At 47.2% G+C, this 133,726-nt stretch overlaps 7 protein-coding genes across 21 annotated transcripts; 2 read left to right on the forward strand and 5 right to left on the reverse strand.

The window, feature by feature from the left end:
* Positions 1-30,011: 30,011 nt before the first annotated feature.
* Positions 30,012-47,766, forward strand: NPR2 (natriuretic peptide receptor 2). 3 transcript variants are annotated; one of them, XM_024763024.1, is made up of 22 exons: positions 30,012-31,376; positions 32,202-32,407; positions 38,105-38,218; positions 38,522-38,657; positions 38,901-38,995; positions 39,224-39,356; positions 39,583-39,667; positions 39,908-40,028; positions 40,191-40,265; positions 40,475-40,552; positions 40,793-40,897; positions 41,015-41,086; positions 43,070-43,229; positions 43,409-43,564; positions 43,642-43,810; positions 43,970-44,116; positions 44,616-44,739; positions 44,958-45,026; positions 46,588-46,762; positions 46,834-46,932; positions 47,200-47,291; positions 47,425-47,766. In XM_024763024.1, exons 1-22 carry the CDS (start codon positions 30,710-30,712, stop codon positions 47,488-47,490), a joined length of 3,144 nt encoding a protein of 1,047 aa, XP_024618792.1. In that variant the 5' UTR covers positions 30,012-30,709; the 3' UTR covers positions 47,491-47,766. The 3 variants fall into 3 exon arrangements, with proteins under 3 accessions (XP_024618792.1, XP_024618790.1, XP_024618789.1); XM_024763022.1 differs by having other exon boundaries at positions 39,899-40,028; positions 47,425-47,761; XM_024763021.1 differs by lacking the exon at positions 47,425-47,766 and having other exon boundaries at positions 47,200-47,389.
* A 96-nt stretch (positions 47,767-47,862) lies between these two features.
* SPAG8 (sperm associated antigen 8) lies at positions 47,863-50,132 on the reverse strand. Its single transcript, XM_024763025.1, is given in 8 exon segments — positions 47,863-48,029; positions 48,032-48,185; positions 48,295-48,357; positions 48,480-48,594; positions 48,679-48,724; positions 48,900-49,074; positions 49,177-49,915; positions 50,018-50,132. Coding segments are annotated over 8 exon segments (1,371 nt in total). The 5' UTR covers positions 50,056-50,132; the 3' UTR covers positions 47,863-47,988.
* Positions 50,133-50,843: 711 nt separating this feature from the next.
* HINT2 (histidine triad nucleotide binding protein 2) lies at positions 50,844-53,011 on the reverse strand. 2 transcript variants are annotated; one of them, XM_024763007.1, is made up of 6 exons: positions 52,872-52,990; positions 52,580-52,651; positions 51,504-51,644; positions 51,302-51,406; positions 51,125-51,197; positions 50,844-51,030 (listed from the first exon to the last, which is right to left on the reverse strand). In XM_024763007.1, the coding sequence occupies exons 1-6, from the start codon at positions 52,956-52,958 to the stop codon at positions 50,939-50,941; spliced, it is 570 nt and encodes a 189-aa protein (XP_024618775.1). In that variant the 5' UTR covers positions 52,959-52,990; the 3' UTR covers positions 50,844-50,938. The 2 variants fall into 2 exon arrangements, with proteins under 2 accessions (XP_024618775.1, XP_024618774.1); XM_024763006.1 differs by lacking the exon at positions 52,580-52,651 and having other exon boundaries at positions 52,872-53,011.
* Positions 53,012-53,532: 521 nt separating this feature from the next.
* TMEM8B (transmembrane protein 8B) lies at positions 53,533-97,642 on the forward strand. 12 transcript variants are annotated; one of them, XM_024762999.1, is made up of 13 exons: positions 53,533-53,658; positions 54,614-54,818; positions 72,139-72,193; positions 75,189-75,322; positions 75,615-75,883; positions 76,489-76,814; positions 79,778-79,871; positions 80,029-80,152; positions 80,236-80,378; positions 80,591-80,769; positions 86,712-86,858; positions 86,992-87,108; positions 87,357-88,269. In XM_024762999.1, the coding sequence occupies exons 6-13, from the start codon at positions 76,536-76,538 to the stop codon at positions 87,690-87,692; spliced, it is 1,419 nt and encodes a 472-aa protein (XP_024618767.1). In that variant the 5' UTR covers positions 53,533-53,658; positions 54,614-54,818; positions 72,139-72,193; positions 75,189-75,322; positions 75,615-75,883; positions 76,489-76,535; the 3' UTR covers positions 87,693-88,269. The 12 variants fall into 12 exon arrangements, 10 of the variants coding, with proteins under 10 accessions (XP_024618767.1, XP_024618764.1, XP_024618760.1 ...); XM_024762992.1 differs by lacking the exons at positions 53,533-53,658; positions 54,614-54,818; positions 72,139-72,193 and adding exons at positions 63,065-64,054; positions 68,479-68,668; positions 69,044-69,251 and having other exon boundaries at positions 87,361-88,260; XM_024762994.1 differs by lacking the exons at positions 53,533-53,658; positions 54,614-54,818; positions 72,139-72,193 and adding exons at positions 63,067-64,054; positions 68,479-68,668; positions 69,044-69,251.
* Positions 56,284-60,725, reverse strand: FAM221B (family with sequence similarity 221 member B). The gene is made up of 6 exons (XM_024763015.1): positions 60,104-60,725; positions 59,782-59,925; positions 57,347-57,457; positions 56,991-57,188; positions 56,680-56,799; positions 56,284-56,321 (listed from the first exon to the last, which is right to left on the reverse strand). Exons 1-6 carry the CDS (start codon positions 60,723-60,725, stop codon positions 56,284-56,286), a joined length of 1,233 nt encoding a protein of 410 aa, XP_024618783.1.
* LOC112411715 (olfactory receptor 13C7-like) lies at positions 92,035-93,152 on the reverse strand. The gene has a single exon (XM_024763003.1). It carries the CDS (start codon positions 93,150-93,152, stop codon positions 92,175-92,177), a length of 978 nt encoding a protein of 325 aa, XP_024618771.1. The 3' UTR covers positions 92,035-92,174.
* A 3,811-nt stretch (positions 97,643-101,453) lies between the features above and the next one.
* LOC112411728 (olfactory receptor 13J1-like) lies at positions 101,454-102,384 on the reverse strand. Its single transcript, XM_024763016.1, is given in 3 exon segments — positions 101,454-101,992; positions 101,995-102,165; positions 102,168-102,384. Coding segments are annotated over 3 exon segments (927 nt in total).
* Between the last annotated feature and the right edge of the window lie 31,342 nt (positions 102,385-133,726).

A 133,726-nucleotide genomic window follows, 5' to 3' on the forward strand; every position in this document is an offset into this window, starting at 1 on the left:
CGGCTGGCGAGCGCTGCCCACGCGGGGACAGAAAAACATCCGCCGGAGGCTCGGCTGGGCGGCGCTCCAACAGCTCCGGGCAGGTGCGCGCGGGGAGGAAGTGAGCGCATTCCGACCCCCCAGCCGCTGGCCCTTCGGTGAGTCACCGCCGACCCCCGCCGGATAGGATAGGAAGGACTGGCAGCGGCGGCGGGGAGGTCTGGGGGCCGGAGCCCCAAGGGGCAGCTGGGCTGGCGTGGGGAGCCGGGGGAGGGTCGTAGAAGCGCCCGAAAGAGTTGTGGGGAGGGCCCCGAGGGGTCCGGGTCTGGGTTTCGCCCAGGCTCGAAGCACCTAACAGACACCCACCGACCCGCAGAGCTTGTGACTGCCCGGGGAGGCGGGCGAGTCCCCAGGGGAACACTGGAGCTGAGGGAGAGGGGCCCCGGGGCAACACCGAGAGAGTCGGGGAGGAGAGACCCGGAAAGGGCCGGGAGAAGTGCGTGGCTGCGGAGCGACAGCGCGGTTGGCTGGAGTGCTGGATAGGCCTGGGCCAGCCAGAGCCTTAGATGGAAGGAGACTTCCACCCAGGCGGGAAAGGGGAAATGGCCACCCCCCCAGAGATCAGGTCTGTCCAGAGGCCGGTGCGCTCCGAGAGTGAGAGGTAGATTAGGGAGTAGCGGGAGTTAGGGCTCTTTGGGTACAGTTGTGGCGAGGTCACTAAAGGCTTTGAATGCCGAGATGAGGAATTCGGATTGGCCTCGCAGGCAGAATCGATGGTCTCTAAGCAGTAGTGAGGAGCTTAAACGCAAGGTTATCTGTGTCTAGCACTACTGCTGCCTTCAGTCTTTGCCAAAGGATTAGGCATTGATCCTCTAATTTTTATAGTCATTTAAAATTGGATGACTACATTTATCAAACGAGTTAAGTAATTTCGTTGAATTTTTAAAAAGAGAAACGTTGAAGAATCTTGATTCAGTATTTGATTTAAAACCCAAAAGTGAGGCTACCAAGATTAGTTACAGGGCATGGAGTCTTTTCCTTTGTCTTGCTTTTGTGCCATTTTCCCCTCACTGATGCGTGGGAGTTCTTGTGTTGTTAATGCTTCACTTCTATGTCAGTAGCATAGCAGTTCTAGTTTTCCTCTCCCTCATCTTACGGTCTTTACTTTTAACGTTAACTTTTGTCTGTGCAGCCCTTTAACTTGCACTATGTATCCTAAATCCAGTAAAACATTTCATTGGGCTATAGTATAGAAAGATAAGTAACCAGCTTTACCATATATGTTAGGTTACTTATTATCGTCTGTGGACATTTATGTAACTATAAAGTTTCTATATTTACCCTGTGGCTGATAGAGAGATACAGCTAAAGTTGTTATTCAGGATAGTATTTCTATAAACAAAGCAATTTATTAGTCTTATTTATGTTCTAAAATCAACTCTACAGTGTCAGAAACTGACACTAATTCTATCATGATCTTTTAAATTGATGTTATCTTGGGCCAAAGGCAATTGCAAAGATTAGGATTGTTATAATAATTTATTTTCAAGATCCTTAAATTCCAGTTGCCTTTGGCCCCAAGCAAGAAAATCTGGGTCAGTTAATTTTTTAGAAAGAATATAGTTTCCCACTCTGGGCCCTGTTGTTTTCTCCTGTGCTGTTTCAGCCCCAGCCTTACCTTATTCCTAGTGGCCTTTGCCTTCATTCCTTCTTTGCTCTGCTGGGCATCTTTAGAGGAAAACTGCACACCAATTTCCTCTACCATAAATTCTCTCCCTCCCCTCAACTCTACACTTCTCTTTGCCAACATACACCACTGCTTCTTCATTGATCTTGTTTCTTTTAAGCCTACAGCCCTTTCTGGCTCTTTTCCATCTTAAACTCTCTTATGTTGAAATCTCTTTTTCTTCCTTTCTCTTTGGTAAGACCTCGGATTTTTAAAAGGTTAGGCTTTATTTATTCTGCATGATCCACTTCTGTCTTCCTTCCTCTTCTATCACTTTTTTCTTATTCTGGACTCTTTGTATACTCTATTATGCTTTCTTTCAGCAAGGCTTCAACCTTCTCCTTGTGATTAAACATTCTTCCTCTATATACAACACAAGATGCTTATGCTTCCATTCTGTTTCCTACAAGAAAAAAAAGTCAAATTCACATCTACTTCAGTCTCGTCTTCCAACATTTTGCATCCAGAGTCATGACGTGGCTATTACTGTAAAGTCCATTGAGTGACCACTTAAGCTTGGTGTCGTGCTAGGCACTGTAATAGTGCATTTCATAATCCTGGTGCCAGATTCCTAAATGCTTACCAATAATGGATGTTATCACATGTGTGTGCATGAATGTTCTCACATATGTATACACACCAAAGTACACAGATAACAGAACCATAAGTCAGTAAATGACTATGAATATGTATATTCAGTATATTACATTATAATCAAGCCAAATACATTTTGGGGTGGAAGATGAGGATGAGTAAATTCATAGCTAGGATAGAAGGTTAAGAGACAGTATCCTTTGGCATTCCGTATTCAGACGAGAAGGAGAGGAGAGAGTCTTGCCTGTGGAGATCAAGAGACTGTTTGAAGGTGGCTGAGTTTCAGGAGTTGAGAGAGATGACTTGTAAGGCTGTGGTGAATGGCAGGAGGATGGGATGAAGGGGGCAGAGTCCTAAGAACAGACAGTTGCTGTACCCAAACAGCTCATATTCTCTCTGGCTAGAGAATATAAAAGATTCTTGGGTTGTGGTACTGGTTTCAACTACAGTCAAGTTTCTCTTGATAACCTGTATTGAAGTTTTCCGGCCTTGTCTCTGCACCATTAGAACCATTCTTACCAATTTTTTCTTTTTAATTTTTTTCTGCTTATAAATCGGTACATAAATGATAGCCCTACCACTAATAATTAACCCCCAGCTAACCATCATTAATTTTGACTAAGTTATTTATCTACTTATATGCTTTAATTTTGCCTGCCTGCCCCACAGTCTACTTGTAGTAGTAGTGACTTTTAAAATGCCGTTTATGACTCTCACTTTTATCTCATTTGTAAATTGCTCTTTTCTTAAAATTGTAGACTCAAAACGATACTGAGAAGGCATCTAGTTCTTTGTTATCTCTGAAATATGACCAAGGAGGTCTTTGCTTAACTGTCTCTACTGAATGCAATGGGTTACTGCCACCTGTGGTGAAGGTGGCCCATTCTATTGTCATCTAGCTTTAGGTACTAGAGGTTGTTCAGCTAAATCTGCCTTGCTATAGCATCTCATTTTTTTCCCCGTAGTTCTGCTCCTTGAAACATATGGGAAAAGTCTACTTGGTTTTCAATGTGGCAGCTCTTTAAAGATTTGAAAGGGTTTGTATTTTGTTAGCTGTTTATCTAAGCTTTTTACTTTACTCCAGCACTGTTCAATAGAACTTACTATGATGATGGAAATGTTCTCTACCTGTCCTGTCTAAACGGCCACTAGCCACGGCTATTGAGCACTTGAAATGTGGCTAGTGTGGCTGAGGAATGGAATTTTAAATTTTAGTTAATTTAAATTTAAATAGCTGGAGGAGGTGAGTGAGTCTTGTGTTAGCATAGCTGTAAACTCTGGGAGTTAGTACACTGTCACATGGCTGTCTTTTGGCTGCTCCAGAAATCTTATGGTCACCTCAGACCTGGTAAAAACATATGTAACTGGGCTCTTGATCTGTCTGGAGGCCAGTCTTACATGTTGTCACAACTAGAAAAAAACACAAGTCCAACCCCCAAAGCCCTGATGAGTAATGTCAGTTTTTGTTGGAAGTTTCTTAGAAGGGGTAGAAGATGAAGGCTATATCTCATCTCCCATATCTCAAAAGCAACACTTAAAAAAAATCCCTCATTTAATCTTTCTCCCTGAGAGTCCCTAAAGTCCCTCTCCCTTCTCTTCCCTTCCTTCTCAGAAACGTCTTTCCCCCTCTTCCTTGAGCCTTCCTCGTCCATGCTCTTTGAGCACCCCTCTGCCCCCTGCTCCTTGGAGAAGGGTTCTTGGGTGTGCTTCTCGTCCTCCAGCTCCCCTTAGGGAGAGGTAATTCTTATGCCCTAGGCTTGACCTTCCTGTGGCATAACTGCTGCATTACCCGCATTTTTTCCCTGCAAGTCTTCCTGGTGCTTCAGCTTTGCTTCCGCTCTTGACCCCACGATGCCAACACAAATAGGGAGGCCTCAGGTTACTAGGACAACCAGGGCACAGGAAACCGTAGAGGCTCAGCACTCCCACAGGCATCACAGACTGGCTGTGCCAGCTCGCTTTCTCCTTAGGGACTCGGTCACACTTCCTAATCCCCATCCCCAAGTTACCCAGACTGGAGGATACCCAGGCCTAAGCCACAGACCCCTGATTTTGCAGACCTGGTGGTGCAATGTGGAGTGGGTGGGGTGAGGAATGGTGAATGAAGCTTTCTTACTAACGCTGATATTCCAAGTCACCTTGGTGATAATTAACTTTTGTACCAGTGAGAATTCCATTCCCCTGAGAGCTGATGAGAGTATAAGCTTTATTTATGTTATTTATACTTGCTACATTGCACCTTGAGTCTTGGATCTTTTTGGATCCCTGAGTAGATGTTTTCACTATTTGCTTTGGGTTAAAAGATTTAGCAATCTACTTCTGATACACTGGTACCAGTTAATGTTTAGTAAGAAAATAATGGTTACCAGATAATGAATTTAGGTTCTATTTACACTTCATTATAAAGCTAGTCATTTGTTTCAAGGAAGACCATCTGATTTGATTAAGTCTTTAAAGCTGTGAATAAGTGCAGATCTACTTGTACTTACATGCTCAGAGAATGTTGAATTGATCCAAAACTGGAGCAGGCCACTTCTGTGGAACATTCCTGGTAGGCCAGAGCAAGAGAGAATAAGGGGGGATAAGGTAGACTTGAGAGCTCTTCTCAAACAATTGCAGGACTGTCTTGTGGAAGAGGGGTTAGATTTACTTGGTTTAGCTTCACAAGGTGGAATGAGGACCTTTATTTCAGATGGCAGTGATGGCGGACAAATTTTGACTTAATAAGGAAGAGCAGTTGAATAGTTAGAGGACCTCAAATTGGAATGAGCTGAATTGTTAGGCAATGAATTATTTGTGACTGTATTGTTTATATAGAGGTCAGATTACCATTTGCAGAAGCATTGGATGAGATTTTGGACATTTAATTGGATTTGACCTGTAAAGAGAAACAGGCAGATTTATCAGAAGTCAATTCACCTTTTCTAATATGATTCTGTGGCACCTATTGTGGTCAGTATGATTTTCCGAGACACTTCTGCCAAGTTTACCCACGTGAGTCATTGAATATTAGATTTGGTAGTAGAGTGTTTAGAGACTTCTCTAATGCTGTGCACTAGTCTTCTGTTGATTCCTCAGGAATGCCTCAGAGGTGGCTGAGAGGTGTAATGAAGGAGAGCTGGGGCTCTGAGCCCTTTACCTGTGCAGGGAGCGGGGGTTCTGCTGGAAAAAAACCCCAACACTTAAAGGCCCTGATATTCCAGTTTCTTCATCTTATTGGCAGGGGAAAAGATATGGAGCAGGGACGTGTCTTACCAAATGTCACACAGCTAATAAATTTCAGAGCTGCAATTCAAATCTAACTCTTTTAATTCCAATCATTTGTTTCTTCCACTCTACTAGTCTACCTTATAATTCAGGAAAAGTTTCTCTCCATTTTTCTGACCACCGCAGTAATCCAGAATTTTATTTCTTCAGATCTACTCTTCTCTGTTAGCCACTGAACTAGTCTCCCTGCTGTCCAATCTCTACTTCTTGTCTATATTATCTTCACTGTCGCCAAGTTACTCTTCATGAAACATTGTCTTCATCATGAGATTTCCCTGCTCAAGAACCTTTATGTTGCCTGTGAGAACTTTACAGCCTGGCACATAGTTAGCATTCCTTAGGATCCTTGTTCAGCCAGCTGAACTTGAGCCCATTCTCTTATGGGCTGTGTAATAGTGAGATTAATCAAGTCCCACCCTACTGCTAGACTCCAACTTTGGTAGAATTTTTATGTACATTTTTAATCAGGGATGATGATAAGATACAAAAGAAATAGAAGATCACAGCTAATAAAAAGCAAGTTGTATAACAATACGTATAATATAATCCAATTTATATGACACATGCATTTTTTAGAAACAAAAATGAGGTATATAGAAACTGGAAAAAAACACATCAAACTGGTGGCAGACATTAACTCTGATGAGGGGGATTAAGAAAAGTTGGGAAGTAGGGGAGGAAGGTGGGAACTTAAAATATGTATTTCTCCACTGAGGAAAGCCTCACAGAGTGGAAGGGAAACCTAAGGGACCAGGCTTGGAACTGACAAGAGAAAGAACTGCTTAGTTGTCTTGCCTGGCTCCACTGCAAGCCATTTCTTTGCCTCTTGCATCACTCTTTGAAAGAAATAAAAGTCGCATGAGACGATTTGATTGGTCAAGCTTAAGTCATGGCCCATCTGTGGCCCTATCAAGATATAGAGAGAAAGGATCTGGGGGAAGGACCCCCTAGGGAAGCTCCTTGGTTTCTGTCGAGGGAGGGCAAACATTTGATTTTACTCTCCCAACAAGGCTGTACACAGAGCTGGAGAGTCAGTAGCCTGAAAGGACATCAGAGTAGTCTTAGGATGCTGGGGGCTAGAAATGACAAATGTCCACTGACTTCATCACCCCTCCCCCACCTATCTGCATCTGGATCCTAGGCCTGCCTTTTCTTTTGGCTCAACCAAGCCCTCTGGTGTGGTTTGTTTTTTTGTTAGTTTTTTTTTAAGATGGAAGCATTTACTTCTCAATTATGTATTGAAGATTTTTTGGCCACGCCGCACAGCATGTGGGATCTTAGTTCCCCGACCAGTGATCAAACCCATGCCCCCCGCTGTAGAAGTCTTAACTTCTGGACCGCTAGGGAAGTCCCTCTGGTGTGGTTTTAACCTTTACTAGAGAATGAGGGGCAGTGAGTTAAGGGGATGGGGCAGAGGAGAAGGGTAAGGTAGGGCAGGTAGAGAGGGCAGTTAGCAGGTTTTACTTTGCTTTCTCCCCTTCCTATGCTTGCACAGAAAGCCTTTTCAGTGACTGACAGTTTAAAAAATGATCATAATAAACATTTGTGAGTCCAGTTACAAATAAAACCCTTATCCCTCTGGCTGTTCTAACAACCTGCTCCTCTGATGGAGGAGCCATTCTTCCCCTGTGTCATGTAGACTGTGGCCAGGGAGGCATTTCTGTCCCTCTCCCACGTATGTGTCCCTGCCAGCACACACACCAGATGACTGTCTGCCATATTTGGAAGGTCCAGACCCCAATCAGAGTTATGTGCCAAAAGTATTTTGTTTTCTCACAGGGGGGATTCTTCACTTTTGAAGCATTAACCTTCTGATAAAAAATACCTTTCTTCACCTCTTAACATAGCTTAGGCCTGACTTTTTGAAAATTAACTTGAGTTAATCACAAGAGGGTGTGCAAATTTACACTCTAACTTCTGTGAACTGGAAAGCAAATTCCCTGACCGAACTCTGTTTCTGCTGGTTAGAGAGTCCATTCCTCTGGTATGTTTCAGAAGGCTGATGGACCAGGGATAATCTTATACCACAATGGACTGATTAACCTCTGTAAAGACTTATTGGCCAGCTACCATTAATAACAAAAAAAGACTTAAATAGCTCCTTAACTGTTGCAGAATAATTATTTTTTCAACTTTATTGAAATAACAAGATGATGCACACATTTTATTTATTTTTAAAATTTTTTTTAAGATTTTATTTTATTTTTGGCTGCGTTGGGTCTCCGTTGCTGCGCGCGGGCTTTCTCTAGTTGTGGCGAGCAGGAGCTACTCTTTGTTGTGGTGCGCGGGTTTCTCATTGCAGTGGCTTCTTTTGTTGTGAAGGACGGGCTCTAGGTGCATGGGCTTCAGTAGTTGTGACACATAGGCTCAATAGTTGTAGCTCACGGGCTCTAGAGCACAGGCTCAGTAGTTGTGGCGCACGGGCTTAGTTGCTCCGCGGCATGTGGGATCTTCCTGGACCAGGGCTTGAACCTGTGTCTCCTGCATTGGCAGGTGGATTCTCAACCACTGCGCCACCAGGGAAGTCCAATTCACACATTTTAAATGTGTAATCACTGAGTTTTGACAGATTTTTACACCCATGTAATCATCTCTGCAGTCAATATGTAGAACATTTTTCTCACCCTCCCCAAATTCTCCTGTTGCCCATTGCAGTCAGTCTCTCCCCACCCCACCTCAGACATCCACTGATCAGATTTCACCGTAGATGTTTTGCCTACTGTAGAGCTTCGTGTAAATGGAATCATATGATATGTATCCTGTGTATGGCTTCTTTAATTCAGCATTATGTTTTTTCTATCCATCCATGGTTTTGTGTATACCAATAGTTCATCCCTTTATTGCTGAGTAGTATTTCATTGTTGGATATACCACAATTAGTTTATCCATTCACCTGGTGATGGGCATTTAAGTTATTTTCCACTTCGAGCTGTGAACGTTCACATACAAGTCTTTGAGGATATGTACACATGTTTCTTGGATAAATACCTTGGCGTGAAATCTTAGGTCCTGTGTTAATTGAATGTTTTTAACTTGTTAAAGAAAAAACTGCCAAACTTTTCCAAAGTGGCTGTTCAATTTTACATTTACCAGCATTGTATGAAAATTCCAGTGTTCTGCATCTCCATCAGTACTTGGTATCGTCAGTTAAAAAAAATCATTCTAGTAGCTGTGTAGTGATATCTCATTGTGGTTTTAGTTTGCATTTTCTCAAAGACTAATGATACTGAACATCTTTTCATGTGCTTAGTTGCCACCTGTATCTTATATCTGGTGAAGTATTTTTAAATCTTTTGCACATTTAAAGAATTAGAATGTTTGGCTTCTTGTTATTGCATTGTAAGAGTTCTTTATATATTCTTGTTATTATAAATGTTTTTAAATATTCTGGATACAAGTCCTTTGTGAGTATATGAATTGAAAATATTTCCTCACATTCAGTGGCTTGCCTTTTTATTTTCTCTACGGTGTCTTTGGAAGAGCAGAAGTATTAAATTTTGGTGAAGTGTAATTTCTTACTTTTTTCTTGTGCCCTGCATAAGAAATCAAAGTCACAAAGATTTTCTCTTGTGTTTTCCTCTATATCCAGAAGTTTTTTTTTTTTTTTTTTTTTGTGGCATGCGGGCCTCTCACTGTTGTGGCCTCTCCCGTTGCGGAGCACAGGCCCCGGACACGCAGGCTCAGCGGCCATGGCTCACGGGCCCAGCCGCTCTGCGGCATGTGGGATCTTCCCGGACCGGGGCACGAACCCATGTCCCCTGCATCGGCAGGCGGACTCTCAACCACTGCACCACCAGGGAAGCCCAATCCAGAAGTTTTATGTTTTGACTTTCACATTTAGGTCTGTTTATGTTTATGATCCATTTGGGTCACTTCCTTAACTTTGTACTCACTGCACAACAGATGCAGTAGGAAAGGGGGAATCTAAAATAAAGATGATTACCTCTCTCAAAAGAAGATATATTGTAGAACAAAATATTAAACTTTTCTTCTGTATATTGTTGTCTTCATCTAATACTATGTATTAACTATTCATTAGTAAAATATGTATCATCAGCTACTGTAAGTCAGGCACTGGAGATACAGCAATGAACACACTAGACACTGTCCTTGCTCTGTGGAGTTTACATGTTAATGGGAGAGGTTGGGTTTTAGTGAGCATCCATTGTATGCATGGCAAAGTCAAGAAGATGTCACTGCCTCTATCTGTGATTCCTCAATTGAAGGAAGTATTTCAGATCCTTGGCAATCTGCTTAATCTTATTGTATGATAGAGCAGGAACCTCCTTCCACAAAGGGTCACTAATCTGTAGAGAAAAGGGATCTTGGGCTGCATACAGCCGCCTATAATGCAGTAGGGGAAGTGGTGTAGCAGTACAGGATGGAAAATGGTAGTAAATGGTCTCATGCTCCTGTTACTGCTGAGGTATAGTGACTGGACTTAATGCTCTCTTCCTTGGTTTAAGCTAAGCGTTTTGTTTTCGTCTCTAATCCTGTTTTTGATGTCTTTTTGCCAAAAAGACTTCACTGATTGTATCTTCAGAGAACTCTTCGATCTCTTTCCTGATAGCCAGAATGCCAGATATCTTCTATAACTAACCATTCGTATGTTCTTTAAAACCAGTCATAATTTATTTGTGTTAAATATACCACCATTGTTCAAGCCACTTCAAGTATAAGTGCCATTTACTATTAACATTTATAAACTAGTACTAATATTAGATAACCAGATAATAAGTGGTGTTAATTCAGAGTAGGATGAGATCACTATGGCCCACTTGACCTTTAAAGAAGAAATAAAGCTTGAACTAGTCCTGAAAGTTAAGTAGGATTTTGGTTGATAATAAAGAGGGTGGATTAAATAAGGAGGGTGGATTAATTTGGATTAATGGATTTGAGGAAAAAGAGATTAAGGACCAGCACATACACCATTCATGGTATAACTCCCCTATAATCTAGCCATAGCAAATGTCATTAGTTCATCGTGGCACTCATTCTTACTGAGCCTGGACACAGCCCGGTAAGACTAGAACTAGATAATAGGAAAAAAAAAACGTAGACATTAAATGGAGAGATATTTTGAAAGAGCTATCAGTGAAAATGTCTGACCCTGGAGGTTAAGATGTGGGGCATCTCCCATGTGCAACCGGGAAGCCCTTGGTACAGAGACTGTGAAGGGTTTCTGTTGCATCTGTGCTGAAAATACAAGCATCTGAGGGGTGTGATGGGCATCACAACCAGGCTCAGAAAGATAGTGCCAGGGGACTTCCCTGGTGGTCTGGTGGTTAAGAACCTGCCTTTCAATGCAGAGTACATGGGTTCGATACCTGGTCGGGGAACTAAGATTCCCACATGCTGTGGGGCAACTAAGCCCGTGCGCCGCAACTACTGAGCCCATGCGCTCTGGAGCTCGTGTGCCACAACTAGAGAGCTCACGCGCTGCAACTTCTGAGCCCGCGCGCTCTGGAGCCCGAGCGCAAGTAGAGAAGCCTGCACGCTGCAATGAAAGATCCCATGTGCGGCAACTAAGACCCGACACAGCCAAAAAAATAAGAAGAAGAAGAAAGATGGTGCCGGGGAAGACAGTGCAATTTAGTTTGCTGGAGGGGGCCATTCAGGCCGTTTCTAGGCTGGGAGAGACCCTAGAGTTTTACCAGCCAGCAGAATAAGCAGCAAACAGGGGCAAAGGAACATTGCTCTGGAGATCTAGGAAGCCAGAGGACCACCAGCTCAAGGAGTTCAGCTTTCTCCTGCTGCTACAAAGTCCCCTTCCCCTCGTACATCCAGATCCATCTCCAGCTAGAGAAGCAGGGGAGAGGTGGCTATGTGAGAGACTGAGCAAGTTTTATTCAAGAGAGTCTGAGCAGTACCTTAAAGACTGTTTAAATGATCAGACCTGACTACATTAGACTGGTTCAGGGGCTTCTGAAGGATGTGGTGTCAGCAGCTGTGAAGATGTACAAAACCTTTATGTGAGTAGAAGGTGTCAGTCAGTTCATCTACCACCTTTGACGAGGTAAGGCAGGAGTGAATGAGGAATGATGCAGGCCTGTGCACATGTTTCCAAGAGGGGCTAATTGGGCCCATCTGAGGTAGGTTAGGATGGATGCTCAGTGCACTCAGATTCAGGGGGACTGCTTACCCATGTGTACCTGCCTTAGCACCACCAATGTCCCAGCACTGGCTGGACCCATGGCCAAGGAAGAACCATGTGACTGGAACACATCCACTACACCTGGCCCGGTCAAACCTGTGAGGACAGATTCCTGTGATCTGCTCTTTCCATTGGCATCTACCTTTTATCTGACCTCACTCATCCTGAGGAGACCATTTTTTGGGGAGTCATCCAAATTTCTTGGATTTTGTCATTTACTCATTTTCTCATTTATTCTAATATTAGTTGAGTCTGTTATGCCATACACTGTGCTAGGCACTGAGGATACAGTATTTTGTAGCGGTAAGGAAATAAACACAAGTAACTATAATGAAGTTTGAGCAATATTAAGTTTGAAAAATATTACTAAGAAAGTACAGAACATTATTGGAATACACATTTTGGGGGGACCTCGTCTACAAAGGAAGTAGTGATGTTTACGCTGTGACCTTTAGAATGATTTTGAGGTGATCAGGTGAAAGGTGGGAAGAATGTTTCAGGCAGAGGGAACAGTATGTGCAAAGGTGACAGATATGAAAGGAATGAAAGAAGTTCAGTGTATCTGGAGCTTAGAGGGGGAGGGGAGGGATGTGATGTGAGATGAGGCTGAAGAGATAGGCAGGGACCGAATCATTGAGCACCATGAAATCCATAATAAGGTGTTTGTAGTTCATCCTACTATGGAGGCCATTCAAGTGTTTCTATGCAGAGGACTGACGTTGCCAGCACTGCATGATGGCTGTTCTATAGACAGAAGACTGGAGAGGATCAACACTAGATGCTGGGAGACCACTTAAGGGGCTGTTGCATTGGTCCAGATGAAAGACGATGGTGGTTTGGACTCTATAGGGTAGAGGCAATGGAGAAGTGGATGGCCTTGAGGGCATATTTTGGAGGTATATCCAGCAAGACATGGGTGGAGAGTAAGGGAGATGGAGAATTCAAGGATGACTCAGGTTTTTGGCTTGAGCATTTGGGTGGATGGTGGGTCATTTACTGAGTAAGAGAACAATGGGGTGGGAAGATATTGGGGGGGAAAATCATGTGTCAGGTTTTGGACACAGGAGTTCGAAGTACTTGCAAGGCCATCAAGTGAAGAGATCCAGTAGGCAATTGGATATATTAGTTTAGAGCTGACAGAAATGGACTGGTGATTCATTCTTGGCCTGTAGAAATGGTCATTGGAGTTATGCGTATAGATATAATTGTAGACAAGAGAGTTGGGTGGAGAAAATCTAGAGCCTCAAGGAACACCAGTCAACCCAAGGGACAGGTAGAGAAGGAAAAGTCGGTCAGAGACAGAGAGAACTGGTTGGAAGGAACCGGCAGTGTGGTGTCACAGAAGGTGTGCCACTACAGTTTGCTCTAGAGATGTGTCAGAGCGTTTGGCTGGACTCCTGATGGTGCTGAAGTTACCTATAATGTTTGATGGGGTGGGTGGGCTACAGAGGACCAGAGGAGCACACCTGGAGCTCCCCACCTACCTTAATAACCAAGCAGCCTTCTGCCTGTCGAATCTGAAGAAACCTGGACTCCAGGAGGTAGCAGGGGCTCAGAGGAAGGAAACGGTTCTCACACAGGTGTATTACCGTCAAGCCTCTGCCTTTAACCTGGTGAGGTTTGGAACGATCAGTGTGAATCCCAGTCTATGGACCTGAGCCCTCCCACAGATTTGGTTGCATTCTTATCACTTCTTAGAAGTGTATAAGTGTATCCTCACCTTTTTTTTTTCTTTTTCTGTCTTTGCCACTCTGGTTCTGCTGCCCAGTTGGTACCCCTTGGTTCTTGATCTTTGATTTAGTTTGGCTTGCTCTCCCTTTCTGAGGAGTAGCTTTCATATATACATACTTCTTTTTTTTTAATTTTAATTTTATATTGGAGTATAGTTGATTAACAATGTGTTAGTTTCAGGTGTACAGCAAAGTGATTCAGTTATACATACACTTGTATTCTATTCTTTTTTTAAGTATTTTTTTTAATTTTTAAAAAATTTATTTTATTTTTGGCTGCATTGGGTCTTCGTTGCTGCGCGTGGGCTTTCTCTAGTTGCGGGGTGAGCGGGGGCTACTCTTCGTTGCGGTGCGCAGGCTTCTCATTGCAGTGGCTTCTCTTGTTGCAGAGCATGGGCTCTAGGTGCACGGGCTTCAGTAGTTGTGGTGCACGGGCTTCAGTATTTGTGGCACACGGGCTCAGTAGTTGTGGCTTGCGGGCTGTAGAGCACAGGCTCAGTAGCTGTGGCACACGGGCTTAGTTGCTCCACGGCATGTGGGATCTTCCCTGGACCAGGGCTCGAACCCGTGTCCCCTGCACTGGCAGGCAGACTCTTAACCATTGCGCCACCAGGGAAGCCCCCCATGTATCTATTCTTTTTCAAGTTCTTTTCCCATTTAGGTTATTAAAGAATATTGAGCAGAGTTCCATGGCTATACAGTATTGGTTATCTATTTTCAATGCAGCAGTGTGTACATATATACATACTTCTAATAACCCCTCTGCTTGACTGACAGGCCGTGGAAGCTGCCTCCTTGTGCTTGTAGTAAGCAGTCACCACCAAGCACAGCCCAGTTTTATAGGCCTAAATAAGTGTAGGTGCTTCCTTTACCCCTCTAGAGGTGTTAGTTGCTCTGAGCCTTGGAAGTTCAGTTCTCAGTCATCTCCTTCTCTTCTGTTTTGCTTGGCTGAAGCATATTTATTAGCTAGATTTTCAGTGAAACTTTTATATCTATTATTCTGGGCTAGTATCTGGGCCCAGTCTTGTTCATGGCCTTAAGGCTTTTGATGGCTTTCCGTGTGAAGTAATATTCTGTGGAGCTTTCTACCATGTGCTTTCTTTCCTGCCAGGATTAGTCAAAAATTAGCCCCAAATTGTTACCCTCCTATTCCAAAAGTTTGTAACCTTATGTTCCATGTATGGGGTCTGAGGGATGACTGTAGCCCTTAGCTTATTTCAGGACCCATGATTAACATGCCCTGGGTCTAAATAATGAATCTGTAAGCCCAGTGGTGGCTTGTAATTTCTATACAGAAGCTTAAGGGCAAAAATCTGATTGGAAGGGGAGGGAAGCGGTTAGAAGATTCATCTTGAAGCTGAGTCCAAAGAGTAATGTGACCAGCTGACTAGGACTGATCACCAGAAAAATAAAAAACAAAGATATGCTTAATAAAAATATGTGCTTTGTTCATATAAGTGAGTTTTATAAATATAGAATCTAGGACCTTTAAAAAATATTTTGTAGGCTAAGTATTTCATTTACTTAGTTTCTTCCTTCCCCAAACAAAGTATGATACCATTAACCTGAGAATTTTAAACACATGCTTTGCTGACTTTTTCTGTTTGTATTTTTAAAATATATTTATTTATTTATTTAGGCTGCACCAGGTCTTAGTTGTGGCATACGGGCTCATAGTTGCGGCATGCATGAGGGATCTAGTTCCCCAACCAGGGATTGAACCCGGGCTCCCTGCATTGGGAGCGTGGAATCTTACCCACTGAACCACCAGGGAAGTCCCCATTTGTGTATTTTTATTTGGTTTACTTTATGGGACGGGGGAAGTAGTTTACGGCCATCGATGCCAACAACTCTTCCTCAGTTCCTCCAAGCAGTCTTTTCCTTGGTAAATTTTACTGTAAAATTCTAATCATTACTGTTGTGCAATATCAAAATGCCTTATACATGTAGCAATGACAGCACACATGCCCACACCCAGGGAAACAAGGTCATGTTCCACCTGAAATTATCTCCATTGAGGTGATAGATCATGCCATGATCGTGGATGAACTCTCCGAGGAAATGACTATGGGAAGAAGAATGCCAAAAGCGGAGGACCAGAGCGTTGGTGGGGAGATGGGGGTTGGGGTGGATGGCCACAGTTCAGAGGAGGAAGAGGATCTACACCACAGTGAGCGATCAGTGGACACTGAGATGGAAGGATGACTAGGAGGATGAGCTGTGGTGGAAGCCATGGTAAGAGATTTAAGAAGAAGGTGTTGGCTGACAGTGTCAAATGTGTTCGAAGTATAGTAGAGGAACTTACTGTCCCCTGTAAAGTAGGAGCTTCACTGGGTTCTTCCTCATCTCGATTATAAAAATTTTACACTAGACTATTCAATTCTATAAAACAAGTATTTACTGAGGGCTTCCCTGGTGGCGCAGTGGTTGAGAGTCCGCCTGCCGATGCAGGGGACACGGGTTCGTGCCCCAGTCCGGGAAGATCCCACATACCGCGGAGTGGCTGGGCCCGTGAGCCATGGCCGCTGAGCCTGCGCAATACTAACTGTGGTGGGGTTGTATAAAAGAGGTAGAAAGTGTTTTAAAGTAATATGTCTTTTTAAATAAATATACTGGTTAATTTGTATATAAAAGCTCCATCAGGGGCTTCCCTGATGGCGCAGTGGTTGAGAGTCCGCCTGCCGATGCAGGGGACGCGGGTTCGTGCTCCGGTCTGGGAGGATCCCGCATGCTGCGGAGCGGCTGGGCCGGGGGGCCATGGCCGCTGAGCCTGCGTGTCCGGAGCTTGTGCTCTGCAGCGGGAGAGGCCACAGCAGTGAGAGGCCCGCATACCGAAAAAAAAAAAAAGCTCCATCAGTTTGGAATGGTATATTTGTTAAATGGAAACTACAGACCTATTTCAGTGACATTTGAAGAAACATCTTTTGGTATCCTTTCATCCCTGTGATACCTTTTTTTTTTAATCCTTATCTAATTTTTTCTTATTATAAAAGTGATACATAATCATTGAAAATACAGTTATATGTAAAATTCTGACTCATCCCCAAAAGATAGTGATTCTTAACATTTTGATTTATATCATCCCAGGTGTCTACTATGTATTTATATGTGTGTATGTGTGTGTTTAATGAAACTGGGCTCATTCCATACATTTTCCAACTTTCTGTTTTCACTTAATGTTATATCATGAACAATCTTTGATATCACACATCTCTGAAACCATGTTTAGTGGGCTGCTTGGATTTTAATGTATGAGTGTAACATAATTTAATTATACAATGTCCTATTATTAGAAACTTAAGGTCTTTCCTAATTTTTCATTATTACAAACAGTGCCGTATTGAGTATCTTTGAAGCTAAATCTATGATTGTTTTCTTTAGCTAAAATTCTTGAAGTGGAATTGGTGGGTTAATGGTAAAAATATTTTAACGGCTTTTGATGGAAATCACCAAGTTGCTCTCTAAATTTGTTCCAGATTGTACTCTTACTAGTAGTATGTGAGAGTACCATTTTCCTACCCACTTGCTAGCGTCAGGTATTATTATTTCAAAAAACCTTTTTTATAGGTGAAAAAATAGTCCTTCATTGTTATTTCAGTTTTATAGCCATTTTATATGTGTGTGTGTGTGTGTGTGTGTGTGCATATATATATTTGTTGGTGGCAAATACTCTTCGAAGATAAATTTTATTAAAACAGAAGTGTTTTAACAAGGTGAATGATCCATCTTGGTAGTACAGTTTTTGACTGAATGTAGATGTGACCCTGAAGTGGCCATATCCCAGTTCTGTCACTTACTAACTGGATAGTCTTGGGCAATTGGTTAATGCCTCTAGGCCTCAGAGTCTTTACCAAATGAGCACTATAATAGTACCTGTCTTAGGGAGTTGTTAGGCAGATTAAATGAGACAACTAGATGCAAAACGCATGGCCCAGTAGTTGGCATACGGCACAGAATAAATATTAGCAGTAGTCATTGATGAGCCTGATTTTCTCGTGTGGTCTCAAACTGGCTGAAGGCAGCATCAAAAGTGAAGTTTCAGAAACAGTTTTTTAAAGGCATCATCTTGGGAGTGATCATCTAGACTCCGAAGGATACTGTTCTTTCCATCAACAAATACCGTAGGTGCTGAGAGGATCCAAAAACGAATAAAACATGTCTTCTGTTTTCAAGTAGCTTACTGCCTCACAGGAGGGATGAGATGTACCCTCATTACTCTAATATGAGGCAGAAAGCGAAAGCCTCGCAGAAGAGGTCAGATAGAGCACCGCGAGGGTTCAGGTGAAAGACAGTTCTCTAACAGATGGCAGCAATATTTGAACCAGACCTTGAAGAAGGGTTAGGATTTGAATTTGTGAAATATGGGATGGGAGTGGGGAGGGTTTTCTTGGCAGAAGGAATCACCTGAGCATGAAGGCAAGTAAAGCTGGACATAGAAATCTAGGTATTATCAACCTCTGGCACTAGCTAAAATCATGGAAGTGGATAAATGTGTAATTGGTATAGATTGCACAAGTCACAGACTTGGAGGTGTAGAGATTTTAACTTTTGTTTTTAGAACTGGTATCCCCCCCTCTCCACTGAGAGAGGAAAACTTACTCTTGTGCATTTCAGGTATATATCTCTGGGCATTCTACCAGTTTAGTTCTATCCTTCAGAATTTCAATTCAAGGATGCAAGCCAGGCACTTGTAGGGAGGCTTGTATCCTTGTTATGAGTCTCATCTTGGTCATTTCCTCCCTCTGCAACAGATTGTCACGTTCTCCTTTCCCCATAGCTAGTCCTTTTTTTTAATGTTTATTGGAGTCTAGTTGACTTACAGTGTTGTATTAGTTTCAGGTGTACAGCAAAGTGGATCAGTTATACATATACATATATCCACTCTTTTTTAGATTCTTTTCCCATACAGGTCATTACAGAGTATTGAGAAGAGTTCCTTGTGCTATACAGTAGGTCCTTATTAGTTATCTATTTTATATACAGTAGTGTGTGCATATGTCAATCCCAGCCTCCCAATTTATCCCTCTTCCCTTCACCCCCCGTGACCATAAGTTTGTTTTCTACATCTGTGACTCTATTTCTGTTTTGTAAATAAGTTCATTTGTACCATTTTTTTAGATTCCACATATAAGTGATATCATATGGTATTTGTCTTGCTCTGTATGACTTCCTTCACTCAGTATGGAAATCTCTAGGTCCATCCATGTTGCTGCAAAGGGCGTTATTTCGTTCTTTTTTATGGCTGAGTACCAATAGCTGGTTCTGAGAAGATGATGGCCAGTGGTGGTTTTGATGGATGCATAGATAACTCCTTAGAGACATGTCCACTGTCTACCTCACCGCCAGCAGGTGAACCCTGCACATCCCCTTGCTCATTCAGAGACTCTTAGGGTTGGCACTCCAGCTCACTTTCCCTTCTAAAGCCTACAGTTCCCTCTGGGCCCATATGAATTTAAGAATCCCTTCTCTCCACTCCCGGGTCCTTAGGAGACTCAGCCTTCCAGCATCCTGCACCCCCCATAAGAGTACATGCACCATCCCTGAGAGGCTGGCCACTGGACCTCTGGACAAGGCAGGCTGCCCAGGTCCATCACTGGATGATCCAATGGGTAGACTAGATGTGTGCTTAGGGCACCAGCAAAGCAGGGCCACAAAATAGATTTGGAGGAAAAGATTTTGATATATTTTTTTAAATGTGAAAGTAGTTACTGTGGGAAAAAAATCAAATTTATTGTACTTCTTTATATTTACATTGTATTATATTATAAGTGTAAAGGACTGATTTTATTTTTATTAATTTTTTTGGCGGGTGGAATACCATAATCTTTCAGTGTTTGGGGTTTCTAAAGACCCTAATTTGGCCCTGTACAGGTCTAGTCTCCTCTTTGACTCATCCGAATTTTAAGGGGGGGATTGTCCTTGCCCTTGTCAGCGGCCCCTTCCCCAAATTATCCTGATGACAGGGAAGTGAGTCCATAATGCTCCTTTCTCTCTCTTTTCCCCAACTCTTTTTCTCTCCTGATTTCCTGTGTTCTTTTGGGAGAAGAGGAAAATCAATTCTGTCTCTTCATTCCTCTGTGTAACTCAGTCTGAACTCACACCAATAGCAGTGAGCTTTGAATTTAGCAATGTTGGAATCGGGGTCTTTGCTCTCAATAGCAGTCAGTTCATTTTTGGCTTAGCTGCCACATTTCGAGGTCCAGCCAGGAAAACAGAAATCACTCTAAGTATTTAAATCAGAGGGAATTTCATCCAGAAAATTAGCCATAAATGTGAAGGAAGAGCTGGGAAGCCATTCAAGGGAAGGCGAGGCAACCCAGAGATTAGCAACAGCAGGAATCGTCTTATCATCCCTGGGCTGAAGGAACAAGGATGAGTTAGATGCTGGAACTGGGGAGCGCCTGCCTGAGGGCAGCTGCAGCCACAGGGGACACACAGCTTCTGCGGGAGATGCTGGCCAAGGCAGAGGGAGAAGCGGAGGAAACACTGGCTCTGGCTTCCTTCTGACATTCTTCTGTCAGTGCCCCTCGCTGACAGCATTCAGCAGGGATCCGGGAGCCAAGGGCTCAGTCTGTGAATGTCAGCCTCGCTGGAGAGGGAGCGGTGTGGATCTGATAAGAAACAGGCCAAGGACTGAATGGGTGGGTTGGGCCAGTGGGCGCAGGAAGGAGCCCGTCACCACTTTGCCACATAAACTGGCTTTTGTCCCTTCCTAGTTAGTAGTACACTTCTTGAGGGTGGGTGAGGCAGGCAACTATATTCTGACTTATTTTTGTGTCCTCTGAAGTCCTCTCAATAAATATTTGTTATATTGAACCGAATTTAACCGAATTCCTAAACTCTCTTTTGGGCATGTATCACTGACTGGCTCCTCTTCTTAGACTTTTCAGTGAGGAGATGAAAATTTTGAAGACCTTTGCACAGTTGCTATGAAAACAAGCAGACTCATTGTCTTCAAACATTTCACCTTTCCGGGCTGTGACCTCAAACTGCTGATGGTGGGGTCTAGTTCCTTTTTGGGTAGGAAATATCCGTAATAATTACCATAATAATTAACATTTATATAATGCCTTACAACTTACAAAGTACTTTTACATTCATTTTCATCATAAGTAGGTTTTAATCTGGGGATCCTGGAATTCGTTTCTTTGTCCTCTGTCAGACTAGCGTAAAGCTTAGATTTGAAAGAAAAACATCAGGGTTCTTCTCTTCTGAATCGCAGATAGTGGGCAATCTTCTCGGCCCTTTTTGTTAGACAGTTTAGTTACTTTCAGTAGCTGACGGACATGTTCTCAGCTGCCGTTTGTTGGCAGAGACTGGCATCACATCACTGCTCCATTTTTCTCTCTCAGGGACCTAGCAGGTGTTTGAAGACAGTGACCATCTCATCTACTGACATGGGGTCTTTGCAGTCATATGTAGCACACCTGTTGTTTTTAGAGCCCTATTCTCATCCAAATATGTATATATGTACAGTTGGCCCTTGAGTAATATGGGGTTTAGGGGCACCAGCCCTCCAGGCAGTTTAAAATTCATGTATAATTGTAGAGGTGGCTCTCCATACGTGGTTCCTCGTCTGCGGATTCAACCAACCACGTTGTACTGTAGTACCTATTTAATCGAAAAAGAAAATCTGTGTGTAAGTGGGTATCATGGCATGATATGGAAAAATAAGTTGAACAGTGCTAACCAATCAGAATAGTTTGGACAAAACATGTCATTTAGAAAACTGACATCTGGTGTGGACTGCTTCTGGGTGTATGCACGTCCCTAAATGTCTGACCTTTCAGGATTTGCCTTATCTGCATAAATACCACCCCTTCCTCCTACATAGAGAACACTGGACTCTCACCTCCTGCTTGCTTTCTCTTAGCCTAAGACTTGTTAATCTGGGGTCCTTTGGCCTTCAAGGGTCTCAGAAGATCCTGGGTCCATGTGTCCCCAAAACGATATGCAAACTTTTGTGTGTAATGTATGTATGTGCCTTTTGGGGGTGGGGGGTAGGGAGAGAACGTGTCCATGGCTTTCATTCAATGTTCTACCCCCAGCCTGTCTCTGTCTTCTTTCTTTATTCTGCCTGAACCTTCAACTCCTAGTTCTTTCCCTCACTCAGAAGATGATTTTGCATCTTCATTAAGGCATGCAGTGGAGCCCCTTATTTCATAGAACTTGTCATATTATAGAAGATATTGAGTCGAATTTTTCCTGTTGCCCTGGAATTGGTGACTAGGGTCTAAAAATGGGGACAAAGAAACACTAAGCACCACACATTCTGGAGAGAGCAGCTAATGGCTGGGGTCAGTCACCCTCTCGAGGGCTTACAAAGAGATAGCAGAACTGGCCCTGGTACCTCTAACCACTAACCCCACCCATCCCTCATCACCTCACCTTGTTCCTAGTCTGTGTGAGGTGTAAGAGGACTCAAGGGAGGGAGTCATGAGCCTACCAGGGAGTACCTCCCCCTCCTTTTGCTCCCCAAACCAAGCAGGAGGGTATAAAAGAGAGTCTACAGGAAAGAGAGGCTGATTTCTCTAGACTAGACTCTGTGTTTAGACAGTGGACTTGTTTAGCTCTGCATTTATCTGAGAAGAAGAAAGGCAATTAGGCGTGAAAGACAGGGGCTTAGCGGTAGAATAGCCTATATTCCTTCTGTTTGGCTTAGCAAGGACATGTGAGTTTCTCGTGGTTCCGGGGATACTGAGGAAGATAGCTGGGCTTGAGCCATCTTGCTGGTAGTCCATGCAAGAGGCTGCCTGCTGGACAGAAGCTAGGAGGGTTAAAGGAGGTGACCTGGAGCGGGATTGTTTCCACTAGGGCACAGCTCAGTGGAGAGGCCTCACAAGTGCCCTATAAGAGACCTGGCATTTTGACATCTGTCAAACAACAGGCTCTGGTGGCCTGTCATCCACAGCCAACAGTGGTTTGTGATGACAGATACCTTATTAAGTGAGGAGACAGTTATCTCTTCCCTTTCTGCTCTCCTCCTGGTTCCCAGCCCCTGTAGAGCTAGACCCCTTGTAGAGGACCTTCTAGAGAAGTAGAAGAGGAGGAGAAGCCACAGGAGGGAGCATGCTCTCCTGCCCACTTCAGGTTCCTTCAGCCATGGCTCAGGCTTGGGCTGGAAGAGGGAAGGAGACGAGTTCTGGGTTGGACCTGAGATTGGAGTTTAAATCAATTGGATTGGACTGAATTGTCACATAACTAAAAAGGAGCGGGGAGCTGTGGAATCTGTCTGTGCTATTGTGAGGAGTGGGAAGGAGACATGTCAAGGCACAGATGAAGACTGTGATGGGGTGGGTGGCAATGTTTATACCTAGCTGAGTTCAATGCTCAACCAATAGTTACATTTATCTATCACTAAATCCATCGCTGAATTCATTGTTCCATCTTCCCCTGCAGTCTAAGAGGATATATTTCTTTTTCTGTAAAGTGAATCCCTCCATCTGTACTCTTGTTTGTTCGTTGAGAAAACATTTATTTGACATCTTAAATGTATTGCCCCTGTTGACGTACAAAGATTAAACATGAAAGAAAATTTTCCCTTGTAGAATATACAAACTAGCCGGGTAGGGTAGAAAGTAACTACCTGCTTTAAAAACGACATCTTAGGGCTTCCCTGGTGGCGCAGTGGTTAAGAATCTGCCTGCCAATGCAGGGGACACAGGTTCGAGCCCTGGTCTGGGAAGATCCCACATGCTGCAGAGCAACTAAGCTCTAGAGCCCGCGAGCCACAACTACTGAGCCCACGCACCACAACTACTGAAGCCCGCGCACCTAGAGCCCTGCTCTGCAACAAGAGAAGCCACCGCAATGAGACTGCCGCGCACCGCAATGAAGAGTAGTCCCCGCTCGCTGCAACTAGAGAAAGCCCGTGCAGAAACAAAGACCCAACACAGCCAAAGATAAATAAATAAAATAAATTAAAACAAAAAAGAATATATTGTCTTTAAGAAGATACCTGTGTACCCCACTAGGTCATGTATTTTATGAGAGAAGGAACTTTTTTTTTTTTTGGCTGCACTGCACTGCACGCGGGATCTTAGTTCCCTGACCAGAGATTGAACCCGTGCCCCCTGCAGTGGAAGTGCAGAGTATTAACCACTGGACCACGAAGGGAAGTCTGAGAAGGGCTTTTTATCTTGCTAATCTTTGTACTTCAACACTGGCAATACATTTTGGATGTCAAATGACTTGAGTTCTGCATGATTTTTGAATGTTCCACTAAACATTTGTATAGGGTGTCATATATAAATAAATCTGGTCTGTTGTTACTTATCCTAACACTGGTGTTTAATCTGTTTTTTTTTTTTTTTTAAAGGAATGGCTTCTGATCTTACTTCTCTTAAACCCTAACTTACTCATTCCTTACAATTAGGTGCAAGAATCTGAGTGCTTCAGTAAGTCTTCTATGATGGTCATGTCCAATCATTTATGTATTGAAATGCCTATTATTTTATTATAAGTTATTGTTTTTTATTTCTCTTTTATATTAGATTTAGGACATTTTATTGGTGTTTTGAAATTATGTGTATAGATAGCTTGTATTATCTATGAATTTCGTTTTAGGTTAGTAAAGGTGCTGTTATTTAAAATATTTATTAGAAGAATGGAGACTTAGGTCTGATAGGATCGAGAGCCACTATGTAGCCATTGGTTTCCAAAGTGTTGTTTGGAGCCACAGAGCTCAGATGTTTTGCTCATGAGCTCCCTAAAATAACAATAGCCTCCTCACACAGTTTTAAGTTGAAACCTAACGTTTATTATCCAAGTTTACATTTATGTATTGTTAACAGGAGATAGAAAATACTAATCATTTTATAAGTTGAAATAAGCTGAGGATTGACTATAATCATAAAAAATATTTCACGATGATTTGACAAAGTAGACTTTGAACTATCTTATTGAATAGAGCACGCCAAATACGAAATAAGTTACTGAATTTTTTATCCATGGGTTTTTTCAGTGTATCTGAATTTTTTTGTGGCCCGTAAGACTTTCCAATTACATTTTTTTTTAAGTCAGGTTATTGAGGTATAATTTATATATGGTAAAATTCAAATGTGTACTCGTTACTTTTATTTTTTATTTAATTTATTTATTTATTTTAACATCTTTATTGGGGTATAATTGCTTTACAATGGTACCAGTTACTTTTAAAAGAAAGTATGTCACTAATGTATTTTCCTTTGGCTGTGCCAATTGTAGAGAATCCCAGCATGGGCTAAACACCCCATTAACAATGCCACGTTTTACCCTTAACAGAAATATGTATATGGTAAGGAAGGCAAGAAGCCCCATTAGTTTAAGGCCCCTTGATTAATCTTTAAACATTTCCCTAACCAATATCTTCATTTATATATCCCTTTGTTGTGTGCCCCAGTATTTACACTCTAGAACAATTCATCATAGTAAGGTTTGGCGGCAAGGGACATGCCTTTCTTTTGTAAAGCGGGGGAAGGACTATGTGAGCCCAAGTTCATTCTCCAGAAGATGAATTTTAGGAAAGAGTACATATGGAAGACTAGGGCCTGGAAATGGATTCCCTTGAAACGATCTGTATATACATAGCCCTTGGAAAATCTTTCTGTACTCCCCTTGCTTGAAGGCTACCGCCCAGAGGTTCAGGGCTCAGAAGCTCTCTCTGAGAGGGCATGAAGGGCAGGGGTTGTGGATTTCTGGGCTCACTTCTACTACTTTTCCTGGAGCACCTGGGCTTCTTTTCTGTTTTACATTTAAACTTTTGTTTGAAGGAAGGGTTTTGCTGCTAAAAATATCACTGTGAAAAGCACAGCTTCCATGGGGAACCATTGAAGAAGTTCAAGCAGAGAAGTGACATAATTAGGTTTTTGTTTCAAAAGGGTCATTCTGGCATCTGAACCTGTCATCACAGAGGATGGATTAGAGAGAGGTGGGACTGGAGGTCCAGAGACCTGTCGCAGAGGCATTAAAACAGTCCAAAGGAAAAACTGTAAGAACTGGCGACTCTGGGCTCCATCCCAGAGTGGTAGCATCCACTCTAGATGGAGCAGGGCCTTCATGGTTTGTGAATCCCCATCCAGCTGCCTCTCACATTTACACTTCCTGCATGGCCCTGGAGGGCCTGTGCCTTTGTGACCCCAGCCTTAGAGGGATCTTTGACTCTTTCCTCTTCACCTGTGGATCCAGTCTGCCACCAAGTCCTGTTGTTTCTTCCTTCAAATCATCTTGTATTTGTTTCTCTCTCTCCATTACTATTCCATCATCTTAGACCAGGTGCTTAGCATTTCAAGCTTAGATTTCTCCAGGAGCCTCTTAACTTATCTTCTTGCTTTCAGTCTGTCTGCCAACCAATCCTACCTTGCCACTGTAGCTACTCTTTTTGTTTTCTATGACGTAATTCAACCATGTAAAATGAGTATAGTTTTGTCAAATCTTGCTTCAGATTTCTCCTCCTGTCCCAGTCTTTGGCTTCTCTAGAAAATTCTAAGCAGAGCAGAAGATTAAAATAGGGATTAATACATTTCCATTCTCTAGAAGCTGTTGTTTAGATCTAGAAGATTATGTTTCCTTTGCTTCTTTTTATGTGAGATATTTGTAAATTGAGCAGGACTTAAAAGGTGAGGGAACACCTGCCACTTTTTCTCAGTGAAAGATTTTGCGAAGAAAGTATAATTTTAAGTAGAGTAGAGAAGGAAATATAACCGAGAATATTATATTTAAGACTTTATGGCATCAGATGCTCCCAAGGGGTGGTAAGTCATTACTGGGGATGTTAACAATGGTGAAGGGTGAGAACAGGAACATAGGGAAATGGTATATAAACCTGGGAGAACAGGCCAAGTGTGGAAGAGCAATGGGAACCACTGGGACCTTCTTGGACACTCACAGAGGTGCTGGTCCAGGCTTGGAGGGAGCAGATGGATGAAAAAATGGGTTCACCTGGAGCTTGAATCATCATGGAGATAAATGCGTATGGTGGCTTCTCCTGACAATTCTTAAATTGCTTTCTAGGCATCGTTGGCTCTCCAGGAAGCATTTTCCATGGAAAACACTGCTCTTCCGGACCGTCTTTTCACAAAACTGATATCTGTGGCCCTCACAGTATGTATCATTTCAACTTTCAGAATACATATCCAGACAGGTAAGTTAGAAGCTGGGATTTGATTTGAAAATATTTTAAATTTTAAAACTTTTTTAACTTATACAAGAAAACTGTGTGTGAATTCAAAGTGAAAAACCCTTGACCCTGTAAACAATAATAGCAGCTCTTTGGGGATATTGAACATGATGAGAAGGTGAACCCAAGGTCTAGAACCATGCTGTGTGCTGCTGTGTGGAAGGTGAGGGGAGTCGGGAGGGGGAGGGGAGTGGGCCACATGAGCAATAATGGGGGTTTGACCTGTTTCCAGGAGTCTCTCTTTCCCTCACTAGGGCTAAAAGAAATAATGCAGAATTTTAGTAAGGTCTTTTTTTTGCCTTTAATATGTTTCAGTATGTTGTTTTTTTGTTTTTGTTTTTAAACTTTTTTTTGGCTGCAGCCGTGTGGCTTGTGGGATCTTGTGGGATCTTAGTTTCCTCACCAGGGATTGAACCTGCGCCCTCCGCAGTGAAAGTGAGGAGTCCTAACCACTGGACCGCCAAGGAATTCCCACTGTGTTTCTTTTTTATACTGCCTCTCCCTCTCCCTTACTGAAATGCTGCATTTGAAAATGTATCTTTTCTGCCTTATTTTATCTTACTTTCCGCGGCTGCTCTCTGCCCTCTGTTGGCAGGTTCTCTTGGACCTGTCTTGTATGCAGGAGACAATCACATGTAAGTCAAAACCTTTTTCTGCAAGTCAGGTTGGTTAAGCAGAGAGAAGACTGGAAGGTGTTTTGTTTCTCTGGAATCCTATAGGCTTGGAGGCACAGTCTTGGTGTAGAGCAAACCGGAGGGTCCAGAGTTAGCTGTGAAATCAGGGAGGTTACAAGTTCAGTACTGAACTGGGAGTTTGTTTGGGGCATCAGGGCTTGACATGGAGATTGGCATGAGCCTGAATCCCATGTCAGTCTCAGAACTCAGCAAGAGTCTTGAGGATCCTTTGGCCTGAGTGTGACAGGCCTCAGGACTTCTTTGCACTAAGGAAGAGGGCAACTTGGAAACTACCATAGCTTCTAGCAGCTAGCTAATTGATGCTCCACAGTTTAGTTCTGGATCAGGTATGAGGTGTTTGGGCTGGCCCTGTCCCAGAAGAAATTATAGATGGTGTCTGTGAAGTAGTGAGAGGCATTACCAACTCTACAGAGATAAAGTTGGCTCCTAGCTGGGTGCTGCTCAGGCCAGCAGGACCTTTAGGTTTCCCAGGCTTTGTATGGGTAGCAGTAGGGCCACCAAATACAGACAAAATCTTATTGTCCATATCAGTGAGGACATAATTAGATAGTTGGAATAAATAGATAATTGATCTCATTTATCTAATATTTTCAGCCTCTCCCTACAAATAAACCAACAAAACAAAAAACTTTCATTGGATGTTAATAAGAAACAGCATTAAGTGATTAACTTTTATTTCCCTGACCTTTCCCACTTTCTAGTCTTAGTGGCCAGTTGGAAGGAAGAGGGAAGGGGCAAGATGCTTGAAATGACATGTCATGCATTTAAACTTGTCTGGGGAGTCTGGGCAACAGTGGTGTCTGGTCCTCACTTGGGTCTGCAGGTGTTCCAGAGAGACTCTTCTGGGTCTTTAGTGGCCATTACACTCTAAGCACAGCCTCACATGGTAAATTCCTTGAGTCAGCAGAATATCTGTACAGAGCCCCACCTTAGAGACCAGGAAACCTGGATTCTAGTCTCTGCTCTGCTATTAAAAAGCCATGTAGGATTGGGGGAGAGGGGCGGGGTAGGAAGCTATGGGACTTCCCTCTCTGAGACTCAGTTTTCAATTATCTTTAAATGAGGGGAGTGAACAATATTACTTATAAGATTCCTCCTAGCCCTGAAATTCTGTAATTCTGGCAGAGATTGTGTCATTTGGATTTGCTTCTCTCATTAAACTGTGTGTAGTTGCTTGAAAAGTATTATTTGGTGGATTGGGTCTGAAATTAGAGCCATGTCTTTTTCAGGTTGTCCCATCACCCTTTTGACTGGTCTGTATCCTTCTTTTCCTTGCTCAGATAGGACAAAATTTCTTTACACTAACAGTGTCAGGAGCTGGAACTGGAGTTAATCCATCTGTGTTAAAGAAAGAGCTGCCCTAACGTTTTCATTTCTACCAGGTTGAGGGCAAGAGACGTTGTTGGGGGGCTTGCCTTTGGCCTCTGTGCCCCAGGGGTTCCAATTGTATGCTCCTCAAAGGTAAGTCTGTCATTCAGCTTTTTGTATTCACCCCCATAACTTGTGCAAGGCAGCCAGTGTTCAATAAACTATCGTACCTAAGAATAAAATGGCATTGTCCTTAATTTCCCCCAAAACCACTAGGTGTCGCCTTCATCTCAGAGAAATTACGCCCCTCCACTCCCTGCCCGCCCACCCTCCTCCCTCTACTCCAGATTTCTCAGCTTCTTGGCACTCTGATTTCTGGAGAAGTGGCTTGAAGCAGGAGACAAACTGTGGCTCTTGGCAGGGGGAGGAGAATGGGTTTATGTGCATCTCCTTTATGACAATTTAAGGAAAACTCCCTAAGGTCCCATGCAGCCCCTCCCAGCAACCATGATATCATCCCTCACAAGCTGTTCCTCGGGATCAGATCAGCACTCCAGATATGGGGTGTCTGGGGTGAGCCTTCTAGGATGGAAGCTTGGGAGTGGGGTGGAACCCAAGGGGGGCACAATGGGCTTCCACTACTGGGGAAACGTTTTGCGTAATCAGTCTCTGAGCCTTTATCAGGTGCAAGCCCAGGCTGTGCAGGAAGACAAAAGAGAGAAGAGGCTGCTCTGGGCTCCCACCCTGGAGCAGATGGTGTGGTGGGAGCCCAGTGGACTATGGTGGCCTCTGAGGACACGGGAGGGCACATTGGGGTCGTGGGGACAGGAAGAGGGAGATTGGAGGGTTGAGTCCTAAGGAAGAAGGAGACTCATGGACTTCGTAAGGACTCAGGAAAAATCGGTCACCAGAGCGCCTTGGTCCCGGAGGGGCTTATCTTCCAGGGAGCAGGCATGTCTTACTGGTGAAGGAGGGAGAGGTTCCCGTCAATGAGAGGGGTGCTGTCGTTTACTAGGTGGAGGACAAGTGAGGATACCGAATATGTGGGGATCCCTGACTGTTTCCTGGAGGCTGGAGTGTTTGAGGGACTCAGGGGAGTTAAGAAAGGAGACCCTAAGAAGAGCGGGATACGCGAGGGGTGGGTAGGGAGGCCCTGGGCTCGTGGGAGTGTGTGAGATGGAGAGCGCGCGGCGGGGTGGCCCAGGGGCCTGGGGGAGACGGAGTAGGCCTTAAAGTGAGGGGACGCCCGGGACCTCGCCGGCCTGAGAGGCCCTTGCGCGGAGCCCCCGGGCTGTCGCCGGGTGGGTTGGAGACCTGGGAGGTCCCCGGGCGCCCGGGTGGGAGTGGGGAGTCAGGAGGGGGGAAGACAGCAAGGCTGGAGGAAGCGCGGGGCAGCGCCGGCCGCCCGGGCCCAGGAGAAGCGGAGCAGAGAGGAGCGGGGACACGGGCGGGGCCGCCGCACCTCCGGATGGGACCAGCGCCCTGGGCCCGTTAGTCCAAGCAGGAGCTTCGGGAGAAGCCTTCACAGGGAGATTTACCCCTGCCTTTCCTTCTCCTCCGGCCCAGGCCTCGCTTCGCTGCCCGCCTGCCCATGGTCCCAGTCCTTCCGCCGCGCCGGCCCCCTCCCACCTTATCCCCTTGGTCCTTCTTTTCGCAGCTCTCTGCCCTCCTAGACCTTTCAGCGCTGAGGTCCCCCCAGGCCTTCTCTTTGTACCAGCCAACCCCCCCCCCTCCACCCCATCCCAGTCTCGGATCCCCTTTTCCTTCTCAGCTTTAGATTCATCAGACGAATTCACCTCTCGCTCTCCCCATCCCAGTCACAGGCCCCCTTGGTCCCTGCCTCCTCCTGCCACCCTACTCTTAGCCCTCCTCCGTCCCTGCCCTAGGCTAGTGGACCCACTCCTTACCCACTCCCCAGGGCTTCCTCCCATCTCCTCCTCCCCGATTCCTGCCACTTTCTGTATCCCAGCCTACCTAGCTTATCCTCACTTCTTTCCCTGGCGGCCTTCCCCAGGTTCCAGGCTGGGCGGTGCTTGTGGCTCCCCCGTAGGCCAGAGTGGCCCCAGGTTCTGGGGTGGGTGGGGCCGCTGCTTTCTCCCCATGGCACTGCCATCACTCCTGCTGGTGGTGGCGGCCCTGGCAGGTGGGGTGCGTCCTCCAGGGACGCGGAACCTGACGCTGGCGGTGGTGCTGCCAGAACACAACCTGAGCTATGCCTGGGCCTGGCCACGGGTGGGTCCCGCTGTGGCACTCGCTGTGGAGGCGCTGGGCCGGGCGCTGCCCGTGGACCTACGGTTCGTCAGCTCTGAACTAGATGGCGCCTGCTCTGAGTACCTGGCCCCGCTGCGCGCTGTGGACCTCAAGCTCTACCACGATCCCGACCTTCTGTTGGGCCCCGGTTGCGTGTACCCCGCTGCCTCTGTGGCCCGCTTTGCCTCACATTGGCGCCTTCCCCTGCTGACTGCGGGTGCTGTGGCCTCTGGTTTTGCGGCTAAGAATGAGCATTATCGTACCCTGGTGCGCACTGGTCCCTCTGCTCCCAAGCTGGGTGAGTTTGTAGTGACGCTACATGGGCACTTCAATTGGACTGCCCGTGCTGCCTTGCTGTATCTGGATGCTCGCACAGATGACCGGCCTCACTACTTCACCATCGAGGGCGTCTTTGAGGCCCTGCAGGGCAGCAACCTCAGTGTGCAGCACCAGGTGTATGCCCGTGAGCCGGGGGGCCCTGAGCAGGCCACCCACTTCATCCGGGCCAACGGGCGCAGTGAGTGTGGCCCGGGCTACTTAGGGTCAGGGGAGGAGGGTCGCTGTGTCCCTGGAGCTGAGCACTGGGAAGCTGTAGATGGAGATAGCTGTGGAGGAGCCGAATGTGGTGGTTGGGATCAAGAAACACGTGTGGATGGAGCCCCTGGGAGGGGCTAAGGCGTTATGTTGGGGGGCTTGTGGATGTCACAGACAGATGTGAACAAGGAGTAAGATGGCCTGAGGGGAGGAGCTTGTGTCGGGGAGAGTGTGGGATTGGGGGAAGTTGAATTTGGGCAGCAGTGTGAGTTCCTTGGAGTAGTGAGTGTGGTTGATGGTCACTCCAAAATGTGTGCCTGTCTGTGAGCAGAGACTTCTCAGACTGGGCCGCCAGTACCCCTTGGTGGCATAAAAAGCGTGAAGACTCCATAAATGGGCTTTGCGGTGCAGCTGATTAGGTTGGGAAAGACAGGTAGAGCTCCCACTGAGAGAAGTTCTGAGCAGTCAGTGCCTTTGAGCTTAAGGAAAGACAGGGCAGAGTGGGGGAGTGAGGAGGGCTGGCGGGGAGCAGCAGGCAGGGCCCTGGGAAGAGGAGGGGCTTGAAGGATAGCTCCCTTCCTCTGGGGTCTGGAGTCAGGCTCTGACTTCTGCCAGATGGTCCATACGGTCTCAGGGTACTTATGACATAGAGTCCAAGGGGGGAGGGATGGGGAACATCTGCTGGGTGGTTGATAGATTAGGGCCTCTCTTCCTCGCTAAAGATGGGAATGCAGATGGTCAGAGAGGGGGCTGTCTAGGGTCCTGGATGCTTTCTCAGAGTGCCCCTCTGTCACGTACCTGCTCCCAGTTGTGTATATCTGCGGCCCTCTGGAGATGCTGCATGAGATCCTGCTTCAGGCCCAGAGGGAGAACCTGACCAACGGAGATTATGTCTTCTTTTACCTGGATGTCTTTGGGGAGAGTCTCCGTGCGGGCCCCACGCGCTCCACAGGCCGGCCGTGGCAGGACAATCGCACCTGGGAACAGGCTGAGGCCCTCAGAGAAGCTTTTCAGGTATCCTTTGAGCCAAACTTGAAGGGAGAGGGGAGAGGAGCTTTTCTGGGAATTCTCTGTCTGTCACAAGACCCCACAGAAACCCCAGCAAGAGGGCAAGAATTGTGAACCACAGGGGTGAAATGGATGGAGGTTTTCCAAGTCTAGTCTCACCTTCGTGGCTCTTTCTCAGTGTGTCTTCCAAGGCTACCTCCCAAGATCCTGGAACACTGACTTTTCCTAAGTACCAATGGTAGATATACCGTGGGGTGGGGGGAAAGTTCAGGAAAAGATCTAGACCCCGCCCCTGGGAGGACTTCCACCCTTTCTGGAGAGGCGAGGCATGATTGTGGTGCAGTTAGATACAAGTACAAGAAAGGATGTGATGATGTGTCCTGGAGCAGACACTAAGAACTTGAGTGGTTCAGAGGAGAGAGTCACTGTGGACTGGGTTTAGGGAAAGCTGTTATAAAGGAAGCAAGACTCTATGGTGACTTTAAAGATAGATGTCATGTTCCTAGTCAGAGTGGGAGAGAGGATGCAGGCAGCTGGAGCAAAGAAAAAAAGATGGGAATGGACATGTTTGGGGATCCAAGAAGATACTGACCTGACAAGAAAGAATGGTTCACTAGGAGCACATTATAGGAAATAATGCTGCAGAGGTAGATTCAGATTAAGGAGAGCTCTGAACCTAAGACTGAGGCACTTGGACTTGAATGGTGGGGTCTTTGAGGTTTTTTTGTGACGAGAAATATACTGACAGAACTCAGGTTGGATTAGAAGAGGAGGAGACAGTGAGGCCACCTGCAATAGGTTAGAATGCGGTATGGAGGTATGGGCTTGAACTATGGTGATGATAGCAGGAATGAAAAGAGATGGACATGAGAAACAGTTCGTAGGGAAAATTGACATGACTGTCTTCACTTCACTTCTCTGCTCAAAACTTTCAATGACTTATTTCCTACAGAATAAAGTCCTGACTCCTTATCATGACATTTAAGATTTTATACAGTCCTCAACCCACTTTTAAAATCTTACCTCCCAGTACTGCTGAGTACTCCAGCCGGCTAGACCTTGCTCAGACCTGCTACCTCGGGCCTCCCTGCCCCCCTGCCTTTGGGCTCTTTGCTGCTTTTGTCCACAGTGGTCTTCCTCCCCTTACCCCAAATCTCTCCCTCTCAAAATCATACCCATGAATTGCTCCCCGATTCTCCCACCATTTTTTCACTTACTTATGTACATAAGTACTTTTTAAAACTTATTTATGCATACCCCCTTCTTATCCCAAAAAGGATTTGAGGTGGTGTGTAGGATAACCTTAAGGTCTTTTCAGCCCTGAGATTCTTTGACTCTAAGTAGATGTGTATAAAGGGCTGGACTTGGGTGGCCACCTTCTCCAATGAGTAAGGTTTTATGTGGCTGTGATTATATATTTGGTAGTGTCTGACTGTGAATGACATATCTGTTTGCATGCCTGAGTATAAGTCTGTGACCGTCACACTTGGGCAGTGGCAGGACAGGTCTTGTTGCTGCTGAACTTTTGCCTAAAACGACCTTCTCACCTTTGTGTGTCTGGATAATGCTTGTGTATTCTATAATACTCAAATCAGTTATTTTCCCTTCTAGGAAACAATCCCTGAATCCTCAGGTTGTACTGAATTTCCCACTCTTGTGCCTATCTCTATCTCCTCTAGAACTTACAACATTATTCAGTCAATGTTTGATTCATCTGAAGACTGACTCATTCTGTTAGTATTTACTTAGCTAGCACCTGTTATGTCCTAGTCACTGTGCGAGGTGCTAGTATACAGCAGAGAACATAACAGATGTCCCTGCCTTTTGGAGCCTACATTCAGTAGAACAGACAGACATAAACAAGCAATAGATACAAACATAGAACAAACTGTGATGTGTTACTTAAAAAGAGAAAAAAAGCATAGCGTGGTATGAGAGGAGAGTATCAGGGGGGTTGTGCTTTAGCTAGTGTGGTCAAGGAGGGTCTCTCTAACCCTCCCAGATGGGAAGACTCCACAGGCTTCTGGGCCATACTCTCTTTGTGGAGGGAACACCTCTCTTCCTGTGGGAGAATTCCTACCAGCCAAGGGGCCCCAGCACTTAGGGTAGGAGGAGGAGGGATCTAGTCTGCTAACAATTAGTTACATACAGTTGACTCTCGAACACTGTGGGGGTTAGGGGCACCCACCCTCCATGCAGTCGAAAATCTGAGTATAACTTTACAGTCAGGCTTCCCTCTTGGAGGTTCCATCCACAACTGTGGATTGAACCAAGTGTAGATCATGTAGTACCATGGTCTGCGTTTATTGAAAAAAATCTGCGTATCAGTGGACCCGTGCAGTTCAAACCCAGGTTTTTCCAGGGCGAACTGTAAGTTAATTCTCAGCTCTCCCACTCACTGTAGGCGTTACTCAGACAGAAAAACAAAGAGGGAGGTTTTGCTACAATATGAGAGAAGGGGCAGTCAAGACTATGCTGAGGGGAAAATCAAAGGGAAGTTGTGTCAGCTCCAGACAAGGGTGAAAGAGCAGAGAGCCCACACCCCAGAGATACCTGGCCCACTGGGGTCCCAGAGCAGGCCAGCCTGGAAAAGGTGGCGGCAGAGGTGAGGAGTCCCTGATATAGATGCCCGCAGCCTTTCCAGGAGGGTGTCATGCCCAAGGAAGGGGTCCCAGCTCATGCTGGATACTAGCGACTGGGGGAGAGGACTCTAAAATTAAATATGTTGCTATGATTTTTCTCCCTCATTGAACCATAGCCGCTTGAGGGCAGGGATCCTGCTTGTCTTTGTATTCTGTGTGCCTAGCACGTTTGTGGAATTGAATCAATGTGTGTGTTGGGAAGAGGGGGGATGGGATTAGGAATTCATTTAGACAGGAGTAGAGCTGGCAGGTACTGTAAACCAAGATGATCAACCAGGAAAGGGAAGAATAAGTAGATACGGTGGAACTAACCAAATGACTAGGCTCTAAGGATCCAGAGGCTCTGTCTGGACATTTGAGGACATTCTACAGGGTCAGAAGCCCAGGCAGAAGCCACAAACTAGGTGACCAGCATGAGACTGGGTTACAGATGGGGGACACCAGCGGCTAGAACGGAAGTAAGCAGTAAACCAAGGGCCGTGGAAGGCAGCATCTCTTGTGGAGACCATTCTGTTAATTTAGGCCACTGTTAACAGCGCCTCCTGCGGCAGCCAGAGTGGGTCTGGGTGTGGGTGGGCCCACGGGCAGAGCCAGGCGTCTGCTGCCCTCGCACATTTCCCAGGCGCCCTCCTGGCTTCCACCCACCGCTGTACCCATCTTGGCAGCCTTTGCTTTTTTTTTTTTTTTTTTTTCCCCCCCTGGGGTCCCCTGTGGAATGGGACACAGTTACCTACCTTTACCTTCTCTCTAGTCCCTGAGCAAGAACAGAAATTCTTTGGAAGTTCTTCTGCTTCTCTCTCTTTTTTTTAGTAGCTGGTAACCACAGCAAAACAGAGTCGAGCATAGCAGTTCTCAAAGTGTGGTCTTGGGATCCTGGGGGCCCCTGGAATCCTTTTTTAGGGGGACCATGAGGGCAAAACTAGTTTAAAAATAATACTAAGGTGTTATTTGCCTCCGTCACTCTCATTCTTCCATGATTGTACAGTGGAGTTTTCCAGAGGTTATGTGATGTGTGATGATGTCATCATTCTGGCAGCTATAGGAGGTGTGCTTGTGTATTCTTGTGTTTTAAAACTTTGTCAGTTTTAATTTCTAATATGGTAAATATTGGTAGATGTCATCCAAACAAACAAAAGCTCCTTGGGGTCCTCAATAATTTTTAGTAGCGTAAAGGGGTCATGAGACCAAAAAGATTGAGAACTGCTAGTCTAGCAAAGAAACAAACCTAGGCAATTACTTTTTAAAAAGCATTGAAAACCTATTATCAACCTTTATAATGAAATAGACATTGTGTGAAGCCTGATCTTTTCAAGTTTTTTAACTAACTTTTTACATTTTTTGTCAACCATATCCTACCCTTCTATTTTTCTTTTATTCTTTGAATAAAGATCTCTTTGAATAGGTGTTACTGAACGAACCCTTCCAGCTCCACCCTCAGTCTCCCTCTCCTTTTTAATTCTGCCTGACAGTGGGAGAGTATTAGCAGTGTGTGATCCAGCATCCAAACGCTCCAGTAAGAATAATTACATCATGAAGTAGACTCCAGTCTAATATAATCAATGTGTGTTAGAGACTGAGTTCATTATTTCCTACCTGGAATGAATTGATCTATAATAGATCGTAAGTGATATATCTAGTATCCCTATGGTGCTTTCTATGACAGGAATTAACACAACTGGTAGAAACGGCTAGTTTTATTTTTTTAAAGAATCAATTTTATTTATTATATTTATTTTTTGGTTGCATTGGGTCTTCGTTGCTGCACATGGGCTTTCTGTAGTTGTGGCGAGGGGGGGCTACTCCTCGTTGCGGTGTGCGGGTTTCTCATTGCGTTGGCTTCTCTTGTTGTGGAGCACGGGCTCTCGGCGCATGGGCTTCAGTAGTTGTGGCACGCGGGCTCAGTAGTTGTGGCTCGCGGGATCTAGAGCACAGGCTCAGTAGTTGTGGCGCACGGGTTTAGTTGCTCTGCGGCACGTGGCATCCTCCCCGGCCAGGGATCGAACCTGTGTCCCCTGCCTTGGCAGGTGGACTCCTAACCACTGCGCCACCAGGGAAGTCCCCAAACGACTAGTTTTAATCTCTCATTTCACAAAGTCATGTTTCACAAAATATATTGATCTGAAGTCTTTCCCCAAAGTTGCAGTGCCAGTTTCCTGACGAAGGCAGAGGCTGGTCTCAGTGATTGTGGAGGCCTGAGGTGGAGGCAGAGGCCAAGAAGTGGGAAGTGTGTGAGGCCACTGGGCCAGTGGGAGCCAGGCAGGCATCCCAGTGAAAGACAGAGACATGCTGACTGTGGCCAATGAGAAGTGTGCATGACTGAGACCGTGTGTGCCACTGGCTTATCTATGAGATGTGTGTGGGCATGTGACTGTGTGTTTTCCTTGTGACTCATGATGTGTGGGACTATGCCAGTATGCAGGACTGCATATGGTGGGTGTTCCATGCACATTAAAGGAGCCGGCTCATGGCTTTTTACAGATGGAATCACTCTCTCAAAGGATTTCCCCCAGTTGTCATAGGACCTGAACTCTCTAATTCACTGGGTGGAGGCACTGTGCTCAAGTGGCCCAAATGAAAATGTAAACATTTTACTGATAACATTAGCAGTAATTAACACCAGGGAGAGGAGCTGTTGCTCAGTGTTGTCCTTGCCAGTAAACAGGTACCCAGAAAGGATGGGACAGAGGAGCTGTGAGTGTTATGGCAGCCCTGCTGGGAGGCCTGGGCGGTAGTAGGGGCTTCAGGACGATGAGGAGCCCAGTTTGGGGGATGGAGTTGACTTCATGTATTTCCCAGTCTCCACCTTCCCAGAACCATCCTATCTATCTATCTTGTATGGAGGTATGCCACCTGCTGTCCCCAGAGCATTAAACATACACACACACACACACACACACACACACACACACACACACACGAGTTTAGTATCCTCTCGGCCTTCAGAGTCACCCATGTACATTTTATATCATGTATATTTCAGCAAGTTTCCCTGTCCTGCTTCCTCTCTTCCCCTAATGCCCATCTTGAATCATTTCCACTCTCCCATGTGCTGTTGGTACAGATGGTATTGGTCATCACATACCGAGAACCCCCGAATCCTGAGTATCAGGAATTCCAGAATCGTCTTCTGATAAGAGCTCGGGAAGACTTTGGTGTGGAGCTGGCCCCTTCCCTCGTAAGTAGATCTCTCTTTCCCCGAGAATCAGGCCAGACTTTGAGGAAAGCCTCTTCTCCCTAACTCAGAATCAAGCCTTGGCCATGGAGCCAGCCCTACTTTGGGGGCTGTCCACTTCCATTCAGGATTTTCTCTTCTGCCTTAGTGTTCAGTGAGGTAGGGGTGGCACCTTAGGAATGAGAGGAGGGAAGAAAGCAAACCAGAGCGAGGAGAGGTAGAAGGAGACCCCAGAGATGGAAAAGGGGTCTGGGGAAGGGGCCTGGCAGGACCTTTGGAGAGCACTGCTGAAGTTACCACCCCCAGATGAACCTCATTGCTGGCTGCTTCTACGATGGGATCCTGCTATATGCTGAAGTCCTGAATGAGACAATACAGGAAGGAGGCACCCGGGAAGATGGACTTCGAATTGTCGAGAAGATGCAAGGAAGAAGATACCATGGTAATGGAGAGGGTCAGTTGGAGGCCAGAGTGCCGCTGTCACGCTCAGGAGTGGAGTGGGCAGAAGAAAACACAGACACCAGGGGCAGGAGGGAGAGTTAGTAGGGGTCAGAGAACATGGCAGAGGTGGACACATATTAAGAATGGGGGCAGGGACAGACTGTGAGGTGACTGGAGGGATTGGGAGGATAGGAGAGGGGCCTAGGGTAGATCTCAAAGTAAGGGGTACTCCTTTCTGTCTTAGGTGTAACTGGACTGGTTGTTATGGACAAGAACAATGACCGGGAGACTGATTTTGTCCTGTGGGCCATGGGAGACCTGGATTCTGGGGACTTTCAGGTGATGGGGGATGAGGCAGGGAGGAGAGTGGGGGGCCTGCAAACCCAGCTTTCAGGGGGTCAACGGGGGCAGAATCACAGGTTCTAGAGGCAGGGACTTATTTCCTCTGCTGGAGCTGCTTTGGTGGGTGGGCGGTAGGATGGGGAGAAAAGCACCCAAGTAGCTGGGTTTGGGGGGAGGAGGCTGGTGGGAGCAGGCCTGTGGGCCCTGTTTTCTCCTTCCTCACAGCCTGCAGCCCACTACTCGGGAGCCGAAAAGCAGATTTGGTGGACAGGACGGCCCATCCCCTGGGTGAAGGGGGCCCCCCCCTTGGACAATCCCCCCTGTGCCTTTGACTTGGACGACCCATCTTGTGATAAAAGTGGGTGTGTGCAGGGACTGGGAGCAATCCTTCCTCCCTTGACCTTCCATTCTTTCACCTCCTCCTCACGGGCTCCCCCACCCTTAGCTCTATATCACCTGTTCTCCTATGCCCCCTGCCTGCTTCTTTACCTCTCGAGATCTGTCTGCTCCCTGCACCTAAGAGCATCCCCCTCCCCGTTCACAGCACCACACACAGTCTTTCTCAGGGCCCCCTCTCCCTTCAGCCCCACTTTCCACTCTGGCAATCGTGGCGCTGGGCACAGGAATCACCTTCATCATGTTTGGCGTTTCCAGCTTCCTCATTTTCCGGTGAGTTCTGGGCTTTCCGCTGACCTACTCCCTCCCTCCCATTTCCACACAGCCTTCTGGCTGAGGCCAGGAGGCCCCTAGAACACGGGGGAGGGAATGCATCCCTCTCTCTCAGTCCTGTGTCTGGGGCGTGACAACCACAGCTTCAGGAGCTGCCGGGAAGTCTCTGCAACCCCGCTGTTGGCTTCTGGGGTGGTAGGATTGGGCTTGCCAGTCAACTGAGGTGTGCAGTCCTTACAGAAAACTGATGCTGGAGAAAGAGCTGGCTAGCATGTTGTGGCGCATTCGCTGGGAGGAGCTGCAATTTGGCAATTCAGAGCGATACCATAAAGGTGCAGGCAGTCGTCTCACACTGTCGCTGGTGAGCCCTCGTCTCAGCTGTCCCTCTGCTTCCCTCTGAGTGCCTGTCCTTTCGTACCCTGGACCTTTCCCAGCACATCAGCCTGTAATGATAGCACCTGCACTACCACCACCATCTAATGTTCCTTTCATCCTTCCGCCTCCATGTTGCCCTTGGCCCCAGCGGGGATCCAGTTACGGCTCGCTCATGACAGCCCATGGGAAATACCAGATCTTTGCCAACACCGGTCACTTCAAGGTGAACAGTCGTCCACTTGTTCTGGTCCCCACCATTTCATTCTGTCTCATCCACATCTATCACCTCTTCCCGTGACCATCTGCTCCTCATAACCCTCCTCTCTGTCCAGCTGATCTCCTGGATGCTCCCACAGTTCTCCAGTCTTTCCCAGCACCCAGAGGCCCTTTCTGATATTAATGTCCCTCTTCCCCTTTCACTCCCACCATCAGGGAAATGTTGTTGCCATCAAACATGTGAATAAGAAGCGCATTGAGCTGACCCGGCAGGTTCTGTTTGAACTCAAACATGTAAGTCATGGTGTATGGGTTGAGGGCCAGGGGTAAATAAGAATGGGGAAGGGGAAGGGGAAGGGGAAGGGGAGGACTAGGGAACAATAAAATTGGCTAGGAGGGCAATGGGTTTATTTATAAATGATTTCAAGTTGTAAAGACAATTAAGAGAAAGGTCCTCTCATGTAGTGGTAGATTTCTGTATCTAATTTTTAGCTCTTTCAATTCTCTTTTTCTTCCTTTTTTTTTTTTTCCTAGATGAGAGATGTTCAGTTCAACCATCTCACTCGCTTCATTGGTGCCTGCATAGACCCTCCCAACATTTGCATCGTCACCGAGTATTGTCCTCGTGGGAGTTTACAGGTGACGGATATAGGTGGGGATTATAGGGGCAGGGGAGATAGGCCCAAAGTTACACTGACTGTGCAGGTAATAGTGGGGCTAGGAAAGTCACATAATCTATTCCATGTCACTTACCAGGATATTCTGGAAAATGATAGCATCAACTTGGATTGGATGTTTCGTTACTCACTCATTAATGACCTCGTTAAGGTGAGTCTTCCCCACTCCTCCTTGAGTTCATCCACTTTAAAATGCCTCCCTCTTTCTATCTTTGCTTATGATTTCTCTTCCTAGTCTAAAAATTCCATCTCTCCATTTCCCCTTATTCTTAAGGTTGGGTAATAATGGGTAAACAATGGATTTGGGGCTTTTAATTGGGGGGAATGAGTTTTATCTGCCACAAAGAGTCCTGTACTTGTAGAGAACTTTTGTCTTCCTGCCCTAGCTCAAATCTCAGATCTCAAATATCTCAAATCTCTCTCCATCATCTTTTCTTTTTCCTCCAAGAGTTTATATTAAAATCTCTTAGCAGGGAAAAATTAATGGGGTCTCCAAACATTTATCTTCGATTTTTTTTCCTCATCATTTACTCTCTAACCAATATTTCACGTATCTGCTCTTTTGTTCAGAAAAACTGAAATTCGAAATGAACATTTATTAGTAAAACTAAGAGAAGCCAAGGAAAATTATACTAAATGTTTGGTATCTTCTAATATACTAGGTTTCAGCTATTTTCAAGTGACCCAGAGGTCTATGGATTTGTGAAGGCATAAATTTGAATCTTGCACAGGTGGGACAGGTGTTTAGAAGCAAGTCCCCTAGCCAGTGACCTAGCCTAGTGGATCACCTGTACCACACCTGGAGCTGGCTTTGGTTTCTCTGCATAGTTTTCAAGAGGTTATTTAAAAAATTGTGTGTGTGTGTTAAAATTTGCCGTCAAGTCAGAGATAAAATATTAGGTAAAGTTGATGTGGTGCTCAGCTGGAGGTGTGATGATAAATGTAAGAAAAACATGACTCTTGAGAGAACAGTGATTTGATGGAAAGGTGATTTAGAACAAAGCCAGAAGCCTAACATCTGTATTCACGAGTTTGGAGATTCCCAAAGGTTTGTTGATATCAAGATGAAACGAATAAAAAGGAAGAGTTCACAGAGACTAGAGTTTTGAGTTGTTTAAGCCCAGAGCTAAACATTTAAAGGAGGTTAGCATACAGGACGCCGTATCCTTTTTCGGTTCCACCTGAACTGACTTCCCAGGGGAAGCACCACTCTGCCTTCTTAGGACCTGCCTTAGAGTCCCTCACAGGCAGCCTTTCTCTCCATTCTGGCCCCAGGGGGGCCAGAAGTTTCAGGCTTCTACATTGGCTTGGTAGCTACCTCCAACCTTTGTCCATTTCCCAGGTTTTTCTAATTTACTATTTTCTCCACTTTCTCTCTGGCCCGACATCCCCTGTAGTAGATCGCTTTCCTCCTCTATCTCGACTTGCCTGCCTATACATGGTTGTATGTTAAAGTTTACAACTGGCTAGTCTTCCTTGGTGCATCCAGGTACTCTTGATACCTGGATCTCAAGCCATGTCTTCCTGAGTAGTGGCCAAGCATTTGAGGCCACCATGGGTGTTGTATTCTTGGAGTTCACCCTCAGAGTTCTGATCCCTTCATTAATCAGAAGACAGACCGCCCTTTCCAGGGTGATAACTGATAGCTCCCCTTGTCCTTCCTCTTAAGCATGTCTCCTATCCCTGGTGCTTGGGTGCCGATATATTGCTTAAGGTACCAGGAAGAGACGACTCTCCTATTTTGCCTGCTTCCTGGGGTGGAAACTGTACAAAGGATGCATTCCGAAATTAGCTTATTGTTTTTATGGTCCCGAGATCTTTTTTTTTCTTTTTTTTTTGCGGTACGCGGGCCTCTCACTGTTGTGGCCTCTCCCGTTGCGGAGCACAGGCTCCGGACGCGCAGGCTCAGCGGCCATGGCTCACGGGCCCAGCCGCTCCACGGCATGCGGGGTCTCCCCGGACCGGGGCACGAACCCGTGTCCCCCGCATCGGCAGGCGGACTCCCAACCACTGCGCCACCAGGGAAGCCCATGGTCCCAAGATCTTTAGACAGCTAGCTAATGTCCATCTCACGGAGAGGGGGTATCCCAAGCCAGATATGATCCAATCCCATGACTTGATCTGTATCCTGCAGGGCATGGCCTTTCTCCATAACAGCATTATTGCATCCCATGGGAGTCTCAAGTCCTCCAACTGTGTGGTGGATAGTCGTTTTGTGCTCAAAATCACAGACTATGGCCTGGCCAGCTTCCGATCAACTGCTGAACCTGATGACAACCACGCCCTCTATGCCAGTGAGGCCTTCCCCCACAATCTGCTTTTACATTGCTCCCCCGGCCCTGATCATTTCCACCTAGGGAGGGTGGGAGAGGGAGACGGAGTGACAGTAATACGGTGAGCATTATAGGAATGAGGCCAGGTGGGCTGGGGGATTTCCTTTTTGAGGACCTGGCCGCCTGTTCCCTCTTTTCAGAGAAGCTGTGGACTGCCCCAGAACTGCTCAGTGGGAACCCCTTGCCAACCACAGGCATGCAGAAGGCCGATGTCTATAGCTTTGGGATCATCTTACAGGAGATAGCCCTTCGCAGTGGTCCTTTCTACTTGGAGGGCCTGGACCTCAGCCCCAAAGGTGAGAGTCAATCTACGACCCAGAGCCTCCTCTACTTGGGGGACCTGTTCTTCATCCAAACCCTTTATCACCCTCAGAGATTGTCCAGAAGGTCCGAAATGGTCAGCGGCCTTATTTCCGGCCGAGCATCGACCGGACCCAACTGAACGAAGAGCTGGTTTTGCTGATGGAGCGGTGTTGGGCCCAGGACGCAGCTGAGCGACCAGACTTTGGACAGATTAAGGGCTTCATTCGCCGCTTTAACAAGTGAGAGGGCACTATGGTGCAGGAGCTCCCCGGGGCTAGAAGCCACATCAGTCTTAGTGGGTGAGGTGGGGTTGGTGGGGCCGAGAGGGTGGGTTGGGTAGAAAGCCCTGGGGGTCTTGAGCATCTTGGAGCAGGTACCCTATCCTGGCCTCCTTCCAGGGAGGGTGGCACCAGCATACTGGACAACCTCCTATTGCGCATGGAACAGTATGCCAACAACCTGGAGAAGCTGGTGGAGGAACGCACACAGGCCTACCTGGAGGAGAAACGCAAGGCTGAGGCTCTGCTCTACCAAATTCTACCCCAGTGAGACTCCTGTCCCCCTTCCTGAATTTTCCTGTGGTATTCTTCTGTTGGTTTCTGCCTAATCAAGCTCCTGAGAACTCACTTCCCAACCCTTAGAATGCTGCTTTGTTACATCTTGCTACCATGAGCCCATTCTGGCTCTAGACCGTGTGTTTTCACTCTGTCTCCAAATGAGTTGTGCTGCCTTCTTCCTGGCTTCCCATCCCTTCTTCTTAGGACACTGCTGTACCAGACCTTTGCTCCAGCAAGTGTATGTAGAAGAATCCCAACTTGAGACCTTTAGCCCACATCCCCAGGGATCCCCTTCCAACCCCACACCACCTGTACACCTTACCTTGCCCTGGACTGTAATGTCTTCCCAGCCACCTTCCTTCTCCTCCACCAGGCTCAGCTTTCATGTTAGAACTCATCTCTGCTCCAGCCATACACTCCTTTCCTCTCTCTCTCCCTCCCACCCTCTTTCTCTGAGTTTGGCTCAAACTGTACCTTTGCTTCCTAGTTCAGTGGCAGAGCAGTTAAAACGAGGAGAGACCGTACAGGCCGAGGCCTTTGACAGCGTTACCATCTACTTCAGTGACATCGTTGGCTTCACAGCTTTGTCAGCAGAGAGCACCCCCATGCAGGTGAGAGCCAGGTGAGGGGCAGAGGGTGGGGTAGAGACCTGCAGGAGCTTCACTGGGGCATAGAGATCCTTGATAATAGGGAAGATTAGCTTGGTCTGTAGTTTCCATATCTTGTTATGGCTTGTGTGTTAAGAATTCTTAGAAAGTTGGACAGTCTTAGTTGGACAGTCTTAGAAAGTTGGAAAGTCTTAAGGCCTCTACTTTCCCATCCCTGTTAGGTGGTGACACTTCTTAATGATCTGTATACCTGCTTTGATGCCATAATTGACAACTTTGACGTCTACAAGGTGAGAGCTGGGGCTGCCCTTACGCTGACACTCTTTTAAAACCCAGTCTGCCTGAATCCCACATGCCTTACCTGCTCCAGGGTCAGTTTTCCTGCCTGGGTCTCCAGCATCCTAGTGCTAGAGTACCCTTTGTAGACAAATGAGGCTCTGGCACTGTAATTGTACATTCCCGTCTAATCTCCTGTGAATCCTTAAGGCTTGCCTAATCGGAGCCATCCCAAGATCTAGCCCCTGTCTGCCACTCTTTGCCTGGGGGTATAGGCATAGCCTCGTCATCTTTTCTCTTCTCTTCATCCACTCCAGACATGGAGGAATCATACAGGATGTGGGTATAGAATGATTTATTGGGGTGAGGGACAAGCTATGGAGTGAAAGCTTTTTGTTGAAGTCATTGAGTTGGCACAGGGTAGGCTTTATTGTGCTTGGGAGTAAAAATGATCGGGCTTTGTGACCAACCGTGTGGCCTTAGGCAAGTAACAGAAGCTCCCTGAGCCTCAGATGTTTTATCTGTATGATGGGAATAATAAATTTATTGTGGAAAATGCCTAATATTGTACAGATAGTATTTATTACCCACTCCTGTCCCTTCCCTTTGGACTTACTCTGCCATCTCTGTTATTACTGTAACAAAGAACTCCCATAAACCCTTTACTTGCATTCACCAATTGTTTATATTTTCCCCCATTTGCTTTATTTAAAAAAAAATCTATGTATCCATATATTATTTTCTGAACCTTTTGCAAGTAAGTTTCAGACACAGTGCCCCCTTTTTAAAAGAAATAAATTTATTTTATTTTTAGCTGCGTTGGGTCTTTGTTGCACGCGGGCTTTCTCTAGTTGTGGTGAGCGGGGGCTGCTCTTCGTTGTGGTGCACGTTGCAGTGGCTTCTCTTGCTGCGGAGCACGGGCTCTAGGCTCGCGGGCTCTAGAGCACAGGCTCAGTAGTTGTGGCGCACGGGTTTAGTTGCTTCCCGGCATGTGGGATCTTCCCGCACCAGGGCTCGAACCCATATTCCCTGCATTGGCAGGCAGATTCTTAACCACTAGGCCACCAGGGAAGCCCCACAGTGCCCCTTTATCCCTAAACAGGTCAGTGTGTAGTTCCTAAAGACAAGGACCTTCTCTTACACAGCTTCAGTACAATTAACGAAGGCAAGTGCCTGCTTTCTTACCTTTGACACTTTAGGCTGTCTGAGGCTCATTTCACTGGGCCTCGTTGACCTCCCCACCAGCTTCTGTGCTCTTCAGGGCAGCCCTGTTGTCTTGCTTCCCATTTCCTGACAGCAGAGTCTATTTGACCATGTCCTGTTGCAGACAGGGTGTCCATTCAGCAGACATTTGTAGAGTATTCGCCAGGTGCTGGGATGGGCAGGAGGATTTACAGATTCCCTTGACTTCCCCTTCTCCCAGATTCTCAGGACCATGGCACTTACTTTCTAGTCAATGTTCTGGCCCCCAGGCTGTCAGGATGACTCATAGTGGTACCCAGCTTGTCTCCTTCTGCCCTTCCCCATCCCCACTGATACAGATAGAGGTGACCTTTTCATCCCCCTCTCAATCAGGTAGAGACGATTGGAGATGCCTACATGGTGGTATCTGGTCTCCCAGGCAGAAATGGTCAGCGCCATGCCCCGGAAATTGCTCGTATGGCCCTGGCATTACTGGATGCGGTTTCTTCCTTCCGCATCCGCCACCGACCCCATGACCAGCTGAGGCTACGCATAGGGGTCCACACGGGTAAGGCTGACTCTCACTCCTGTCCTCATATCGACTTTTCCCAGGCTCTCCCAACCTATTTCTTCTCACAGGGCCCGTCTGTGCTGGGGTCGTTGGCCTGAAGATGCCCCGCTACTGTCTTTTTGGAGACACAGTGAACACTGCTTCCCGAATGGAGTCTAATGGTCAAGGTGAGACATTAGCCCTCAACCCCAGCATCAGCCTCAACCTGTGTTGGCCTTTTCTTCTTTTCAGAGTTCCTCCAAATCTCATTCTGAGAGACCACAGTTCCTGATTGCCCCATCCTTGGACATATTTTGGTTCTAGCGCATGTGCCCTGGGAAGACTGAGACCCTCCTGAGGGATGGTGGTTGGGTAAAGCTCTCTCCGATCCTGCCAGTTCTTCGGTTGCCTTTTCTTTGATTCTTCTTTCCATCATTTCCCCTATCCCACCCCAGCCCTTAAGATTCATGTCTCCTCTACCACCAAGGATGCCCTGGATGAGCTAGGATGCTTCCAGCTAGAGCTTCGAGGGGATGTGGAGATGAAGGTGATGGCAGGCCATGGGGAGGGAGTCATGGAATGGGAGGATGAACACAATCACGGGGTTTGTGGGGGGAAGGGAGGGAGATATGAGGAATAACATAGAAGAATCTGAATTATCTCTACTTCTCCGCTTCCAGGGAAAAGGAAAGATGCGAACTTACTGGCTCCTAGGAGAGCAGAAAGGACCTGCTGGGCTCCTGTAAACCCCACTTCTTCCCAAGTCAGACAATCCCCTGCTGCTGGTACCCGGGTAGGCAGTGGCCATCATCTCTCCACATAGCAGAAGTGGACATTGTCACATGAGATGGAAACCAACATGCACAAAACCCCCAACTTATATGGAAGTTGCTGCCCTTTGCAGCCCAGCCTTGTACATATACCTGTTCCTCTCTGGCCTGGTTCCTTTCCTCCCTACCTTCTGTAAATATCTGTATCTAAACCAGAATATTTTGGCCAAATATAAAACAAACAAAACCAGTCATGGTGACATAGTCTGTGTTAGGGGCAACTCCAAGGAAAGGTTATGGGGTATGGACACGGTAACTCACAGAATCACTGAATGAGCAGTCTCAGGATGAGAGAGAACCCTTTTTATGTAAAGAGCCCCTTCACCAAGTACAGACCGAATTCACTTCCTCCCCATCTCTTCAGTACAGACAGAAGGAGATTCCATATTCCACGTCTACTTCCCTCCTCGACCCTTAGACAGGAGTAGTTCTACCCCTCCCTCCACCACCTGCCCTCCTCCCTGACAGCCAAGGGAAGATATTTTTCCCAATTGGTGGGAATAATTCTCGGGTTCATAGGGCAAGGGCTGCCCTAGAGACAAAGGCACTGGTGTTGAGAAGCTGCAGTTCTTCCGGAATGGCGTGTCCAGAGTCCTGATGTTACTGACACCCTGGAGGAGTGCCAGAATGAGGACAGAGCCCTCTCTCCTCCAAGCCGGGACAGAACAGCCTCTTCCCGTCCTTTTCCCCCACTCCCAACACCTGGTCACCCTCACACACCTGTAGCTGTGGTGCCCTCTGTAGCCAGAAGGTTTCAGGCTGTTCCTTAGGGTAGTCGTGAGGCTGTGAGGGAGAGATACTGAATAACTCTTGGCCTGAAGCTCCCTCTCTCAACCTCTGGGCCTGCTGCTTTCCCACAGCCTGTCAGGGCCCAGCTGTACAAGTGGGGTGGGATGGGTTCTTACCTTTGTTGGGGCAGGAGGCCCTGATTGCACCAGCTCCTTTCCATAGTCGTGGTGTGTCACAGACTCGACCTCAGAGTCCTTCCTTGTGGGTTCCTGCTCTGCCTGCACCTCTTTACTACATTGGCCTGAGGGGCATCAAGGCCATTCTCCCCTGATTTTTGTCCTCCCCCTCCCCTTTCCCCTTCACCCAGCCTCTCACCAGATCTGGTGGTGCAAGAACATCTCCAGCATGGCTTCACGTTTCCCTGCGGGAGGTCAGGGAATGGACAGAGTGGGGGAGTCTGGTTAAGAAACAGGCCCAGAAGAAAAAAAATTGGGGAAAAGGAAGAAAAACTGAGCTTTGCGTTTTACACTCATCAGACATTCCTCTCTTTTTTTCTCTGCTAGACTCACTCTGGCCCATTCTCTCATGTTTCATACCTCGAATTGGCTGAGAGTGGTTTCCTGGGGGCTGGTATGAATCTTTCTGGGTGGTGCTGGAGCACATGGGTGACTGTGGCTCCAGGGTCAGCAGTCCCCGGTGTCCGTGTCGGAAAAAGAAACTCTCAGAGCCATCCTGCATGCTTGGGACTTGATCCAGGTGGTTGGTGGCTCTCTGTGGGCCCCAAGTTGAGTGACCATGATATCCTTTCTGGTACCCACCCTCATCGACTGGGGGCAGCCTTCAACAAAAAGGAGCAGGTTAAAACCTTAATACCTCCTCCTCCCAGTTGTAGAGAAGGCACTGGCCCCGTGGCAGTGTTTCACTGAGAACCTTACTTGTCCCTTCAACCTCAGGGGGCTTCCACAGCCCTCGGGCAACAGGTTCTGAGACTTTCAAAAATTTCCAGGGTTGTTTCTGAGGCTCCCAGTGGCTGTGGTGACTCCAGGAGGCATAATTAGGGAGCAGATCTGCCCTGGGTTTTATGAAGCCTGAAGGAGCAGAGGAGCTGAAACCAGGGCCCTGGCCAGAGCCTGGCCTATGCCTAGAATCAGCGGCAGGACCAGGACCCGTGCCTCGACCAGAGCCGTTGCCAGGACCTTGACCAGAGCCACTGCCAGGACCAGAACTGGAGCCAGGACCAGGGCCAGAGCTGAAGCCAAGACCAGGGCTAGAGCTAAGGTCATTTGCAGTATAGGGAGTCCAAGCAATATGGGAAACAGAGACAGGCTCAAAGCCAAGTCTCCCGTGGCCTATCTTGTGGGTGAATCTGGGTCCAGTGTAGCGCTCCCCAAGAAGACTCTCAGAGGAGGGCTCCATGAGAAGGCTCCGTTCAGAGTAGGGCGCTGGGGTCTTTGTAGGTAATGCAGCTGCTTCGATAGTGGAGGCGGCTGCAGCAGCTGCTGAAGCTTCTGCCCTTGCAGCTTCCAGGGCTGACCTATGACGGCCATCCCAAGAAGGAAAGGGATCCGAAATAGACCCTAGTCCTTCGGGGCTGGGCTGTACATCTAAAGAGCTGAAAAAAAGTGAAAGCGGAAAAGTTGTCAGAAGCGCAGCAAAGCGAGTCTGTTAACCTTCCTTGTCCCCTTAAGCCTGCAGCCAGAGCTGTGCCTCTCACCGTGACTGTGATCCCTCGGTAGACTCAGTGGTCTCCATCTTCAGACGCCAGCTACTGGGTTGCCATAGAGACGGCAAATCATTCCAGGAGACTGCGCGGAACCAGAGCTGGGCTGACGGCGAGGGTGGGGGTGGGGGCAAGGTCTCTGCGGGGCGGAAGTCTTGCACCTGGCGTAGTTTGGGAAGTCTGCCTTCCGTCTGGCCTCCCTTCCGCCTCAGCCCGGCTTTTACGGTTCCGCTGGCCTAAGGCCTCGCCCTCCATACCTAAGCAGGACTTACTGAGGCTTTCTAAGGTGGTTCTTTGCGTTGAACAGGCACAGAGCTGTTATATCAGATGAAAGCCTACTTGGTATGTTTATGTAGGGGCAACAGTAGTTCATTCTCAAAAGTGGGGGCATCTTTTTAAAAATTTTAAGGATGAAAAGACGTCAGACAACAGCTTAAAAGCAAAATGGTGAGACATGGGAATTAGTCAAAGGGTAGCGACTTTTTTGGTGTGATCACTTCTCTTTCAATAAAAGGCCCTCACATTGACAGTCCTCCTTCCAGACCCCCTTAGAACATGGCTTGGCATCTGAATTGAGCAAGTCTTGGGATTCAGTCTCTTCCTACTCATTCAGGCTTATTCCTGCTGCTACTTTTCTAGAGGCCTGACCCAGGTGGACCATGAGTCCTGAGCTCACAGATATATAGGCAAATGCTCCTTTAGCTACAGGATGGGCCTCCTTAGTGTCTCAGACCATAGTCAAGGGGGATCATAGTCTTGAATCAGTTTTCTTTCCTATTTGTGGTATAAATCTTTATATATTTAAGACAGGGATCCAGAATTGAGGGAGAGCAAGTTTATTAGCATTACAGGGTGCCGTTTTTCCCCACCCCCATCCAAGCATCCAAGTCTGAGGTCCTTGGTCATTTGGTAGGTTCAACCTGGAGGCCATTGGAGCTGTCGGCCCCCAAGTACGTGAATGTGCAGGTGATACACAGATTGTGCGCCCAGCTTCCCATCGTTGATCACTGAAATGGAGCTTGGGTCAAAGAATGAAGATCATACCGAGGGGTAGGTATGAGAATTCATAGGTGAGGGGCTCAAGGGCCAAACGTCACTCACCAAGTCGGTATCCATCTCCCAGCCCCTCAGCCTTTGCTGTCTTCTTGGCCACAAGGAGAAGGTGTCCTAGAAGCTACAGGGAAACGGGAAGGAGACATGTGGCTTCATTTACCGGGGGCAAAATTTCTAGCTGAGTACAGGGCTCCCCCAGCCAAACCCTGGCCCTTTTCTTCCCACCTGCTGGTCTTCTTCTTCAGCCTGGCTAATGCGAGGAATGGGCTTCTTAGGAATGACCAGAAAGTGCACAGGAGCCTGAGGGGCCACATCACGGAATACGAGACACTGGGAGCAATGACAGGCCAGAGGCCACCATGTTATTTCAACAGGCTGGATGGTATTTATGAAATTCCTAAGGGGATGAGTCCTAAGGGCGCCCCACCTGCTGGTCCTCATACAGAATGTCAGCTGGGAGGCTTCGATCCAGGATCCGGGAGAAGATGGTTGGGGCTGCCCCACCAGGAGCTGCCTGCTGGGCCTTGGCCACTTCATTCCCATCAGTCACAGCTGCAGCTCCTCGGACCTGAAGGTGGGTCAGACACACCCAAGGGAGGAAGCTGGCAATACCTGTCTCATGTACTTAGTTGGGGCTGGCAGAGGCTGGCCATTAACTTCACCCTTCTAAGAACCTATTAGTGGTTCCCACTCAAAGGGAAAGTTCCTCACTTTCAGAGCATCAGCAGCAGAGAGTAGGGCCAGATAGTGCTGGGCCTGGTTAGATAACAGGCAGATTTCACTGCAGGATTCAGCAGTGCAATTGATTCCTGCTCCTAAAGGGTTGAGGAAATCTAGCACTGTTCAGGGGAAAGGATGCAGAATGAGAACCTGGAGACTTAGGTCCAAGTTCCTATTTTACTATTGAATTACCTTAGATGAATCCCTTCTCTCGGCTTCAAATATAAAGGGGGTGGTTTGCATCATCTCTTAAGACTACTTGGAGCTCTTTCCATTTACTCTCACCTTGTTAATGTTTCCATTTACTTCCATTACTTGTTGTCTGATCTTTAAGCCGTGTTAACTATCTTATCCAGGTTTTAATACAATTGCCCTGTTTGACACAAAGGTGTCTGAGTGTCACATCTGACCTCTTACTGTGAATTTTCACTCCAGTCCCCTGAATCGGTGGAGGGAGGAGTTCAGTTGAGTGAACACAACCCCAGCCCCTGGGGATTGAGGGTAGGGAAGGCCCCGTTTCCCAGGGACTGAGAGAAGGCTGAAGTCAGAGATGTCACATTGTGGGGAAAAGGGACGGAATGAATCTGACCCCTTGAGTCGCTTTGGCACACAGGAAGAAGAAGGGAAGTTAGCATTAGTGCTCAGTAAAAAGCCAGGAGTCTGACGGGGCAGAAGACTGGCTCCCAGGAGAAAAAGCTCACGTCCCGCAGGGGGCACTGAGGAGCTGCCCAGAGTAGGCGTTCGAACGGTCGGCTGGGAGATGGCAGCAGACGCTGCACTGACCCTGTGTCGACCTCGGTGCCCGGGCCTGTGCAGGGCGTCGTTCATCGCCGGTTCGTTTCTCTCGCGGCGAGACTTTAAGAGATGCTGCCGTGACCACCAGTCCGACCTCACCGCACAGCCCTGGAGCCTGCACTTCGGGAGGGGCAAGGTTCCCGGCCGGGCGCTCGGGCTCCGGCCCCGCGAGGCCGCAGGGCTGCGCAGGCCGGGGGTAACCGGGGAGGAACGCGCCCCCCGGCCCTGGAGGGCGTCAGAGCCCGCGGGACCCCTTCCTCGCCCCACGGCCACCTCTCACCTGCGCCCCCCGCGGCCCCGCTACCGCTACCGCCACCGCCCGGCGCGCAACGCAGAGCCTAGCGGCCAGCACCGTGGCTGCCGCCATCTTCCCCTCGGCCGCGGGAACCTCCCACCCCGGCCAGCGCTCGGGCTCTGTGGCCAGCCGAGGTGGGGAGGCGGGGAGCCGGAGAGCGGCGGCCATTGGCTCCGCCCGCGGCCGGGAGCGAACCCCATCATCCCATTGGGTCACGCTCCTGGGCCCGGCACGCCACTGGCTCCGCCGCCACGGTAGAGGCGGGATCTTTTCATCCCATTGGCTTCTTGTGCCAACTAGAGGGCGAATTTTCTACTCCTTTGGCTTCGTCCTCTAGTCAGAGTGAAAGTTCCTTTACGATTGGATCCCCTCACTAGCTGCGCTGTGAGATAGTTTCTCATCCATTGGAAGGATTGAGAGACCTGGAGGTGGGATTTTCCTCCAATTGGCTCACAAGACAAGGCCGGCCCAGCTTAGGTTGCGGCTCGGGGGGCGGGGGGGTAGTGGGGCTTTTATCGTATTGGCTCCTTCTATTCGGGTCGGGCCCCTACTGGTGGGCTGGGAGGAAGGGGGCGGTGCTCCGTCACCTGCCGCGCAGAGGCTCAGAGGCCGTGGACCCTTTCATTGCCTTGGCCGGGAGGAGGGCGGGGTTCGGAGAGGGGCCGTTCCGCGCTTATTGGCCCCAGGAACCACCACTACCCCTGGAATTCCAGGCCGATAGGAGTCCCGGAAGAAAGAGGCGGGGGGAGGGCGCCGGGCGGTTGGCCTGAAGGTGAATGGGCACGGGTTTTGTTTTTTTTTTTTAACTGGTGGGATAGATACCCAGCATTTTCCCCACAAGGACAGTTTCAGCCCCTTGACCATTTCAAAGATGTTAACTTACTCATCTGAGGGCAGTTCCTCCTTAGTTTATGTGCTTGTTAAAATATTCCAAGACTAAAGATTCTGCAGTTTGTTTTCGGGGCGGTTTTTGCATTTTTCTTTTCCTTTTTTTTTTTTTTAACGGGCGGGGCCAGGAGTGTCCTGTCTTTGCTGCACGACTAATAAGCAAAGGAATACGTATCCAATGTTATTTCCTAATCAGAAAAAGTATGTGATACGGTTAGCTCCGTGCCTGGCATTTTCAGTGAGCCGGGCGAGTTTGAAGGACAAGGGAAATGTATTACGGCTAGGTTAGAAGTATATTTCGTTCTGCTGGAATATATATTTTTTGACATCAGAAACATGGGGTCACAAAATGCTAATGTACTCACACCAGGAAAGTTTTAGTCTGAGGTTTAACACAGGAGAAAAGTCACCACCGTATCGTTAGTTTTGTTTTTTATTTTAGCACATGGCCTGACATATATAGGTGCCCAATAATTATTTGTGGAATGAATAACATTTGGTGTTTTTTTACTTCCTTTTCCATAATATATAATACATATGTATTACATATTATATTCTTATTCCATTTACAGTCAGTTTCCCATATTATTACATAGTCTATGTAAATATACTTTGTAATGGCTGCATAATACTTTCTTGAATGAGTTTATCACAGTAATTGTTGACTGTTAGCTGAGTTGGTTTTAGTGAGTGGTCATCATGGTGCTAATTGCCTAATAACCAGTAATGGGGAATTCTACTTCTGGAGATAGTAATGATTTCTTTTGAATAGGCATATTATTGTTAGAGAGTCCTTTCTCCTCCAAAGGACAGACATTTGACCCTGTTATTTCCCCCAGGAGTTCTAGCAGTCAAAGTTGCATACCTTTCCTTGGAATAATAGAGGGCCTCCCTAAACGTGAGGAGATGTACATTGGCCTTTTCAGTGCCCTGGAGGCTGCCGTTGTCCGTGTGTCTCTGGGACAGCAGCAGCCCCTAGAGCTGCTCTGGAGAAGGGCAAGAGATAAAAGGTGCTGGGAAGAGGAAACCAGCCAGGAGCCGTAGGTGAGTACAGAACACTTTGAAACTGGTTATTTCTTCGGATTCTCATAGAGGCAGGTAGCACAGAGGTTATCCTTTTTTATAGATCCAGAAACAGAGGCCCCGAGAGGGAACGTGATTTGTCTAAGATCACAGAGCTCATTAGTGTCAGAAACTCCTATTCCCCATAAGAATCACCAGTGGGCTTCCTAGTCACTCCCCAACACTCACGGACTCTGGCCCCTAGCCCACAGTCTTCTCCACTCCAGGCTCTTGTGATCACTTGCAGCTGCTCTCATCTGAGAGCTGCAGCACTCTGCCTGTTCTGGCCACTGTCTCCTGTACTTTGATCCCTACCACTACATTTGCTACTGGACCTCATGAGACTTCTGTTCCTTTGACTGTTCCCTTTTTTAATCTGTCAATTCCTTCCTGGCTTCACTTTCCTATTTGTATGGTCAGCTCCCTCCACATCCTCAAGCCTTCTTTTGCATTATTTTCCTGATCACCCTCCCTGATACCCTTCCCGTCACCACCCATTAATCTAAATATTTTGCTTCTCTGCTTCTCTAACTAGGTTCCTGCTTCCAACTATACCTGAATCCCTAATTGCCCACCGATCAGGTTTCTCTGCAGTTTCCCTCATTAGCCTTCCCAAACCTTCACCTCTCTTCCTGCCTCCTGCCTCCCACTCTTATCCCTCTCCTCCCCCACCAGCAGCTGACCTTGTCTCCTACTTTACAGGGCAACTTCCACCAGATCCTACTCCCTGCAGCTCAGTGAAGGCCCCATCCTTCCTTCCATCCTTTCTTCCATCCTCCTTCCTCCTCCTGGTCTCAAGAAGTGGTGTTTCTCCTGTCCAGAGTGAATCCCTTCACTTCCACCTTGACCCCATCCTCTCCTTCCATCTTTGGGATGTGGCTTCACCAGGCATCTCTCTTTCTCTTCTGTACCCTTCAAGGTCTTTTTCTCTACTGGCCCCTCCCTTTTTCCTAAATACAAAATGCTTCCTTGACCCCACATCCCCCTGTAGATATTGTCTGACTTCTTCCCTGCTCTTTTCGTCTAAGTTTCTTAAAGAAATTCCTTCACACTCACTGCTGTTTGGTCCACGGCACCACTGAAGCTGCACCCTCTGAAGTCACCAAAGACCTTCTGATCGCAAAATCCGATGGACACTCTTCAGTCTTTGTCTTACTGGAGCCCCTACCTGTGTCTAACATCACTGCTCCTTCTTGAACTCCCCTCCCTCCTTGGCTTCCTTGAAGCCACTCTCTCCTCCTGATGCCAGAGCTAGCAGTTTGAACGTGAGTGCAGTGGAGGCAGATGGCTGGATCCAGCCTCTCTCCTGCCTGGTGCTCTCTCTCACCCCCTGTAGGTGCCAACCCCAAGGTCCTAGGGTGTCTGCCCCGGGGCCGGGCTCTATCTGCCTCATACAGAGCCAGCCAGATTCCAGTGGCTTTCCCTTTATTGCTGATCTGGGCCAGGCTCACTGAGGCCTGCACCAGGTGTTGACAGTGTCTGTCCCTGGAGGAGGGAAGAGCAGGTGAAAGGGTCAGGTACAGGGGTCAGATATGGGGCCAGGCTGGACACTGCATGGGCTAGGGAGCCCAGGGGGACTAGGGTGGGGGCTGGGATGGCCAGAGGGCCCCTTCTTCTGGAGGGCCTCGAAGTCAGAGTTGTTGATGATGGCTTCTCAGAGGGTAGGCATCTCCGCTAAAGGCACATAATCTGCTCCTGGGGGTGGAAACCACTGCAGGTATGGGATGCAGATGGGAGGGGTGAAGTAGTCCTGGATGGGATGGTGTAGGGCAGGAGTGCCTTCCTGCCTGGCCTTCTGATTACAGACCCTGGAGTGGGCCCCTACCCCAGGTTGCCCCCTCACCGTGAGGCCTCCCTCCTCGCTGCTGGGTCTCCTCAGTCTCAAAGAAAGTCTCATGTTCTTGCCAGCGCCAGTCACAGGCCACACAGAGGAAATTAGACTCAAAGCAGTTGCACCAACAGCCTGGGGCAAGGGGGCAGCCAAGAAAAGTATAGGGTATTGGGGCTTCCCCAGGGGCTGACTACATTCTCATCTCTTCCTCACCAACCGCAAGCCCAAGTCTCTCCACCCAGCTCCCCATCTGCATCCCCAAACTATTTGCAACCTATCCCGACCCATGCCCACCCCTGCACTCCCCTTGCTCTGGAAGGTACCTTTGACCCTGCAGGAATGGGACGTGGTAGCTGCGTGGTCTTCATGGCTGTGTTTGCAGCGACATTGGGCTCTCCAGGCCCTGGGGTCAAAGGTGGCCCGCCTCTTGAGCCAGAGCTCACCCACCTCCTCTGGGCGTGATGGGATAAAGCAGAACATGAGGCAGCGGCACTGGCCCACATTGCAGGGCACGGATATGTCTGTGAGGAGGGGGATGGATGGTAGGGTTAGGCCAGTACCTAACAGGGCCTGGCTTTCCCATGTCAACCCCCTCCCCCAAACCAACACACACACACACACACACACACTTGCTCTCATACATCCCAACACGTGACAGAGGACAGTTATCACTCCACACCTGAGATGATCTGGTGCTCTCTCAACAAGTGTCCACAAAAGCACTTGGACTCATCCCCAATCCGGAAACAGTTCCATAGATAATGGGGGCAGCGCCAGCCAATATAGAGACCTGGGTGTGGAGGGATTGAGTAATAAGGAAAAGTAAGAAGAAAAAATAGCCTAAGCTCCCCCCAAGGTGTTCTCACCTCTCCCCCCCCGCTGTGTGTATCTATCTCTACCCACGAGTCCTCATCCCTACCCCTTTAGACTTTTTTCTTCAAGGTTTGCTCATCGCCCCACAAGTATCTTCAGATCCCTCCCCACCCTAGGATCCACTCCATCTGTGTCAGCCCGTCAGAGGGAACTGAAGACGGTCTTCAATGCCGAGCAGGAAGATTATATGTGAAATTTTGTTTGACGATGAACATGTATCTTGCTGAGTTCTCTGTGACTGTGGGATTCTCATCTCCTCCCCTCCCAACATTAGAGTCCACCTTTGTTCTGTTGCCTTGAAGTGTCTAAGGTGAGGGAAAGGGAAGATGCTGGGCCAGGTGCAGAGTAGATGGTGGGGACTGGCTCCTAAGGAGCATAGTATTGAAGGGACCTGAAGAGGAGGAGGAGGTTGGGCAGCCCTGGTGCCAGGAGGTGGGAGGAGGGCTTCTCTCACTTGTCCAGGTTGGCACCTTCATACTTCCCTTCTGCGTTCCTGGTGTTACTGAACTAATACCCTCTGTGAACTTGAGAAGGGCTGCCTATGGCTCTCCAAGGGTCAGGAGAAAGGGGGAGGCCAGAAGTCATGAGTGGTGAAAAGCAAAAATATAAGCTTGTGAGGCTGAGAAAGGAGGCATGGAAAGGAAGGTGAGGCCAAGACATATCCCTGAGAGCAGGCACCAGCAAGAGGCCACCACCCTTGAGATCTGAAACTGTCTGGCTTCACGGTCAGTCTCACCACAAGGCAAGGGTGGTGCTGAGTAAATGTGGGAGGAGAACCAGAGCATTTCCCACTCAGAGTTTCTCATCCTCTGTGAGAGCTGAGAGTACCCCAACTTCGAGCCAAGAATCCTGAGTTCCCAAGGAGTGGGGCCTTTAGCTCTAGGACTCTTATTCTCATTTAAAGTTTCCAGTGAACTGTCACCTCCACCAGAAAGTTGTCCCTGACTTCCCCTGTCTGTCTAGGGGCCCTTCCTCTTGCCTTCTGTGGCTCTCATTCTACTCCTATCACAGTACAATGCATTATAATGGACTGTTCACTTGTATTCTCGTTAGACCGTGAGTTCCTCCAAGGAAGGGTCAGTCTTTTCATCGATGTCCTAACACAGGACCTGGCACAGAATAGGTGCTCAGAGAATATAGATGCTTGACTGAATAAGAGAGTGAGCAAATTCCTTTAGGAGGGAAGAGAGACTCCATATTCCAGGCAAAGCCCTGAAATTCCATAAGGAGAATGAGAAAGAGTTAGTGTCCTCTGGTCTTTGACTCTGGCCAGGACCACAATCCACAATTCTGTGCCTGTCAAACTAGATTTTCTTGTCTTTCCCCTGGTCTCTTAGGATCTTAAGCCTGTCCAGATGTGGCTTTTGGTTTTGATGCTTCTGACTTGATACTGCCAGCCTGTGGTATTAGTGCCCCATTACAACAGGGAAGCTTGGTTGAAAGGGCAGATTTTAGGCCGAGTCACAGTGCGGGTGGGCAGGGACCAGGATTCCACTAGAGGAATTCTGAACTCTGTTCAGAGTAGCAGGATACAGTGCAGGATCGGGTGAGGTACAGAGGTGAACAAGTGTTAGTGCCCATAGATCAAGGCCTAGCCTGAGGGCCTGGGAGAGTCAAATTCAAGCACTGATGTGGGAGTCATTGCCCACCTTTCAGATGAAGAAGACTGGAGTTTGAACCAGGGGAATGGCAAATATACCTCAGACACTACTTGAGGGGCTGCAGTGATGACAGCCTTTTTTTTTTTTTTTTTTTTTTAATTTTTTGCCACACCATGCAGCATGGGGGATCTTAGTTCCCTGACCAGGGATTGAACCCGTGCCCCCTGCAGTGGAAGTGTGGAGTCTTAACCACTGGACCACCAAGGAATTCCCCATGACAGCCTTTTAATGGAGTTCCACCAAGGGGACTAAGGCCTTTTGCCGTATCAGAGCAACAAGTCACCTGGAAACTGTCCAGGGTCCTGGGCCATCTCTGCCTTAGGATCTGTTTGGTGCAGGGTATCTGAGCCTTTGTTCAACCACCTGTTCCTGCCTGGTTTTATATGAATATCCCCACTTTTTGTCTGCATCCACCCTCATCTACCTTGGCCTACCTGCCTGCTCCCCTCCCAGATTCCAGGCAAGTGGCATTGCCATTTCCACAAGGGCTATTCATTGAACGGGCAGGTTCCTAGATCCTGTTGGATGGGAGGATGTCCATGGGCCTGTCACCAGCCCCTGAAAGGCTGCCTGGGCTCACCTGTTTGGATGGCATTCAGGGCTGCCTCCTTCTCCCACTGGAAAAGATAATTCACCTGAGCACCAAACTTCCCTTTGTGCATTGACTTAGTCACTTCCACCAGGTCTGCCTGCTCAGCAGGGACCACTGGGTGGATGGTGTAACCTGGGGAGGAAGGGGCTGAGTAATTAAGGGGAAGTGAGGACGCCCTAAGACTAAGAGAAGGGGCCAGGTCAGAGAGTAACTCAATCTTCTCCTCCTGGGGCAGGTCAAAGACAGTGATGAGAAAGGGGGAAAGGGCAGGAGCAATTACGGCTGACTCCTTTCTTCCCCTTCTTCTTGCCCAGCTGGTGTTCAGGCTGAGCTGCGTGCGTGGTGCTGTCAGTGGCATCCACCCCTTTCTCTCCCTCTTCTTCCTCTTCCCCATCTTTTGCAGATGTGTCCAGGTGGACTTGGGCTGGAAGGCCTGAAAGGGAGTGCTTTGGAACGCTCTCAGATTCAGAGGTCTGGATAGACCTCCTTGTCCATGAGCCCTCACTGGAGGAAGACTCAGAGAAGGCTTCCTTCAGATAATCAGAGGAAGACACAGAGACACAGCTTAATGATGAGGTCTGAAAAGTAAGGTGTTTCTCTGGGACCTTGGAGATGTGAGTCTCCAACTGGGTCTCAGGGGTAGGGGTCTCCAAAGGGACCTCAGAGGCAGAGGGTTCTAAAGGAATCTCAGAGATGGAAGGCTCCAAAGGGGTTTCAGCGGTGTGGGTCTCTAAAGGGATCTGGGAAATGGATGGCACCATATGAGATTCAGAGGCAAGGGGCTCTAAAGGGGTTTCAGAGAGGGCAGGCTCTAAGGGGATTTCAGGGATAGGGGGCTTCTGTGAGTCCTCAGCAGAGGGGTCCTTTGAAGAAAGGCTCTCTTCCGCATCCATGGTGGTATGAGGCTCTTCTGTGACCTTGTCTGCTTCCATCTAGTGGTAGAATAGGGTACACATTTCATTAGGTTGGGATTGGAGGGTCTGCAAGTCAGGATTCACAGGGGGCTATGGAATTAGGATAAAGTTTTCAGTGTACCTGAGATATAAGGGGGAAGCCAGATGAACTCTGGGCCAGGGTATGGTGCTAGGAGCTTCACCCATGTGCCTAGACCCCATACCGCATACTGAAAGGCTGAAGCAGTCAGAATCCCATCAGTAGATGGTAGCAGAGGAGGGGTCCTAACATAGCATCTTGGCTGGTCCAAGAGCAGGGTTCTGGGCATAACTTAGGACCATGGAGGTCAGGCTGTGGAGTTCTAGAGGCTGGGAAGACCAAGCCAAAGTGGGGGTTTGCTCCCAAGAGTGCAGGAGGATGCCATGACCACAGTCTAGTTTTGTCTAGGGACCCCTCCCCCACCCCTTGGTGATGTCATTCATGTTCAAGGCTTCAGCTACTTCCAGGTGTATGCTGATGACACCTGATGACTCCTAAATCCATATTTCCAGCTCAGACCCTTTTAAACCCCTGTACTTCACAGTCATACCCAACTGTCTGCTGGACATTGCTAAATGGATGTCCCACAGGGCATCAAAACTGAACTCTGAGAATTATCCTAGAATTCTCCTTTCCCCTCAGCCTACATCTTAAAATGGGCACCAAGGACTATATTTCCTATCTTCTAAATATCCCCCAAATCCATTCTCTCCTCTCCTTTCTCTCCAATTTTGTTCAAGTTCTCATCATTTTCTACCTGGATTATGTAATAACTTTGCCCCTCTGCTGCCTTCCCCAGCATATTAATCCACTTTCCCATTCTTTCATTGATTTAGGTAACTTCTACAAAGAGCCTAATCTTAACACTTTTACTCAGGTACTGGACTCAGTTGAAAGAATCTGGGAAGAAGACAGGTTAACCAAAATGACAATACCAACGAGTTGGTGTTGTGCTGGGGTAAGCCCAGGATGCTGTGGGGAGTGGAGTGTGCCTAATTTATCTTGGAAGGACGTCCAAAAGGGGTCAGTCCACCTTAATGACCCAGGCGAGACTTTTCTAAAATGCAAACCCAACAACGGCATTCCCTTGCTTAAAAATTAACACTCAGTGACTCAGCCTAAGTATTAGGTCCAAATTTCTTGGCCCTGACATTCAAGGCCTGTCATCATTTGCAAGACTGCCTAAGGATTTCCAGCCTTACCTTCCCCTGGTCTCTACCTTTGTCCATGCTCCAGAAATACTATATTTATCGTTTCTTAAACTCATCAGGGCCTTTCCAAAGGGGAAGTTTGTGTCAGAAAGCAGAGGGAGAGTAGGATGATGGGGAGGAAGATGGCCAGACATTCAGCAAGTGGATAAAGGGGCCTGAGGGTGAAGAACCAGAGGATGGGAGGAGAGGAAAGGGAAAAGGGGAGGAGGGAACTGAGTGGAGAAACATAGGGGAGGGAGAGGATAAGGATGAAAAGTAGAGAATGGGAGGGGGTTGGACTGAGTAGGGAATGGAACGAGGATTTGGAAGAGGGGCCTTTTGAGAGACTACATACCTCTGGGCTTTTTCTCGGCTGTTACAAGTCCTTAGGTCAGGATCTTGTCTTAAGCGGGGAAGGGAAGTATTGGCCCCGAGGGAGAGAAGGCGCTTGTGGTTGTGGACGAGCCCTGGCTGCAGGTGCTGTGTGCCGAGAGGCCTTGCCTGCAAGTCACAACTTGAGGAGGGGACTTGGACACCTGCAGAAAATCGCAAAGGAGCTCTGGCCAGTTCTGAAGAAGGGTGGAAGGGGGAGGGACGAGAGGATCCAGGGCCGATGAGGAAGGGCCTTGACTGAAGCCTCTGGAACCCTGGCCGGGAGTGGAGGATCCGTCACCAGGGCAACCGGAACGCCTAGTAGTCTCCGTGGCAACAGCAGTCTGGTCACCTCCTCGGTGAGTGAGGTCTCCTGAGGGGTCTCCATTTGACCCGGAGGGGACAAACCTAGAGGGTCACTTTTTTTTTTTTTTTTTTGCGGTACGCGGGCCTCTCACTGTTGTGGCCTCTCCCGTTGCGGAGTACAGGCTCCGGACGCGCAGGCTCAGCAGCCATGGCTCACGGGCCTAGCCGCTCCGCGGCATGTGGGATCTTCCCAGACCGGGGCACGAACCCGCGTCCCCTGCATCGGCAGGCGGACTCTCAACCACTGCGCCACCAGCAAAGCCCGGGTCACTTCTTTTAATGGGGTTTTGCCGGATCTCTGTGAGCGGTTTTGCGGGATCTTTGTAAGACTCTGTGAGGGTCTCTGGGTAGGGTCTGCAGATATCTGAGGGGACGGCCGTGGGTGTCTGGGTTTATGAAGGTCTCTGTAGGGTTCCTATGAGATGTCTGTGGGGTGGTCAGTGGGGGCTGTGAGAATCTGATGGGCGCATCTGGGCTCCGCGGTTGGGGAGAGAAAGGCGGGGACTCTGGTAGCTGGAGCTGGGGCGAAGTCTGTCGTCGAGCCCAGCAGGGCCAAGTTAGAGACCAATAGAATAGGGCCGGGGGCGGGCTTTAGTGAGAAGGACCAATCGAACTAATCGGGGGGCGGAGCGTCATACGACGTCAGGCTGAGGCCGCCGCCGCCGCGGGGCCTGGTTATCGCCCGTCCAGCGCAGCCCGGAGTCGCCCAGACCTGAACTCCTACCCAGGTCCCCGGCCTGGCCCCAGCAGGCTCGACCCCGGCCCCGGGCCCGCGAGGACACCGGAGGTCACCCCCCGGGGGTGGGAGCGGAGCCGCGGGTCAGCTCTGCGAGCGCCCGCGCTGGCCTGTCCGGCCCCGCCCCTGCCCCGGGCCATGGCACAGTCCTTGTCCCGGCCCCTTTTCCTATCCAGATTCGGGCCTTGGCCCCCGACCCCGCCCTCGCCCCGCTTTCCACATAGGTTCCAGCTACGGCCTGGGTCCCAGCGCATGCCCAGATCCGGGTCCCAGCTCAGGCCTCCACTCCAGTCCCTGGCCTGGCCCCCATCCCAGCGCCTGCCCCTGTTTCACCTCCTTTCCCAAATCCCAGCCCAGCCCTTGTCCCAGACCCATTCTCAAAATTTGCTTAAGCCCGGGGCCCAACCCCTGCCCCTCCTCCAGTCCCCATCACAGTCCCTTCTTCCATCACATCCCTTACCCTTGCATAAGTCCCAGTGCCCAGCCCAGCCCAACTCTTTATCCCAGTCTTTGCCCTCATCTCTGTGTTTACCCAGGTCTCTCCCACTACCCAGCCCTCTCTTTCATACCCTGCCCCTCTCCCAGCCTCGACTCAGGTCTGGGCTCCAGCTGCCGTCAGCCTTACTGCTGCTGTTGCTGTTGTCTGTCCTTGGCCCAGGGGCTGGTGAGTGCAGAAGCAGGAAAGACCGAGGCAGGGATGGGGTTCTGGCAGGGAGGGGTGGAGTGGAGGGATTCAGGAGAGGTGGGACCTGGGCAACTAGATCACTGGGGAAGAAGTGGAGAGAAATAAGAAGTCTTGCATAATTGAGAGGAATTGGCAGGGTTAGAAGAGTGGTAGCTGTGGGCTTGAGGCTCAGCAGGTGGCTGACAGAGACTGCAAGGTTTCCTTTCTTGGGGTCCATCCGGACTCCACTCTGACTCTTGCTTTTCCAAGAAAGTCTTGAGTGCTTTGCACCTGCTCATGAAGTTTGGTGGGGGAGACATAGTCCCCCAGCAGAGAGTCTCTAGTCCAGTGTGGGAAGATCTGGCCTAAACCTTTGAGGAACTGGGCATGCCTTAAAACAGGGTTAAGAAAGCAGTTTTGAAAATAACATGTAGCAAATAAGAAAAAAACATGGACATGGGTTAGTTGCCATTATAATGAGTTTTCTTCTTATAACGAGTTTCATTCCAAATAAGCTTGATTTGCTTAGGAACAATTCCTGACACTTTTAAAGCAGGGTTGAAACTCAGAGACTATTTTACAGTTGGGGAAACTGAGGCTCAGCAAGAGATCAGTTTGCCCAAGATCATACAGCTTGTCAGTGGCAGTGTGGGGCTAGAAAAAGATTTCCTCATTCCTATCCTATACTGGTGTTTTTTGTTTTTGTTTCTGTTTTTTTTTTTTTCATTGCAATATATGCCCAATAGGAAAACAGATCCAAGTGCAGAAAGGCTCAAAGCACAACCTGTCCTCTCCCCTGTCTTCCCACAAGGGAGCTTCATCCACAAACCATCCTTACTTGTCAGTTGTCAGCCCAGGGCCACCATCCAGTGAGGAAGTGACTCGGACAGGAGAGGGAGATACCCAACTTCCTAATGGGTGGAATGTGGGAGGATGAGGGGGTCCTGGCCATAGGATATGTGCTGTAAAGATGGCCCCATAATAAAGAGTCATCATGGCCCCAACCATGGCCACCCAGCCATCTCTGGCGGGTGGCACTCTAGAGGTGATGGGGATGTGCCTGAGGAAGTCTTTGGCAATAACAAGTAGCAGAGCAGCTGGGGGTGGAGGGGCTGCGTTTCAGTGAGCTCTGGGGCCCTGGTTCAGTGTACAAGCTTGAGGAAATCAATGCACACCAAAGGTCACTGCTCCTGCAGAGGTGTGCAAGCTCTATGTGGATGCACACTGGTATCTGGGCACTTATGCGTCTGTGTGTGTACCTGAGGGATCTGTGGGAATGCTGGGCATGTGCAGTGTATATATGCTTGTGTGTTGGTAAGTGTAGGTGCGTGTCTGTTGTGTGCATGTAAGCCTGTGTGTCCTTAGTGCCTATGTTACTGTGTGAGGGGGAGGTACATGTGGCCCATGCATGTTCCTCTTTAACTCTTCTTGCCCCTCCTGCAGACAGATCACTGAAGTGTCACCTCCAAGTAGATAGTTCCCGGTTGGAGGCAGTGTTGGGTGCCTCCCACAACATACATGAGTAATCCATCTGCCCCCAGCCAGATTCCTTGAGGGGCTCAGTGTTGGTTACTGCTCAGTGTTGATTACTGCTGCTGGCAGATCGGGCAGAGGCAGAAGGCAGGTCAGTTTTTCAGTTTGGGTGAGGGGGAGTCTATTCTGTCAAGCCCAATTCATAGCTTCTCTCCCTGCCACCCCAGCATCTTTGTTCATGAGCCCATTGAGCAGACACTGGGATGACTAAGAGAGGAGGGTGATTGACAGCCACAGAGCTGTAGAAAGCTGAAAGATGTGGATTAAAGCATGATTGCCCAGAAGCAGTTTCAGGTGCTTTGGGAGGATTATAATGAAGGTGGAAATGAGCACTGACTAGGTCCCACAGCAGGCAGGGCTGCCCTGAGTGCTGTTACTAGTCACTGGCCTGCAGGGGTGCTCTGTGACCTGGTGGTGATGAGACGTTTCGCCTGAGGAGAGACTAGCACTGTCACAGGACCATGATGGCACAGTCGGTCTCAACAAATCCTTGGGTCTTTTCCTTGGGCTTGTCTGACTGCAGTTGCATAACCCAGGCATGCCTTGCCGTTACAGGAAATAGCCTTTTGTTCTACTGAGTGCTGTCACTAGAAGGGCCAGCCTCAGCCCGTGTGTATGCATGCGTGTGTGTGTGTGTGTGTGTGTGTGTGTGTGTTTCAGGTGGTGATGGAGAATCACTCTAGCCTCATCTGGAAGCACTGGCACATCCAAGGCAGGTTCATCTGAGCTTGGTTAGGGCCTTACTTGTGCTTCCTCTGGGACACAGATCTGTAGGTCCTGGTGAAACCCAAAACCAAAGCTTGGAGTGAATGGGGCTGTGGACGCTTTCTCAAACATCTGCCCTCTAGGCTCCCCCCAGCATCCCCAGCTTCTTTTTACTCCCTTTTCCCACCAGGCTATTCTGTGACCTCTGTAGCCCCTAGCCACTTCAGGGTGGCTTAACTAGTCCCCCAGTTCTCCAGGCCATGCCATGTTCCTTTAATCACAGGGCTCTTTGTGCACGTCTGTCTGTTGTTTCCTAAAGGTCATTAGCTGCTTTCATCACCAGCTCTCTGAGAATCTGCACTGGGGGCCTGGCCAGCATTTCTTCTAACAGTAGCAATGACCCATCTGATGACCCATACCTGGTACCAGCTTTGAGGAGGAGGAGCCCTTCCCTAATTCCATCAGGGGGTGCTCCAGTGCTCTGCTTCCCTGTAACAATAGTATCCAGGCCATTCAGCTCTTAGCTTTCTGCCTCCCAGTTGTCACAGCCAGGGCTCCTAGGAAACCTTTCTTGCCCATCTCTTGGTTCATTTCCCTTCATCCCTCTCTGATACATCACCACTGCCCTGTGAGTGCTGCTCTGTGAGCCTCTCTGGTTCCTGAGCAGTGCTCAGCTTGCAAGGTGGCAGGTCTTCCTTGTTGAGAGTGACCATGTGGCCTGAACTGCACAGACTAGTCCTTGGGTATAACCGTGGCTTTTGAAGAGCACAGGCCAGTCTAGGGCTAGTGACCTCCACCTATATAGGACGGCTCTCTGCAGGGTGACTCAAGGTTGCTGAAGTTCAGTAGGGCCAACCTTGATCTGTGTTCCCTCCTTCAGCAGCCTCCTTTTCCAGATGCTTCTTTCTCTGTTATTTCAAATGCCTCATTTTTGGAGTTACATCTCCCATCTCCAGAGGGGGAAACTGTCAGAATAGGCAAGGCCTGTGGGTATTTCCTACTGGGCTGAAAACTCTACTTCAAGGTCTCCCCTACCCACTGCCCCTACTCTTGTCCTGAAGCTGCTTGAGTTCCCAACCTTCTCATCTGTCCTGGGGGCATCCTTCTGGGCTTCGCTGGGGCTGGTCTTAAGTCTCCAAAACAGTCAGATTCCCCAGAGCTTTGCCTGTCATTTGGGGCCCTCTTCTATCCAGCTGAGCCGCTGGGTTCTTTGCATTGTTACAGCAGTCCTGGTCCCTATGTGTTTGCTTGGTAGCTGCTTACACCAGACTTTCCTGCTCACTGGGCTCTGCTCCTAACAGCCATGATCAGGTATCTTGGCATTTCGGCTACAGAGGGCCACTTTCTCCCACCTCCCACCCCAGCCTCGTCTGGATATGAATATTCCCAGGTAGTTTGAGATTCCACTGGCTTACCAGTTGACTGCCTCACTGGGCCTCCCTCCAGGAAGCGCCCCCAGCCCCTCCTTCTGAATCCCAGAGGCCCTGCTGGCTCTCCTTTCCTCCTCTCCCTGGGGCTCTTGTGGTGGCCTGCCAGCTCCTGTCCTGGCCTCTGCCACCCAAGCAGGCCCCTTGCAGCCTCACCACATTTTCCCCTCCCCTCTGCTGCCCTGAGCCAGTATACAGACAGCTCTTGTGAAGCTTCTGAGAGTTTTTATTGCTCCTGACCACAAGGGAACAGAAAGGGGAAGAAAATAAACAAGGCAGTTTCACAGTTCCATGCTGACTCCCAAGCCCACAGGTGGAGTTCCAGGCTGCTCAGCCTAAGAGTCCATGCCAGCACACACACACACACGCACACAAACGCGCGTACGCGCACGCACACGTGTGCACCATCCACAGCTGTTTTGTTAGGCTTGGTAAGAGGAGAACAATGGCTCCTAAGTGAGGGGCAGCTGTGGGGTCCTCAAGAGGGTCCTGGTTTTGCATTTAGACAGATCAAGGTTTGAATCGTCAGTTTGGTCTAGCGTTAAGCCTCAGTTTCCTTATCTGTAAAGAGAGGTCATTTTTCCCAAGGTCACTGTAAGGTTGAAAGCAAATGATGGCGAGGGCAGCATGAGACCCAGTTCCCGGGCAGAGGAGAACCTTTGCTGAGTCGGTGCTGTGGGTGAGGCAGCTTGGTGTGCCTGGGGCTTGCTGGGAATGGCCTGTCCTACTTTGCTCCTTTCTCTTCCGCCTGCTCCCCAGGAGGCCTCTTCCTGACTGACTACTCCACCTGCTCACCCCGCAAGCTGAGTCCCTTCCGCTCCTTCGCCAGCACCGAGCTCTTCCACTTCCATGTTCCCGAAGACACATTCCTGGCCGTGTGGAACCTCATCATCTTCAAAGAGCAGGGGGGAACCTTTGGGGACCACTGCCCAGACCAAAGTGTGACTGTGTGAGCGTCTGAGTTAACCTCCTGACCCCCGCTTCCAACCCCAGGCCACTTTCCAAATGAAAATGCGAGTTCAGGAGGTCAGCTGACCTCCTGACCCTGACCCCTGACCCTTGTCCGGATTGAAGTGTGACTGGCTGAGGGCCAAGACCTCTGTCTCCTGACCATTCCTGGCTACTGTATGACTGTTTGAGCGCCCGAGCTGATCTTTTGCCCCTTATGTTCTGACACCTGACCTGGAACCACTTTGTTGTGTGGGTCGGTATAGGGAATCCACTTGTTTTACTGGCAATAAATGACAGTTCTCCTTTCTTTCCCCCATTTTCCATGTCCCGCCCCATTGCCTGATTTCCTCTTCTCTTCATTCTGGTCCCCCAGGTATTTCCGTTCTGGGGCACCCCCTGTCATCAATCCCCTGCACACACACTTCCCAGGGGATACGGCTGTGCCTGGGGTTTTCTCACTGACTCTCAGCTGGACACTGCCCAACCGCACCTCTGGCATCTTTAACGTCAGCAGCCCCTTACCTGGGGACTGGTTCTTGGCTGCCCACCTGCCCCGGACCCACGGCCACATCTCTGTCAAGGTGGGTTGATACTGTCCAGGGTAGGAGGGGCCAGAGCTGCTTCTCCATCTCTGGGCTACCTGGCACACCAGCCTTGTGCCAGGGTGGGCAACAGCATAAGGGTGGCTGGCGTGGGGCATAGCTAGAGGTCAGCAGGTCACCTGGTGGGTCAAGACTAGTCTTGTTCTACGTCTTGGTTGGTGATAGCCCCGCAGACTCTTGTAGGCTTTAGCCCAGTCGTTAGTCCATTTGGGAGTATACGTTCCTCTTCTATCATAATTTTAGCTCCTGACACCTTATGGAAGATGTTAAGAGAATACTCGGGGGCAGGGAGGCCCCTTCCTGTTAAGAAGCGGCTTTGGGCGCCTGGCATCCAACCTGATTGTTGACGCTCTTTCCCCCAAACATCGGCAGTGATTTCATAGAGCAGAGTTTGTTAAAGTCTCCAGTGTTGTAGGGTTGAGGTCAGGCTGCTTCTCCATTCTGGTTTGGAGGGGAAGGAAATGCTGCAGAGTTTTCCTGCCACTCCCAGGCACTGGGCAGGCTAGACCTCTTCATTACTGTGAGAGGACCTGAAGGTTTCTTGCTCCTGTCCACTGGTGGGAAGGGGGGTGGGATGTGGTGGCCATGTCAGAGTGGGATGGCCACGGATGTGGGGTCAGTGGTAATGGCAAAGGGCCAAGCGTGAGCTGAGCAGGATTTAAAGAACAGGACATGAAGAACAAGAAAGTGAGTAGGGTTTGGCCACTGAGAATTGGGAGAGGCAGAAATTCCCAGTCAGGTGAGGATTTGACCTGGCCATCTCTCTCCAGGGTGAGTTCCTTGAGGGCAGGGGCCCCGGACTGTGTCAGACTCCCCTCTCCTCCTCCTGCTGAGGCCCAGCGTTCAGAGGTGTTATAATGCTTTTGAATGAGCTGAATTACACAGGGACAAGTGTATGGGCACTGCTGTTGTCAGAGATGGGAACTCAGGCTGAGGGAGCATCTCGAGGCCTCAGTGATAGGCCAGTTTTTCCTGAGAGTGATGTACGGGAGAACCTCCTCTGCAGGCCTGGGAGCCCTCTGGGTGAGAGCATGTTGCGAACTTGCCCGGAAGTGGCTCTGGGTTCTAGGTTCTTGACTCCCATCCAAACCAAGTGTTCTTCTATTAGGAGGAATGTCTTCTTAGGTCTTTGGCCAAATCCCAAAGAGCCTGTTCCTGGTCCCAGCTCTGATTCTTGACTCTCTTTGTGAGAAGAGAAAATCTTTCTGAAGCCCTGCTGTAGTTATCCAACAACCTTTCTGACTGAGCAGGAGGAATCTGGCGCCTAGGCCTGGGCTGGGATTATGGGAGCTGAAGCCTGGTTAGGAGAGGTCAGAACCAGGCTTGACGTGCCCGTTTGCATCTAGATATAGCGAGTGGGGCCTGGGGAACTTGGCACTGCAAGCTGGAGCCCTACCCCGTAGAGATCCCCAGGGTGTGGTGAGATTAGAGAGAAGAGGGTGCAGTTACCCTGTGACTGGCAGCCGTGTGTGGACCTCACGAGAGACGGAGCTCTCCAGTCAGGCCTGTTCTAGAGGTTGGGGGGTAAGATCTTCTTTGTGTTTCCTCTAAGAATTTGATTATCTTCTGGAATCTTACATGGGCCTGTAGGGCTTCTTAAGTTCTCTGGTTAATTCCCTAGAATCAAGCCTATGGCTGGGTTGTCCAGAGCATTCCTCCAGGGCTCCGTCTTCTCTGCTTGCCTCGTCCTCGTCCCATCGTCCTGACTTCCCATAAGGCTTGGCCAACACAGGAAGTTATTGTGGGTTCAGGGATATCCTTGGGTGGGGACTGAACGGCCCCAGCGTAAGAAGGCAGCACTGTTCCTCAGCTTTGGGGACGAGTTCAGGCCTCCCTTTAGACCTTAGTCTTTGAGCACCTGCTTTGTCCCAGGCCTTGGGTTGGGTGCTAGGGACACAGATAGATAAGATGTATACTAGTGAGATACAGGAGGTATTTTAAGAGGACAAAGGAGAGGTGGATAACTCAGCTTGGTAGCATGGTGGGGAGTTGGTTTTCGGAAACTGTTAGGAAGTGAGACCTGCTGTTGAGAAAGCAGGGAAGGGCATTCCAGGTGGTGGGAGTAGGATGGGCTAAAGCTTAGAAGGGAGAACTGAAGTGGTTCAGTGTGGGGCAGGCGTTGGGGTGAGTGAGGGAGCTGGAGGGGTGAACAGAGGCCAGATCAGGAAGGGCCTAGAAGTTTGAACTTTATCCCGAGAGTGATAGGGAGCCTTAAGAGGTTGTAAAAGGGAAGTGACTAATCTGGTCCAGGCCACTCTCCTGGGCTGTGGTCCCACACTTCTGCTGGCCTCTGTATTATTCACTACTGTATTCCTAGCGCCCAGCACAGAGCCTGGCACATGGTGGGGGCTGGGCAAATTTTTGTTGCCCTTCTGCCATCTTCTCAAACTCATGTTTCCAAAGCTGATCTCATTTCTCCTCCTTTCCTTTTCTCCTTCTTTCTGTCAGCCACTTCTGTCTTGACCTGTGCCCTCTATCTCCTTACCTTTCCTGTGTGGCGCATGTGTTCCTCCTGTGGTGTCCAGCTGCCAGTCTGCCCTGAAGGGCTGCCCTTTGGCTTGTGGGTAACATGTGGCACCCAAATGGCTTATTAGGGGAAGTTCTCCAAATATCTGGGGCACAGTTCTCCTTGAATGCTTCCTCTCCCCAGCTCCAAGATGTGAAAGTAAGTGAAAGCAGATAAAAGAATGAAAACAGCAATAAGGAAAGAAAAGGAGCAGGTTGTACAGAAGAAAGGATTCAGTTGAATCCACCCGCTAGGACCAAGTGTGGCTCAGTATCTCAACTGAAGTGGTTCAGATCTGCTAACAGTCTTCCTTCTGTTCTTCTTCCTCCTTCTAAATTATTTTATTTGTATTTCAAATAGGTAATATATGCACCCGGTACAACATTTGAAAGGTACAAAAGGCATACAGTGAAAAGTAAGTCTTCCTCTTCCCTTTGTCCCCTTTCAGTCCCCACGTTTCCTCTCCAGAGCTGACTAGTAACTAGCTGTTACCTAGTTCCTTATATTACTCTTTCCTTCTTGAAACATTTTCTCCGCTTGTCCTTTGTGACTTTACAGAACTGTCCAGTTTTCCTCCTGCCCACCGCCCACTCCTCTGTCTCCTTTCCTGGCTTCTCCTCTGCTTGATCTCTTCACGTGTGGTACCCCAAAGCTTGGTCCTGGGACAACTCCTTTTTATTTCTTCATTCCCTTGCTAGGTGTCTCCAGCACAACAGTTTTAAATACCACCTATAAGTTCATGTCTTCCAGGTGTATTAAGTGAGTTCAAATTTCTTTGAATCTCAGACTTTATATCCAGTGGCTTCCTTGACATCTCTGATTGGATGTCTAAGACCAGTCTCAAACTTAGCAAGTACATATCCAAACAAAGCCTCAAATCAAAATCTCTTTAATTCCTATTTCACTTCTCCGTCTAAGCCTCTTTGTTCTCTAATCTTCTTCTCAGTAAATGGCACTGCCATTCACCAGTTGCTCAAGCCCCAAATTTAGGTGTCATACTTGATTCTTCTTTTTCCCTTATTTCCCCACAGCTAATCCATAAAGAAAAAGTATTGTTGACTCTACTTCTAAAGGATGCCCTGGATGCATCTAATTCTGTTTCCACTCTTAGCACACCTTCCCTTAGCCGTCTGCTGGGCCAAAACAGTAATCTCCTAAGTGGTCTCCCTGCTTCCACTCTTGCCCCCTGCCGTCTCTCCAGTGCTCATCTACTTCCATGTTGATTGGTGCTAGCTAACTGTGGGCCGGGGCTGTGCCAAGTGCTGGAGTATTCCCACAGAGAAGGCCAAGATCTTTGGGCATCTTCAGTCTGCAGGCCTCACCCAGCAGCTCAGGCCTTACTAAAGAAACTCAGCCCACCTATACTAGGACAGTCTAGGAATCAATCTAAGGCCTTCCACTCCAGCTTCTTTCAGACTACTTCTCACTCCACTTCTCACTTTTGGCCCTCCTGGCCCCCTGGTCCCTTGCTTTGGTTCTATTGCTTCCAAGAGCACGGACGTTGACTGAGTTTGGATTTTCTCACTTGGCTTCTGCCTTGGCAGCTCTTGAGGACCTGACTTCTGCTGCTCTCTCTGTGGTTCCATTACGGGATGAAGGTCCCTGCTGGACCTTCCCTGGTCTCCACTGACTGAATGCTTCCGTGCACAATAGGGAGGTGTTAGACATGCACATTATACAGTTTAAGGAAGGAGCACATCTTAAATAGAGAGGTCATGTCCACTGATCTTTTAGTTAGGGCAACAGCAAGCAAAATGTGGAAGAAAGTGTTTCTTCCCTCTGGACTGTATAGTAAGGACGGGGGCCGGCTCCCGAGTGTGAGTCCCCACCCTTAGGGCTTATTCACCACAAGGTTATTGTGGTGGTGATTCCTACGTTAGGAAGTGGGGTTGATGAAATAACTTGTGAGAGTATTTCTGGTCCTTAGGGCTTGACACAGAAGATGAGGGACATCTGCTTTGGATATCAGAGATGGAGGTCTCTGAGCAACGAGGTGGGCTCAGGAGCTCTCTGAAGGGACCTCTTTTTGACACCTGTTCTTTAACTCAACAGATATTTTCTAGCACCTAGTATGTGCCAGGTGGTGTGCTAGGTATTGGGGGTGCAGTGATGCAAAAGGTACAGGAAAATTCCAGGCAGAGGGTAAGGAGATATTCCAGCCTGGCATCCATCAAGGCCCCCTTCCAACCTTGTGGAGCTTTGCTAGAAGTCAGCAAACAAACAAACAGACAAAACAAAACAAAAGTCAGCAAACAAGCCTTGGCTGGCTTTTTCCGTGGCATGGAACTCAGTGGGATGTCAAAGCCTGGAATTCTTTTTTTTTTTTTTTTTTTTTTAAACCCTGGAATTCTTGTCCCAGGTCAAGGCTAATGGTATGTCTCGGTCAGAACAACCACATAAGTGAACAGTGGCCTCTAGTTTATTGGGCCAGCATAAGACTGTTTGTCCAAAAGATGAGAGAAGCCTAATCAGGAGCCCCCCTCCCCTGAACTGCTAGGATCGAGGGCCCAGAGAGCTGCAAATGCCACAGAAGAGGAGCCGGAATTAATGGGCCCATCCTCACTGGAGATGCTGCAGGGCCAGCGTGGTGTCCCCCCAAGTAGAGAAGTGTTAGGGATTTTATCCAGGAGAGTAGCTCGGGGAGATGTGACGGTTCTCCTCCAGTGGCAGAGGAAACCCAGACTGAGGCAGAAGGAGCAGATGTATCTGTGGGCCCCTGAGGCAGAGCGGCGGTCGGGGGACAGAAGATAGGCTTTGGCTTCATACAGGTCAGAGCTGCCCCCAGCTGGGTTGATTCACTTATTCATTCATTTATTCAGCAAACATTCATCTGTGAGGGGTGCACTTTACTTTAGGCTCTGTGTCTGGGGGAATAAAATAAGACCAGGTTCCTTTTCTCAAGTTACCTGTAGTCTGGAGGTCCCTTGGGAGGCAGAGTGGCTCTTCCCTGGGGGTATGAAAGCAGAGGCTGGACAAGCACTTGGGAGGGGCAGGTGGAGAATAAAGGAAATTAAAGATTCGGTTGGGGGAAGCGGGGAGGTTTGGACTGGAAGCCTTTAAGGGGCTTTCTAGTGCCCAGTGTTCCTGAGGGTTTGGTGGGGGAATGAGGTGGTTTGAAATTACCTTGAGGGGCTGTCTAGGAATGCTCAGGAGGAGGGGTTACTGGAGGAGGGGAAGGGAAGGCCTGACTGTCAGGAGGGGCCCAGTTTTGAGTCCCTAAACCTCAGCCCATGCTGAGGATCCCAGCAGATTCTGCAGACCTAGGAGGGACCCAGAGCTTAGAGGACTGCGGTCACAGCCCCAGAAGCAGGAGAGCCAGAGGAGGTTTGTCCTCTGCCTCAGCAGGCTGTTCGCCGCCTTTTAGTAGCACCTTGCTGTCTCCCCTCCTGCCACCCCTGCTTGTGTCTCAGGGTCTCCAGGATGAGTGTCAGTACCTCCTTCAGCCGCAGCTGATTGTCCGGCGTTTGTTGGACGTGGCTGTGCTGGTGCCTGGGCGACCCTCTGAGCAGACCCTCTCCCTCCACAATCGCTCAGCCCTATACAAGTAAGTCAAATACTGCCCCACACTGGGCCCTTCCCATGTTCCTTCCCCGGCCTTAGCCTACCTGCTGATCTTCCTCTCCCTCTGGCCAGCCTGGACTGCTGAGCTACCCAGAGCCCCAGGGCGGCTCCCACCCCCTGCCTCCCCCTCTCCCAGCACAGAGGGGAAGACCCGAAAAGGCCTCCAGTTTTTCTGTCCCCTACTCCTCCCTTCTTCCCAGTGTCTCCCTCATCCTGTGTCCCTCTCACCTCTCTGTACCCTGTCTTTTCTCACCTCCAACCTCCCCTCTGCGCAGGGTCTTTGTGCCCAGCTTCACTTACAGAGTTTCAGCGCAGCTGGTGTGCGTGGGGGGCCGCGGGGCATCCGCCTGCCCCCTGACGCTGCGCCTACGTCCCAAGGCCCCACCCCTGCACAACTCAAGCTCTGTGGCCTGTGGAGGTGCCTCGGTATGCCAGCTGGAGCTGGCACTGCCCCCGTGGGGACACTGGGTCTACGTGCGTGTGGAGACACCATCCCGGGGCCCTGGCAGGACCGTCTGCTTCCAGCTGTGTGTGCAGTTGCAAGGTCAGAAGCCCCACACCTGCACCAGCCACCCAGCTTGTGCCGACTTCTGTGGCTGGGAGGAGGCAAGCACAGTGGCTGTGTTCACTGGTCCTCGGCCACGTGCCTACGACTTCCCCGGCCCAGCCCAGGCTCCTTTACTCGTCAAAGCCCTCCCACTTGGAACTTCAAGTCATTGGAAGACCATCAGATCTTTTCTTGGTACCTGACTTGGGGCTCACTAAGGGACCTCATTACTCTCCTTGATTTAATCTCAGTGTCCTGGAGTAGGCAGGGGACAGCTAGGACTTCTGGGACATGGTCCTTGCCAAAGCCCTTGCAAGTCAGTGAGAGGGTCCATCACCTGTTTCAGCAGTGTCCTCACTGCCCGTGGGGCAGAAGAGATGACCTTGAGTCCCTCCAACATGACATTCCATTAGCTGTGACCACTAGGGAGCCCCTGGACCCGGTCCTGTGACCTTAGATGCCAGACGCCAAAGGGACGTTCGATTCCAGTTCTTAGCCTCCCCACCCTTTGTTATACCCTATGGGGCTTAGATCTGGTGTGTGGTGGGGCTGCAGGGCTGTGAGGGCGGCAGGCCCCAGCTCTGATTTCCTCTGCTCCACAGAGTGCCCACAGCCCAGCCTGTCCCGTGCCCTGGTCCCCGGAGCTGCCATGAACATGCCCCAGTCACTGGGCAACCAGCCACTGCCCCCAGAGCTGTCATCCCTCGGGGTCCCTGCCGAGGGGCCCGGGGCCACATCCCCACCTGAGCACTGCTGGCCAGTGCGCCCGACGCTGCGCAATGAGCTGGACACCTTCTCCGTCCACTTCTACGTCTTCTTTGGCCCCAGCGTGGCCCTCCCCCCTGAACGCCCAGCCGTGTTTGCCCTGAGGCTGCTGCCAGTGCTGGACAGCGGAGGCGTCCTCAGCCTGGAGCTCCAGCTCAACGTGGTACTATTTGTGGAGAGCGGGGAGGTCGCCCTTTGGGGGAACCCGAAGGGGAAGGTGTCAGGGTGAAGGGGCCCTTACCTCCTCCAGAAAGCCTCTCTAGGTTGCTTTCACCTTTCATGGTTAGAGACCATGCTTCAGCCCAATTCTGGTCAACAAACATGCCCTGAGTATTTACTACACATGGGCTGGGTCAGTCAGGGCAGCTGAGCGGTCTGGATTTTCCCAGTTTTATAGGCTTACCTGCCACTCACTAAGGGCCTCTCTCTATGGCAGGTGTTTACTTTTTCTTGCATATCTCCTGTGATGGGGAGCTCACCACCTCTTGAGGCCACTCTGATTGCTAGAGGCATTCTTGGCATTCCATCAAAGTCTGCCTCCATGGATTTTTACCCACTGACCTTTGTTTTGCCCCAGAAGCTATATCCAGTAGTCTACCCCGTCCTTTTTTTTTTTTTTTTTAATAGACATTTTTCAGAGCAGTTTTAGGCTTACAGAAAATTGAGGAAAGTACAGAGAGTTCCCCTCTTTCCCCACACAGTGTCTTCTATTACTCACGTCTTGCATTGGTGTGGTACATTTGTTGCATCCCTATCCAATTTTAACAGCCCTTTGGATGCCTCTCAGCCTCGCCAAAGCTGAACAGCCTCAGCATCTTAGACTTCTCATCCTCTGCTGCCTCCTCTGGTCATACTTCTGGTCGTCATGCCTCTGAACTAAGTGATCCAAGGTGGTCTGACCTGGGTGGCAGGCAGCATTTGTGCAGCCTGAGATCAAGTTACCTCTTTCAGCTGCTGCCTCACGCTGTGGGATCACCTGAGGCTTGTGGTGGACTAAGACCTCTGGATCTTTTTCCTTTTCTTCCTTTTTTTGCTTCAAAACAGTTGTATACTTTTTTATTATAAAAATAGTAGGATCACATATAAAGGCTTTGGAAAATAGAGGAAGACACCTCCATAACACAACTGCTTAGCTTTTCGGTATATGTCCTCCTAGTCCTTATCCACATTAACTGATGTGTTCATCTAGTTGTAACCAAGGACCATGCACATTTTCATGCCCTGAGCTTGGTTCACGTGAACCGCTGCCAATACCTATCTCATATTTTTGCAGCACACTTTTTAACCTGAGTGGAAGAATTTATGTCCATCTTTGAGACATTGCCTAACACTGGTTTGGACCTTGCATCTTCACTGCTTTGTGTAATTCACACACTTGAAAAGCTGGCCTTCTAAACCTCTTAGTCATTATTTTCAGCACTGAACAAGACTGGGCCAAGGGCAGAACCCTGTGTCAGGCCATTGGCAACTGTCTTGGGTTGGCGTTGATCTAATTATTTATCTACTGTTCCCTCAGCCAAAAATCCTTTTAACTTTACTATCCCTCAGCTCTGGGGCAGGGATCATTTTCCTATCACCCACCTGAGACCTGGTCTGTGTCTTGAGGTGGTATTTTATGGGACATGGCGCAGAACTTTCTAGTGATCCTCCTGGTCAGGACAGAGCTGACTCTTCAACCCCAAGATGTTCCTTATTTTCATACTCAAATTCTCTGACTGTGTTCTCGCTAAGACTGTGTATGTTTTGTGTTTGCTTATCGCCATGCCTTTGGGCAATGACAGTGAAGTCTTGATTTGACCTTGAAACTACAGAGCCTATGTCAGAGACCAGCCCCACCCATACTGACTCTTCCTTAGTATCCTGAGAGGAGAGGCCCACCTCCCCTGCTGCTTTGCCCTGTCTTTCTCTGCATTCTTGTCTGTTTTCTCTAAAAGGCATCTGCTTACATTCCAGCCATCTGCATGCTCTGACACTGCTGCACACCTCAGACAGCCTGTTCTATTTATTCTGAAAGGTATATTGGCACACCTACTCTGATCTTTTCCTCAAGTATTTTGATGTTTTCCCTTGGATCAAAACTGGACACTTGGCTCAGAGAACTGCATACCTAGAGAACATTTTTTCTTTGGCTTTTGCTGAATGGCTTTTGCTGAAAAACACTTTGGCATATAGCCCTAAGCTTGCACTGAGGGAGGTTATGAACAAGTTGTATGAAATTCACTCTTGCAGGTGGGGCAGCACACAGTGCTTCTTTGATGTGAATTTAACTGAGAACCACCCTTTTGGGTGCAGTGCTTCTCCTGAGACTCTAACTTTTATCTTGTGGACTCACAAATGTGGTAACTCACGTTTCCTTCCTTGCTTTGGTTGCTTGGAAGTCAGCAAATATATGGCCCACATCTAGGGACAGATTTGTAAATTTCCCTCATGTATTTATTTTATCCTGTTATATGTATTTAATAAGCTGCCTCAAATCCTTCTTGAATGAGGTGAGCTTATGGCATCCTGTTACCTTTATTCTTGTAGACAACCCTTTCCCTTTACTCCTGTGGATATCCAGTTTCTTTTAATCCCAGCCAGCTTGCTACATTTAATCCCGTAGGCGTTCTATTACCACTGCTCAGTACCTAGAATTATTTCACCTGAGGAAGAGTGCATTTCTTTACATGCCTCCCGCCTTCAAGGCCCAGGTGAAGATGTGAAGAGGACTGACAAACCTTACAATCACCTTTGTTTACAACTAGTGTCTACATCCAGCAACAGTGCTCTTCCCCTTCCCCCCATCAAGCTAGATAGGACTGAAAAAGTGGGTGTTGTCTCTTGCCTAGACAGAATTTAAACAATTCTTCCCAAAGAAAGGACTCAGAAGTGGCCTTGCCTTCTCATCAGTCTTTGAAAGATCTCTGCTGTGGAAGATCTGGTGTTTCCATTTTTCTGTTGTAAGAACGAGGAGGTGAGGGGTGGGGAGGGTGCTTCCGTGTGGAGAGCACCTGCAGGAATGGGGTGTCCAGTGAGAGCCTGGAGGGGTTTCTGGGGAGGGGTTAAGAGGTGGAGGAGTCTGGCGGGGGTGCTGGTGGGAGGACTTAGAGAGTGTGGCCGCCTCATCTTTATACCCGCCCTGCCCAGAGCTCCCTGCGCCAGGAAAATGTGACAGTGTTCGGATGCCTGACTCACGAGGTGCCCTTGAGCCTGGGGGATGCAGCAATGACTTGTTCCAAAGGTGGAGTGAGGAACCGGGGAAGGAGTGGGGGCTGGAAGTCGGGGGCAGGGGGGTGGGTATGGAGGAAGGATGGGCTAGGGCGTCTGGGAACTGGGGGCAGGAGGGTGAGGGTTCTTTAGGTCCTGACCCCACACTGACTCCTCCTTTCTCCCCTCAGAGTCCCTGGCCGGCTTCCTCCTCACGGTCAGTGCCACCTCCCGAGTGGCCAGGCTGCGAATCCCGTTCCCGCAGACGGGGACCTGGTTCCTGACCCTGCGCTCCCTCTGTGGGGCGGGGCCTCGGTGAGCGGGGCGGGGCCTCGGTGAGCGGGGCGGAGCGGGGCGCGGCTGCGCCCGGGCCCGGTTGATTGGCAGTTTGTACGCAGGTTCGTGAGGTGCCGGAACGCGACGGCCGAGGTGCGGTTGCGCACTTTCCTGTCCCCGTGCGTGGACGACTGCGGGCCCTACGGCCAGTGCAAGCTGCTGCGCACGCACAACTACCTGTACGCGGCCTGCGAGTGCAAGGCCGGTGAGCCGGCTGGGCTAGCGAGGGACCCCACCCGGGGCGGTCGGAAGGGAGGCGGCAGCCTCAGTAGCCGAGTTTGAGGGGGGGCGGAGTCAGGGTGGGACCAGCTTCCTCTGGCCATGGCGTCGGGCTTGAGCAGAGACCGCCGCGGAAGTGTCTGCTGAAGCCCGGGCTGCCTTCTCACCTCTTCCACCCTGTGCCCCTCCCATCCGCAGGATGGCGGGGATGGGGCTGCACCGACAGTGCGGATGCGCTCACCTACGGATTCCAGCTTCTGTCCACGTTACTGCTCTGCCTGAGCAACCTCATGTTTTTGCCCCCCGTGGTCCTGGCCATTCGGAGCCGATATGTGCTGGAAGCGGCTGTCTACACCTTCACCATGTTCTTCTCCACGGTATGCGGTGGCGTCTGTGTCTTTCACCGAGTCCTTATCCGTGGTGGTGGGTTAGAGCCTACATTTCCACCACAGGGTTTGGGGATGTCTACACCTTCATGGTATGAGAATGTCTCCTCTTCACTGTACAGCAGTGCTTCCTGACCGCTTCGTATCATGGCATGCGAACGTGATAATTTTTATAAGGCACATTAGGATATATGAGCAAGGCTGTTTGCGACTTAAGATAACAGTCACTGGAGACAGTGTGGGGTCTCCAGCGACCCGCACCCTGCCTGTCCACTCTAAGGGCTGAGGGGACCTTTACCTCAACACACTGGCTGAGAAACTCTGACCTACAGTTTGGAATTGTGTCTACACAAATCCCCTGAGATGCTACATCTAGGGATCTTTTCATCTCATCCCTGGGCTCTTGGTATCTTGTGATGTACAGTGCCTGCCTATGAGCACTGCAAACATCTTAGATGGATTCAGACTTTTCCACATGTCTTAGCAACAAGGATATTACAAAAACCAATACATGCCTCTCTGTTGTCCAGTATTAATAGATCAGACATATATCCAAATTACAAAAATCCTACGTATCATCTAGGAGAAAGTGGGGGGCAAATGTCCTGAAACTGAGTCATGTTCTAGGGTCCTGGTTGTTTCTCCGCAGGTGAGGAACAGTGGACTGTAACCGAGCCATGTAGCAGGACCTTGGCCACTTAAGCTGCATGAGAACAGCACACCTCAGTTTTGTTTGACTGGTCCCCTTTTTAGACCTGCTCTGACAATGCCCCACTCTGTTTTTATATTCAACATTGTTTCTCTCTCTCTCTTTTTTTTTAGTTTCAAGATCCTTTTTATATTGTTGCTCACCAAATCCTCTAGCAACAGCTCTTTCACCAGCGCACTCTTGGTTATGTGCAGATCTAATGTGGTTCACAATTAGTAAGAACACCTAAGTGTGTCAGGAGCCTGGAGCGTGTGAGGAGAGCATATCCATTCTCCTGCACTTCACAAAGCATCCTGGGCATTGGCTTCAGGGTATTCAGTATCAGATGACTTCTTATCTTCTGGATTTGATGGCATATCATCCTGAAAAGAAAAGACCTTCCCCTAGTGGGAACACTGGGGGAGTTGAAAGTGCCTGGCACCACATACAGTGCTTCCACTTTCTTAAATAAGGCAGTAAGCAAATGATCAAGGAGAAGATACTGGCTCTGAGGTGTTGCCTAAAGTCCTGCTCTAACTCCTGTTCTTTTTCCACACGTGCCAAAGTGTAGAGCTACTTGTGACTCATTTTTCACAGGCAGGTTTCCTGTTGTCACTCTTTCCTGTTCTTTATTTAGTTTAGACTTATTTCATTCCTCAGCAGTCTCCATTTAAGGACCCATCTTTCATATTGCAGGTATCAGCACCAGCATGGTAGGCGACAGTCTTCTTCCTTGTCTTCAAATCCAGGACAGTCTACACCTGGCAGTAGTGTGTCAGTTCCTACCCAGGGCCTGGGAGCAGACAGTAGCTTTGTTCTTCAGGAGTTTAAAATGCAAAATGTAAATAAGTAAAAAAAGCAAAACAAAGCAAGCCACAAACCCAGCACTTGATTTTGTATGTAGCCGACAGTTCAGATAACTATAACAGAAAAACAACATCTACTGAATACATGCTGTGTGTCAGACACTGCTCATCGAATCCTCCCCATAGCACTGTAATAATAGGTATTGCTATTGTTATTATCCCTTTTTTGCAGATGAGGAAAGTTTACATACATTGCCTAAGGCCTGAGGTGAGTGGTAGAACCAAACTTCGCACTCAGCCTGCCTCCAGATCCCTCTCATGTAATCACTGAGCTGTAGTGTTCCCCTTGCATAGGGCAGTGAGCGTGCATTGATACATTTCTAACCTGACTTCAGTTTCTCAGAAGTCCTGGAGTATGTATAAATGCTAACGACCTCACTTTAGTAGTTCTCAAATTCTTAAAAAAGATAAAAAGAGCCAATCAAAAGGTCAGGAAATATAACCAAACCAAATACAGGAGATCACAGGGAAAATATATCAGACATTGCGGTTGTGCACCTCTGACTCATACAGTTCAAGCCACATGTCCTTCACAGTGCTAGAGGAGTCCTCATAATTGGATCCCCAAAGACCCAGACAGAGCTGACATCCTGGGGCCCCTGCAGCCTTCCTTGCCGATTGCTGAGATCCTGGCTGCAAGCCCACCTCCTCATTACCTCTTCTGTTCCTCACACCAGCACAAGTAATTCTCAGTGGCCCTTGGCAAAATCCCATGACTGTTTCCAAGAGGAAACAGAAGCAGAAAATAAGAGAACAGCAGGAAGTTTCATTCTGTCCTGAGTACAAATATTCTAATCTTTGTATGGATTGAATATATTTGCATCTTCAATTTTAAATTCTCTAGTGCTAGGATACTCTGTTTTGGAGCAGTAGACAAACTGTATAGTTATGTTATAAAAGTATAAAATTCCACAGAGAAAAACAATTTAGGATAATTGTTCAAAATTACCTTGTAAGTAAAGAAATGTCCAAAGCTGAGGAAGGTGTCAGATTAGATTATACTAATAGAAACTAGTTAGTAGTCTGAATTTCTTTTCTTAAATCTCCCAATCTTTCTGTGTTATTTCTACCACTTCTTTTTATTGCTGATGACAAAAGGAATACTAATGTAAAAAAAGATTAGAGAGATGATATCCTCCAAAACCTCTCCACTCCAGAGACGATCTCTCCATTATTCCCCACTCTTTTTTTCAATGTAGAAATTCCTAGAAGGAAATAAACCTTCAATTAATTATTTTCTTAGATGTGTCTTCAATGTTAGGTGATTCAGCTTTGCTTTTTTTCTGCTGGTATTTATCCTCTCTTATCTGAGATTGAAAGATTTATTACAAGTCCCTCTTCCAGAAGTGTTTGCGCATTTCCTTCTATATACCTGAAAGGCATATGAAACAAGCGCTTGGTGAAGTGTGAAAGGTAAAATTAATGCTTTAAAATAAAATCCAAATCATAAAACAGTATTGGGTAATTTAGTGAGCAGTAGTACATGTATCCGGTCTTGGAGGTAGAGAAATAGAAAAAGGCCAAAATATTGATTTGTTTAGGAACCAAATTAGTTCCCAATTAATCACATATAAGAGAAAGAATTAAAAAATAAACCTTTGAGGCATATTCAAACATTAAATGGACCCACATGAAAAGTCTCTCCAAGTTTCCCAGTAAGAACTCATTTTCTCTATTTAATAATATAAAAGAGGGATTTATGTCCCCAAACTTATGAACCCTCTGAAAAGCCTGGGATACTCACTTAAAACATGATAGGGCTTCCCTGGTAGTGCAGTGGTTGAGAGTGCGCCTGCCGATGCAGGGGACGCGGGTTCGTGCCCCGGTCCGGGAAGATCCCACATGCCGCGGAGCGGCTGGGCCTGTGAGCCAAGGCCGCTGAGCCTGCGTGTCCGGAGCCTGTGCTCTGCAACGGGAGAGGCCACAACAGGGAGAGGCCCGCGTACCGCAAACGAAACAAAACAAAACAAAAAACCAAAAAAACATGATAATTCCAGAGCAGTCTCTTCCTGAAGGGACAACATTCTTTACCTCCAAAGTGAAGGGAAAGAAAGAGAATAGGTACACAAGTTTAAGACTTGGCAGTTTAAAATGCGAAGGAATCGAACCCAAGGTTTCCCAATGTCAATTAATATCCCTGAGTTTTCTTTTTCATTTATTTTTCTTTTTCTAAACTCCTAGCTTGTCCCTGCCCTTATGTTATTCACCCTTTTCCCTCTGTTGGTTGAAGTTACACATTTTGCAATTTGAATGACTGGGTGAAATCTTCAACAGGTTCAAAAGAAACATTAGCAATTTCTTTCTCATCCTTTGTCTCTCAAGACTAAACTTTTGAGTCTGTTTTCCCATCCTGTTGGTGGCAGCTCTGCATCTGGGCTGGCTTCTGTCAGCTTTCACAGCAGACCTGCTTCAGTTTCCCACCTGCTTTCCCTAAGGTCGCTGCTGTTTCAGTGAGGTTGGGGTGTCATGGTTTGTGCTATGAGTTCGGGATATAGTGCTCCTTTTCCCTGAACTCTTCTTCCTGACCTCGCCTCCACCTTCTCGTTCTCAGCTCTGACTCATTCAAACAGGAGACTAGGTTCTCCCATTTTCATTTTCCCCAGAAGTTGCTGAGACCCCACTGCTGCCAGTGAGTGAAACTGTGATATTGCTCCGCTATCTCTCTCCTCAGCTGTGCGCTGGATATCCCTGCCCTCTCCTTACCCACACCCAGAGCCGTGCCTCTGGAGGCCTGGATACCTGTCTCACTGAGGTCTGTAAGGCTGTCTCTCTTTTGGGCTCAGAGCCCTTGTGACTTAGGGTTGCCTTTTGATAGAATGATGAAGAAACTGATGTGGGCTGAAAGTAGTGCCTAAAGGATCCCTCCAGTCAGATCAAGCCACTTCAAAGGCTGCCTTTGGATGGTATAGCACAGTCTTCCTGCCCCAGCTTCGGTTCAGCCTGATGCATTTCAGCCCAATCCTGGCAACTACACTGAGTTGTTTCTCCTCTCAGGTGCTCTCAGTAGCCATGGCTCCCTGAGGACCTGGGGTAAAGTACAGGGGACAGAGGTCAAACAGATTGATTCACAGAATCTTAAGAGACTTTTTTGATCCCCTAAAATCTGCTGGCATGTCTCAAACTCAGCTCCAATGAGTAGATTTTGGTCAAGTTTACATAGGTCAAAACCTTTTTCTTCCCCATTATAGCTTCGTAATTTTTCTTAACCCTGCTTTCATTACCATAATAACCCATTCTTCCTGACACGGAGCAGGGCGATATTGGGAGATGGGAGAAGTGAGCATGCCACTGTGATGGTCTCGGTCAGAGCTGTTTGTCTTCAGAGACCTTGCCCAGTCTATTTTCTTTGGGTGGGCTTGTAAGGCACGTGATATAGAGGGAAGTGTGTTCCTGCATCTCTGCACCAGATATTCTTGAAACCATCCATGGCTTTAGTGTTTAGCATCGATAAGTACTCAAATTACCTAAATTCTACACAGAAGTTCAAAGAAAGGTGACAGCAAATGTTCCAAGACAAAATAAACTTGAACTCAGGTTATCCCTGGGTCACTGTTTTCACAATAAGGGAATGCAGGCTGCCAGAGGTCCTGATAGCATTATCCAGCGGAGCACAGGGATTGTGACCACAGACCCAAGGGCTGATGGCAGAGCTTCGTTCCTTAATTGGGGTGCCCAGTATAGCTTGTTCCAGTTCCACTTGTGTCCCCTGCACCCCACCTTTAAGCTCCTCAATACCCTATTCTTTGCTGTGTTCCCCACAGTGTAGGGTAGGTGAGCACTGTCCCTTTCCTATGTTCTTCCTGTGGTGTAAAGTGCCATGCTCTTTTCCATGGCTTTAGGGACTGCCTTTTTTCTTACCGTCCCCCCTGCTTCCCCCATGGCATTGGGTGGGAGAGGATGCAGAGGACCAATTAGTGCAAGGTCTGAAGGTGAAGCATGACTCAGAGTCTGAGCTAACAGACAGGGCTTGGGATCTGGATTGGCCAAGAGGCCAGATTCCAGCCTCAGAGCTTGGGCCAGGATTACAGGTGGGACCCACACGAGCACAAGGGGATACAGGCAAGGATTGGCCTCAGCTTGAGAGACCTGGATCCCTTGGCTTGGTGCTCTCACAGCACATTCCAGAAGCAGGAAGATTAGGAAGGTGAGAACGAGGCTCAGGGCTGCCAGATACGTACAGCCTAAGACACAAACCGGGCCTCCCTACCACATTCTTCTCAGGGGTGGGGAGTTGGGCATTTCCCAGTTTTGCTCAGTCTGTGCGCTCTGACCTCCACTTTCCTGACAGCAGCACGCCACCCCTATGGCCTCTTTCTCCGGTTTTGTAGACCTGGACCTTTGCCGCAAGTTCTCTCAATGCCTGTCCTCTCTTCCTCCAGTTCTACCATGCCTGTGACCAGCCAGGCATTGTGGTTTTCTGCATCATGGACTACGACGTGCTGCAGTTCTGTGACTTCCTGGGCTCTTTAATGTCCGTGTGGGTCACTGTCATTGCCATGGCTCGCTTACAGCCTGTGTTCAAGCAGGTCAGTCCAGAGTGGGCCCTGGGGGACAACCATAGCCACAGTCTACTTGAAATCCACTTCCCGATCTCTCCTGGGGGCATTGCCAAATGCCTCTCACCATCCCGGCTCAGCCCCTGGAGACCTCTTTCTCTAGGTGCTGTACTTGCTGGGGGCTATGCTGCTGTCCATGGCTCTGCAGCTTGACCGGCATGGACTCTGGAACCTGCTTGGACCCAGTCTCTTTGCCCTGGGGATCTTGGCCACAGCCTGGGTAAGGTTGGGTGGGCTGGGGGTGGGGAGGTCCCAGCAGGACTTGGGTGCAGGGACTTGGGTATCTGGTTCCCAGTTTAAGGTGGGCTGGGACCCTGTCGTCATCACTGTGCTGCTCACAGCGCTGCACTCCAGTCTTGGCAGATGCCTTCAGGTCACCACCAGGGCTCGGGAAGCCTGAGAGTGACCAGCAGTGGCTTGGGTTCCAAGGCCTCGCGTTCCTGAGCCCCACTTCTCTGCCTCCCCCAGACAGTACGCAGCGTCCGCCGCCGGCACTGCTACCCGCCCACATGGCGCCGCTGGCTTTTCTACCTGTGCCCAGGCAGCCTTATCGCGGTTAGTGCCATCCTGCTCTATGCTTTTGTGGAGACTCGAGACAACTACTTCTACATTCACAGCATTTGGCATATGCTCATCGCTGGCAGCGTGGGCTTCTTGCTGCCCCCTCGTGCCAAGACTGACCGCCAGGTCCCATCTGGAGCCCGGGCCCGGGGCTGTGGTTACCAGCTGTGCATCAATGAGCAGGAGGAGCTGGGCCTTGTGGGCCCGGGAGGGGCCACTGTCAGCAGCATCTGTGCCAGCTGAGAGGGGCTTTGGGCTGCCCTTGGGGAACGTGAACTCTTCCCCGGGGCAGAGAGCCCTTCCTTGGGTTCTTCCTGGGAGCATGGAGTCCTCCCAGGGATAAGAGACAAGTTGTATTTCTTGAGGACATGGAGTCTTTCTTAAGGACATGGAACTCTTTCAGGGGCCTGGCACACTTCCCGAGGGCCTGGAGTCCTTCTGCATCTTCAGGACTGGAGCCTGTGCAGGGCCACAGAGCCCCCTCAGGACCAAGGAGTCCCTCCCAGGGGTGTGGAGCCCTTCCCAGGGTATGGAACCCTCCTGAGAACATGGATTCCTTCCCTGGGAGACCAGGCCCTCTCAGGACGTGGTGTCGTTCCTAAGGAAACGGAGTCCATCCTGGGGAAGCTGAGTCTCCAGATCTTCCCAGCAGCTCAGCAACTCTGGGCTCGGGCTTCCTTCCCAGAGGCAGCATCTGGGCTGGGCTGTGCTGGGAGGGGGATGCAGGACAGATGGGGCTGGGACTGGGGCTGCGGTGGCTGGTATCCTGAGTTGATGCAGGTGGAGTCTGGTGTGTCTCCAATGAAGTATTTGCTGGTTCTGTGCTGCCTTTTTTTTCCTGAGGGAAAGGGTGTGGGGAGGGGAGGGAAAGAGGGACCCTGAGACAATCAACAGGGGTGACGGAGCCTAGCTGGCATGAGCTGCTGGAGCTACTGTCTGAGGCTTTTGCCCCATTGTGTCAGGCTGCAGCAGCCGGGAGTAGGGAGTTGTGTGAGTGTGTGTGTGTGTGTGTGTGTGTGTGTACTTGCTGAGATGATTTCAATCAGTGAGACCTCCCTTGTGGTGCCCACACCCAATAGGGAAGGAGGCTAAGGGCTCAGGAAATTGGACTAGCGGGTACAAATCTCAGATGTGCAAGAAATATCACAAGAATGTAACTTCTGTTTTGAGTCTCCATTTTGCCCGAGTGCCAGAAACATAATCTTTTGTCATTTTGGGATTTCTTCTCTTTCCACAAAGGTCACAGCTGAGTCCCGAGGGTCTTATATAATGCCGAGATATTGCGAGGGTGTTTTCCCTTATCACCAGGGTCCATGTGGCGCCCCTGAGATTTCCATCATCCCACCTGGTCCCCAGTTAGTGGTACAAGCAAGCGTTCCCAGAGTGGTTTCTTGTCCCCATCTGTATAACCCTTTTAGTCCTGAGGCTCTCCACCACTTCTGTGCCACATGCAAAGACTTGTGAGACCTTGGCTACCCAGAGACACCTTGAAGCCATTTCTAGCCTGGGGTCCTGCTCTGCATTTTACTTGACCAACAATGCATGAGTTCCAGCTTTCACACCCTGCAAACCTGTCCAGGGGCTTGGTCTGGGGAGTGGCGCTCAGGGCCCCTCCCTTTTGGGGCCCTCCTATGCCAATGCTCTCACTACATCCCCTCCTCCTTGCTTTTTCTTCTCCCTAGCTTAGGGAATCTTTTGTTAATCTGGTGGTGGGGACACCTACTTTTTCTTACATTTTTCTCCCAAATCTTTTGTTTATGCCTTAAGTCTTTTATGTTCCCTTTAGAGCCTAGGCTTTTGAAACTCAGATGCCAGGAAAACCTCTCTTTGTTCTCTGCTTTCTGCAATCACATCTCTTCCTTCGGGCACTGAGCAGAGTGTGATGTGAGAAGGTCACATCTCACATCACATTCACCAATTGAATGGTGAGAAGGAAGGAAAGGTGTGGGCTAGGTGTCTGTTCCTGTATCAGAAATATTATTCCACACAGATCACTAGGACACATGAGCCCAAATAGCTGGGATTCAGGACACAGTAGAGTACAGAAGGCACTGAAGAGGGAGACAGAGCTGAGACAGACCCCACCCAGCTAGGAGGGATCAGAAGGGGTTTTCTGGAAGCCGGATGGAGTGGAGGGCATTGAGTGAGGATTGAATGAGTTTCCATAATGCCAAGATGTTGGGAGAGTGTTCACTCTGGTCACCAGTGTCCATATCACATTCCTCCCCTGAGATTTCCATCATCCCATCTGGTCCCCAAGCAGGAAAGCACTTAGAACACTTAGTATAGTACCTAGCCTGCTATGTGGTAAGTCTCCAATGTATGTTAGCTAAAGGTCAGGTGTTTGGACATGGGAGGCAACAGCAAGGGGGAGACACAGGAGCAGGAAAGACTGATCTTTACTGGGGAACTGGGACTAGTTCAGGGCCTCTGGACCTGCAGGGTGTGTGTGTGTGGAGTTAGGGCGGAGGCAAGCAGCCAGTGATGAGGCTGGGCAGGTACATGGGGTCTGGCTTTTATCCTAGGGAAATGAGCAATGGCCTCATTGGAGGGATTTAAGCAGGAGAGTAGCAGATCAGATTGTTTTGTTTTGTTTGCGTTATTTTGTCTTTTCAGATAGGTGTTTTGACGGCTGGTGCAGAGGATGGATTTTGGAGAGGATTTGGAGGCTGAAAGTGCAGCAAAACAGCTGTTGCATTATTTGAGAGAGAGATGGTGAAGGCAGTGTCAGTGGAAAGGAGGGGACTGATCCGAGAGCTGTTATGAGGTGGATTCTCTAGGACATGGTGACTGCTTGGATGTGTGGGGTGGTGAGGGATGAAAGAAAGCCTATGGTGACTGCCACGTTTCTAGCTTGGTGACTTGGGGCGGGTGTTGGTGCCATTCCCTGAGATGATGACACACCTTTGTGGGGCAGAATGATGAGTTCAGTTGTGGATAGTTTGAGCTTGAGGTGCCTGTGGGATTCCTGGAGGGAGAGGGCCAGCAAGAAGACCGTGACAGGCAGAGCAGCTGAACCAGGTCTGGAACCTTGGCCTCCTGGGTCCCAAAGCAGGGGTCCTTTGTTGTCCCCTGACTTGTTCAAGTGACTTCCTGGAATACATGGCCGTGGCCCCCAGATACTGCTGCTCCCTGCTCATGTCTGTCCACACATTTGGACTAAGACCCCGGACTGTCCACAAGTGCCTAGGGCACACCCAGCAGCACAGAATCCAATCCCCAGATGTGACATTGTGAGGGCTTCTGAGGGACAGTTCAGTTCAGTAACACTCTATCGGGAAAGCTCTGTGGGAGCTGCAGAGACAAGCCAGACCTGGTTGAATCCCGCCATCAAGGAGCCCACGTGGTGGTGAAATACCATGGATGCAAAGCAGAATGGGATAGATACCGAGTGAAAGATACCGACAAAGTGCTGTGGGACGTAAAGGAAAGAGAGACTATTCAAAGTGCACCAGGAAAGGCTGTGTGAGAGAGCTGGTGTCTAAGGTGGCTTGGAAAAATAGTCCCAGGTCTCGCCAGAGATGAGCATGAGCGAGACACCAAGGTGTAGGCAGTACAGACACTGTAGCGAGGGGGTCACCGTGTGAAGGGGGTTAGTGGAACATCGGGCTGGAGAAGTGGCGGGCTGGGTTCTGGAGGGCTTGAACTCAACTGAAGAGTTAGGGCTTCATTCTGTGGTTAAGGGGAGCCATCGTAGGTTCTTGAGTGAGGCATCAGCCAGGGTCTGGCCAAAGTAGGACAAGCGTGAGTGATATAAGGGGCCTGTTGTAGAGAACAGAGCTGTTGATTGTGGGAGCAGTTGGAGAAGCCTGTGCAAAGCTGGGCCTCTGCACCTGGTGTCGGGCCTGAAGCTGCTCTTGGGGGGCGTGAAGGGGGAGGTGAGGACAGACCGGAGCCCGTGTCTGGGCCTCGCTGCCTTCAGGCTCAGTGACACTGGTGACCTGCAGGAGGAGCTGGCACTCTCTGGCGTGGCGCTGCACTTGGCACAGACCTCCGAGCAGCTGCAGGTGGCGTGGCAGGAGCTGGAGCAGCTGCGCTGACAGCAAGGTGAGTCCCAGGCCGGTGACAGCAAGTGAGGGCTCCCACCACGATGGTGCTGCTTCGCCTTCACCTCCCATCATGTGGATTTCTCTCGTGGTCCACCCGATCCCAGAACCTTACAGGGAAGGAAACTCTGGGAGGCCCAGTTCCACCCTAGTTAGCTCGACCCAGTCCAAAGCCACCACAAGAGAGCTAACCAGCACTCTCCTGGGATGATGAACCTGGCAGCAGCCGGTGAAGGACAGTTGGTCCGAGAAAAGGAAGCTCTAGGTTCTACAGTCTGGGTTGACTGTAGGGTGGGTGGTTGTCACTAGGCTCTTCACAAATTCTTCAGTCCTCCCCCTCCTTCCAGGTGCGTGGTAGGTGGGTGTTCCCTCCCCCTCAGTGTCAGCCCTGGTGTGCGCCTTGCCTTGGCCAGTGAGGTGGAAGTGGAAGTAACAGGTCACTTCTGAGCGGAAGCTTTAAGAATCAGCGCAGGCTTTGTCATTTTCTCTTTGCCTTTTGCCACTTGGACCAGCAATGTGCCAGATGGTGGCTGCTTTATCATCCTGAGTCCCACAGGGATGAAGGCGATGGTGCAGAGCACATCCCCCAGCCAACCTCTGATGGACCTGCAGCGTAAGTGAGAAAAAGCCTTTGTGGTTTTAAGCCACTGAAATTTTGAAATCATGACCACAGTGTACCCTAGCCTGTCCTGCCTGATAGAGAGCAACAGGAAAAACGGGACATTTCCCTGGAGAGCAGGTCTCCCCTCAGCAGAGCTATGGCGGCAGCTTTCACCTCTGTGTTCCTCAGGCTGCAGCTGATGGGGTTCAGCGAGGGTGTCACAACCCCATAGAACAATGTGATAATCTTAGCCAAGTTGGGGTCCTTGGCCTTGGGCTTGAAGTACATGAAGGAGGTGGTCCCATAGAAAACCACCACCACTGTGAGGTGGGCAGAGCAGGTGGAGAAGGCTTTCTTCCAGCCAGCAGCAGAGGGCACCCTCAGGATGGCAGCAAGGATGAAAACGTAGGACAGGCAGATGAGCCGCAACGGGACCAGCATCACGACAGTAGTGGCCACCATTGTTAGCAGCGCGTTTAGAGAGATGTCCCCACAGGCTAGTTTCAGCACTGCCAAGATCTCACAGAAGTGGTTGATGACATTGTGGCCACAGAAGGGGAGGCTCCAGGTGAGAGTGGATTGCAGCAGGGAGTTGGCAAAGCCTGTCCTCCAGCTCAGTGCTGCCATCCACATGCATGTCTGCCTGCTCATGAACTCTGAGTACTGAAGCGGCTGGCAGATGGCCACGTGACGGTCACATGCCATCACGGCCAGGATCGGGCACTCCGTGGAGCCCAGTGCCAGGGTCAGGAACTTCTGCAGGGTGCAGCCAGGGAAGGAGATGGTGCTTTGGGTTTCCAGGAAATTGACCAGCATGAGAGGCACAAAGGAGGATATGCCACAGATATCCATGAGGGAGAGGTTGCTGAGGAAGAAGTACACGGGGCTGTGCAGGCGTGGGTTCAGCATGTTCAGCCCGATGAGGAGGGCGTTCCCCAGCACTATCATGGAGTAGATGCCCAGGCAGAGTACAAACAGCACCATCTCTAGGTTGTGGTGTTTGTGTAGCCCCAGCAGGACATACTCTGTCACGGCCGTCTGGTTGACCCCATCCATCTCATTCTCCCTCCTTTCCCATCTGGACCACACGGGTGTTGGAAAAAGCACCAGCTGGCCTGGGAGCCAAGCAACCTGGATGTATGACCTGGGGCGGGTCAGCCCTGCCTCTGGAATTTAGTCTCACCATCTGTATAATAAGAGAGTGGACTTCAGGTCTGCAAGCTAGCCCTCTCAGCTCTGCAGTTCTGGTGTAACTTAGGGGAGGCGGGACCCATTCTAATCCCCTAGACTCATCTGTCTTCTCCCCTGGGTGGGCTCAGGGGAGACGATAGAGTAGGGTTCATGTTTCAGGTGCTCCTTTGGAATCTAAAGCGTTCCTGCCTGTTAAGAGGAAGCATCATTTCTAGGTTATGACTTCTTACGGCTGAATTATGCCCATAGTGTTTCAGATTCATTCATTCACTGAATATTCGTTGAATGCCTACTCTGTGCTAGGTATTGTTTAGGTGCTGGGGCTATAGTTGTACGAAAAATAAGTGGATAAAAAGATGCCACACCGGTCACAAGTGCTGCCCCTCTTTCTTAAGTGAGATGAGCTCGGGGAGGGAGGTGGGTGATGAGTGATGCTCACCTAGCGTTCCTTTGGGCATAAAGGTTGAACATTTCCACTCCATAGGATGTGTAAGCCTTATTCTGGCCATTCCTCCTTAAGGAATCACAGACCATCCATTGATTTTTAAAAGAACATACAAGAACATACATATCCCAATAGAGCCACTGGTCACAGCATTTAACCCTGGTCCTGAAAACCAAGTGACTCTCTTCTTGGCCTCCATATTGCTTTTTAGGATGAATAATAATATCAGCAGTAATCTCACACAAAGAGGGAAACCAGGTCTCATGTGGTAGAGGCGTCATCAGTCATTGACTAGCTTTATACAGGGAGGGTGGGAAAGGTTGCGGTCTTTGCCCAGGTAGCTTCCATTGCTCTTCTGAGCTGGTCTCAGCCTCTTTGGGAAATGCCAGTGTCACGAGGGAGTGAAGTGTCAAATGTTAGATGGGAAAGCTGTCTTGTAGCCCCAGTGCTCCCTGGTGTAAGGGAGAAATAGGAGCTGAGGGTGAACTTTAACCTTTCAGAAGATACATAACTACCCCCTCCCTCACTCCTTTCACACCTAGCTTTACTGTGAGGCCTATGTCCTGTGACAGCATTGGAACCCTGTCTGTCCTCCAGGGCTGGATCTTCCCCCTCATTCCTCCTGCCTAATTGCATCTGTCATTTGTAGGGGCCGATGGGCTCACCCTCTTCTGAATAAACCATGTTTTTTTCCCAGCACTACATCTTTGCCCAAGAAGTTCCCTTTTGTAGGCAGTCCTCCCTCTCTTCCCCAGTGGGGGCATTCCTGCTCCTTCAGGGTCCAGCTCATCTCTCCTCCTCTCCCTCCTGCACCCTGCAGAGTCACCTGCCCACTTCTTGTGCTCCCACAGCCCCTGGCCATCCTCTTGTGTTGTGCACCTGTCTCCTCTACCACCCTTGAGAGCAGGACTGTCTCCTTCCTCTCGGCACCTCGTACAGCGAGTGCTGCCAAGGACAGTCACTCAACATATTCAGCGCAGGATTCTGAAAACCCAGCGTTGCATCCCAGCTCCGGCTCTAACTAGCTGTGTGATGTTGACCGAGTCACTTGGCCTTTGAGACTCAGTTGCCTTCTGAAAAATGGGGATTTTGTGTAGCCAGATGAGACACACAGAAAAGTGCCGGTGAGCCACCCAGTAGCAAGGCTCCAGATCAAAGACTGCGTCCTCAGCCACAGGCATCTGCTGGGTCTGGGCTCATCACCTCCCTGCACAAGAGCTCCAGCATCTGTCATGACCCCCTCTCTCCCCAGAGCCTGTGCTGGTTTTCCCTCCTCCAGCCTAAATCAAGGTGATTGTTAGGGGCGTTTCTGGAACATACAGGGGTAGTTGATAAATCTGGGTCAGCCAATGACCGTAAATCTTATCCATGTAAACATATAAAGGTAGCGATTTTCTTGCTGAAGTTTGACAGAAAGGTAAAGAATTGCCTGATTGTGATGGTTCATTCGTTCCCTCATTCATCAAATTGTTATTGAGCACCTACTATGTGCTGGGTGCTGGGAATACAGCAGAGGCAGATGCGGCTTCTGGCCTAACAGTTTACACTCATTTCCTTGCTCTCTGGTGACCTTGGTCACATCCCTTCCTCTCTCAGCTTTAGAAACCTCTGAGATTCTCTTTGAGTCTGGGATGTAAAGTAAGACCTGAGGTTTGGAAAGAAGAAGTTAAAAGGAAGCATCTTTCCTGGGTTGTGACTTCAAGTGGCTGGATTAAGCCCAAAGCTTAATTTCAGATCCAACTATAAGGCCTTGGTCTTTTTTGGGTGAGTTGCCCAAAAAAGACCTTTTAACCTCAAATTTTGACACTGGACATAGGTGTGGAGGGTGTTTTCAGGCAGGTAAAAGGTGGGAAATAGCCTGACTCTGCATTTCTCTTCCCCACCCTTGTCTCCAACAAAAAAATCAAGTGGGAATGGCACAGGCAATTGAGGGCTTTTGTCATCAGGCTCTGGTCTGCCCTCCTGCCTCAACTCCTGTACCTTCATGCACCCCTGCTCAGCCTCAGACCACTCCCCATTGATGGACAAATCCCGCACACTTCTGTCTCGTCCCTCTTCTCTTACTTGCCTCAGCTGGAGCGGCCTTTCTTTCCACTCATCCTCCAAGGCTCAGCTCACACACACCTCCTCTGTGGGGCCCGCCTTCCCAGTCCACAGAACTGACCATCCCGAAAACATGATGCTCACACAGCCACTAGCAGTTAGTGTGTCATTCTCTCTCACACAATAGACTGTGAGCTGTGGAAATCAAAAGGCTGTGTCCAGTTCATCCCTAACACCCTGCAGTGCCTGCACGCAGGAGGTGCCATTTGAGATCCAGTGCTTTTCTTCTGCCAAAATCCTGATCCCAGATTTCTTACCTTGAGATCACCCTCTCTCGCCTTCCTCCAGAGCACACACCAGCAGAACAACGATGCAGCCGTGTGATTGCTGGGAGGAGAGCTTTAGTGGAGCCAGTCTCCTCCCTGCAGGGATAGCTGCTCTCTCTGGAGAGCTAAATCAGGAGAGTGATAGGGGTTCCTTAAAATTTAAGAGTCTGATCATAACACATTCATGGAAGTTAGGAACAACCCACTAGGCCATAGGCTTATGACCCCAAAGAAATAAGGCTGTGTCTAGAAAATACCATGCTGCCAGGTTACCAACAGCTTTGACTGCAGCGTGGGCCCAGGCTGGGACATGAGGGAGCAGCTGCAGTTCCCTTGCTCCATCAGTCAAGATGAGCTGGGTTTTGCTGCAATAACATACAACCTCATAATTTTAGTGGCTTACCACGACAGAGGTTTAGTTCTCATGCTACATGTCCATTGCAGGTTTTCAGGGGGCTCTGTTCCAGGTCATCATCCTCAGAGACCCTGGCTCCACCACCTGGGACATCACCAGTTGTTACGGCTGGGGAAGAACACACCAGAGCATCTCACGCCAGAAGTTAAGTGCTTCGACCCAGAAGTGACTTGTATCCCAAATGCCCACAATGCACTGGCCTGTGTAGTCCTACCACATGCTCAGCTGGAAGAGGACCAGAAACGTTGCAGAGCACTTGGGTACGATGGTGTTTCGCAATACGCTCAGAAAATCACTCTAGCATCTGTCTGCCAGGCCTCTCACCCTGTCGTGTCCTGGAAAGTCAGATATCCAGAGTGATAGGAAATTGAGTGTCTCTGAGAATCATTGTCTAATCCACTCCCCAGTTTTACCCCTCCTGAGAGGCAGGGAGATGCCATGGAAGGAGCCCTGGCCTGGGGTGAGGGGCCCAGATTGGATTCTTGCCTTTGTTCCGATTCTGCTATATGACCTTGGTCCAGTTTCTCCTTGAGTGAAATGGAGCCATTCAGTTAGCTTGTCTCTGGTACTCTGTGCAACCTTCAAAACATTCCCTCCTCACATCTTTCTAGCAACTTCCAACCCTGAGGCCTGACAGACCCAGGGTCACTTTCCATGGTAAATATCATGTCAATTTCATTGGCTGGTAAATCTAGTTTGAACCATTTACTACTTATTTTAGGCTTTATATATTATTTTAAAAGGAAGGTGAGGGGCATAAGAAGAAGAAGCTCCTGTTAACAATTTCCTGGAAATGCCTGGATCTGGGATTCCTGCTTCACATTCCTCGCTGTGTTAGCAAAGCAGGTGAGTGTGGGCTTTGCGGTGAGTCAGAGCAACCAGGGCCCATGTCCCAGACCTGCCACTTGCTAATTGTTTTCTCAGCCTCAGCTTCCTTACCTGTGGAGATAAGAATAGTATTTCCTCATGGGGTGATTTTGAGGATCCAGTGAAAGCTCTTAGCACAGAGCTTGGCACATGGTAAGTATTCAGTCAGTGGTAGCTGATATTATTACTATCATTATGTTCCCTTCCCCAAGCAGATATTCTGGTTTTTTGCATGTTTTAAAAAAAGTTCATGAGAAGAGTCAACATGCTAGATGGGTTCTCCTTACCTCCTACCTATTGGCCCAGTGGCATTAGTGCAGGCAGGTGGCTGAAGCAGCTGCCCGGTGAGGTGACCTGAGGCCTGGGAGAGCAGAGCAAGGGAGTACTGAGTTCATTACCAGCAGACACACTGTGCTGGGGTGGGCCGGGGGGAGGCCCTGAGGCCCAGCCTCCTGGTCCCTTGCCATGTAGACATGTCGTGTGCTCCTTGCCCTTGGGCACCTCTCAGTCCCTGCCCAATTTAAAGTTCAAACTCTGCAACTATACAAGTTTGCACATTTGGCAGCTATGGGGCTTCAGAGACCCCAGGTTCCCTGTGCTTCTCCAGGAGGCCCTGGCTGGGTGAGGAGGGCACAGGAGAGACACTGGACAGAGAATCTGAAGGTCTCATTGCAGCCCTGCCCCTTGGACCTGAGGCTGGGGCGCTATGACCCCTACCCTTGGCCTCGGCATCCTGGGCTGTGAAATGGGGTGTCTCCTTCCAGGAGAGCTGTGGGGACCTGCACTCATGAAAGGTTAAGGAAAGTGAATTGCTGTACAGGGTGAGACTCCGAGCCCTTGTGAGGGACCGTGAAGTCAGGGGTTGAGCCAGGTGCATGAGTTTCTGCAGGTTCCCTTTTCCATTTCCCTTTCCATGTCCTTCTCTTTCCTTCACAATAAAGAATGACAACTTGACACAGTTTAGGGACTAAAAAACAGCCTTAAATAATGCAGCAGCAGTTGCAGATTTTCCCATTATACTATGATTTGTCTCTTGGAATTTTTTTTTCAAGGACACAGGTCAAAATAAATATTGGAAGATTGTCCCCACTTATTTTCCAGCTGCTTAGGAACAGGTCTGTCTTGCCACCCCGTGGTTGCCCACAAATGCATCCAAACAAGCTCATCAGCACCCTCCCATCCCATCCCCTCCAACCTGATTCTCTCATCTTCCCCATAACTCAGGGTTTCTTTCAGGGTGGAGCACTATCCACCCAAATAAGCCAGAAGCTCGGGCACCAGCGCACAGTCCCCCTCTCCCTCAGCCACCTCTGCGATCAGCTGAATGTCCCCAAGGTTTCTCAGCTCCGCCCTCTCTGCCTGACTGCCCACCTGGGTCAGGCCCCATGGGTGCCTGGGTTATGGCACCAGCTTCCACACTTGCTGCCCTCAGCCCAGGGCCCTTCTCGTCTGTGCTCTACTCTGGAGCCACATGATCTTCCATTTCTCAAAAATAATATCTTGAAGTTCAAAGTGATGTTCATTTTAGAAGTATTGGACAATATTGGAAAGAATAATTAAGGAAACAATATTTATCTGTAACCCCATCAGCCAAAGGAAACGACTATTAGTTCACATTTTGTCTTAATTTTCCAGAATTTTCTACATACATACTTATTCATATATCCATAAGAAAAATACCTTTAAAGAATTGGGATTATACTGAGTACAAAGTTATATGTTCTGCCTTTTTCTATTAATTACAGTGTGAGAATTTCCCATCATCAACTATCCTTCAAAAAATAGGATTTCTAATGGCTGTGTCACAGACTATCATTGGGCTCCACCAGGATTTATTTAAACATTCTGCTATGCTTGGACATTAAGATACTTACAGTTTTTTGTTACCATAAATAACGCTGTGATTAATATCCATATATATATATATATATACTTATACATAAATCTTTGCACCTCTAATAATTTTCTCAGACTAATTCCTTGAAGTAGAGGTGTTGCGTCAGAAGGTCTGAAGTTTTTTTTTTTTTTGCGGTACGCAGGCCTCTCGTTGTGGGCTCTCCTGTTGCGGTGCATAGGCTTCGGATGTGCAGGCTCAGCGGCCATGGCTCACGGGCCTAGCCGCTCCGCAGCATGTGGGATCTTCCCAGACCGGGACACGAACCTGTGTCCCTTGCATCGGCAGGCGGACTCTCAACCACTGCGCCACCAGGGAAGCCCAAGGTCTGAAGTTTTTAAGTCTCTTGATTCATACCCACCGCTTACTTGGCAGGAAGGTCATATTAACTTATTCCCACCCCTACCAGCAGTGTATGACATTACCTACTTCACTGCACCATAGTTAACAATAGACATTAAAAACAATTCTTTGACAGTTTCATGGGTGAAGAAAGGTATCTAATCAGTGACCTTTCTAAAAGTATCGATAAGTAATGATTGTAAACCCAAATGCCCACAGGATAAAGTCCTAACCCCTGTCGTGGCATCAAAGGCCTAGCAGAAGGTCTTAGTGGCAGCGGTCACCCTGGCTTGGTCAGGCTGTGAGCTGCAGGGCTGTGCTTCCCTCCTCTGTGCCTCTGTTCTGACCAACCGAGGAATAGGAAGAGGGACTGGAGGGGAACTGAGGGCCCAAGCAAGGAATGTGCTCACCTGCAGCCAGGCGGCAGGAGAGCTGGCCCACTGCTTGCGACCAAGCTCAGCTCTCCCATCACATGGACGGTGACACTGAGGCCAGAGCGGGCAGGGAATGGAGCTGCTGTCTGAATCTGAGTCCATTTCCTCTGTGTGTTCACTGAGCTCTCAGAGAGGAAAGCTGGGAAAAGGCTGAGCACCAGGAAGAGGTAGCTATGGCAGGGTCCTAGGGGGTGGGCTGAAGACAGGTAGAGCAGAGTCTCCCCAAGGCCAGGTGAGGCCTGGATGCCGGGCAGGGAGGCCCCGGAAGCTACTGCTGCTAAAAGGGAGACAGGAGAATCCAGGCCCTAAGCTGCTTGGGGTGATTGGTATCCTGGTGGCTGGGCAGGTCTGGAAATCTTGGCTGCTAGGGCTCGTCACTGCCTCTACTGTCACCTCCCAAGGCACTAGGTCATGCCTGTCATCTGTGAGCTCCATCTCAGCTCTGCTCAGATTTGGGAAGGACCCCAGGCTCTGCCATTGTCACCCCTACATCGATGTGTTTTCTATTTATTTAAGAAGTCTATTTATTTATTTATTCATTTTTAAGGGCCTGGGCTTGGGCCGGGGTGGACCTTGGGACAGAGTGGAATCTGATACTACCTGCTCTTAACAGTAACACTGAAAATAAAGCAGGAAGAGCACAGTGAGAGATGCAGAGTGGGAGGGGCTTCCTGGCGGAGGTGGCATTCAAGATGGGCCTTGAGATGGGGGCAGGGATAAGTTAGGAGCGTGGAATTAACAGATATACATTACTATATATAAAACAGAAAAACAAGAACCTCCTGTATATCACATGGGACTATATTTAAAAAATAAAAGATGGGCCTTGAGGGTCAGGCAGTCCTTTTACGGGTGGAACTGCGTGCTGGGTGGAGGCTGCCTTGTGGAAAGAACCAGCAAGGGCACAGAGCTGGGCAGTGCTGGGCAACACTGAGGCTCACAGCCGGCTGGCGTGTGCAGCTGACAGGGAGGAGGCTGTGCGGGACAGGGAGGGGGTTTAGTCAGGGCCAGCTTGTGGGGTCCTCAGATGCCCCACTGAAGACCTCACAGTTCATCCTGAGAGCTCTGGGGAGCCATCCAGGGGTTTCAGTCAGGAGAGTGACAGGATCACATGTACTTTTCAAAAAGATCCCTCTGGATGCCCCTTGGAGGAGAGACTGGGAGGAACAAGACTGAAATCCTAAGGCCAGGCAGGAGGCTGGTGTAAAGATGCAGGCAGTGATGCTGAGAGCGCCCCATGGGTCTGCCGGGGGGAGGAGCAGAGGGATGATTGTGAGCTCCTCTGTGGCAGGATCAGTGGGACTTGGTGCTGCGTTTCTGGGCTGGAGATTCCAGACCCGCAGCCCTCACTGTAGGCTAATGAAGGCCTGGCCTGCTAGCCTGCAGAGCCCTGGCCTCCCTCACCTGGAGGTCCATCTCCTGTCCCACACCTTCCTGGCGGCCTCCGTCACTTCCTTGTTCCTCAGGCTGTAGATGACGGGGTTCAGCATGGGCATGACCACAGCATAGAGGACCGTGGAGGCCGCATCAGAGATGCGGGCCTCCTTGCTCCGGGGTTTCATGTACATGAAGATGACGGTGCCATAGAAAAGCAGCACCACAGCCAGGTGCACCGAGCAGGTGGAGAAGGCTTTGTGGCGTCCAGCGGTTGAGGGCACCCTCCGGATGGTGGCCAGGATAAGCATGTAGGACAGGCAGATGAACGCCAGCGGCACGGGCAGCAGCAGGATGGCACCCACCCACAGGAAGACCTCGTTGACTGACGTATCACCGCACGCCAGCTTCAGCACTGCCAGGATTTCGCAGGTGAGGTGACTGACCACACGGTGGCCACAGAAGGGCAGCCGCATGGCGATGACTGTCTCAGTCACTGACTTGAAGAAGCAGAGTACCCAGGCGGCTCCCACCAGCAGCAAGCGGAGCCAGTGGCTCATCAGCACCTGAGTGGCCGGCAGTTGGCCAGGTAGCGATCATAGGCCATGATGGCGAGCAGCAGAGACTCTGTGGAGCCCGTGGACAGGCCCAGACACATCTGCATCGTGCAGCCAAGAAAGGAGATGGTCTTCTGGGCTGACAGGAGGTGGACCAGCATCAGGGGCACAAAGGTGGGCTGTAGCAGATATCCAGGATGGAGAGGTTGCCCAGGAAGAAGTACATGGGTGTGTGCAGGTGGATATCCAGCACGCTCACTGCCACGATGGCTGTATTCCCCAGCAGGGTCACCAGGTATGTGGCTGAGCACAGAGGGAAGAGCAGGTGCTCCAAGGCTGGGTAGCCCAAAAATCCTTTCAGAAAGAACTCAGAGACCTCTGTCCTGTTGACCAGCTCCATACTGCAGGGCCCTGGAGGGCACAGCTGGGAGGCAGGGAAAGAGGGTGCAGGGTGGCGGGGAGCCCACAGAGTCTCTTTAGGGATGAGGTATATTGCTAGGGTCTTTTCCAGCTCTGACACACTCTCTCTCTGTGACTTTGGGCAGTCCCCATTCTTCTAGGCTGCGATTTATCCATGTGAAAAATGAGGATTGATGTGGATCAGAATTTCCCTAAGAGTCTTAATGGAAATGTTAGTAGGCAATCTGAAAAATCGATTTGAAACAACATTGGGCTAATCAAAAGTAAATAATATACTGCAGGACTTCTCAGAGCCTTTAATGCCCCACTGTGATTTGGGACTTTCTGAAAGCAGTGTAGAGTATGTAATTCCCAAACTTATTTGACCTTAGGTCCTCCTTTTACAGAGCACCCATTAACCTCCTGCAAATAAGTATTCTACCAGCATAGTCTGGGAAGCAATAGGCTGCATCAAAGGTCCTCAAGTCTTAGAATCACTTGGAAAGTTTGTCAAAACACAGATTTCTGGGCTCTATCCCCAGAGTTTCTAACTCATTAGGTCTGAGTGATGCTGCTGCTGTTGGCCAAGGGACCACACTTTGAGAATCACTGGGCTAGGTGGTCTCTGAGAGTCCTCCTGGCTTTCAGGAAGGCTCTGAGCTACTTTACACCATTCCCACTGTTGGGGATGCCCTTCTTTCTCCCTCAGCCTGCAGAAATCTGACTTGTCTCTGCAGGTCAGCTCTGGTCTCCATGCATGAAGCACACATTGTGCCTCGCATTGGAGAGGGTCCTGGCCTCTGAGGCTACCAGAGCGCTTGTCCACCTGTCCCCGCATAGGGCCTGCTTCATCAGCTACTGTGTGTGGATTGACCTTCAGAATCTGCCTCCATCGTGTGTTTTTGAGTGAAAAATGGATAGATCTTTTGGCCCTGCCCCAAACCTCCTATTTTCTCTGAACCTGAGCCAGGGCTGCTTTGACTTCATGAACTCCTAGGCATCAGCGTGGAATATGCCCTGAGAGGTCAACTCGTTGGAGCTCCCATTGTGCAGGTAGGGAAACTGAGGCCACACAGCAGATCCCTGGCAAGGCGAGTCTAGAATCCAATCCTCCCAACAACATGACAGCTGCACCATGCTCAGAGCAGATGTTTGCCTCTGTTAAACCCCAAATCTTGGTTGGTGTTTTACCACACTGGATGGACGTCTTTCTCCCAAGTCCCCACCCTGCCCCTAATCTTCTCACCAGCTAAGGAGCATGACTTAACCCTTCCTTGGTGTTTCGGGCACTTGGCACTATGTCACTAAACCCTGGGATGCACCGCCCAAGCCTGGGTCTGGGTTAAGCTCCAATTCCTGTCAACGCCTCCCTTGTAGCAGACGATTTCCTTCTCTTAGTCCTCCCATTTTTCAGAATCAAGAAGTGATTGAGTTCCTACCATATGCCAGGCATTGTGCTAGGCATTAGGGGAACAAATGAGAACACGTGTGCCCCCAGGCCACTGGATCCCAAACATCCCCAGGCAGAACTCCTCTCCAGTTCCCACCCGAGCCTCATCCTGCTTCTGCTTGCGCACCTCTAGTGACAGGAAGCGCATTACTCCCTCAGACATAACTTTTCTTCTTTTCATTGTGCCTTCAGGCCAGTCAAAGGGTCACAAAATCCTTCCTGATACGGAGTCTCTCCGGGTATCCCTGGGCCTCCACCACCCAGCGAGGCCCAGGCTCGGGGGCCCCTGTGGACGCTCCTCTCACACATACAAGTGCAGGATCCCGAGCTTTGGGCCGTACCTCAGGGGCTGAGGGGCCTTTTCTGCAGCAAGGAGAGCTCCAACCTTGCCCCAGGTCCACAGATAGGAGACCTTGCCTCACTTTGACTGTGTCTAGAGACATCGTGGGGTCGGGGAGCGTGAGCTGTGAGCTCCCTTCAAGTTTCGGCTGGGAAACTCTGAGGCTGGCTTCCTGGAGAGGCACCCTCCCTGGACAGAGGATCAGTAGCAGCAGGTGCTGTGCCAGGACTGGGGCAGGCCAGAGCCTCCTCTTTGCACGGTTCCATGTACCACATAATTTATCCCCTAAAGTCACTGGCAAACATCTGCAGTGATTGTCTACCTGTCCGAGTATATATACACCCACGCAGGTTACCACAAACACACCCACCTGTCTGTGTGTACAAACGCCCGCCCGAAAGCCAGGCACACACATTCTCCTGTGAGTATATACGCCACACCAGGCTCGAGTGTATGTACCTGTGCAGCAGGCACTCACTCTTGCTCTCTCTTTCTCACACACACACACCGTTAGTGCAGACCCTCGGACCTGTGGCCAGGGCTTCAGAGGACCAGGCAGGACGACTTCCCCTGGGAAGAGGTGTGTGGAGACCAGGCAGGGGCTGTGGAGGCATCACTAGAGAAGCAGCAGCCGGGAGGGCGGGGAGCAAACTCTGCCGGGGGATGAACCAGGAGGACAAAGACAGCTCAGAGCAGGGACATGGTCACCAGACCTGCTCAGTGCCTTGTCTGCCTTCCCCTGAGTGCTGAAAATCTGAGAATCTGAGCCTCCTGCTGTGCCTTCTCTCCTGGGGCTGGAGCTTGCAGGGTGGGAGGTGGGGCACTGGGGATGGGGGGAGTGTGGGGTGGGGGGCAGGTGCAGGAAGCGGGGAGGAGGAGGGATGTGGCTGCAGGCTGTGGGACAGACTCTAGTTCCCAAAGCAGGGCCAGGAAGCTTCGTCTGCAGAGCCCACGGTGTCCTTCCCTGCCTTCAGATCTCTTCTGGCCAAATGCTATCTGAAAACCAGTTCAAACGCTACCTCTCCCGGGGAGCCTTCCTTTATCCTCTCCCAGGCCACCTGAGCCCTCTGTCCTTTGTGCATCATGGCCCTGTGTTTGCACCTCCAGAATGGCGCTCACCTCTCTCACCCACTTCCTGCCTGTTGCCTACCCCAGCCAGCCCACAGGGGTGCCACCCCCTACCCTCTTCACCCAGATTCTGAAGGCCAAGTTGAAGGCCCCAGCCTGGCCACAGATGACTTATTCCTGCCTTGCTGCCACTTCCTGGGGCTAAGACAACTTGGGAGTGAGCAACTGGCTGCCAGATACGAGCTGTTCCTAGCCTGGATGACACATGGCCCAGCTGGGAGGGGTCTTGCAGATCAGCAAGGCCACTACCTTGTTATATATGGGGGAAGTGAAGCTCAGAGAGGGAAAGAGACTTGCTCAGCACTGCACAGTGAATTAGAGGGGGAAGCCAAGGCTCCAGGAATTTCCCTGGGGCTCCTGACTCCCAGCCCCTTCCTCTGCCCACATTTCCCCATTTTTTCACTTACCTTCAGGCTCTTCCAGATCCATGTCCCTTGTTCCCTGGAAAAAGTTGCAGAGACCAGGAACCTTCTCTGGCTGGAACTAGGAGAAAACAGGTCAAAGAAGCAGGTCTGAGCCTCCTGTATCCAGGGAACCCCAGTGGGCAGGACCTGGAGTTTCACACTGACTCAGCTTTCCAAACTAAGAAGACATGCCTAGGCTTTTGTAGAATTCAGCGAAGTGCTTGCAACTTGATAGACTAACGTGGAGCTTTTAGAATTTGGTAGAAGTAGACAAAGTACTTAGAATTCAGCAAAGTTCTTTGAAAATGTGTCAGGTTTGGTAGAATTAGGAAATTCTGGTGGGCTCAAGGCTGAACAGGGTGCCCGATAGTTTACTATGGGCAGCCAGGGACCACCCAACCTGGGCAGCTCCCAGCTCCATGCCAGCTGACAGCCTCCTGGGAAGCAGGCACCTTTCAAAGCTCCCTGCACCAAGGGACTGCACCATCCCCAAGGCAATTTAGAGGGAGAAGAGGAAATACGCACAGCTTAGAAACTTTGGGGTGCTTCAGGGATGATGTCCCAAAGACCCAATTACACAGAGTCTACTTAGAAATCTTAATTGGCGTGGAAAAGTTGGAGAAGGTGGCTCAGGGCCAGGGATCCACCCTCACAGGTCAGTCCCCAGCCAGCGCAGGCCGAGAATGTTTACAGGATCAATAAATGAATGAATGGATGGATGCCCAATTAAATCAATGCATAAGCAATTCTCGGTGAATACATTTAAAGAGAAAGGAATGAGTGAGTGAACAAATGATAGGCAGGGTTGCTTTCCAGGAAGGTTAGAGGTTTTGGCTCAACTCTCATAGGGATCTTAAGAAAATGCAAATTCTGGAAAGAGTGTAACAGGGGAGGGAACTGGAGGGAGAGACAAAGAGAATTACAGGAGAACAGAGCAGGGGCGTCCTCACAGGCCATCCTGACCAACCCTCACTGTATGGACAGGAAAACTGCCCTAGAGTGAAGCAGCTGGCTCAGGTTACCTCATGAGGCAGAGACATGGCCCTGGATTTGTCTGCACTTGAATCATTTGTCCCTCAGTCAATGCAAAGCAGGTCACCCCGGGTCAGTTAGTGATCGGGTGCCTCTCACCTCCACCCACCCCTCTTCCCAGCCCTCAAAACAGTCATCGTGGTGGTTTCTCCTTGAGGTTCCTTCTAGTTTTCTGACTCCACGCCTCTACGGGCTTAAGGACATCTTTATCAAATAGGGTAATTTTTATTTTGAAACTGGGTATTGTCATTGCTGTTGGATTTTTAACTATTTTAAAATTAAAATAATTTTATTAGCTTTTTATTTATTTGTACAAATTGTACATATAGAACATTCTCGTAAAAAATACAAAGAATGCAGAAGTATATGGTGTTAAAGTGACACTCTGTTTTCATGTCCCCTCCTCCCTACTCCCCAAAGGTGACCAGTGTGTTATTAGTTTTATGTATGTCTATCAGGTACTTTTCTGGTCTTTTATATCTGCATATCTACACATAGAAATAGATTTTGTGATCATGTGTAAGATTGGCTTTTTAGCAGGCTCTTTTGTTGCAGTCTTACTGAAGATAAGTGATATACAACTGCACACATTTAAATCATATAATTTGATAAATTTTAACATATATACAGTCATGAAACCATCACCACAAACAAGATTGTGAGTTTATCTGTCATCAGCAAAGTTTCCTCACGCCCCTTGGTAATCCATTCCTCCCTCCCCCAAGCAGGCCATCACTGACCTGCTTTCTGTAAATATAGATCACTTGCATTTTCTAGCATTTTACATACATGGGATTATACAGAATGTACTCTTTTAAAATATGGCTTCCTTTAAAAAAATATGGCTTCCTTTAAAAAAAATATGGCTTCCTTTACTCAGTGTAATTATTTTGAGGGTCATTCATGTTGTGTGTATCAATAGATCTTTTCTAAAATAACATCTTTATTGAGCTATAATTCAAATGTCATACTGTTTCCCCATTTAAAGTGTACAATTCAATAGTTTTTATTATGTTTACAGAGTTGTGCAACCATCATCACGATCAGTTTTAGCACATTTTTAGCACTTCCAAGAGAAACTCTGTACCCGTTAACAGTGACTCTCCATTTCCCCTCAAGCTTCCTCTGTCCCTAGGCAACCACTAATCTACTTTCTCTCTATATAATTCTATTCTGGTCATTTTATATAAATGGAATCATATGATATGTGTCCCTTCGTGACTGTTTTCTTTCACATAGCATATTTTTAAGGTTGACCTATATTGTAGCATGTATCAGTACTGAATTTCTCTTAATTGCTAGATAAAATTCCACGGTATGTATGTCTTTTTCCATTTGGGCTGCTGTAACAGAATACCATAGACTGGGCAGCTTAATAAAGAACAGAAACTTATTTTTCATAATTTTAGAGGCTGGGAAGTTTAAAATCAAGGCTCAGGTAGATTTGGTGTCTGGTGAGAGCCCACTTCCTGGTTCTTGGACTACCGTGTTCTAGCTGTATCCTCACATGACAGAAGGGGTGAGGGAGCTCTCTGGGGTCTATTTAATTTAATTTAAATTAAGTTAAATTTTATTTTTTGGCATTCTCTTATTTTCTTGGTGTTCTTTTTTAAAAATTTTATTTGATTGAAGTATAGTTGATTTACAATGTATTAATTTCTACTGTATAGCAAAGTTGTGTTAGTGTCTGGTGTACAGCAAAGTGATTCAGTTATACATATATATAATAGTTTGCATCTGCTAATCCCAAGCTCCCACTCCATCCCTACCGCTCCCTCTCTTTGCAATCACAAGTCTGTTCTCTATGTCTGTGAGTCTGTTTCTGTTTTGAAGATAAGTTCATTTGTGTCATATTTTAGATTCCACGTATAAGTGATATTATATGGTATTTGTCTTTCTGGCTTACTTCTCTTAGTATGATAATCTCTAGGTGCATCCATGTTGCTGCAAATGGCATTATTTCATTCTTTTTTATGGCTGAGTAGTATTTCATTGCATATATGTACCATATCTTCTTTATCCATTCATCTGTCAGTGGACATTTGGGTTATTTCCATATCTTGGCTATTGTAAATTGTGCTGCAATGAACATTGGAATCTTTTTGAATTATAGTTTTTTCCAGATACGTGCCCAGGAGTGGGATTGCAGGATCATATGGCAGCTCTGTTTTTAGTTTTTTGAGGAAACTGTTTTCCATAGTGGCTGTACCAGTTTACATTTCTGGGGTCTATTTTATAAGGGCACTAATCCCATTCATGAGGGCTCAACCATTATGACTTAATCATCTCCCAAAGGCCCCACCTCCTAATATCACATTAGGGGTTAGGATTTCAACACATGAATATTTGGGGGACACAAACATTGTCTATGGCAATGGATATTTTAATTTATGCATTCATCATTTGATGGACATTTGAGTTTCCACTTTTTGACTGTTATGGATAATACTGCTATGAACGTTCATGTACAAGTTTTTGTGTGGACATATGTTTTCATTTCCCTTGGGTACATACCTAAGAGTGGAATTGCTGGGTCATATGATAACTCTATGCTTAACCTTTTGAGGAATTACCAGACTGTTTTCCAAAATGGCTGCACCATTTCACATTCCATCAGCAATATATGAGGGTTCCAATTTCTCCAAAACCTCATCAACACTTGTTATTATCTGCCTTTTTGATTATAGCCATCCTAGTGGATGTGATCTCATGGTGGTTTGCATTTTCTTGATGACAAGTGATGCTGAGCATTTTTCATGTGCTTATTGGCCATTTATATATCTTTTTTGGAGAAATGGTTATTCAGATCCTTTGCTCATTTTAAAATTAGGTTATTTGTCTTTGCATTATTGTCCACTGTTTTCAAGAGCATGTTTAGGATTAACTTCTCAGTGTTTCAAATAGAGTCAGTTCCGTTGAGGGAGAGCTTTGAAATTTTCTCTTCTTATAGACTGCCTCTTCCCCTGAACTAAGTCTCTGAGCCACTGCTGGGTGAAGGGTAGTAACCTCTGGTCTTCTCAGCTCGTCTCTCCTAGTGCCCTGAAAGCTGGGGTGGGTGAGATTGGAGCAAGTATTCTCTGGCTGCTGCATCTGGGGTAAAGCCTCCACCCTATGAGTGGAGACTCAGGGGAGGAAGGGAGCCCCCAATTTCTCAGCTGCACTAACCATAAATTTAGCCTCTGTGACTCAGAGTTGGAGGGGATGAGAAATTCTGGCAGCCTGCCTGCCCCATGATAAATGTTTTCTATGCATTTTGAAAAAATGTGTATCCTGCTGTTATCGGGTGAAGTGTTCTATAAATATCAGTTATGTCAATTTGGTTGAGAGTGTTGTTCAGATCTTCTGTATTTTTACTCATTTTCTCTCTACTTGTTTTTTTAATTATTGATGGAGAGGTGATGAAATCTATGGCTGCAGTTAGAGATTTGTCTATTTCTTCTCTTCTGTCAGTTTTTGCTTCATGTAGTTTGAAGCTCTGTGATTAGATACGGGAACTTTTACTATTGTTACATCTTCTTGATGAATTGACCTCTTTGTCATTTTCAAATGATCCTCTTTATCACTGTTAATATTCTTTAAAATCTACTTCATATGCTGCTATTACTATAGATTTGGGTCTTTAAAAATTTAATCTGACAACCTCTGCCTTTTAATTGGGATGTTTACACCATTTACATTTAAAATGACTGTGGAAGATGTAGACAACAAACGCATGGATACCAAGGGGGAAAAGAGGGGTTGGGATGAATTGGGAGATTGGGATTGATGTACATACACTAATATGTATAAAATAGATAACTAATGAGAACCTGCTGTATAGCACAGGGAACTCCACTGTACAGTAGAAACTAACACAACATTGCAAAACATCTATACTCCAGTTAAAAAAAAATAAAATGACTGAATATGGTTGGGTTTAAATCTTCCATCTTGCTGTTTATTTTCTACTGCCCCACCTGTTATTTTTTTCCATTTTTAATTTTGTTCTGTATTCTTTTGGATTAATTGAGTATTCGTTATGATTTCATTTTATCACCTGTATTGGCATACTAGTTATTTATTTTTAGTGGTTGCTTTAAGTATAACCTATCAGTTTACCTTTAATTAATATTGTACCTCTTCACCAACAGAGTATAAACCTTTTAACAGTACACTTTTATTTCCCCCCTCTTGGGCTTTGAGCTATTGTTGTCCTATATTTTCGTTCCACTTATGTTATATATCCTGTAATACCTTATTACTTTTGCTTCAAATAGTGAACTATTTTTTTTTTTTTTTTGTGAACTATTTTTAAAAGAAGTTTAAAATTTAGAGGAGAAAGTCTTTTATATTTATTCACATATTTTACACTTCCAGAACTCTTAATTGCTTTGTGTAGATCTAGATTTCTTTCTGGTATCACTTTTCTTTTACCTGAAGGAATTCTTTTAACATTCTTGTAGATATGGTCTACTGGTGATAAAGTCTCTCAGCTTCTGTATGTCTGAAAACATTTTTATTTTGCCTTCATTTTTGAGAGGTAGTCTAACTTAGTATATGATTCTGATGGTATTCCCCCCACCCTCCTCCATATTTTAAAGATGTTGCACTACTGTCTGGCTTGCATTATTTCTAACAAGAAATCTACCTCCATTCTTATGTTTGTTCCTCTGCATAATATGTCTTTTTCTTTGGCTGCTTTTAATATTTTTCTTTATCATTGGTTTTAAGCAATTTGATTATGATATGCTTTGGCGTAGTTGTTTTCATGTTTCTTCTGCTTGAGGCTTGTTGAGATTTTTGGATCTGTGGATTTGTAGTTTTCATCATATTTGAAAAATTTTCAACCATTGTTTTCTCACGTTATTTTTTCTGTCCACCATTCCTTTTCTTGGGATTCCAATTGTACTTATAGTAGGGCACTTGAAGTTTTCCCAAAGCTCACTGATGCTCTGCTCTTTCCTTTCTTTTTCTTTTTTTTTCGGTCGCACCACACAGCTTGTGGGATCTTAGTTCCCCAACCAGGGATTGAACCCTGGCCTTCGGCAGTGAGATCGCTAAGTCCTAACCACTGGACCACCAGGGAATTCCCAGTTCTTTCTTTTCTTTTTCAGTTTTTTCCCCTCTATGTTTCATTCTAGATAGTTTCTATTGCTCTGTCATCAAGTTTACCAATATTTTTTCTGCAACCTCTGGTCTGCCATTAATCCCATCCAATGTATTTTTGTTTTAAAAAAAACCTTTAAAATGTGTTAGGTTGGCAGGAGAATTCCAAGATAGTACATAGATTTCCTGTATACCCTTCACCAAGCTTTCTCTAATGTAAACACCTTATATAAATGTAGTGCATCTATGAAAACTAAGAAATTAGTATTTTTACAACACTATTAATTAAACTAAGGCTTTATTCAAATTTCACCAATTTTCCCATTAATGTCATTTTTCTCTTTCTGGGGCCAATCAAGGGTACCTGTTGCACTTAGTCATCCAATGTATTTTTTAATTTCAGAAATTGTATTTTTCATCTTTAAAAGTTCTATTTGGGTCTTTAAAAAATATTCTGTCTTAATGTGTGAAGCTTGCTTTTAAATAAATTACAATATAGACATTTACAGTGTAGACATTTCAATATACTTGTTTCTTTTAAGATGGTACTTAATAGTCTACTGTATAAATATACTAAAGCTTATTTGACCATTTCCTGTTTTAAACATTTAGGTTATATCCTAATGTGTTTTTCTTTTGCCATGCAAACAATCTGCAAAGCATATGATTTTATGCAGCTCTTTGATACACACACAGATATTTCTCTAGGATAGCTGTCTTGATAGGGAATTATTGGATCAAAAGTGTAATTACTTAAATTTTTGAAAGATGCAACCAAATTGCCCTCAGAAATGCTGTCTTTCTTTTTTTTTAACATCTTTATTGGAATATAATTGTTTTACAGTGGTGTGTTAGTTTCTGCTTTATAACAAAGTGAATCAGCTATACATATACATATACCCCCATATCTCTTTCCTCTTGCATCTCCCTCCCTCCCACCCTCCCTATCCTGTCCCTCTAGGTGGTCACAAAACACCGAGCTGATCTCCCTCTGCTATGCGGTTGCTTCCCACTAGCTATCTGTTTTACGTTTGGTAGTGTATATATGTCCATGCCACTCTCTCACTTTGTCCCAGCTTACCCTTCCCCCTCCCTGTATCCTCAAGTCCATTCTCTAGTAGGTCTGTGTCTTTTCTCCCGTCTTGCCCCTAGGTTCTTCATGACCATTTTTTTTTTTTTAGATTCCATATATATGTTTAGCATACAGTATTTCTTTTCCTCTTTCTGACTTACTTCACTCTGTATGGCAGACTCTATGTCCATCCACCTCACTACAAATAACTCGATTTTGTTTCTTTTTATGGCTGAGTAATATTCCATTGTATATACGTGCCACATCTTGTTTATCCATTCACCTGTTGATGGACACTTAGGTTGCTTCCATGTCCTGGCTATTGTAAATAGAGCTGCAATGAACATTGTAGTACATGTCTCTTTTTGAATTATGGTTTTCTCAGGGTATATGCCCAGTAGTGGGATGGCTGCGTCGTATGGTAGTTCTATTTTTAGTTTTTTAAGGAACCTCCATACTGTTCTCCATAGTGGCTGTATAAATTTACATTCCCACCAACAGTGCAAGAGGATTCCCTTTTCTCCACACCCTCTCCAGCATTTATTGTTTGTAGATTTTTTGACGATGACCATTCTGACCGGTGTGAGATGATATCTCATTGTAGTTTTGATTTGCATTTCTCTACTGGTTAATGATGTTGAGCATTCTTTCATGTGTTTGTTGGCAATCTGTATATCTTCTTTGTAGAAATGTCTATTTAGGTCTTCTGCCCGTTTTTGGAAGAAATGCTGTCTTAATTTAAATATCCAAGTGTGCAACAGTACTAATTTCTCAATACCCTGACAGATGCTGTGTGTTATCAGCCTTTTATATTTTCTGTTATGATGGATGAAAACGGATACCATATTGTTTTATTTTGCCTTTATAAGGTTAGGTATAATTTCATGCTTCAATTTTTGCTGTTAAATTTTTTCCTTTTGTTAATTGTCTTGATATTTTATGCCCATTCTTCTAATTTTGAAGAATACTGATTTTCTAAGAGTCCCTTATGTATTCTCTATGATATTCCTTTGCCTATTATATGTGTGGCAAAGATTTCCTGTCATTTGGCCTTTTACAAAAAGGTGCCTTTTTGTTACATAGAAGTTTGTTTAGGGTGCCTTTTGTTACATAGAAGTTTAATGATTTTGGGTAATTAAATTTCTCTCTCCTTCATTTCTCCAAAGTTTTAGATATATTTTCCTTTGGTACTTTATTCTAGTTCTTTTTAAAAGTTTTGTTTTTTAATTTCACTCTTATTTTATCTGGATTTATTTATTTATCTATTTATTTATTAGCAAGATAGTGTAAGTTTATTTACTTGCCTCAGCAGAATTTATTGTAATGGTAACCCTTTTCTCAGTATTTAAAAATGCCATCTTGGGCTTCCCTGGTGGCGCAGTGGTTGAGAGTCCGCCTGCCGATGCAGGGGACACAGGTTCGTGCCCCAGTCCGGGAAGATCCCACATGCCCCGGAGTGGCTAGGCCCGTGAGCCATGGCTGCTGAGCCTGCGCGTCCGAAACCTGTGCTCTGCAACGGGAGAGGCCACAACAGTGAGAGGCCCGCGTACCGAGGAAAAAAAAAAAAGCCATCTTTATCAATACTAATTTCTCATATTTATGAGTCTCTTTCTAGACTCACTGTTACGTTCTAAAGAAATTTTTATTGTCTTTTACTCTCCTCATACACACTATTTTATTTAGTTACTGTAGATTTGTAGAGTGTATTGATATCCACTAGGGCAAATTCCCTCTTACTAGCCTTTTCAATAATATCTTGGCTATTCTTTTATTTATTTATCTATTTATTTATTTTTGGCTGCGTTGGGTCTTCATTGCTGTGCGCAGGCTTTCTCTAGTTGCGGTGAGCGGGGGCTACTCTTCGTTGCAGTGCACAGGCTTGTCATTGTGGTGGCTTCTCTTGTTGCGGAGCACGGGCTCTAGGCACACGGGCTTCAGTTGTTGTGGCTCGCGGGCTCTAGAGTGCGGGCTCAGTAGTTGTGGCGCATGGGCTTAGTTGCTCTACGGCATGTGGGATCTTCCTGGACCAGGGCTTGAACCTGTGTCCCCTGCATTGGCAGGTGGATTCTTAACCACTGGGCCACCAGGGAAGCCCATCTTGGCTATTGCAAATTTTCTTTTCCAGAAAAATTTTGCAGTCAGCTTGTCAAATTTCATAAAAATTCTTCTGAGATTTTGCCTTTAATTTATCAACTAATTTGGGGGCAGAATTGACATTTTCGTAAAATCGAGTTTTCCCATTCAGGAACATTGTCTTTCCATTAATCCAGGTCTTTTACTATGTCCTGATCACATAGCTCTCTCCTAACATGTTAATGAAGTGCTTTTCATCGATACATTTCCCATGTTGAACTCTCTTTGTATTTCTGGGATAAACTCTTCTTCCTCATGGTGTTTCATTCTTGTCAGTGCAGGATTGATTTGGGGTGATCTGAAGGACTCCAGCTCCTGGGCTCCACCTGGTGGGTACTAGGCCATTCTTCAGGACTTTTGGGGATGGGTGTTGAAATAGCTGTGAGGCCCTGAATTCCAGCTATGTGGCTTTCTATCCTGCCACCTTAGGCTCTACTAGTTTCTTACTGCTCAGAGATCCTGAGAGAAGAGACCAAATGTGTATTAAAACAGTCTATATTCTCTCAGAATCCAGCAGTCTGTTCACTGACATGTCCTTTCTCTAAGCTTTATATTTATCTTTATGCCATTTTCGATGAGGGTAAACCCTCAAATACAATTTCATTTTTATGAATCTGGATGTCTTTTCATATCAACAGACTTACAAATCAGAAAACTATGTCCCAACTTTGGTCCGGAAAGTAAGCTCTTGAGTCTTGGGCACCAGCCTAGTTTGGAGCACAGAAGTTGTTTAGAGATCTCACTGAGAGTTGTCGAAATAAAACTTGTGTATGTTTAAATGAAAATAAATTCTTAACAGCAGTGAAAATTCAGTGAAAGTGAAACCACACTCCCTCTTGGGTGGGACTCGAAGCCAGCCAAAACTGAGACTGGGACTCAAACCCATGGGCTTTGACTTGAAACCACCCGTGCCTCAGATTGGGGCTTGAACCCACAATCCCTGACTTAGGAGGGGACTCAAACCCACTGTCTTTTAACTGAAACCTCTCACCTGATGTCAGGACTTACTGAAGCTCAGGTCTTTTTATCTCAGTGGAGAAAGAATTCCGCCAGAGGCAAAGTGGCAGGCAAAGAGTGAGTTTATTAGCATAGGATGCTTTTGAGAAATGCAAACGAGTAGGTGAGAAGGCTCTGCCCTGAGGACTGAGAGGGCTTTATTTTTATAAACAAAGGAAAAGTGGGGAGGGGAAGAAGACCACCTTCTTTCTTATTTATGGGCAAATATCAAGGCTTACATTGTTAGTTCCTCCTTTGTCCTATACGGTTAAACCGGGACTGTCAGGGCACTATTTAAATCATATGTGTATTAGTAAAAGGGTGGTAACATATACTAAAATATGATAATTCATCTCAGGTTTCAGTATAATGTCCCCTTTCACCTATATTTCTGTCTTGACTACATGTAGAAATGCTACTCTTCAAGGACTATTAACTCCCTGACTTCATGTAACAAGATTCAGACCCCATATCTATGGTCTTCTTTTGTTTGTTTGTTTTGTTTTTCCGGTACCATTGCGGAGCACAGGCTCCAGACGCTCAGGCTCAGCTGCCATGGCTCACGGGGCCCAGCCACTCCGCGGCATGTGGGATCTTCCCGGACCGGGGCACGAACCTGTGTCCCCTGCATCGGCAGGCGCACTCTCAACCACTGCGCCACCAGGGAAGCCCATATCTACGGTCTTGTGGTCCCCCCAGTCATCTCCCACCCCCCACCCCCGTGGCATGCGGGATCTTAGTTCCCTGACCAGGTATTGAACCTGTGCCCCCTGCAGTGGAAGCATGGAGCCCTAACCACTGGACTGCCAGGGAATTCCCTATTGTCTTGTGTTTTAACTATCAGGGTTTGTGGCTTGAGTGTGTCTGTTTTGCTTGTATGCACCTGGTCTTCTTTCAAGGTAGTGTAGATTGTTGCTAGGTTACTGGGTGTTTTTTCTTGAGTGGTCATTAGCTTACAACAGTCTCCCAAACTCCCTAAAATTCTCTTTCTGTCTTTAATTAGTGGGATTTCTTTTCTTTTTTTATTTTCTTAATTTATTTTTTGGCTGCATTGCATCTTCTTTGCTGTGTGCAGGCTTTCTCTAGTTGTGGTGAGGGGGGGCTACTCTTCACTGTGGTGCGCGGGCTTCTCATTGCGGTGGCTTCTCTTGTTGTGGAGCATGGGTTCTAGGCACACGGGCTTCAGTAGTTGTGGCACGCAGGCTCAGTAGTTGTGGCGCACGGGCTTAGATCTTCCCGGACCAGGGATCGAACCCGTGTCCCCTGAATTGGCAGGCAGATTCTTAACCACTGAGCCATCAGGGAAGTCCCCTAGTGGGATTTCTAAACTGACTAATTATCCTACTCTATCCCTATCAAGAGTGCCACCAGCAGACCAGAAATGTGGAGGAATTTCTGAAAAATGGTAAGCAAATGAGGTTAGATTGCTAGAGGAAACCGCAGCTAAACAAAGTAAGAAAGGGATTACTGCAATAAAGGGAGTGGTCTGGGGGGCAAGCTCAGCTCAGAGGCAGCAGTTACAAGGAGCAGGAGGAAGGGTCTGAGACCAGCATCCAGATGACTGGTAGGGACTCTAATTAGCAGCAAGTGGGCAGGTCCAGGTAGTGGGCATCAGAGATAGTTGCCCTCAGGCTGAGTCAGTAATTGTTAATTCTTGGACGAGAGACTAAGAGAAGTTCCTGGAGTAATGGGGGAGCCACCAAGCCCAGATGATATCATCTCAGTAACACCTCCAGCCCCTACATCATGATTCCTGGAGATGGTAAATGGAAACTGAATCCACAGACAGGCCAATAGGGAATCTTAAATAAGAAGATGAACCTACCATGTGGAATTATATGGTATTTGTCTTTTTGTGACTGGCTTATTTCACTTAGCATAATGCCCTCAAGGTTCATCCATGCTGTAACATAATGTGGAATTTCCTTATTAAGGCTGAATAATATTCCATTGTATGTATGTACCACATTTTATGTGTCCATTCTTTGCTTAATGGACTCTTGGGTTGTTTCCTCGTTTTAGCTGTTGTGAATACTGCTGCTATGAACATGGTGTACAGATATCTCTTTGAGATCTTGCTTTCATTTTGGGGGGTTATACCCTAGAAATGGAATGCTAGATTGTATGGTAATTCTTTTAAATTTTTTTAAAAATTACACTATTTCCCACAGTGGCTGTACCTTTTTATATACCAACCAATAGTGCACAAAGGTTCTAATTTTCTACATCCTCACCAACACTTCTTTTTTTTTGAAAGTAGCTATCCTAATGTGTGCGAGGTGGTATCTCCATTGTAGTTTGGATTTGCATTTCCCTAATGATTAGTAATATTGAGCATCTTTTTATGTGCTTATTGGCCATTTGTGTATCTTCTTTGGAGAAATGTCTATTCAAGTACTTTGTCCCTTTTTGGATCAGGTTGTGGGTTTGTTGTTGAGTTTTAGAAGTTCTCTGTATATTCTGGATATTAATCTCTTATCATATATATATAATTTGCAAATATTTTATCACATTCTGTGGGTTTCCTTTTTATACGGATAGTGTCTTTTGATGCACAAAAGTTAAAACTTTTTACGAAGTCTAATTTGTCTATTTTTCTTTTGTTACCTGTGCCGTTGGGGTCATATGTAAGAAATCATTGCCAAATTCAGTGTCCTGAAGATTTTGTCCTATGTTTTCTCCTAAAATTTTTATTGTTTTAGGTCTTACATTTAGGTCCTTGATCCATTTTGAGTTAATTTTTATATATGGTGTTAAGTAAGGGTCCAACTTCATTCTTTTGCATGTGGATATCCAGTTTTCCCAGTACCATTTGTTGAAAAGGCCATCCTTTCCCCATTGAACGGTCTTGGCACTCTTGTCAAAAATCATTTGACCAAAAAAAAAAAAAATCATTTGACCATATATGTGAGGGTTTCTTTCGGGGCTCTCTATTCTATTCCATTGGTCCATATATCTGTCTTAATGCCAATACCACACTGTTTTGATCACTGTAACTTTGTAGTAAGTTTTTAAATCAGGAAGTGTGAGTCCCCCAGTTTTGTTCTTTTTCAAGATTGTTTTGGCTATTCAGGGTTCCTTGAGATTCCATATGAATTTTAGGATGAGTTTTTCTATTTCTGCAAAAAAAGTCATTGGGATTTTGGTATGAATTGCATTAAATCTGTAGATTGCTTTGGGTAGTATTGACATTTATACTCTATTAAGTCTTCCAATCCATGAACATGGGAAGTGTTTCCATTTATTTATGTCTTCTTTAGTTTCTGTCAGCAATGTTTTTTATTTTTTGTTGTACAAATCTTTCACCTCCTTGGTTAATTCCTAAGTATTTTATTTTATTTTTTGATGCTATTGTAAATGGAATTGCTTTTGTAATTTCCTTTCAGATTGTTCACTGTTCATGTATAGATATGCAACAGATTTTTGTGTGTTGACTTTGTATCCTGGTACTTTCCTGAGTTCATTTATTAATTCAAACAGCTTTTTTTGTGTGTGGAGTCTTTAGGGTTTTCTACATATAAGATCATATCATCTGCAAAGAGAGATAATTTTACTTCTTCCTTTTCAGTTTGGATGCCTTTTATTTCTTTTTCTTATATATTTATTTCTTTTTCTTATTTCTGTTTCTTACTTCTAATCGCTCTGGCTAGAACTTTCAGTACCATGTTAAATAAAAGTGGTTAAAGCAAGCATCCTTGCCTTGTTACTGATCTTAGAGGAAAAGCTTTCAGTCTTTTACCACTGAGTATGATGTTTACTGTGGGTTTTTCACATGTGATAATTATATTGAAGTAGTTTCCTTCTGTTCCTATTTTGTTGAGTGTTTTTATCATGAAAGGGCGTTGAATTTTGTGAAATGCTTTTTCTGCATCAATTGAGATGATCCTGTAGTTTTGTCCTTTATTTTGTTGACATGGTGTATTACACTGATTCATTTTCATATATTGAACAATCCTTGCATTCTAGGAATAAATCTGACTTGGTCACGGTGTATAATTCTTTTAATGTGCTGTTGAATTCAGGTTGCTAGTATTTTTATTGAGGATTTTTGCTTCTATGTTCATCAGAGATATTGGCCTGTAGTTTTCTTTTCTTGTGGTGACTTTGTCTGGCTTTGGTATCAGGGTGATGCTAACCTCATAAAATGAGCCTCTAAGTGTTCCCTCTTCTTCTCTTTGGTGTTGTTTTTTTTTTTTTTGGAAGAGATTAAGAAGGATTGGTTTTAATTCTTCTTTGAGTGTTTGGTAGAATTCACCTGTGAAGCCAACTGGACCTGGCTTTCTTTGTTGGGAGGTTTTTGATTACTGATTCAATCTCCTTATTTGTTATTGGTCTGTTCAGGCTTTTTAATTTCTTCTCAATTCAGTTTTGGTAGGTTGTTTGTTTCTAGGAATATATCCATTTCTTCTAGGTTATTCAATTTGTTGTGTATAATCGTTCATAATAACCCCTTATACTCCTTTTTATTTCTGTGTCATCTCTTGTAATGTCTCCTCTTTCATTTCTGATTTTATTTATTTGCGTCTTTTCTTAGTTTTGCTAAGGGTTTGTCAATTTTGCTTATTTTTTTAAGCTAACTCTAGGTTTTGTTGATTTTTTTCTATTGTTTTTCTATTCTCTACTTGATTTATTTCTGCCTAATCTTCATTATTTTCTTTTTCTGCTAACTTTGGTCTTCCTTTTTCTCATCTTTTAAGTTCATTAAATTTCAGATTTTCTTTTTTTTCTAATATAAATGCTCTTTTCATTTCACTCCACAAGTTCTAGTATATACTATTTTTGTTTTTGTCTGGTTCTAAATAATTTCTAATTTTCACTATTATTATTTCTAGTTATTATAGAAGTATATTTGTTAATTTCCAAGAAAATGGAAGGTTTTTGATAAATCTTCTAGTTTTTAAAATTGATCTCAGCTTGATTCTAATTTAATTTCATTATAGTCAGCCAATGTGCTGTATACGATATATGTTATTTAAAATTTTTTGAGATTTGCTTTATGACCTACTCTCTGGACATTTTTTATAAATATTATCTGTGTGCTTGAAAATGTGTCTTCTCTGTTGAGGGCAGTGTTTCTATATATGTCCATTTTATCAAGTTTTATAATTACTTTGTTCAAATCTAAATCCTTATAGATTGTTTTGTCTGCTTCATTTCTCACTTACTTAAAGATATGTGCTAGAATCTTTCTCTTTATTATGAATTTATCAAATTCTGCTTACAGTTCTATAAATTTTTGCTTTATATATTTTGAGACTATATTGTTAGATACATATAAGACTAGAATTGGTATATCCTTCTGATGAAAATAATCTTTTATGTGTAGATAGGGATCTTCTTTATCTCTAGTAATCCTTTTTGCTTTAAAATTTTACTTTTCTATTATTTATTTATTTAAAAAATAAATGTATATTTATTTATTTATGGCCATGTTGGGTCTTTGTTGCTGTGCATGGGCTTCCTCTAGTTGTGGCAAGTGGGGGCTACTCTTCATTGCGGTGTGCAGGCTTCTCATTGTGGTGGCTTCTCTTGTTTCAGAGCACGGGCTCTAGGCATATGGGCTTCAGTAGTTGTGGCACGAGGGCTCAGTAGTTGTGGCTAACAGACTCTAGAGAGCAGGTTCAGTAGTTGTGGCACACGGGCTTAGTTGCTCCATGGCATGTGGGATCTCCTGGACCAGGGCTTTAATCCATGTCCCCTGCATTGGCAGGCAGATTCTTAACCACTGTGCCACCAGGGAAGTCCTAGTTTTATGTTATTAATATTATCATACCATCTTTCTTTTGCTTAGCATTTTTTAAAAAAATTTATTTTTTATTTTTGGCTGGTTTGGTCTTTGTTGCTGTGCGCGGGCATTCTCTAGCTACGGCGAGTGGGGGCTACTCTTTGTTGTAGTGTGGGCTTCTCATTGCGGTGGCTTCTCTTGTTATGGAGCACGGGCTCTAGGTATGCGGGCTTCAGTAGTTGTGTCATGTGGGCTCAGTAGTTGTGGCTCCCAGGCTTAGTTGCTCCACCGCGAGTGGGATCTTCCCTGACCAGGGCTCGAACCCCTGTCCCCTGCACTGGCAGGTGGATTCTTAACCACTGCACCACCAGGGAAGCCCTTGCTTAGCATTTGATTGACATATCTTTTTATATCCTTCGCTATCAACTTTTCTATAACCTTTTTTTAGACTTTTATAGTAAATAGTATTACTATACATAGCTTTAAAATAAAAAAAAAAATGGGCAGGAAGGAAGAGGAATGAAGCCCAAGGGGGATCACTTCAAGTATCTAGTTGCCAGGGGCTCATGACATCAGGCATTGAGACAGGGAATCAATCTCAAAACATCCCACTCCACCCTATCCCTGACCCTAATCCTTCTCTCTTTCTCAGAAACCTCATTTCATGAGTCACTCCTCTCCCCATGTGACTCCCCTGAGAACATAAAGCTTAATCTTCTTGTATCTTTAAAATAAAACCTTCTTTGACATAATTTCCTCCTCCAGCTGCTGCCTCATCTCTCTCCTCCCTTCACTGATAAGTTTCTCAAAAAGTTATTCCTGCCCGTTCTTCCACTCAGTGGCTCATTCCAGATACCTGGGAGTTATACTTGGCTCCTCCTTCTCCTTAATTCTCCTCATCAAAGAGTTAGAATGTCCTCTTAATTCCATCTCAAAAATATACTTTAAATCTGTTCCACCTGTTCCTCTCCCTGATACTGCCTTGATGCAGGCACCCATCATCTCTTGCCTGGGCTTTTGCACCTTCTTCTAAGAAGGGACTTCTGAACCTCTCATAAGGTGGCTGTGATTCCCCCTCTCCCTCTGAATCCTTACACCTTTACCTATTCCTCAACTAAGGCCTTCTGAGGTCTGTGGGATGTTGACACTCCGTGTCCTTCAACTTGAGGTATGTGGGATACCCATCCACACTCCCCATCTCCCATAGCTCCAGCCCCTAAGATCGGACCAAAGGGATGACTCATTTTCACTGGGCACCATTCCCAGAAATGCTCTGTTCCTGTGGCATTTAGGGCCTGATGCTGGAGGGTGGTGCCCTGAGCTCTGGGGACAGGCTCTCAGAAGGCTAATTAGGCTAGGCTAATTGAACACTGCCGTTGGCAGTCTTTATAGCCAGACAGGTTTCCTGCTGGGAGCCAAGCCCTTGGGTGTCCCTGACTGTCCCAGCTGTTTTTCTACCCTTAAGGAGATATGAATTGGATTATGTGATTCAGTACCCCAAGAAGTTCTTTGTTCTTGCCTCCACAGAAATAATGGTGCTGCCTTCTCTGGGTTGGAGAACAGGCCTCAAAGTCCTCATCCAGGGGACAGAAACAGGTGTGTCATTCTCTACTTTTGGGTTTCTCAACAGGTACCCTACTGGTGTTTTGGACAGGAAAATTCTTCCTGGACTACCCCTGTCATTGTGGAATGTGTACCATCCCTGGCTCCCGCGTGTGAAGTGCTGATCACCTTCCCCAATCAACCTGACAAACTCAAACACGCCCACATATTTCCCAATATTCTCCAGGAAGATTCTGTCCCCAGGTCTAATCCAAAAGGTACCAAGTGGATACCTACAAGTAAGGAAGTCACTGAGATTCCTAAGATGCTGAAATCCTCTGATGTTTTCAGGTCTGTCTTGGCTTGTCCCCAGGACCTAGACCTTCAGCTCTCTGAGGCTGTGACTGTGTTTGATTCAGCACAGGGCTTGGTCCAGAGCAGGTGTGAGTGAACAAAGGACCAGGACTGGTGGTAACTGGATGCTCTAGAGGGCTCTGTCCAGTAGAAATATAACTCAAGCTGGGTATGTAATTTAAATGTGTAGCAGGATTTAAAATGTAAAAAGAAACAGATGAAATTAATTTCAAGAATGTATTTTATTTAACCCAATATATCAAAATGATCATTTCGACATGTAAAAAAGATAAAAATGAATAATGAGATATTTTCCATTCTTTTGTGTACTAAGTTTTTGACATCTAAATTATACATATAGGGCTTCCCTGGTGGCACAGTGGTTGGGAGTCTGCCTGCCAATGCAGGGGACACGGGTTCGTGCCCTGGTCCGGGAAGATCCCACATGCCGCGCAGCAGCTTGGCCCCTGAGCCATGGCCGCTGAGCCTGCCCATCTGGAGCCTGTGCTCCGCAACGGGAGAGGCCACAGCAGTGAGAGGCCCATGTACCGCAAATAAATAAATAAATAAATAAATAATACATATAGAACCTCTCAACTCAGACTAGCCACATTTTATGTGCTCAGTAGCCATGTGGCTAAGTAGCTACCATATGGAACAGCACTAGAAAACTCTATTCTCCTACTGCCCTCCAACTATTGCTTAATTTCCCCTGCTTCCAACATTTTTCTGTGTGTGTGAAAAATTTCAAACCATAGAAAGGCTGAAAAATTGTAGAGTAAATAGCCATGTACTTAAAATCTAGTGTCCATGGTTGTTAACCATTCCCTACATTTGCTTTATCACATATCAATCCATCTATCCAACCATCTTATTTTTTGATTATTGCCTATTTTTTTCCCCTTGGCTACATCGCATGGGATTGAACCCGTGCCCGGCAGTGGAAGCGTGGAATCTTAACAACTGTACCACCAGGGAAGTCCCGATTATTGCCTACTTTTAAGAAGACCTTTTGATTGACTGATTGATTGGTGCAGGATAGGTTGGAAAGCCACTCAGGAACCTATTATGTCTTTGAACATTTCACTACAAAAGCCTAACTAGGAGCTTTTCAAATTTTTAGGGTGAAGGTCCTTGAAAGACTCTTCCTTTTTTCTCTCCATCATCCTCTCATGTCCTCCTTTTCCTTTCCTGTGGATTCTCAGAGGTACGATTTCTGTTTCCGGGGGAGACATCATGCCTTCATGGGTTCCATCTCTCAGTCTAGCACACTGTCGCCAGGGGTCAGAGGTGGGCTTTGGGGTCAGACAGGCCTGGGCTTGATTCTGGCTCCACCACTTTCCTAGCTATGTGACCCAGAGCAAGTGTGTTAACTCTGTAAGCCTCGTATATAATGTGGGGATAATGGAGTTTTTGTGAGGTTTAGCTGAGGTAAGTTTGTAAAGTGTAATTATTGTAGCAGTTATTAAAATAGTAGCTTGGGGAGGAAAGGGAAAGGAGTTTATTGCTTATGAATGACCCTCTCCTTTGCACTTTCTCGGGGCCTTGAGAACACTTAGGTTCCAGAATTTACCAGGTACATTGTAATCGCTTATATTTCTGTCTCCCATCCAAGGTAATAAGCTCCTAGAGGACAAGGACTGTGTCTTTCTTCTCCCTAGCCTCAGCACCAAACATAGGGCCTGGTTAAATAGATGTTAGTTAGGGACTTCCCTGGTGGTCCAGTGGTTAACAATCCATCTTGCAATGCAGGGGACGCTGGTTTGATCCCTGGTTGGGGAACTAAGATCCCACATACCACGGGGCAACTAAAGCCCTGCACCACAACTAGAGAGAAGCCTACATGCCGCAACGAAAGTTCCCTCTTGCCGCAGCTAAGACCCGTCGCAGCCAATAACTAAATAAATAATTTTGAAAAAAGATGTTAAATAGATGAATATAATTCTGTGTGTCACAATTACAGTAGTTCCCCCCTGCCCCAATCTGTGGTGTTCCTTTCTGCAGTTTCAGTTACCTGTGGTCAACCAAGGTCCAAAAATATTAAATGGCAAGTTCCAGAAATAATTCACATGTTTTAAATTGCATGCTGTTCTGAGTTAAGATGATGAAATCTCGTGCTCTCCAGCTCCATCCTGCCCAGAGCCATTAGGCACTTAGTGGCTGTCTAGGCTATCAGATTGAATGTCAGGGGATGGCAGTGCTTGTGATTAAGTAACCCTTATTTTACTTAATAATGGCCCCAAAGTGCAAGAGTAGTGATGCTGGCAATTCAGATGTACCAAAGAGAAGCCATAAAGTGCTTCCTTTAAGTGAAAAGGTGAAAGTTCTTCTTAATAAAGAAAGAAAAAACTCATATGCTGAGGTTGCTGAGATCTATGACATGGATGAATTTTCTATCTGTGAAATTGTGAAGAAAGAAAAAGAAATCACCTGGAGCACATGATCCTCCCTCTGACGTATTGTCAGGTCAGTGGTAGCCTCACGCTACATCATAATACCTGCGCCATTCATCTCACTTCATCTCATCATGTAGGCATTGTGTCATCTCCCATCATCACAAGAAGATGGGTGAGTACAGAACAATAAGACATTTTGAGACAGAGAGAGAGAGAGAGGGAGAGAGAGGGAGCACATTCACATAACTTTTATTACAGTATATTGTTATACTTGTTCTATTTTATTATTAGCTATTGTTAATCCTTTACTGTGCCTAATTTATGAATTAAACATCATAGGTATAAATGTATAGGAGAAAACATAGTCTATATAGGGTTCAGTACTATCCATGGTTTCAGGCATCTGCTGGGGGTCTTAGAACATATCCTCCTCCTGGATGGTCGGGGAGGGACTACTGAAAGCACGGATACTTATCAGTCAAATCCATTTCACCTGCCTTCACTAAGCAAGGTCATTTAAGGACTTGCACATCCTCTAGGCAGCAAACTGCCTGAACAAGATGTTTGCCAGTGTTGTTTTCCAGCAACTTGAAGTCAGCTGTGTCTAGTTCAAGCTGAGCCAGTTAAGACTGGGTAGGACCACTGACCCTCCAACTGGGTGTCTGTTCAGTGACCTTGTGATGTCAGAGGGCTGAAAACCCCACCCTTAGATCGTGCTAAGCATCTTCATTTTTGACTGTGCAGAACCTGTAGCTTGGTTATGCCCGAGCAGAATGATGATGACCACACCTTTTCCCGATCACCTTTCCCCGCGATCGCCATGCTCCCCACGCCCCCTAAGCCTCAAACCACCCTGCTGCTTTATTCTTTATCCCATAAATACCCCGAGCCCTTTGCCTTCTGGGAGGCACATCTGAGACTTGTTCTCCAGGCTCCTTGCTTGGCTGCCTTGTAGACAAACCTCTCTTTGCTGCAAATCTGGGCATCTCAGCATTTTCACTTGCTGCACGTTGGGCAAAACAAACCTGGTTGGGTAATACTATTGTTTTTCTGTTTTTTAAGAATAGAAATGTGTTCTCTCACAATTCTGGAGGCTGGGAGTTCAAAATTAAAGTGACAGCACCGCTGAGCTCCCTCTGAAACCTGTAGAGGAGAGTCCATCTTCCCTCTTCCGCTCCTGGTGGCTGGTTGGTGATCCGTGGTGTTCCTCGGCTCACGGTGTAGCACCTCAGTCTCTGCCTCCCTGGTCACAGGGCGTTCATCTCTGTGTCTCTTTTGCTCGTATAAAGACACCAGTCATATTGGGTTAATGGCCCACCCTTCTCCAGGATAATCTCATCTTTGCTAATTATATCTGCCATGACCCTGTTTCTTTCTTTCTCTTTTTTAAAAAATATGAGTGAGTGGGATGGGGAGAGTGGGAGGGAGGGAGACGCAAGAGGGAAGACACATGGGAGCATATGTATATGTATAGCTGATTCACTTTGTTATAAAGCAGAAACTAACACACTATTGTAAAGCAATTATACCCCAATAAAGATGTTAAAAAAAAAATATATATATATGAGTGAGGAAGCACTACTTTATTTTTATTTTTTGGCTGTGCCACTCGGCTTATGGGATTTTAGTTCCCTGACCAGGGATCAAACCCAGGCCTTCGGCAGTGAGAGTGAGAAGTCCTGAGCACTGGACTGCCAGGGAATTCCTGATCCTATTTCCAAATAAGGTCACATTCTGAGGTACTGGGGGTTAGGGCTCCAACATATCATCTTTGAGGGACACAGTTCAACCCATAACACTCAGGGTTGCTCCCTAGTCCTCTGTCAGTTCCCTTAGCCCTGCCCCTAGCTCTTCAAAGTATCTTTTCATTGAAACTTCTTCAATTACCCCTTTGTGTATGCTCTGAAGTGGATCTTTGCTCTGACCCTTACAAGCTGTGTGATCTTGGGTAAGACACTTAACCTCTCTGAGCCATGGTTTCTTCACCTCTAAAGTGGAAATAATTTTCATACCCGCTTTATCTACTTTACTGTGTTGCTGAAAGATCTTTATAAACCAAAAAGGCCCATAGCACTGACTGGGGTTATAATCATCCTGTGTGTGTGTTGCAAGATACAGTTGGGAAAGGGCTGTGTCTAGACCAGAGAGCCCCAACCCCCAGGCTGCAGACCGGTACCAGTCCACGGTCTGTTAGGAACCAGGCCTTAGAGCAGGAGGTGAGTGGTGGGCAGGCGAGCGAGCGAAGCTTCGTGTGCCACTCCCCATCGCTGGCATCACCACCTGAACCATCCACCCCCCACACTGCGTCCGCGGAAAAACTGTCTTCCACGAAACCGGTCCCTGGTGCCCAAAAGGTTGGGGAGCGCTGGTCTAGACTGTTCTCTTTGATCTGAACCAAACCTAGTACCACATGCCAATACCTGCCGAATAAACCCTTCTTGATGTTGTCAGTGATGTATCTCGTGCATCCTGGCCTGGCCTTGAGAGGCTGAACACTGAACTGCTTCTCAGAATACAATTTATCCCGGGCCATTTTTTTTAAATTTCTGATACTTTATTTAAAATTTTTTTAATTTTAATTTTTTGTTGAGGTATACTTGTACAATATTATATGTTTCAGGTGTACAACATAGTGATTCACAATTTTTAAAGGTTACTACTGTATCTTTATTTTTTTAAAGAATTGAACCACCTCTTTTTAAAAAATATTAATTAATTAATTAATTAATTTAGGCTGCGCCGGGTCTTAGTTACGGCACGTGGGATCTTCGTTGCGGCATGCGGACTTCTTAGTTGCGGCATGCGTACGGGATCTAGTTCCCCAACCAGGGATCGAACCCAGGCTCCCTGCACTGGGAGTGCGGAATCTTACCCACTGGACCACCAAGGAAATCCCACTACTGTATCTTTAGATAGTCATTTCAGAAAGTTAGAGCTTTGGAAAGGCAGAGAGGAAAGAACCTGAGATTCAATGTCTCCAATCTTTCCCTCATTGTGCATAAGGGGAAGCTGAGACGCAAGAAAATTTACTACGTTGACTTGCATATGCACATCTAAAAGCCCATGGGCACGCTATTTGGGGGGGGTGGGGTGGGGAAAAGCTCCCTTTGTATTAATGAGCTCCCACACACCACTGAGGATAGCCAATATGGTACACTTCTTCCACTTTTGGGCATCTTTAAGCTGACACCAATCGAGTTTATGATTCTGGAGTCTGGCTGCCCTCATCTTTGGCGAATGAGGTGGGTCACTTGGCCAGGATTCAGAACTATTCTGTTTGGGGGGGCTCGGTTTCTGAATACTTTTCAAAAGCTATAACTTTTGTTGCTTTCATTATTCTACAAGTAACATGTTTATGGCTGAAATTTTAAAAACATAGGTTGCCAAAAATAAAAGTTGATCCCCTATAACCCTATCAGAGGGGAACACTGTTACGACACTGGGAGCAACTCAGCCCTTTGCCTATGTGTGTTTACAGTTGTAACATGAACATTCCCAGCATTAACTGCCCCAAATGCACAGATGGGGTCACATTTTCATGAATTCCCAGATTTTATAGCCCATATTTCCCATCCAAGTAACATCAGTGTCTCAGTTTATCCATCTCTAACCCATCCTTCTGCAGTCTATTCATTTGTTTTGGGAGTTCCCCAGGGGCTGCCTCACAAATTTCATACTTCTTTTCTCTCTATCCTTTCTCCTTTCTATCATCACGTGGGGCCAGAAGAGACCAGGCTTCCCCTGGCCCTGGATATCATGGCCTTTATCTTCCTGAGAGCTTCAAACCTCTGCTACTCAGCTGTCACCAGTGGGATGGAGTGGCTTTCTGCATTATGAGGGAACTCCACAGGCTGCATCCTCAGCTTGGTTCTCCATTCAGTAGTAAGTCCCCTACGCATGAAGGAGTTCCGTTCCGAGAGCACATTCGTAAGTCCAATTTTTTGTAGGTCCAACAGAGTTAGCCTAGTTAGCTAGTACAAATCAGCTATATAGGACTGTACTGTAATAGGTTTATAAAACTTTTCACGCAAATAATATGTAAAAAACAAACAAAAAATAAAGAACATTTTTAATCTTACAGTACTGTACCTTGAAAAGTACAGTAGTCCAGTACAAGAGCTGGCATACAGGGGCTGGCATTGAGTAAACCGGCAAGAAGAGTTACTGACTGGAGGAGGGAGAGGAGGTGGGAGATGGTAGAGGTGAAGGATCGTCAGCAATAGGAGACGGAGGGCAAGCTGCAATTTCACTCATGCCTGACATTGATGGAACGCACGTTCACATCTTTGAAATTTCACAACTTGAAGGTTCATATGTAGGGGACTTACTGTATGTTGAAAGGGGGAGAAAAGAGGATTTAGAAGATCCTCTCAGGAAAACAGCTTGACTTGCAAGACAAAGGCCTACTTTAAACGTCAAAGATTGCATAGTAACTCCTTCGCTTTGTACTCTTTCTGTAATAATTCAAATCTCTCTCCAGATGGAGGCCCTGGATGAACTAGGAAGAAGCTCACATATTTAGAAAGGCAAAATAAAACAGTGCGTTAATACTTTGCGACAATTACCTTTATCACATTTAACAGTAAATTCAACAGATACCTGTAAATATTGATCACGTGATTAGTATTCACTGAGCTTTGCGCGACTTACGATAGGTGCTCTTCCTGGTCAGACACACATGCGTCATTCCAGTTACTCAGGTTTTCCTTCACGGCCCTCAGCAACATGGTGTCTTTTTTCTGCCCATTAGTACCCTTGTTTATGCCTAGACATTTTATAATTTTTGTTGCCAATTTTACTGATATATTTATTCTATTGTTTTTGAATTTGTTATTGCTATTACATAGGAAAGTCACTGCTTTTTATATTTTTATTTAAAATTTTTCTTCACTAAACTCTTGTTAGTGTGAATAGTTTTCCAGCATATTCTTTAAAGTTTTCTAGATATGCGATTATTGGGTTAGTCAAAAGGTTCGTTTGGTTTTTTCCATATGATGTCTGTAGTAGCACTTTGTTGGCTCTAACTTCATTCAAAACAATTTTGTTAGATTGTATTGTGACAGCTGTCATATCAGCATGCATTTTTTTAAAAACTTACCAAAATTGGTGAATTTTTGTACAACCATTTTAATATTGAAAGTGGAAGAAAAAAGCAACATTTTTGGCATATTAAGCTTTATTATTTCAAGAAAGGTAAAAATGCAACTGAAATGCAGAAAAAAATTTTGTGCAGTTTATGGAGAAGGTGCTGTGACTGATCAGATGTGTTCAAAGTGGTTTGCAGAGTTTCGTGCTGGAGATTTCTCGCTGGATGATGCTCCATGGTCGGGTAGACCAGTTGAAGTTGATAGCGATCAAACTGAGATATTAACTGAGAAAAATCAGTGTTATACCATGCAGGAGGTAGCCAACACACTCAAAATATCCAAATCAAATGTTGAAAATCGTTTGCACCAGCTTGGTTACATTAATCCGTTTGAGGTTTGGGTTCCACATAAATTAAGCAAAATGAACCTTCTTTTTGTTTTTTAAAAATCCACCTGTTTTATTTATTTATTTATTTTCACATCTTTATTGGAGTATAAATGCTTTAAAATGTTGTGTTAGTTTCTGCTGTACAACAAAGTGAATCAGCGATATGTATACATATATCCCCATATCCCCTCCCTCTTGACCCTCCCTTCCATCCTTCCTATCCCATCCCTCTAGGTCGTCACAAAGCATCGAGTTATCTGCTTGTGCTATGCAGCAGCTTCCCACTAGCGATCCATTTTACATTTGGTGGTGTATATATGTCAATGCTACTCTCTCACTTCATCCCAGCTTCCCCTTCCCCCCTGTGTTCTCAAGTCCATTCTCTATGTCTGAGTCTTTATTCCTGTCCTGCCACTAGGTTCATCGGTACTGCTTTTTAAAATTCCATATATATGTGTTAGCATACGGTATTTCTTTTTCTCTTTCTGACTTACTTCACTCTGTATGACAGACTCTATGTCCATCCACCTCACTACAGATAACTCGATTTCATTTCTTTTTATGGCTAATATTCCATTATATATACGTGCCACATCTTGTTTATCCATTCATCTGTTGATGGACACTTAGGTTGCTTCCATGTCCTGGCTATTGTAAATAGAGCTGCAATGAACATTGTGGTACAGGTCTCTTTTTGAATTATGGTTTTCTCAGGGTATGTGCCCAGTAGCAGGATTGCTGGGTCATATGGTAGCTCTATTTTTAGTTCTTTAAGGAATCTCCATACTGTTCTCCATAGTGGCTGTATAAATTTACATTCGCATCAACAGTGCAGGAGGGTTCCCTTTTCTCCACACCCTCTCCAGCATTTATTGTTTCTAGATTTTTTGATGATGGCCATTCTAACCAGTGTGAGGTGATACCTCATTGTGGTTTTAATTTGCATTTCTCTAATGATTAGTGATGTTGAGCATCTTTTCATGTATTTGTTGGCCATCTGTATGTTTTTGGAGAAATGTCTATTTAGGTGTTCTGCCCATTTTTGGATTGGGTTGTTTGTTTTTGTGATATTGAGCTGCATGAGCTGCTTGTATATTTTGGAGATTAATCCTTTGTTAGTTGCTTTGTTTGCAAATATTTTCTCCCATTTTGAGGGTTGTCTTTTCGTCTTTTTTATGGTTTCCTTTGCTGTGCAAAAGCTTTTAAGTTTCATTAGGTCCCATTTGTTTATTTTTGTTTTTATTTCCCTTACTCTATGAGGTGGGTCAAAAAGGATCTTGCTGTGCTTTATGTCACAGAGGGTTCTGCTTGTGTTTTCCTCTAAGAGTTTTGTTTTGTTTTAAATAAATAAATAAATGTATTTATTTATTTTGGCTGTGTTTGGTCTTCGTTGCTGCGTGCGGGCTTTCTCTAGTTGCAGCGAGCAGGGGCTACACTTCATTTTGGTGTGTGGGCTTCTTATTGTGGTGGCTTCTCGTGGCGGAGCACAGGTTCTAGGCTTGCAGGCTTCAGTAGTTGTGGCATGCAGGCTCAGTAGTTGTGGCTCGCAGGCTATAGAGCGCAGGCTCAGTAGTTGTAGTGCATGGGCTTAGTTGCTTCGTGGCATGTGGGAATCTTCCTGGACCAGGGCTCGAACCCCTGTCCCCTGCATTGGCAGGTGGATTCTTAATGACTGTGCCACCAGGGAAGTCCCCCTCTAAGAGTTTTATACTGTCTGGCCTTACATTTAGGTCTTTAATCCATTTTGAGTTTATTTTTGTGTATGGTGTTGGGGTGTGTTCTAATTTCATTCCATTACATGTATCTGTCCATTTTTCCCAGCACCACTTATTGAACACACTGTCTTTTCTCCATTGTATATTCTCGCCTCCTTTGTCAAAGATAAGGTGATCATATGTGCATGGATTTATCTCTGGGCTTTCTATCCTGTTCCATTGATCTATATTTCTGTCTTTGTGCCAGTACCATACTGTCTTGATTACTGTAGCTTTCTAGTTTAGTCTGAATTTATTCTTCAATTTGATAATATGGTGTATCACATTGATTGTTTTGCATATATTGAAGAATCCTTGCATGCCTGGGATAACTCCCACTTGATCATGGTGTATGATGTTTTTAATGTGTTGTTGAATTCTGTTTGCTAGTATTTTGTTGAGAATTTTTGCATCTATGTTCATCAGTGATATTGGTCTATAATTTTCTTTTTTTGTG

The sequence above is a fragment of the Neophocaena asiaeorientalis genome, unplaced genomic scaffold (genome assembly GCF_003031525.2).
Source record: "Neophocaena asiaeorientalis asiaeorientalis breed wild unplaced genomic scaffold, Neophocaena_asiaeorientalis_V1.1 scaffold449, whole genome shotgun sequence".
Classification (NCBI taxonomy): domain Eukaryota; kingdom Metazoa; phylum Chordata; class Mammalia; order Artiodactyla; family Phocoenidae; genus Neophocaena; species Neophocaena asiaeorientalis.

Coding starts and splice junctions, on each gene's coding strand:
- NPR2 (XM_024763021.1), top strand. CDS start 30,710: ATGGCACTGCCATCACTCCTGCTGGTGGTGGCGGCCCTGGCAGGTGGG. Junction 40,029..40,190: donor GTCGTCTCACACTGTCGCTG/GTGAGCCCTCGT, acceptor CCTTGGCCCCAG/CGGGGATCCAGTTACGGCTC. Junction 40,898..41,014: donor GTCCTCGTGGGAGTTTACAG/GTGACGGATATA, acceptor GTCACTTACCAG/GATATTCTGGAAAATGATAG.
- HINT2 (XM_024763007.1), bottom strand. CDS start 52,958: ATGGCGGCAGCCACGGTGCTGGCCGCTAGGCTCTGCGTTGCGCGCCGG. Junction 52,652..52,871: donor CGGGGCCGCGGGGGGCGCAG/GTGAGAGGTGGC, acceptor CATCTCTTAAAG/TCTCGCCGCGAGAGAAACGA. Junction 51,407..51,503: donor TTCTGTATGAGGACCAGCAG/GTGGGGCGCCCT, acceptor CATTGCTCCCAG/TGTCTCGTATTCCGTGATGT.
- FAM221B (XM_024763015.1), bottom strand. CDS start 60,725: ATGGAAGCAGACAAGGTCACAGAAGAGCCTCATACCACCATGGATGCG. Junction 56,800..56,990: donor CCATTCCTGCAGGGTCAAAG/GTACCTTCCAGA, acceptor CCCTTGCCCCAG/GCTGTTGGTGCAACTGCTTT. Junction 56,322..56,679: donor GCGAGGAGGGAGGCCTCACG/GTGAGGGGGCAA, acceptor TCCCTCCTCCAG/GGACAGACACTGTCAACACC.
- TMEM8B (XM_024762992.1), top strand. CDS start 63,529: ATGGCACAGTCCTTGTCCCGGCCCCTTTTCCTATCCAGATTCGGGCCT. Junction 79,872..80,028: donor AGCAATGACTTGTTCCAAAG/GTGGAGTGAGGA, acceptor TTCTCCCCTCAG/AGTCCCTGGCCGGCTTCCTC. Junction 87,109..87,360: donor GGATCTTGGCCACAGCCTGG/GTAAGGTTGGGT, acceptor TCCCCCAGACAG/TACGCAGCGTCCGCCGCCGG.
- LOC112411715 (XM_024763003.1), bottom strand. CDS start 93,152: ATGGATGGGGTCAACCAGACGGCCGTGACAGAGTATGTCCTGCTGGGG.